We start from the raw sequence: 125,238 nt of genomic DNA, 5'->3' as shown, positions 1-125,238 counted from the left end.
CGTAAGCTTGGCCATCTCGATGACTTAAAACTAAGCATCTACGCGGACGATGTGACCGTCTGGATGTGCGAAGGGAACGACTCGTACATCACATCCAGGCTCCAAGAGGCAGCAGATATAATCAGCTATCACGCAGAGGACGCAGGTCTATGCTGTTCGCCAGAAAAATCGGAGCTCCTGGTAATGACCAGCAGTAGTGGGAAGATAACTCCAGATATCAAAATTAAAGTCAATGAAAACGAAGTCCCGAAAGTAGATGAAATTAGAATATTAGGTATGATTATCAACCGCAGGGGTAGTAACAAAAGCTTGATTAAGAAATTAAAAGATCAGGCGGAGCTCGTAGTCAGAGTATTTAAGAAGACGTCCAACAGAAGGAGTGGTCTCACGGAGGCTAGTAGACTCAGACTCGTACAAGCTTTTGTCAAGAGCAGAATGTGCTACGCGACTCCATTCCTAAATATCAACAAGACCGAAGAACACAAATTAAACACCATAATTAAGAGATGCACGAAGTGCGCCCTAGGACTCCCCATAACTACTTCTAACGACATTCTAGAGAAAATGGGGTTGCATAATGAGTGGAAAGAGCTGGTTGCAGCGGTCAGGCTGTCCCAGAGAGAGCGACTCGCAGGAACGGCGGCGGGTAGGCAAATCCTCGACTGGGTAAACCTACTAGCGCCCGGGGAAGGCGAAAGTGTCAGAGAAAGCATAGATCGAGAAATCAGAAAGCATCTATACCTCTCGCCCATACCGAAGAACATGCACCCCGTACACGACGAGGGGAGGAGGAAAAGCAGAGCTAAGCACCTCGCTAACAAATTGGACAAACTCCCGCCGGGATCGGTCGCCTACACCGACGCAGCGATCGGGAAAGAAGGCGACGTAACCTCGGTCGCCCTATTAGACACTGGGATCGCCATAGGAATAAAAAGAAACCGAGATCTACCGCCGGTAGAGGCGGAGGAGATTGCAATAGCCATTGCCATTGCACGACCAGGCGTAAAACACGTCATCAGCGATAGCAAAGCGGCGGTTAGAAATTTTAGCAAGGATGGAGTCAGCAGTCGTGCTGCAAAACTTCTGAACGAGTCGTCTCTCGCCGAAAGCATGACCATAATCTGGACCCCAGCACACGGCGGTCTCGCCGGCAACGAGGCTGCCCACATGCTCGCCCGCTCCTCGCTACCTCGGGGTGCTGCGGACGCCTCCACAACATCTAAAACCAAAGAATGTATTGGTACCTTTAGGGATGTAACCGACAACTTGAAGAAAGACCGGAGGATATATCCGCCACCGGCTAGATCCCTGAGTAAAAAGGATTCGTACGACTGGAGAAGACTCCAAGCTCGAAATTTCTTTTCGCCCCTGTGGAGGAGTTGGACGGGTGCCAGAGGGCGGAAGAGGGACGGTGCAGAAACCGAAATTTGCAAATTTTGCGGCCACATGGCAACATTAGATCATATAATATGGAGATGCGTTCGTGCCCCAGGGCGCAACGCGATTAAAACTAGCAATGAATGGGAGACCACGCTAAGAAGCTCCGACGAAAAAACGCAGCGATTCGCCGTCCGCCTGGCGGCCGAGGCAGAAGACCTCTTCTCCTAGACGAGGCCGGGTGTCCTCTGGCCGCGGTGCGACAGACTGCCTCCCCGGACGCCTGCGTGTGGACCCGTAGGTGGCTGCTGCACCATATTTGGCGGAAATAAATGTTCTTCCTCCTCCTCCTCCGACAATGAACAAAACACTGCAATTAAAGATGACTATAAAGATAACAGTGTAACTTTTCCAGATATATAAGTATAGGCAAGGTATACATAGAAAACACAGCGCAAAATACTAAGTCAGATCAAAGTTTAAACAAAAGCGAAAACAATATTCGATTGACCAACAGTCTGTGGCAAAGAAGAATTCTCACGGCGTGTTAGATGAGGAGTTGAATGCTGAGTTGGTCGGTATCGGCAGCCGTACAGATGAGAACGATGCGTAGATCTCGGGCCCGGTAAAACACAAGACGCTTTCTCAAACCACCTAAGAACGTTGGCCGCGAGAGAGGCTCGGAAGACAAGCTGCTCAGAGCGCACTGCCGCGGGCGTGCTGCGGTATATGTTTTTTTATACCATCAGCGGTTTTATGCCCGCGCGCCCTTCACGCGCAGTGCTCGCGTGAAGGACGTTGTTGTTGTGGCTGTAGGAAGAAGGAAAAGAAAATGCACGGGCCTGCTACTGGCTCTGTAGCTAAGCCACCTCCGCTGCCTCGTGCAGGCAGAAGAGAAAATAGAGAAGAAAGAAAAGGAAGAGGGAGAGAAAGACGCACGCGGCAACCGCCGTCGTCCACCATCGTAGCGGTGGCGGGTGCAATGACGGCCTACAACAGATAAAATTTCGGTGGCAGGCTAGCCCCCGCCACAAGCGGCAGTGACCTATCTGCCGCAGCCCCCGGTCGCTGCCCCGAATGTTATCTCGAAGCCTGCCCAGAGGAGCGGGGAGATCCCGTGAGTTCCGCTCTATATGTGAGGCAGGAGTTCCCGCAAATTCCGCTGTATAGGCGAGGCAGCTTGTGACACTACCTCCAGCTGAAGAATATTGTCTCGGAATATTCTTGACATTACGACGTGATTGCTCCCCGCAGAGAGTTGTAGATTGGGTCCGTCCGATGCACTGAAGATTGTTCGCAACTCATTTCGTTTCATAACGCGCACCATATGCTTACTGATCAGAACCCGCGCAGCACCACAATACTCTATTTCGTCAGTCATGTCCTGAGCACATGTTACCAGTTAATGATCATTGATACCAACCAAGTAAGCACTATTATACAGTCACATCTTATACGATTTCATTACGCCAATCAGCACAATGCAGCTAGGTAGTGGTGCAAGCTGAACAACTATTCTAGCTGGCTGATGTAATCTGCTCCCACGTTCTCGCTGCCTTTATTATACTCGACACGGAAGTTGGATTCCTAAACCTTTTAACTCCAGGGAAGAACACGGTTGTTCGCAGATATTGTTTCTTTAATGAACTTCAAAGGCTGGTGGTCCGTCTGAACGAGAAAACTTTTCTTTTAAAATATGATTTGAAATTTCTCGATTCTCCAAACGAGCGATAAAGCCTTTTTCTCAATGGTTGAATAGGCTACACATCGAGGGAGCAACTTGCGGCTCGCACATGCAACTGTGAAGAATTTCGTCAAGCGATTGAAGAAGAACGGCCCCACCACGGCTGAAGGTTTAGTCTTCGTTGTTAGGTCTGACAGAGGGCAGGTCAGGTCAGCACAGTTCAGAATGAAATCTAGGCAGTAACCCGCGAGTGCCAAGGAGGTTCTTACCTGCTTCTTTGTTGTCGGACTTGAGGTTTCTTGTATCTTCTGTAAAGTCTTGGTGAAGGGCGACAACTCTACGGACGCAATTTGGTCACCTAGGAACGCGACGGTTTCCTTACGATCTCGCATTTGAGCGGTTTGATGGTGAGACCAGCCGCCTCAATTCGGGCAAAGACCTCGTACAATGTTTGGCGATGCTGTTCCCATGTCGCACTTGCAAAATGATTACATCGTCGAAGTACGTAGTGCGCCACGTCGGGAATATCGGCCAAGATGCTACGCATCAGCTTCGTAAAAATGGCTGGCGCCGTCCTGATACCGAAGGAAATATACCGGAATTGAAAGCGCCCCGTGTCAACCATGAGAGGAGTCATAGCCTTTTAATTCGTAGACAACGGTACCTGCCAATATCCCTCAGACAGGTCCCGCTTGGAAACCAATTTCTTGCGCCCTACCGAGGCGATAAGGTCGTCCGCACGGGGCAAGGGCTCGGCGTCGTGTGCGATGATTTGTTTAGTTTCCGGTAGTCGATGGATAGCCGATGCATCGAGTCAGGCTTGCGTACTGGGATCACAGGGGAGTTGTAGGACAACTCCGAAGGCTCAATGATATCCAGTTGGAGCAAGTCGTCCACTTCTGAAGCAATTGCCTGCCTCAAAGCGTACGATAGCAGATATTGCTTTACATTTATCGGCCTGTCAATCTGTAAGTTCAGTTAGCACTCGATCAGCGTGGTCTTTCCCGGAAGGTCCGAAAATATACATTCGTATTGTTGAAGAAGATTCTTGGCTTCTTTCTGCTCTACGTTGGTCAGTCTCTCGGAAACTCGTACATTCGCAATAGACGGCGTCTAAGAGGGCTTAGCAAGCTCTATCTCTCCAGCGTCTGCGTCTTCGTCTGCCGAAATTACTGCATCGACTGCTGCCACGATGGTATCGTCCTATCGCTTCGAGCAGCTCGAAGCGATAGGACGTGTTTTTCGGAGCTCCGCCAGCTCGAGCGCTTGCACGCGACCCGCATTGCCCGGCGCTGGGCTCCAGCGCCTAAGATTTTTTACCCTACCCTTTACCTGGACATTTTTCAGCTGCTGCTGATTCCCGGTTCCGGTGACGGTTCCCGCTGGCGGCCTCCCGTGCCTGCTAGCGGTTTTCGAGCCGCTTTTTCGGGCGCCGCACTTTGACATCCAGACATCATCCCGCTGGGCCTCGGTAAGCCTACCGGGGCTTGCAAGGCCTGGATTTATCCCGCTGGTGGCAGGGCGCGCGGTCCCCCGCGGCCGCACCCATGCCTCCAAAACAACCGCCGCCGTCCGGCTCTCCCGCGGGATCGAGCTCGGACTTGGCGGCTGCGACGCACCCAGTCTCACCCGCGTCTTCGACCTCTTCGGAGACGCAGTTTCGAATTGCGCCGCAGACCGCGGGCGACTCCCCATTCTCGGACACGGGGAACAACATCATCGCCGCGGTCCAGGATCAACCTTCCACCTCTGCGACGCCGCCGCGGGTCGACACTGCCACCGCCGACCCGCAGTCCGGTGAGCGACCTCATCGCGAGCCGTCTCCGCGGGGCGAATCGCGGAGCGAGCCGCGCGCTGAGGAACCGGCTCAACCGGAACTACCGACCTTCCACTGTGCGAGGGCGGACGGGGCGCCGCTCGCGGAGCGCCTTGATATGGGCTTTTCGGCAATGCCCGACTTCGCGGAGGTGACGAGGGTACAGGATGACCTCGTCAGGCTCATTAATGCTCCTGAGAGCAAAATGAGCCTCCAGCTCCGCACCTCAGTTGCGGGCCTATTCGGCGTACTCGTCGCACGCTGTGCGGAGTACAAGTCCTTGGCGTCCGATGCCCGGGGGCGCGCCGCCGTCCTCCGCGAGATGTGGGCGTCCGAGAGGAAGGAGTCCTCGGAGGCTCGCGCGCGGGCGGCGTCGGCAGAGGAAAAGCTACGGGCACTGTCTGCGAGTTCTGCGCAACCTTCATTTGCCGAGGTCCTGCGCGCCTCACCAACCGGACCGGAAACATCGGCACAACCAACAGCCGTTCAAGTACCACCGGTTGCACGGCAAGTCAATCATCACGTTGCGTTCTTAACCGCGACATCACCAAACACGACAACCGTCGCGCAGGTCATTCAGACGCTAAAGGCAAACATCGTTCCAGAAGACGAGGGCATAGGCCCTGTAACAATCAGGAAAACAGTAAATGGTGTCACCATCCTAGCACGCGACCGCACTACCGTCGAGAACCTTAAAACTGCGGTTCAAAGAAATGCTGTCACAAACAACGTTATGACAGTGAGAGTGGCGGAACGGCGCCGGCCGCACATCCGGATCTGGGGAGCTGATCCCGATGTGGCCGACGATGCCGTAGTTAACAACATAATTTCCAAAAATCCTGACTTAAATTTGAATCCCGAAACCACCGAGCGGCGATATACGTTTAGATCGCGCGACGGCTCAAAAACACACGTTTTGGCCGTCGCACCAGACGCTTTTAAAAGAATCTTAGAGAAAGGACGCGTTAACATCGGTTGGTCTTCGTCGCAGGTCTGCGAAGACCTACATGTGCCCATGTGCACATTCTGCGCGGCGTATGGGCATTCGCGCAGAAATTGCCGAGCTGCTGCGGACGCAAGCAGAGCTACCTGCACTCGCTGTGCGGGAGCTCACATTGTTGCCGAATGCACAGTCTCGGACGGCGACGCCTCCGTCGCGTGCGCGATATGTTGTCGCGCCGGACGGGAGGGTCCTCCGCATAGGGCTGGATCTCGCGAATGCCCCATACTAGCCGCGAGAATGGCCCGAATGCGAGACCGCACCGACTATGGCCCACCTCCTTAGGAGCAGTGCACATGGGACGGGGGAGCGAGGGACCGTGTATTTTCCTTTCATAATTAGAAGCACCTGGCGCGGCGCAAGGCAGTGCGCGCGCCAGCTCCAAATTTCGTCAAAGCATCTTCCTCTTCTTCACAACGATTTTTCTAAAGCGTGCCGTATTTCTATTTCTTTTCTTCTTTCACTTCTACAGTTAAAAACACAAGACGGCGCTCACATTAACTTTTCCTTTTCAATGTTTAACACACACCTGTTTATTTTATTTCATTTCTCTTCAACCTTAATTTTCCGTACTAATCAGGTAGTGAGCGTTCGATTTCAAACTTTCCTGCTTTTATTTATTCTACAGCATTCCGCACGCTACACACCAAGTTTTTGCTTCGCACGGTTCCCTCGCTCCTCAGTCAAGAGATACGCGCCGCTCGGTGCGTTTGCTATCATATTTTTCAACCACGCACAACGATGGCGCCTTGCAAAAATAACAAAAATATTTATATCCCGTTCCAAAATTACATTCCTGGCCCCATTATACATTCTTTTATTAATTTTTCCTCGATACACCTATCTTAAAAACTGTCATTTTTCCCCAAATTTCTCAATTGCAAACACACTAATTGTAAACAAACCTCAAGGTATGTGTGGCCAGGTATCATCTCTGAGACGTGCATCTGTGTTTTCCGATTTATTTCATTCCCCCTTCATTCCTTTTTCTTTTTTCCTCATTATTATTATTTCCCACCCTTATTTTCTCGCTTCCAAAACACAGATGCGCGTCTTAGGTATCACAATGAGTCGTTTCCCCTCGTGTACGTACCCATTAGCACCTGATTGGACTGTTTCCAAATTGCAAAATCGTAACATGTTTTCCAAATCCCTATTCGGCCTCTCACTTTTACCATGACTTCCCAAATTTCTTTTTCAATTATACAGGCAAATTTAGACCACTGCAAAAATGCAACTCCAACATTATTAGATCGAATCCGAGAGGCTAATTTCGATTTCGCACTCCTCTCGGATCCCTACACGAGGGGAAACGACATTCCGGGCATCCCTGAAAATTATTTGATTTTCAAGGCGCCATCAGCACCTAGGACAGCCATCGTCGTTGCCACAAATCGTTTCGACATCTTTCCATCGTTCATCTCTTCTGGCGTAACATCGATCACTTGCTCGTCAACAACGGCATCATTTACACTCATATCAGCATACGCTCCACCGCACACTCCAATGACACCTACCCTGAACGACATACGCCAATCACTCATCCCAACGGAGGGGACACCTGCGGTGGTCGCTGGCGATTTCAACGCTAAGCACACCGCATGGGGTCCGGAACTCTGCGATGCGAGGGGCGGAGAGTTCCTAAGCTTCGCAATGAGTTCCGGACTAATAATATTAAACGATCCATCTTCCCCTCCAACTTATACAACACCATACACAGACAGCTGGATAGATATTTCACTAGCTACACCTACATTGGTTAGGGCAGGTTACACATGGACAGTAACAGATACCAGAACATTTTCGAAACACAAACACATTGAAATCCGATTCGGCCATTCACCGCACGTAAAAGAGCGCCGCTTAACATACAGAGACACAAGATTAATACATTCACTCTCTGCCACACGATACATGGATGCCGTTGTAGGGGCAAATTTGGCTTCATCGGCAGCATTAGATTTAATTCTTCAAAAATTTCAATCTTTATTCGATCACTTTAGGAAACGAAATTTATCAACCACCCGTCAGGATTCTCGACATTCAATGGACGATTCGAAACAGTGGTGGACCAGCGATCTGACCGTCGAGCGCTCCAGGGTGCGCGCCATGAGAAGGCGCTACCAAAGAACACGAGATCTGGAAATGCGAAAATTTTACGGTGACATTTATTACACCGCATTGGCAAACTTTCGTTCAAAAGTATCGGACGCCCGAAATTCGTTCCTCCGCGAATTGGCTAGACGATCCTTACAATCGGGCATATTCGGGCGCCCGTATAAATTAGCTTTCAAAAAATACACAGCACCCATTATTCTTCCTTCGGTGGAGCGGCCTGACGGCACCATGACATCGTCTGTGCTGGAAACAGCACAGACGTTGTTGGACGGTCAGGTCGCATCGGATTCAAGCGAAAATGATAGCGACGCTCACAGACGGATACGTATCGCCGCGGCATCCCCGTCCCTCGGAGGACCGGACGACGCCCTATTCACGCGCGACGAAGTGGGCATGGCGGTGTCCCGCGTCGTGCCGGGAACGGCGTCGGGTCTGGACGGGATAACGCCGCGTGTCGTACGCGAACTCTGGGAGCGTCACCCGAATTTCTATCTATTTATATTTAACGCGTCCCTCAAGCTTGGCCATTTCCCAGTGGCTTGGCGAAAGGGACGCATAATTTTCTTGCCCAAGCCAGGTCGCCCTCCGGAGATGACCACATCTTATCGGCCAATAGTAATGAATTAAACTTTCGGCAAGGTGTTAGAGCGTCTGTTGTACGGGCGCTTGTACCACTTTCTATCGCGATGCAAATTATTACATTCGAACCAATTCGGATTTACCAGACAGCGCGGAGCCGTACAGGCTCTACACGCGCTCGTCTCCAAATTACGAGAAATAAGGAATAGCGGCCAATACGCACTTCTTATATCCATAGATTTCCGTGGCGCATTTGACAGTGTGTGGCACCCCTTGGTCCTGGCTTCGCTCGGTGACTGGGGGTGTCCGAGGAACCTCTGTGCACTGCTGCGGTCCTTTCTGTCGGACCGAGAGGTGGTATTCCGCTCAAAGGCGGGAGACGCGGTCGCGCGTCCCACCTTAGGCAGCCCACAGGGTTCTCCACTGTCGCCACTTCTGTGGAATATAGTCGTGCGCGGTCTGCTCGAGTTGCCCATGCCAGAGGGTGTATCGGTGCAGGCGTATGCGGATGACGTCGTCATCCTTGTGCCTGCATCCGAAAGAAAGCTGTTGACGCAATTGGCGGAGAATGCTCTCGCCAGAGTTGCGACATGGGCGGAGGAGGCGAGAGTCACCATCTCACGAGAGAAGACAGTGTGCGTCCTTATTGCTCCCCCCAGGGGTGGAATGGGGCGCACACTTCCAACCGTAAGGCTGGACGGCGTAAGATTACAATTCAAGCCGTCCGTAAGAATCCTCGGTGTGGTCTTCGATCGAACACTCTCCTTCATACCTCATGGCGACATGCTCAAGGAGAAGGCCGAGATGCTTGCCGCGTGCCTCAACACTTTCATGCGGCTTAGCGGTACACCGGCACCGGAACAACGAAGAGCGCTTTACCGCCAGGTCGTTCTTCCTTCACTCGCATATGCGTCACCCGTTTGGTGGACGGAATCACCCCATTCGGGACTGCGTGCTCGGCTGCTTTCAGTGCAGCGTGCTCCTTTATTGGCACTAACGGGGGCTTATTCTACAACGAGCACCAGGGCGCTTCAAATTCTGCTGCACGCGCCGCCACTCGCTTTGGATCTAGACAGATCCAACGCGCAGTTCGCGTTATTTACGCAGCGATCTGACGTCACTTTTGGACGAAATACATACCGCGCATCGGAAGTGGCGAGACCTTTCGACGACTCTCTCGAACACCCGCCAGAGGTAGTTTCGTTTGCGTACGTCCGGTTGGACGTGGAGGCGGCGCGGGCGTCGGCGTCGTCGCCCGTTTACCCCGTCTATACGGATGGCGCATTTACCTCTGTCTCGGCCGGAGCGGCGTACGTCGTTATGTCACCAGCGGGCCGAATAACATCTGTAGGCCGCTTCAGGGTGGAAGGAGCAACTGGTGCATACGGCGTAGAACAAATAGCGTTTGAGGAATGCCTCCGCTATATACAGGGTCTGCAGGGATCGACACCTGTGTTTATTTACACAGATTCTTTGTCGATTCTTGCAGCTCTAGCCGCACCAAAAACATTAAATACCAAAATTTACGAAATCAAGTGTTTGCTTAAATCTATTATCACACGGAGGCTGATCAGACCCTATCACGTTCCTGCACATGCAGGCGTGCTGGGCAACGAGCTCGCGGACATTGTTGCATCGCGAGCTCACAGGTCGAGCCGGACCAGATTGGCATTAGCTTCGAAAACTGTGGTCCGTGCTGAATTCCGTCGGGTCGTTGCAGCGAGATGGGCAACATGGTGGAAGGAAAACAACGAGGGAACCGGAATATTTAATTTCATTCCGGACACGTATAATTTGCCCACCTCGTTTCCTCCTGTGAAGCCAATTATTCATCTCACAACTGGTCATGGCCGATTCCCTCATTACCTTCATCGGTTCGGCCTTTCACCATCGTCGCGGTGCCCTTGCGGTGCCCCAGAGGGCGACGTCATTCATTATCTCACGTCATGTTCATTAACATCAACACATCGTCAGAATTTAAACCCGCCGGCTCCTCCTTACCATGACGCAAGGGTTTGGCGTAATTGGCTAGATTCTAAAAGAAACTGTGCGTGGTTGATTCGGCTAGTTAAATTTATTAGCTCCAATTTACCTGATTATAAACGCCAAAATTCAGCCAATTATTAGATTCGTATTTTTATTTTATTTTATTTCTCCATTTCTTTTATGTCTTCTTCTTTTCTTCTAACATCGCAAAATTCAGTCTTTCTTTCAGGGCCAATCAGGCCAAATGAGGTGAGCACTTCGGTGCTCGCCCTGACAAGAATCAGTGAACTTGCGATTTAAATTTTGTTAATATTGTATATAGTGTATATATACGTATAAAATGTACATTTGTAAATACTGTATATAGTGTATATATATGTATATATTGTACATACAACCATTCTTTATATATATTTTGTATATAGACCTATACATACTGAATGTACAAATTATATCAATGTACATACTATAACCTTTCTATCCACATTTATACAATTACTCCTTTATGTTATCCTTCTTTTCTCTTCTTTCTGTGTTCCTCTTCTGTTGTCTTCTCTCTTCAGTTTATATTTACAGATCGCTCCGGACCTCCTCTTCTGAAAAGTCGCTGAAATCATCCCTCCTTCAAACAACGCAAGATTTATTTGGATAATAAAATTAACTGTTCTTTCTTGGGGTAGGGGGACGGGGTTGTCTTTGTATACCTTTTTACCTACGTTTCTAATATCTGTAACTAATATTTAAATTTGGCACCTTCAAAGATTATTTATTATCCCCCAGGAAATAAAACAGCTCTGCGAGGCTAGCCCACCCTCTGTGCTCGTTGAACCCTTCGGACACAAATGCGTTACCGTGCCCACTTTTATTTTTACAATTGGCTTTTTCCACCAAATTAACTCATTGGCCGACTGGGCCCTATTCATTTATTTTTGATTGGTTTAAGCCTGATATAGCTTAGCTGGTGCAGGCTTTTTCTCATTCCGCTTTATTTTTGAATTTATTTTCCAACATTGTCAGGAATGAGACTTTGGAACCGTGAGAATTCCTCTACTGGTATTTCTTTAGCATGTCGATATTGAATATTTTGTGTCATGACCAAAATCCACTTCATAGTTGACATCTCCCCTGAAGCTGATTACAGAAAAAGGACCCTTTCATTGCATGAGCAGCTTATTGTGCTCTGTGGGAAGAAGAATAAGAACCTGCTCTCCGGTTTGAGTGTGCTTTGTGGCTCTTGATGTCGTAGTAGCGGCTTTAACGCTCTCCTGTGCTCTCCAGCTCTTCGTGGGAAAGTTTACGAGTATTTTCCAGTCTGTACCGTAGAGTAAGGACCTACTCGTACATAGTTCACAACTCGTCAGGGATGGTTATATTAGTCCAAAGCTCTCTAAGTACAGCCAGAGGTCAACGCACATGTCGTCTATATAAGAGTCCGAACGGGCAAACACCGAGACTTTCTTGGGGAACTTCCATGTATGCGAACGGTAGTGAAGCCAGTTAGCGATACCATTCGGTCGGCCTCACCTAAAAAAGGCGTTTAAGATTTTGTTTGAGTGTGCAGTTAAACCGTTCGGCAAGGCCGTTCTCTATCGTGTGGTAGGGACAGGTATGCAGCTGTTTTACTGACAGCAGACAGCTAACCTATTTCATTACTTCAGACGTAAACTTAGTGGTTCTGTCACTGAGGACCTTTCTGGGAACCCCTGCACGGGAAAACATTTCGACAGGAGCTTCGGCTACCTTTTCTGTCTCAATGCTAGGAAGCGCGACAGCATTAGGGTACCAAGTGGCTTAGTCCAACATGGTCCGGCTTTGCACAATCAGCCGACAGCAAGACGTCTCGGGATGGTACGCATGTTGCATCGAGTTCAAGAGAAGTATAATTGGCCGCGGTTGCCTGCCGATGTTGTCAGCGACGGAAGACGCCACGAGTGTCAACCGCGAGTGACAGCCGCGAGTGAAAGCTGCGAGTGTTAGCGATGCAAGACACTTCCGATCAGACCTGCTGGATTACTGAACCCCATACCAGCCTCAACCAAGCCGTTTCAGCATATAGGAACGGAATGTCTTGGCCCTTCTCGAGCTCATCATCGTGCATCAGTGCATCATCGTGGCCACCGACTACGTTACCCGCTACGCAGAAGCTAAAGCACTGCCTAGTGGTACTGCAGAAGTCGCCAAGTTTATCGTCGATCACAATCTCTTGCGACACGTCACCCCAAAGTGCTCATTACAGACAGGGGGACAGCACTTACGACGGAGCTCACTCAAGCCATCTTGAAGTACAGTTAGACAAGCCAGCGGAGGGCGACCGCCCGGCATCAGCAGAAAACGGGACTTGCAGGGCGTCTGAATAAAACTATTACGGACATGCTCGCCATGTATATAGCGATGTCGAACACCAGCCATGGGGCTCCACCCTGCCTTACATGATTTTAGGCATAACATCAGAGTCCGGGAAACAACCAGAGCGACCCCGTTCAAGTTTGTGTATGGCAGTGAGCCTACGACAACGCTCGACGCAATGCTGCAATACGTGACTGACGAAGAGAACCTTGACGTCGTTGCCTATCTGCAGCGTGCCGAAGAAGCCTGACGACTTGCCCGCCTGCACATTAAAGACCAGCAATGCACCGACGCCCGACGATACAACTTGCAATGGCGAGACACAGAGTACAAAGTAAGTTCAGGTTTCGGCGCCGATACGCCGCCGCGGATTGAATCAAAAGCTCTTGTGGCGGTAGTTCAGACCATGCAGAGTCCTGCGACGCTTCGCACAGCTTGACTATGAGTTGAAGTGGATTATGAAGACGGCGCGAAAGGGACGAGGACAAGGAAGGAACACCAAAATAACAGGACAGGCGCCAACTTTCAACTGATGTTTATTCGCGCCCTTTCGCGCCGTCTTCATAATCCACTTCAACCATGAACCAACTAGCCCAAAGCAAAGTACTTCTTGACTATGAGGTCATGCCCGACGGCACGACATCACCCTAACACCCACGGGCACGCGCAGACGTCGTGCATGATGACCGACTGAAACTTTATTACGCTCGCGAAAGGCCCTAGTCATTTTAATCTCTAGCATTTTCTTTACCTTTGTGGGTTTATTTTGTAAGCGCCGAGGCGATGCATTCTTAAGGGTGGAGTAATGTCGCGAACCATTTTAATCTTTACTTACTCTTTTCTGACAGCCGCCGGCAAACGGTCTTATCACTTTGATTCTTGCGCACGGATAAATCCTGCATTCGTTTTTCATTATTGCTGTCGCGAGACGCAGCTTTATCATTTTCTTTGCAGCGAAAGGTGCTCCGAAATGTCTCTAGAAGATTCCGGTCACTCGCGTGGGTTTCTGAAATGTTCCAGTTTATGCTAGTCACCGCTTGCGGCTTTATCTAGATGTTTCTTCGCCGCCTTTAACGAGTGTTTACTAGTTAGACAACCGACGAGCAAATTCGCTGCTATCGCCACCGCCGAATGGCTTAGTTCTCTAGCGGGCGCAAGTCAGCCCAAAAAAAAGTTTATTTCAGTATTATTAGGCGTGTATTTTCTTTTGTGCCTGCGCTCTTGTCACCTACACGTGACAGTATGTGCAGTGCCCAACCTGTTTTGAGCGTATTACTTATGCACATTTTCACTGCCGGCTTTTGAGAGGAAAGGGAAGTTTTGACAAAGTATCGCTTCATTCTCTTGATCATAATTTTGCCAGTTTAAGCAACTGCGTACGGAGAGAAAACAAGGTAACGATAGGGTGTTGACTCAAATTTAAATGTGACAGTTCAAGAAACAATGCCGAAGAAAAAACATTTTGCTTCGGTTGGACACAGTATTGAAAAACAAAGTGCAGTAGCTGTTTACAATCAGACCACAGTTCAATCAGTGTAGTTTGGTTTGCAATGATCTCCACTTACTTTAGATTCAAAACTTTTGAAGCGTTCAACTCTTTCAAGAAACGAAGTAATGTCTCCGAACCGTGGGCATGCATTCATACCCAATGTTAAGTGTGACGTAATGCAGTCATGCACACGTTGTCTAGCCGGACATGAGCCGCCCACATTTCTGGTATCTAACCGCTTGCCTATATAACCGCTAGCCTTCTTGAATAAAGTGCATTCATGCACAATGCCTCGTATCTACATTAAGGTGGAAGATGTTGGTAGTGGAGGGTTGGAAATGCCTGATTGATTCCGCGAAATGTGCTAGCATAGGTGACTGAGTCGTAACCCGGCGAGCTGACGACCACCTGTGTTGCATCAGACAGAAAATGTAAGGGCTCGGCCATCGAAAGTCTAAAAAGAATTGTAATCGGGAATCGCCAATCAAGAATTCCAAAAAAGATGACTTGTACACAAATTTTATCGGATCTATGTGCCGTAGCAAGTGTTATTTTCCGACGAAGAAATATAAATGCCGTCTTTGTCAAACTCTTCTAAAGCTTTTTCACACAAAATACGAGCGGTGTATTGAAGCGCACCATAAGAAAGCATGGTTTCAGGCAACACTATAAATATGAATGCTATTGCATACGCGCTCACTGAAACATTATTGTGACAATAAACAATCAGTCCGAAAGGCAATGATTTGTTTTCAAAGCTTCTAATCATCATGACTACTTATTGTAAAAACTAATTTTGTTTTTGAAAATTTCGTTAAACCAAAAGGAAGACAGACAAACTGAAACAGGCCCCGTGAATAGGTAAATTATGTTTTCTGTGCGTCTTCTTTGGCGATTGGAATTTGCAAGAGTCCTCTGCTGCAGTCAAGTGTAATGAAAACTTTCGTTGAGCCGATGGCATACCTAACTGCCTCAGTGGACGGGAATGTATAAGCGTCCCTCGCTGTTACGGTATTCAGGCGACGGTTGTTAACACACAGGCGTGTTGAGTCTTCTTTCTTAGGCGCCAAAACGATAGAAAAAGCTCAGGGGCTGGTCGAGGACCTTACTGCTCATGTTGCTATCATTTCCTCGAGGGCACTCTCCAGTGGGCCCGCTTATGAATACTCAGGAGTCGGGGATTGCATCTGGTTGGCAGGGCGTTAGCAGTGTCGTGTGATGCTCCAGTAGAGTGGTATTACGTTTGGGTCGCGCGTGCCAGGGTATCGCACCGCTGCCACCCCTTATTGCATATGGGTCGCGTGCGCCTGAGTATCGTACCGCTGCCACCAGTTATTACGTGCGGCTCGCGGCCCCTCGGTAGCGTTGGCCTGGCAGCTCCGTAGCTCGGCGGACGGCATCAGCGGTCCCAGCAAAGACGAGGCGTCTTCTAACGAAACAACCTTTACTACAACATCATGAAGGAACGGGCAGAGAAGCTGACCCGGAGAGAATACAGACACTCTCACACAGCTGGTATCTAGCGTCGTGTCAACGGCGCGTCAAAGTAGTCTCTGTCTCAGCGGAGTCTGCCGCTGCTTTTTATAGGCATGCCAGTTCCCAGGGAAAGGGGGAAGCCCTCACAGGGAAGGGAGAGCCCGACAAGTCTGGGCAAGACGGGATGACTCAATCGCAGGTGGCCCGACCGCATCTCTTCCACCTCCTGCAGACGGGCGAGGGCGACGCACTCTCCCTCGAGCTCCGGGCTTGGCCGGCATTTTGCACACACACGCACGCACACACATTTGGCGCGTGGCAGGATCACGTCGAGACTTGCCCGCGGGAGGAAGCATTGGGCGGTCAATAAACGGCGCTGAAATGGCCGACCCACTCGCGGTTCTGCCTGTTGCTATGCGGTGGCCGCGTCAGCTGTCCCACTTGTCGGTGGCGAAACGTAACAGTGGCCGTTCCTGGATCCTGTGTGAACATGTTCGAGAAAGATTTCAGTACAGCACCTAACTGGCCGCTGTGCGTCGGTGTGCCTGCAAAGGATTTCAGAATGCGTTCAACGCCTGTTATTTGCGAGAAACCTTTCTCCGTATTAGCGGTTAGTGTGCGCGACAGGAATGGTGCTGAAGCGAAGTTGAAATTCGCAGGTGGCGTGGTGGTGCCATAATTGTATTGTCACTACTCTAAATTCAGACTGACGCCATTTTTGTAATAATATCCCGGCCCAATATAATGGGGCATGCAAATCCCTTCAGATACAAATAGTGTTGCCTGAGAGTATGACCATGTCGGCTCTCTTGAAGTATCTTGACCAGTGTCTCGTGTTCATCAACCTTTGTTTCTAAGGGAGACGTATGGTTTATAACATGGCCGGCAGGCTAGCGAGAGCCGCAGCTAGTTCCAAGTTCTCTGTGTTAGGGAGTGTGCCCGCGTTATTTTCCACTGTCGGTTCTTTGCTTGGGTCTGCCTGAACTTTACCGTGTGAGCGCAAGAGCATACCGTGGGACCGCACGATCTCGTGGGCGAGAAAAGCGACGCAAGTGGAGGTGGACTAGCATCGCGTAACCGAGGTGTGCGCAAGTGGTCTAGCCAGAGGCTGAAAATTCGTCGTTCGGCGCCAAATTATGGCCACGCCTTCCGGCGTAAGGGTTCGGAAACCATGGCTCAACCACTGAGCGACATAAGATAAAACAAAATTTGCAGTTTATTCAAAGAAAACAGGGAAATAAAGCGCCCGCCACCTCCGCATGGCTATCGAAAGAAAAGCACAAAAACGTCTGTAGGCAAACTTGAGAAGCAGAGAATATAATAGTGCTCATGCGCCCGAAGAAGCGCTCACATCGCTGGCAGTCCAAATATGACACGCACCTGGTCCTACGCCGAAACCGAAAGCTCCCACGCGCGCTTGTTCAGCGTGCGTTTATAAAGCCCGGTTTACGCCCCCCTCAGTTGCTTGTGCGAATTAGCGGTGTGTTCAGGTTCCAGGCGCTTACATGATAAGCGCGCGTTGGCCAGGCGGCCTACAATATTACAAATAATGTTATCCTATATTCGGTTCCGTTAATTGTTTTCTAATTATTCTATGCGCGTTTTTTTTTTTTGCTGAGTAAAGTGTTTTGTTCTCAGTTCTTGAGGAGCAGTTATTAATTACACACATATTAAAATACAAACACAGATTGGGTTTAAAGCACGAACGCGGCAGCTTAAGACTTCAACCTTACTCTGTACAGCAGCTTAACATTTGCGCATCACGTTATTAGTTTTCCCCGAGGGCTCTGCCTTATAAACACACCTAGCTCAACTGATGAGTGTTTTTAAAATACAAGGCCATGAAATACCCAGAGTGGCAGAATATAAATATCTCGAGGTATGGGTAAACGAAGGATTGGCATACATTGGAAAGCATGAGCAGTCACTTAAGGCCAAAGGGCGAAGAGATTCTGGGATAATGAAGCATAGGGCATTGTGGAGATACAACAGGTATCAGGTGTGGAGGGGTATTTGGAAAGGAATTATGGTGTCCGAGCTTACTTTCGGAAATGCGGTTTTGTGCCTAAAAGCAGAGGTACAGTCGGCCTTAAAAATAAATCAGAGAGCCGTCGTACGATTAGCACTGGGTGCCCACGCCAAAACCACAAATAAAGCAGTATAGGGAGATATAGGCTGGGTATCTTTCGAAGTACGGGAAGCTCCGAGTAAAATATTATATAAGGAACACCTGAGGAAATTGGACAGTAGCAGGTGGGTGGCTAAAGTATTTAAATACCTATACCCTAAAAGCGTTGACGCACAATGGAGGACAAGAACTAGGAACCTAATGAGTAAATATGCTGGTCACAAGTAGGAAGATATAAAGAGCGTTTATATGGAAAAGAAACAGAGCGTGGAACAATACCGAAAGTGGAAATAGCAGATCAGGAAGGCAGTTTTCTTTGATATCTCAAGAGGCGATGACCTACTTTTTGCAGCTAGATCAGGGTGCCTTAGAACACGCAGCTACAAAAAGAATTTTAACCATGAAGATGACACATGGGCAGTATGTGATAAATGCACAGAAACAAATAACCATATTATACTCGAATGTGAGGCTATCCACCCGGAAGTCGATGCAGGCGCAGTCACTCTTCCTGGAGCTCTGGGGTTTACAGATACCAGTGAGCGGGTGAATAAACAGGCGGTGAAAGCTAGCAAAAACGACTGGAAGATTGGTGGCTTAAAAGCAAAAAAGGCAAATAATGTTAATAATGTTAATAATGTAGAATCAAAATTCACTAAATAGAATGATTGTATAGTTAACCGATCTAAAGCAATAATTAAGGTATAGGGAAAAAACAAGCGCGATAGCAACTGCTACCACCCCGATTCAAAAAGAACGCTCCTATATTCCATCCATCTATCCATCTTAGCTCCAGATTTTTAATGACCAGCCATGATTATTCAATGCTTATCGTTCTCAATCGCTGTTCTGAAGGCTTACAAACCGGATTCCGCAAGAGACAGCCGCACATCAATGACGGCCACAGGTGACATTACTGTTAATTTTATTGGATACAAAAGCACGGTAGAGAACTCTAGGTGGTTTGAAATTATCAGATGCCTACATAAAGATAAATTACAGGTTTTACATATGTTGAGGACAAAGTAGAGGGCTATGGAGCGCGAAATGGCAGGTGTAACGCAAATTGATAGGAAATATGCAGATTGGATTAGAGAAATAATTCTAGTTAATCATATTTTAGTGGAAATCAAGAAGAAATGGACATGGGCAGGGCTTGTAAGGCTGAGAGAGGACACTGATGATCGCTTACCATAACAAATTGGATTCCAAGGGAAGGAAAGCGTAGCAGGGGGCGACAGAAAGCTTGGCGGGCGGATGAGGTTATGAAGTCTGCAGGAGTCAAGTGAATGCAGCTAGCACAGGACAGGGCTAATGGAGACATATGGGAGACACCTTCGCCCTGCAGTGGGTATAGTCCAGATTATGATGATGACGATGATGATGACATACAATTGAGGCCCCCCTCACCGGTTAGGGTTTATTTTAGGTGGCTAAATCCCGCCTGCTATGTATACCAGAAGCTGTATACAACGAGCTTTTATTTTAAACATCACCTGAATGCATAGCAGCATTGCGGCAGCAAACATCGGGAGCGGGTGGCGGCAACAGAAAATTTCATAAGGTAGCGCGTCGCTATATCAGCGTATTCATCGCCAATTTTCACTAGCACCGCCTACCCGCGGGCACTTATGTTTTGTTTTCGTTTATTAGTTATAACGTCCGAAAGCGATCAAGGCTATGAGGGACACGATAGCGGGCGGCTCCAGAAATTTCGACCACCTGGGGTTCTTTACCTTGCACATAAGTGCACAGCACAGGGGCTCCTTGCTTTTCGCTTACATGAAAAAGAGGGCCACCGCTGCCGGGGTTCGGTCCCACAAACGTATGTACCGCAGTTGAATACCATAACGACTGACTGGCTGTGTCATGTGGCCGAAGTTTAGGTGCAGTCGGTAATTAGAAAATGATGGAATTCTCTCCCACAAATGCTCGAAATTTTCTGCTTCTTTATTCACTAACAAGGACCAAGTTTAGATGATTAAATAGGCTCAAAAAGAAAAATGAGTGCTCCTGGAAAATAACACAGTTTCATATACTCCCTCCTTTTACCCCGCTTTGCTCGTAGAAGTTTTTCGTAAATGGCGAGAGTGACGGTTGAAACGAGGTGGCCGTGATTACTTATGACTAATGGAAGAATTGATTCTCTACAAGCGCTCACTTTTATTTGTAGTTATTTTTCACGTCTTTTGGGTTCTCTCACAAAATATTTTCTCCTGCTGACTGGACATCGCGCGCAGCTGGAGAGGTTTCGCACATGCGACGTACGCTCAAACTGTCAATTCGCTATTTTTGAAGGACTGAAATACCATACGTGTCTTTCCACTAATATCTTCTTTCCAATTTGCCGTCAATGCGAGTCGGCAAAGCATTTTTTGAAACTGATAAGTTCAGACAACATCCACTGAAGCTGAACAGCACTGGTATCATTTCTTTTAGAAAAGAGAGACAATCAAGCGCAATGTCCGCAGGCAACGCTGAGCAAGAGATTTCTTCTGCATTCGAAGAGAAGAGACCCTCTAATGCAAGGATCTCCGTGGTCGTTGAGGACGGCGTTGTGAAGTCTGTCGTAACAGGAGCCGTTATCCCGAATACCGATTTTGCAACGTTCTTCACCGACGTCTGGCAAAAGAACGCAGACCGGACTGCGATGGTGAGCTGAAGGTTATCTGCCATTGACAATGTTTGGTAACAGCTTTCCCGAGGAATTCGCAGGAATAGATCAATTATGTGGACACGTGATTCAGTATTTAGTGCTAAAAAAAAAAGTAGAAGAAAGAGACCCCAGTTTTCATTTGTTTAGAAACATCGAATTGATATAGTTCCGTCAGATAAGGTGTAAAATACGTCAATTTATTTCGCTTGAACATTGCGTTTTGATGTTGTTTAAAGTGTATTAGAACATTGAATGTTTCGTTGAATCAAATATATAAGATATCTAAAAATTTGTACTGAAAGTTGCTCAAGTTGTTCTCTTGATCTATGTTTCGCTGGCAATTGATATGAAGTGACAATGAATTGAAAACTGTAGCGATTAAGGTTTCTTAAACTTTTATTCGTCCATATGAGGAAAGAGAAAATTTTCTCCAACCAGTTGCTGTGTGCCTGCTTAGGTATTTAATCTGGCTCATATAAACATTTGCTGAAAATGTTATAAACACAACCCACTGTGTGTGGAAGAAATATATTTTATATATCTTATATAGAAATATATCAAATATATTTTCAAATAAAAAAAATGTATATACTTGAATACAGCGTGCATAACTATTTTTCTCAAGCTATCTTTAAAGTAAACACCTCTCACGTTCATAAGTCATCTTCTTTTCTCGATGCTCGAAGCTAAATGCGCTCCATCCCAATCGTGTTCGCCTTGTGTTTTCCCTTTAATGGTCCGGTTCTGCTATTACTACCTTTTAAACATATTAAACATATTACCTTTTAAACATATTAGTAATTATATTTGCCTACTACTTCTAGTGCTTCTCTACCTAATGCAAACTGCTGTTCCTTCCCGAGGCTGTTGAATATTACCTTAGCCTTCTGCGTATTGATTTTTAAGCCTACCTTTCTGTTTTTTTTTCTTTTAACTAAATATTCATAAACACAGTTTTCTCAGTGATTCAGCTGACAAAGAAACAGAGGTAATGTTCTCGCCCACAAATTAAATTGCTGTTGACCGGTTCTTTTCATTCACTGCGTAATTACGAGCCTGGAGTCATTATTCGTATCGTTTCGTCATCTGGAGAGATGCACTTACCGCATTATTCCACGACTGCACTTTTGTTTTTGAGACACGTATTTGACACATTCGAGAACCATTAAAATTTCAAACCGCATTCAATGTTGTGGCTTTTGATCGTTTCTTCAAGAAGTTTCATACCGAACAGTATTTTAAGTGACAGCGTCAACCTGCGCCTTCTCCAGAGCACTAAGCGTTGTCCACGTCGACGCCTTTCAGAGCAAATTACAGCCGATTTGCATGCTCTATCAAATGCCAAGAAGCGTCCTCTAATACTACTTAGCCTGGTATAGTTTTGTATACAGTTAGACGTGCACCTGTGTTGCTGGTCGTTTCCTGTTTTTGTCCATGCCTTTTCTGTATTGCAAAGATAATGACATGTGAAAAACTAACCAGCTATGCTTGAATAACATTCTTTTTTTACAATATATCAAAGAGCAAGGATATACACCTAAAAGCGAGCGCCTAATAAGGCGCGGACAGAAGCACAACCCGCTCCATGATGCGGCGAACTGGGCAGAAGCGAGGTATAGGGAGCACAGCGTGTACAAGTCCCCTGCCAGTGAAGGCTGAGAGGTGACTGAGGCGAGTAGAGAAAGGTCGGGGTTAAGGGCGCGCTGGCGACACGGTACACGCCGACCAAACTGGTACGCTGTTCTCGAAATGAATTCACATACGGCAGCGCTGAGTCGCGTAAAGCGATTTCGTTGTTTTCAGCCGCACGTAGCATGGCGGGAACAGCGAAGTACGCTTGGAAGGCGTATCTGATCGTTAACTACTTTTTGTAACTACGGCAAACTCTGGAGACATCAAGTTAGCAAAAAAAGCGCCGAAATGAAACAAGCAAACAAGGTCAAAAACGCCATAAAAATAATCTGCAAAGAAGACGCTACAAAGTGCGAAGGGATTCACGTACACAAACCCACGTACACAACTGTCTTTAGCACCATCCGTGCGCCGTGAACCAATTCACTCAAGAACAGGCCATTCTGAAGTTAAAAAGAAAGGGGAGACGCAAAGTAAACGTTGAATATAAATGCCCAGGCTATGAATATGTTATATGTGCGGGCCATGATACGCGTTTTTGTTTCCTCCTTCGGGGATTGAGGAGGCTAGTGCCGACCAGCCGAGAAATATGTCTGCCCAGATAAAGACAGCTGCCAGTTCCACAAAACCGGAACATGCGTCGTCGCTCGGGCACACGCTTGGAGAATACTGGCCAATGACGGCAGCGATGGCCTCAACCGTGATACGTGGAACACTATCGTTGGCTGAAGCTATGCGGCTTCTCCGCATCCTCTTTGGCTAAGCCGGCTGACGTCCGTCGCCATCTTTTCATTCGCACTCTAGTTCGTAGAGAGCGTGAGAGACTTCGGAACGATCTTCAGCGCAATCTGTGATTGTGGCAAGTAGTGTTGCGCACAATAAATAAACGGCATGCTTGTGGTAGGTTTTAGTTGGCAGACCACATGTTTGGGCAGGATACCAACAGATTGGCGGGGGGGGGGGGGGGGGGGGGGCTTCGGACCACCTGGCATTCCTGAGCCGGTAAAATATAACATCTTGGGCGGTTCATCTGAGATTTAGATCTAACCTAGTGATATTGGATACATAGTAAGAAACACTATCATTCGGGCATGCAGACATACTATTACGGCTTGGCTAAAGTGGAAGTTTATGTCTCAGTTTTAATTGCCTTCATCATTAGATGTTTGCTTGCGGCTACATGGTAAATAATATGTGCTAGATTTTAGAAGCAGAATTTTACATATTACGAATTCAGGAGTTAGCAAAGCGCGCTACGCGAAAAGAGAATGCCAAAAATGTGGACTCAAAGCGTTGTAGGGCTTTAGTGTTCGACAATTCTTTTCTCTGCATTAAATTTGGCATCCATCGCCTCTAATGGTGAGTATAGGGACAAGCAATAGAATCGGAACAAAACATTTATGACCACATATGCAGATCCAATACAGGTTGCACTTCTAACTATAATGAGAGGATTAAGAGCAAACATAGTGTTTACAACGCCCACGAAAATAATTTTGTTTATTAAATATTTTTTCGGCCTTCTCAGCATCGATCATTGTTTGGTCGACGTACAATTTGCTGTCCTGCAACTTTTTCAGCTATTTTTGTTATTAGAGCTCAGAAGATGATGCCAAGTTACCGACGTTCTAGTGGAAATTAAGAAGAATAAATGGACATGGGCAGGACATGTAGTGCGAAGAGAGGATAACCGATGGTCGCTGAGGGTAACAAATTGGATTCCAAGGGAAGGAAAGCGTAGCAGGAGGCGGCAGAAAGTTAAGTGGGCGGATGAGATTAAGAAGTTCGCAGGGGTCAAGTGGATGCAGCTAGCACAGAACCGGGTTAAGTGGAGAAATATGGGAGAGGCCTTCGCCCTGCAGTGGGTATATTCAGGCTGATGATGATGATGATGATGATGATGATGATGCCCGGATGAATGCCACCCATTCTTTGCCTATTTAGTTAAAATGCATCCTTGTCACAAGGCGTTAACTGTGGGCTCAGGTATATAGCCGACCGATTGGCGTTACAGACTGGGGTCATAGTAGCTACAACACCTCTGCACTCGCCATCGGCTGTCTCAAGCCGAGGTGTTTATCTTTTTACCTCTCCTACTGTCTAGTGTTTCGCCAATGGTAAATGTAGCTCCGCATGTGCTCTAAGCCGAGAGACACTGTACACATACATAACTCAAGCTGTTTCCAATTATCTAGGGATTCTCTACCAGAGCGGAGTGCCGCCAGCTGTATACAGGGATCAGTTTCCTAATACGATCGCCACACCTGCGCTTACAGATTCCGCTGTGCCTTCTCTATAGTTTGTCTTCATCGCGCCTGTCGTATCATTGTTTGTTGCGAAAGCTACACTGCGCTAGGTTTTCAAGCCATCGCCGTGGCACCGCGGCACCGTGTGCCATATGCCGTATGCTCCGCGGCGCGGTGCGCCGTTGCCTACAAACGGGCCAGGAGTTGGCGAAGGAAAGAAGAAATAAAAAAGAAAAGAGAAGGAAGAAAAAAGTATAAACAGAAGAAAAAGAAGAAGTACAAGAAGAAGAAAAAGAATAGAAGAAGAAGCAGTAGAAGAAGAAGAACATGACAGTTAACTCTACAGTTGGTAGAGGCGAAAGACAACAGCGACTTGCTAGGACAGAACGTCCGTTCGAACGTTGTGACGGCGGCATATTACGTCCAGGTGTCCACAGAAAAATTCTCTGCAACACTCGCCGCTTTCTCTCCATCACTGGGTTCATGCCATTTAAACCCCTACAATTTTTATTTCATTATTAGTACCTCAAAGGTCCCTTGTCTGTTATTACTTGCTCCTCTTATTATTATTATTATTATTATTATTATTATTATTATTATTATTATTATTATTATTATTACTTTTGCTTGATAAAACCATACTGAGCGGTCTGATTTTTAGGGCATATTCCAGTATTTTGTGATTGAGTATCAGGTAAGTAAAACATCATAAACACAACATCGGTAATAAAGTAATCAGTAACACTGTTGTGAAAAATGATATCACTGCCTCACGAGCCGCTTTTCACGCTATTAATTTCTGTCCAGCTATATATCTATAATCCGGGTTAGAAAGAGAGAAAAATGGGGACTGCAGTATCAAAGAGCACTGGACAAGGGTAGAGGGCCCAAGCAGCACACCAGCATTGGTCCAACAATGGTTCATCACTGGAAAAGAATGGCATCAATATTGGACTGATATTGGCATTTGGGCATTTTACTGCATTCTCCATTCTTGGCCCATCTTTCGTTCCAAGATTTGTCCAGTGTTCAACCAAGCTGGAGCCACCAATGTAGGCACAATATTAGACTTTCCATTCATGCACCATGATTCTTGCCAATACTGTCCAGCATTATACCATCATTGTATTAAGAATATTTGTTTAATACCAGCTATTCCATTGATAGCCCATTGTCAATGCCAATATCATACCATTGGTTAGCCATTGCAGGTGCACTGGCTACTCCATTCATGCCGCATATTGTCGATACCAATATTAATCCAATGGTTTATGGGTACACCGGTTACTCCATTCATGTACCATTGATGATGCCAAGATTACACATTTTGTGGCACTGCCTTTGCAGGCCATAAAATGCAGCCCTTTTCATTTTAGCCATATTCGTGACAGCCCATCGAACTTGCTGGGACAATAATGGCCTTTCAAATAAGAGTGGCCATAATAATTCAAATTGTCGCTCATGAGCAACCAGTAGATATTCACAAAACAAGTTCATGGTTCACAAAAAGATAATATTTATTGCAATTGTTACTATAGACGCCAGTTGTTACTAGCCAGCGCTGAGGGCGCACACAGCCGCAGTTAGCGGGGCAGCGGCAGGGTTGGTCAGGGCAGGGCGGGCTCTCGGGAAGTGGAAGGGGCCAGGGAGCTGGAGGGCACACTCATAGGCGTAGTGAGGGGGCTGACCCTGCAATTTCATTCACAGGTGGCATGCCTGGTTCGCCAGGGGAGGTTTCAGCATAACGCCTTTTTCTTCCACCCCCTCTGTCACAGGAACCAGGCAGCCACCTGCGAATAAATGCGCGTGCCTCCAAATCGTCCACCCCAACTTTTTTGCAAATGGCACCTGCACAAAAACAATGAGGAAACAAAATTTACAACACTATTACGAGGCACATAAAATCGCGCGCATTATTTTAGGAAGATGTAGAAAATTCCAGGATTCATGTACCGAAATTCATGGTCAATGAGAAACACTATACTGATGAGTTCCAGATTAGTTTCAGTTGCCTTGGGTTTATTAGGATGAAAGACGTACATGCATTGCATAGCATGTGCCCTGTTGCATTTTGATCGCCTCCACAGCAATACGGCTGAGACAGCCAGTGTTTCATCCCACACTAGGAATTAGTGCTTGATTGTCGGCTGTCTCCGCATATGACTGGCGCGCTAGTTTTTTGCCGCTCCTACGCTTTCTGCGATGTGCAAACAGTTTATACTAAATATCGTTACCAAGAGAATGTTCGGCGACCATTTGCATTTCTTTAAATGGCTAGATACACAAGCGATCTAAGCCCACGACTGCTGCACTGGCCACTGGTTAGCTGATATACGCTTTTGACTGGTTTTGTGGGTAGTTCACTTAAACGGGAGCTCACTTAAACGGGTAGCTCACAGGTGCATCATTTTTACACATATACTGCTTGTCCAAGCAAATTTGATCCAAGGGATAAAAAAAAAACATTTCGGAGGCAGGCAAAGGAAACCAGATACATATTGCTGGAAGCTACCTTGAGCGCCACAAAAAAGGTTTTGTTTGGAATCCTTAATTGACATTATTTACCTAAATTACTGATTATTGACTTACACAATAAATGGTGTTGCTACTTTGAAGAGTACCGGCACAAACCACGTTTGATTATTTGCGATAAAGAACCCTTACGTCTGCATTTTGAACGCCAGATACAGTAGGAAACCACTAAAATACAAAAATCAGATTCCTGGACAATACAATTGAGGACTTGGCTTGGCTCGACAGCCCTGTGTAGCGTTAGACCTACAAGTTGAATATGGTTTCTTCGTCCACGCCAGCACATCGTCCAACAAGACTGTATTTGTATTTTACAGCTGAAAAATACTGTTAAACCCATTTGTATCCTTACCGCTTTGTAGTCATTATCCGCATTGCAAAGTTCGGCGCGCTCATTGTAACTCGAGCCTTCATGTGCGCCAAAGGGCCGACGCGAAGCAACCATCGCCACCATATCACCCTTACTCATGCATGGGGTTAGCCATCATAGCGGCAGGTTGGTTTGTCCGCTCAAAATCATGTTGTGAGCAGCACAATCGAGGCGCGCGAATGGGCTGGTAACGGTTTCGGTATCTACATAACCCGGTATTTATCTGCAGCTGGAAAAAAGGTACACATGAGGTTTCTAACCGCAAATATTGAAACAGGGGTTTCCGAACGTGCTCACCGACTCTAAGTCCTACTTATTGTCTAAAGTGAATAATTAGTACTCGAAGCGAATAACCTCACTTCCCTACGTACAAAATAAAAATTTTCTGCGCTGACCTAAGTGGCTTCCAGCAAACATGCTCCACCGGTTTCCATCGTCTGTTTCTAATGGTTTATTTATAACCCTTGGCTCAAGCTATGGGGCGCAGCAGGTGTAATGTAGCTTGAATAAAACCTGCAAGAGATCATATATATGGGTAGATTTGTAAGGCTTACAGATTTCACTTACAAATTCTACAGGAATCGCGTCACTGCGGCCTTTCTTTGAAATTGACACGTAATAGCGCTATATTCGTGGCTAAAATAAAGTACTGAACGCATTAATTCAGCTTAGCAAATGCAGCTGTAACAAAAAGTGAGGGCTGGCGACACCTAAGGTGTGCCTAGCTTTCAAATTTTCTTAGATGGCACAACCGTTCGAAATATGAAATATTAAAAAAAGCCCTTGATATTGGCTTTCTCACAGCGTATTATGGGTGCCTTAGATAAGAAACATAATCGAGGTCCCATGGCCATCTTTCGTTTCCAATGAAATTCTTACATGTGGTGGACAAATATCTAGACACAAAAGAATTAACCGTAGGTTTTCAAGATACGCGTAGTTTCCTCGAAAAAAATAATTGTATGGTATATCTCTAGAGGTAGAAAACGCTGTTTTTGCCATTTCAAAATGTTGCAAGTTTGGATACCATGATTTTGTCATCTACTCTTTTTTACTCACTAAATATATGCAGGTTTTATATTTACAAACACTATTAGAAACCCATTTTGTTTTTGCAATTGAGTTAATAAACAATCGCAAACTTTTCTTCAGGAGCGATACGCTGCAAAAATATTCATTTTTAACCTTATGTACTGGCATATGATGCATTAGGTTGGTTGCACTAAATATGTTTGTTTTCGCTTCCTGACGCATGTTCTTAATTCCAGGCAGTATCTGGAGCTCCAGACCACTAGGTGTGTTCTCCGCAACGCATCAAAATTGCTCAGAATTCGGAAACAGCAGTAAAGGGCAAATTTGCTGCCATTAAAAAATGATCATCTTCGATTTTTATTCAAATCCCTCTCAGAAATCTTCAGTACCTCAAAAATATCACGGACTAAAAAGTGTTGCGTTATACTGTTTAAACATATAACATTAAATAATAAACCGAGTGCTTGTGCTGATAATGGCCACACTCAGCCTGCATTCTTGCAAGATCCAATAATATCTTGGCATAGAAACTATTTCTCTACATTACCTAGGTTCCATCCTTTATTTCTGAAAAAATTTGAAGCTCTAGATTTGTGTGTGTATCTGCATATTATTTTGAAATTGGACAAAAGTAAGAAAATGGTAAAATAAGGAAAACTGATTAGAATTGAAGAAACGGCCGCAACACCAATTTTTATCAAAATCTGTGGAAACAATGCAAAGTACTTTGTTAATTTGAGTCAGTAAATATATTGAATTCTGCAAAATGTAATATTAGAAATATAAAAATGCTTGTTTTTGTTCTATAGATGTGCTTATATGGCTCCCCCTTATGGAGTAGGCATCAAAACTTCAATTTAGTATTTGCTGAATTTAGTTACATTTTACCTTAAGTAAAATTTAAAACCTTGTCAGCGCTTATACACCCTTTCTCTGCTTCTAAGACAAATACTTAATATAGCTTAAAATGGTATTAATTCACTATTTCTGTCAATTTCATGGTAGAACGCAAGTGAAGGCTGAACTTTTTCTCTGTCCTGCATTCTTTTTTATTGCTAGGTGCAATAGTATTCAATCTAGGTTATTAATATATTATTCCATTTCTCAACTTTGACCACCACTAACAATACTATATTTTTGAAGATGATTTTTCAATGTGTAATTTTTATAATTACAATCATAAGCAAATCGCTTTCCAGCATAATACTTTTGGTGGCGTTACAGAGAACACACATAGCAGTTTAGAGCTCCAAATTCTGCCTTAAATTAACAATATGACCTGCGTAATAAACACTGAATGTTTTAGTGCAAACAACGCAACGCGTCACGCCAGTATGTAAGGTTGAACATTAACATTTTTGTAGCGCGTTGTTCTTGAAGCAAAGTTTTCGATTTTTTACTAAATCAACTGCATCAATGAAACACACTTTTAATACTTCTTATACAAGCAAACGTTACCCAAATGCGGTGAATAAAAAACAGTGGATGACAAAATTTTACGCAACCAGCCGGCCTCCAAACGTGCAACTTTTTGAAACGACAAAAACGGCGTTTTCCAGCTTTAGTGGTAGGCGTTTTTTTTTTTCGAGAATATTACGCCGCATCTGGCAAACCTAAGGGTCATTCCTTTGTGTCGAGACATTAGCCCACGACATATGAAAATTTAATTAAAAAAAATGGTCATGGCACCACGATTACTGTTCCTGTCCGAAGACATCCATATTTGTTTTCATTTCGTCTCTTCAAACAGGCTGGTTTAGCCAATGCGGTGAATAAAAATATCATCGCATATATTAAAGATTTTCGCGCTACATGTTATACCTAAAGCTACCTATATTGTCACAACTGTCATACATTATTTGTAGCTGAAACAACATCACAAAAGGGATTCGATTGCAAATTGTTCGCTAGTTAAATAGACGTACGAGATGACACACGTATACTTTGTAGAATACAATTTAGGAAAGAGCAGATACAAACTACAGGCGAATAATGCTATGATATGGAGCATATGTATTACTCCGATTAGCGGCAAAAAAATAAACTTTTAACTGAGACTCCCCTAAGCTTCTGCAGTGCTTTTAATACTCCATTATGTAAGATTAGGCTCACTTAACCAATGGCATGTACTGGCACTTTGTTTTAGCCTGACAGAAAGCTATCTGTAGCATTCATAATGCTCACTGATGCGTTAAATAGGACCGCACCAGTAAACATTATCATCGAATCGGCATTTCTTACGGGAAATAGCTTGTACAGTGATCACAAGTGGAATGCTGGCGTGAACTCAGTAACCAAATTCACTGTAATGATGCTTGTAGTATTCAACTACCATCAAAACAAAGTTTCAAACAATTCCCATGACAGTCATAGGACATGACCACAGAAAATGATATGCATCCGAAGTAGTCACAATGACAAAGGAGCCATGATAGATGACATAGTTCATTTTATATGTTTTACACGCTTCATTTAAAATGGATTGCAGGTAAGGATTATGAATCTTGGTTATAAGGATATAAAATTGCCGCTGCTTTCTTTGTTTTAAAGTGGTGGTTCAAGCAGAATACGTAAACCTAAATCGTCTCTTTCGTCCTTCTTTAGCGGAAACTCCTCGCGATTGACGTAAAAAATCGGCATCTGAAGCTTATGAATCAGTCGAAAAGCAGGAACGTCTGCAATGACATTGGCATCGTTGCTGAAGCCGTAGCTACATGATGAGCCGTTTTTTAGCATCTACTTCAGGAATGTCTTAAAATTTAAAATATCGTAAAATTTTTTTTTCTCGAACGCAACAAAAGATTTTCTTGGTGCATTTCATGTCTACGAGCTCCAGCCGCTAGTGCTTTGTCGCCGAATGAACATGAAGCATGCGAGCAACATTGCGCTGCTTGAGACTGAGAGTACCAAACTTTTTTTTTTTCGCTATCGAATACTTTATCAAAAGTGACAGGAAACAATTTTTTTCAGGTGGCAGAAACGCAATTGCACGAATCATACGCGTGGCGATTTCTATGTTCAGGAAACAATTTAGCGTTTGCTTTTAAATTTGGAGGTCCGCGGGACGAAGCTAGTGGTAACATTTTAAGAGCAGATTGAAAATTGATAGACAGCATATAAACATATTTACCACAAAATGTAATTACTTCTTCCACAGAACTCCATCCCTCATGTCAGTCTTTTTTTTTTCATCGTGATAAAGAAGCAATCTTGAAAAAATATATAACAGCGCAAAGAACAAGGAGAAGGCGAGACGACTAGAACGTGCCGTTCTACTTCCAACTTTGATTGCGAACAAATTGCGTGAACATATATACTCTGAAACAATCCGGCATCTTCGTCAATGCATGCGCAAATAAGTGCGTTTTTTTTTTCAGAGAGAGTGATAGAGGCAGAACTAACACATGCTTCTCCCTGATTGTATATCAGTTTCTAGTCCACGATTTCTCTTGTTACACGTTGTGCGCTCTTTTTGTCAAATAACAGTGCTAACAAGATCCGGGGAACAGTCCTTATAAGTAGCAGTGGCTTGCCACAAAACCTTCAAAATCTTTTCCGTCACGGCCATTTTTTACATTCTTGGTTTGTTCTCTAAACCTATCGTTCACACTTCTCCCAGCTTGGCCTACGTACGTTTTTCCACAGTTTAATGGAATTTCGTACACTACGCCTTCTGCGCATTCAACGAAGGGCCGCCGATTCTTCTTGCCTTAGTTCATTTGCTTCGCTATCTCTGGATTAGTCATTTTGCACAGTTTTGACAGTTTGTGAGGAGCAGAGAAAACGACTTTCACGTCGTACCGCTGCGCTACCTTTTTCGGGTTGTATGACGTTTGTGAATGTACCACTTCACAGCTACCTTTTGCCTACGCTGTGCATGGGCGTCAAACGTATTTACATCAGGGCGCATCTTTTTGAGGAGGCCTTCAGCAACCGAAATAAGAAGGTGCTGCGGATAGCCGGCACCGCTCAGCCTTTCGGTGTGATGGTTGAGCGCTTCTGTGATTAGATGCGGGTACAATTTGCCGAGGGCGTTTTTTAAGCAAGACGTGGCATTGGCTCTTTTTACGAATTTTGAGTGAGCGGAGTTAAAGGCAAAAGCGGTTTTTTGGCGGGTGGTTCATAGCCACAGCAGAACCCATCCCCTTCAAAACAAAGCCGGATGTCTATAAACCTAATTTCACCATTTACTGGTAGTTCATGGGTTAGGTCAAGAGGGCTCACCACCGTTCCTAATGTAGCCAATATCTTTCTAGTAACACATTCCATTGCCTGCGCGTCACAGTCTACAACAATCACCTACGAACCGATAGACCCTGAGTACGTTTTAGTCTTTCATGGACGCGATTAAAAGACGATCTAGATGAGCAAGTACTAGGTCACTAAGGACTGGGGCAATGCAAGACCCAATGCATATGCCCCACTTATGCAGGTGTGGTGTCCCTTCAAACTTGACGTATGTTCACTGTAAATAAAAGGTTAAAAGCTCTAAAAAACATCGGACCGGAACTCCAGTTGTGTTCTGGAAGGCAATGCAGCGAAATGTTTCAATAGAATGCTCAACGCATTCTTGAATTAGCTTGTGAGGTAGGGAACAAAAAATATATTTAATGTCAATTGAGAAGGCTTGGCAGAACTTGTCATAAATATTAGCAAAAAAAGAAAAATTCTAAAACCTGGTTAGAGTTGGTGACCAAAAACGGATCGTCCAAGGGTAAAATCTTAAGCGGTCGTTATAAAACAACCTGCGACAGCATGCTGCCATGTTCAATATTGAGAGGTATTTCTTAGTGGCGCATCTACCTCATGGGTTTTCGCGCTAAAAAATACATTTCAAAAGTTTTTCTTGCTCATATCGATTGCCTTCACAAGCACTGAAAGGTTTAATGGTTCGCAAAGATTCTTTGCGTGGGTCTTGACATTGTTCAGGGATACAGTTTGATGATTGGTGAAAACCGACAAAGTAGCATCCCTAGATTTTGTTTTAAAAAACTGTGTTAGGCATTACAGTGAATCCACCCTCCTTATCAGCCAGAAGGAGGTGAAGAGAATGACCACGTAAAAAGGAGTCCACTCGTCTGACAGATAGACCGAGTTGCGAGTTCTTGCATCGGCATATGATATCAACACCCTCCGCTACAAACGGAGCAGTTGCATCCGCTTGAGTATACCGTGACACCTGAAGAACCAAAGATAGTTGCTCTAACCGTGATTCCCTAGGCGGCACAGCAAACTTGGCTCTAGAGAGAAGACACCTTCCACTTAAGCTGGCAATGTAAGGTCATCTATGATGTGCAAGTTGCAAGGTGGAGCGGGCGAGAACTGAGCAGACTTGGCTCTCAGTGGTTTCAGCACTTGTTGCCAGAGGAACTCCATTGTTTGGTCAGCTAGGATGTGGTCAGCATTACCCCAGTCCTTAGTGACCGAGTACTTGCTCGTTTAGATAATCTTTTAATGGCATCCATGAAACACCGAAACGTACTCAGGGCCTTTCAGTTCGTAGATGAATTTTTAGTTGTAGATTGTGACGCGCAGGCAATTGAATGTGTTACTAGAAAGATATTGGCTACATTTGGAACGGTGATGAGCCTTCTTGACTTCACAAATGAACTCCCAGTAAATGGCGAAATTATGTTTTCAGATATTCAGCTCCATTTTAAAGGGGATGATGTCTTTTGAGGCAATGAACCGCACGACAAAAACCGTTCTGCCTTTCAACTCCGCCCACTCAAAATTCGTAAAAAGAGCCAATGCCACGTCTTGCTTAAAAAAACCCCCTCGGCAAATTGTATCCGCATCTAAACACAGAAGCGCTCAACCATCACACCGAAAGGCGGAGAAGTGCCGGCTATCCGAAGCACCTTCTCATTTCGGTTGCTGAAAGCCTCCTCAAAAAGATGCGCACTGATGTGAATAAGTGACACCCACGCAGAGCATAGCCAAAAGGTAGCTGTGATACCGTTCATTCACAAACTGTCACTCAACCTGAAAAAGGTAGCAAAGCGGTACGGCGTGAAAGTGGTTTTCTCTGCTCCTCAACTGTCAAAACTGTGCAAAATGACTAATCCAGAGATAACGAAGGAAATAAACTGCGGAAAGAAGCATTGGCGCTCCTTCGTTGAATGCGCAGAAGCGTATTATACGAAATTCTGTTAAACTGTGAAAAAACTTATGTATGCCAAACTGGGAGATGTGTGAACGATAGGCTGACAGAACACAATAATAATGTAAGAAATTCTCGTGATGGAAAAGAGTTTGAACGTTTTCTGGTACCCCGCTGCCTTGCTTGCAAGGACTGTTCCCTAGATCTTGCTATCACTGTTATTAGAAAAAAGAGCGAACGACGTTTAACACGAGAAATTGAAGCGAAACTGATATGCAATCGGGGAGAAGCATGTGTTAGTTCTGCCTCTATCTCTCTATCTGAGAAAGAACGCACCTATTTTCGTGTGCATTGACAATGACGCCAGATTGTTTCAGAGCATGTTCACGCGATTCGTTCGCAAAAAAAGTTGGAAGTTCAGCGCCGTCTTTGTCGTATCGCCTTGTCCTTGTCTCTTTGCGCAGTTATATATTTGTTCAGGACATGTACTAACACGCCCAATTAAACACGTTAATAAAGAAGCAATGATTCATACATTTATCACAACGAGAAGGACTTGCCACGCGAACAATGCGATCCCAAATGACGTGTCAAAGTATAGCACTCGACTTATCCACATACACATGCTCGCACGTACGCACACGTACACAATAAATATGTATATTGTCACGTAGCCGTTTAGGCCCGTATCCAGAAGTTTGGGTTTTAAAGGCGGGGTTGAGCAGCTAGCAGGCGCAGAAGAGCAGATTTGGAGCACCGAGAGACGGCTAACTTCAGCTTCTTCTCGAACGCCACGGGGCCACTTCTTCGAGTCCGCGCACGAGACTCTCGATGAGCAGCCGCCTAGTGGCTGCTGTTGCACACGCTACATTATTACCCCCCTCTCTAAAAAAAATAAATGTCAACTTGATCAATTCGAAAGCAGAGAGAAAAAAAAAATAAAGCAAGAAACATGCGTTAGGCGGTGCGCTAATTTTCTCGCGAAAAGTACGGCTTCATGCGCACGACATGGACAACCTCGGATTTTTGCTGGCGACGAGTAGAAGAAAAGCCGTCCGGAAGCACTTCGTACGTGACGTCGCTCAGCTGACGACGCACTTTGTATGGCCCAAAGTACTGCTCCAAAAGTTTTTCAGATAGTCCCCGACGTCGAATCTGAGTCCAGAGCCACACTCTGTCGCCCGGTGCGAAAGTCACTATACGGTGGCGGTGATCGTAACGCTGGGCGTCTCGACCTTGCTGGTTCCGGATGCGTGCCCTCGCCAGCTGTCGCGCTTCTTCTGCGCGTTGAGTGAACTCCTCGGCGCCAACTTCGAGGTCACGGCCGTCGTGAGGCAACATGGCTTCGAACATTGTCGAAACTTCGCGGCCATACAATAAGGAGAACGGCGTCATTTGCGTTGTTTCCTGCTGCGCCGTGTTGTACGCAAACGTGACGTACGGGAGGACGTCATCCCAAGACCGATGTTTAACATCCACGTACATGGACATCATGTCGGCGAGAGTTTTGTTCAGACGTTCTGTCAAGCCATTAGTTTGTGGATGGTAGGCGGTTGACCTGCGATGGGTAGTGCCGCTTAGCTGCATGGTGGTGGTGGTGGTGAAAACATTTATTATTATAATACATATAGGTATGTACACTAGGTGGGATGCCTAGACAGGCACTCCATTGGCGTTTGCCGCAGCCCGGGCGCGCTGCGTTAAGACCTTTTGGGCCTCTAGGGTGCAGCAGCCGGACAGGGTCGCCTCCCAGTTCTCTCGGGTGGGGTTGGGGATAGGGGGCAAAGATGGGGTTTTCTGGCAGGCCCACACCATGTGGTAGATGTCAGACACCTCCCCACAGTGCGAGCACAGCCCGTCGAATTGCGGATCAAAATGTTTTAGAATAGCCGGGCACAACATTGTATTGGTGAGCAGGCGCAGGAGCACCCGCTCGTTAGCCTTCCCCAGCCCTTTGCACGGGGTGGGAAGAGTTTGGTGCGTAGATCTGTAATATTCACATATTTCTTTAAATTTGTACACTGGGCTGAAATCAAAATCCCGGTCCGCGTCGGGTCCCGTGGGAAATGCCCGGAGAGAAAGCGCGCGGGCGGCGGCGTCGGCTGCCCATTCCCTTGGAGACCTTGGTGACCTGGAGCCCAAACGAGAGATCGGTACGCGGGATCCGAATCTCGACTGCAATATTTGTATATGCGGTAAGCTAGAGGAGCAGTCCACCCTTGCTGGACGTTCCGACAAGCCCCTCGCGAGTCTGTTATGATGTATTTAGAGGAGGAGTCAGAGGCTGCGAGGGCGATGGCAACCTCTTCTGCGTGTGTTGGTGACTGGGCCTTGAACGTAAGGCCATCTACTGTTTTGCCCTTGTGGATGACCGCGGCTGTGCACCAACCCCTAGGGTTGGGGCCGGAGACATCCACATAGAAAACTCCTGGTTTGCTTCCATAATGGCGGTCCAAGGCTTCCGCCCGCGCCAGGCGCCGACCATTATGGTCCTCTTTGGACATGTTGGCGGGGAGAGGCCGCACATGGAGGGCGCGTCTCCATTTTTCGGGAATGCGACATCTCTCCTCTGTGAGTTGGGTGTGTTGGATGTGAAGTCGGGCAAGAAGACGGCGACCCGACTCTGTCTTTGTTAGACGCGTGTACTGATTGGTGAGGTGGGCCTCCCGAAGCTCCTTGAAAGTATTCACCACACCCAGCGCCATGAGACGGCTGGTAGAGGTGGAGACCGGGAGGTCCAGTGCTCGTTTCATGATTTTACGGAGGATAACTTCGAGAGTATCTTCCTCCTGTTTCCGCAGGTGGAGGTAGGGAGTCGAATACAAGATTCGACTGGTCACGAATGCGTTCGCCAGCCGCAAGGCGTCCTTGCATCGTAACCCACCGCGCTTGTTGGAAACCCGGCGGACCATGCGGCCCACCTGGTCCGCCACCTGCCGGAGCTTTGCGAGTATTGTGTCGCATCGTCTCTGGTTGTGTATAAAGAGCCCAAGAACTCTGATTTCTTTAGATTCTTGAATGGGACCGCTTTGCAAGGTGAGATTGATTTGAGTCTAGCATGAGCGCGAGGGGCGCAGATGCACGAATTCAGATTTCTGCGGTGAGCATTGGAGACCACAGCCGCGGGCATAGCGGTCCACTATGCTAGCAGCCGTTTGCAGGCTTGTCTCCATGTCCCCCAGACGCCCTTGCGTGGTCCAGAGGGTGATGTCGTCGGCGTACAGCGCGTGCTGCACACCTTCGACCGCACCCAACAGAGCAGGCAAGCGCATCATTGCAACGTTGAATAGCAGAGGGGACAGCACTGCGCCTTGCGGAGTGCCCCTCGTGCCGAGCAAAAAAGGTCCGTGTTCTTGATCCTGTATTCGGATAAAAGACAGTCTGTCTGTGAGAAATTGTTTTATGTAGTTGAAAGTGTTCGTGCCGCAGTGCGTTTGACTCAAGTGCGTGAGTATTGAAAAAATTGAAAAAAAATTTATTTCCAGTAATATACAGGAAATGGGCCTCGGGCGAAAAGCTACAGCGATAGCTTGAGAAATGCCCGAGGCCCAGTAATGGCAGAGCAACAGGACGTGTGACGTTAAGGCGAAGATATACATAATAACATGAAAATTTTGAAGCACAGAAAGAGCACATATATACAAATGAAACAGCAAGTTAAAAACAGCACAGTAAATTAACGACCCTCAATAGTGTAACAGCATGCACGAAATATGGCAGAACGTAATGAAAATGAAGTGACTATTCTTGTAATAATGTTTAAGGCAAGGAACGGAAAGTACAGAGAGACAGTGCGGAATTGATAAAATATAGCTTAAAGTCCTTAATTGACGCGGTAAAAATGTTTGGGTTGTGTATGCTATAATGATTTAATATGCATGGTAAAGTAAAACGAAGGCTCTGGTTACCGTATAACGTCCTCGTTCGAGGAACGTCCCATATTTGTTTACTTCTGGTGTGAAAGGGTTTCTCGTAAGGCTTAAGTCCAGATATATTCTTCAAGAAGTCAGTTAAGCATTGAGGTGACAATTTAAGGCAGTGAAGTAGACGATACTCAAACATGGCATGCACACGATGAATCCTATATTTCGGAAATAATGTTTCTGTATGGGCAGTGTAGCATGCACCAGCGATCAGTCTAATTGCCTTCTTTTGGAGACCGAGTATGATGTTTAGATTTGTTTTGGATGTTGTACCCCAAACGAGGTGACAGTAGTTTATGTGAGATTGAATTAAAGCGTGATAAATAAGGAGCTTATGCTTTGAGGAAAATTCGTTGCGCAGTCTCGAGAGAAAACCAACAGATCTAGTGAGCTTGCTTTCAATATACATTATATGCTCAGACCACCTCATGCGAGAGTCGAATACAATACCGAGTGATTTGAACTTGTCTACAATTTCAATAATGTTATTTTCTAGATGCAGAGTACTGTTTACTGTAATACCCTGGCTAAGGGGACGAAAAAAGACTGCTTTGGTCTTGTTAGAGTTAACTACCAAACCATTAGCTGTGGACCATTTGTGGAGAGCACAAAGAACCAGATTTGCACTATTGATTAGTTCATCGGCAGAAGATCCTCTAAGAAAAAAACTTGTGTCGTCAGCGTACTGAATACAACTTGTATGATAAGCTATGCTCGGAAGGTCGTTAGCATATACATTAAAGAGGAACGGTCCAAGGAGGCTACCTTGCGGGACACCACATTCAATGAGAAGGGAGCTAGACTTATGATTATCGACCGAAACGACCTGCTGACGCATGTTTAAATAAGAACGAAAGAGTTGGAGGGAAAGACCACGGACACCATAGCTTTCAAGTTTAGAGAGTAGTATTTCATGATTAAGAAGGTCGAAAGCTTTGGTAAAGTCGATGAAAATACCAAGGGTCAAACTTTTAGCTTCGATATTATTTAAAATAATTTCCTTTTGTAAGAGTAAAGCAGATTCCGTGGACTTGCCCTTTCGAAATCCAAACTGACTGGCATTTATTAAGGCATGTTTAGAAAAGAAGCCATCGATTCTCTTGAGCATTACTTTTTCAAGAGCCTTTGAAAAAACAGGGAGAATAGAAATTGGCCTATAGTTTGTCATCTTGTTTCTATCGCCTCCTTTGAAAATAACAGTTACGTTTGCATATTTCATTCGTGCAGGAAAAATTCCTGATGTGAGCGACAAGTTAAAGATGTAGCTTAAGCATGGTGCTAAGAGATCCGAAACAAATTTAACTGGTTTAATTTGAAAGCCATCGAAATCGGTGCAACTTGTAGGTTTTAGGTTCATTATAACGCTAAAAACTTCCTCGCTGGTCGTTAAATGAAAAGCAAATGTCTCTAAACCTGTATTTTGGAGATACCGAAGTGCTTCGACCGCGGAACCACTCGGTCTAAAGCTTGTGAAAAAGTCATTGAATTTTTCTGCCAGCAAAGAGCGGGAATAGGGCAAGCCATCGATCACAAGCTGACCTAAGTGCGTATTTTTATTCTTGTTAAGAAACGATTCATTTAAAAGTTTCCAAAATGCTTTCGGACCTTCCCTGCTAGTGAGGATACGCGATTGATAGGCATATTTAGATCTTCGCAGTTCGTTGGTTAACTTGTTGCGGTGTTTTTTGAAAGCTGTAAGGTGATCGGGGTTCCGAGTGGACATAAAGCGTTTGAAGAGCCTAGACTTATGATTCATCATTTTGACGTGTGTTGGAGTCACCCAAGGTTTACGGAGTTTTGTGTTTGATTTCTTTGTTTTCCAGGGAAAACACTTATTGTAAATGTCTTTCAAAGTACTTAAAAAGAGCTCATAAGATTCATCAACGGAAGAACAGGCAAAAACACAGTTCCAATCTGCAACGCGTACAGATTCGCGAAATCGGGCAAGTGTCACATCAGTTATACATTGATAAGCAAAACTATTTGGTTGTGCGTAACTTGGTGAGCAGCTATGTGGCATGGATACGAAAATGGCACAGTGGTCACTAAGGTCACAAGCAATAGTACCGGTAGAAATGACGGGGGAGACAATGTCTACTATAAAAAGGTCAATTGTACTGATTGACGTCGTTGTTATCCTTGTGGGTGTAGTGATAAGATTTCTAAAACCATTGGAAGCAATTGTGTGATTCAATTGGCGATTTATAGTAGAAGGTGCAAGTGTATTAATGTTGAGGTCACCACCAATAATAGTAGAGTATTGGACTTCAGCGGCAAAATCGAGAAATTTGTCGAGATGTGTTAAGAACTTATCTGGGTCACCTGACGGCGGCCTGTAAACGACAGAAACCATTTTGTCCGCAGTCTTCAGCGCGAGCATTTCACAGTCAGGAGTCATTATAGAGAACTCAGGTAAAACTTCGCTATGAAGGCCACTGTTCTTTACGTAAATGGCAACACCCCCTCCACGAGAAGGGCGATTCAGGAAACAAGGATCATAGCCGGGCAGTTTCACCAAGTCAGCATCGCATACGGCCCATGTTTCAGTTAGCAGAATTGCATCAAAATTGTGCTGCAGACTGTCAACAAAATATGAAAAGTCATCAAACTTGTTACGCAGAGACCGGACATTAATATGTAAGGCAGAGAAATTATTTAGGTCGAGGCAACCGTTTACTTTATGGGGAAGTAGTAATTCGTGATACTCCATATTTAGTTTTCAGTTTACGGTGAGTTATTGGGCTAGCAGAGCAAGGTCACTCTCTGACCGAATGGCAAAGGCGGAGTCCCCTTCCTTCCTCCTGACCAATATTTTGCCGTTGACATGCCAAGCAAATTTGAAGCCAAATCGTTTCGCCTGCTCTTTCACGATTGCAAGGAGGTCTCGCGAGTACTTGGTCATGTTCTCTTTGACAAAGACAGAGCTGTCTACATCACGGAAGGCGCTCCTTTTGGCGAACCATTTGTCCCTTAGCTCCTGACGAGAAAATCGCACAAGAATGATGGGAGTTCTGTCCTTTTTCGCGGGCAGTCTATGCATGGTCATGACATCCTGTTGCAGTAGTGGTTCAAGAGAAACCTCGGCCCCCACTTCATTAATTTTAGCCAGTAGGTCTTCCTGTTCGCTCTGAATAACACCATGAAATTCCAGGTTTAAACGCCGACTACGCCATTCCAGGTCATTGACACTAGACTTGATCTCTGTCAAATCAGACCCAGCACAGTTGCTTTCCAGCACTGCAACTCGAACTTTGAGCTCTTTGGTTTCCTTTTCTTCGGCATCGAGTCGTTCTTTGAACTTGTCGAACTCACCCGAAAGCAAGTCAATTGCCTTTTCGATTCCGTCCACTTTTTCAGGGAGGCAAAGGAGAGAGCTAAGCTTTCTGTTTATGTCTAACAGAATTGTAGGTATATTAACTTCTGCCTGGTCGGCTTTCCCTGTGATAGCGCCATTACTTGCATTCGGTCTGCAAGACCCACACTTCCATGTTTTCCTAAACGATTCTCGTTTCCCCTTGAGGGTTTCATCAGTCACACCCGAGCAAGCGCCCGAGTGGAAGGAAAAGTCGCACGCGCAGCATGTCAGTTGTGAGTGCTCTTCAGACAGCACTCCTCTACACGCGCAACAACGGGACATGTCAAAAACTAGACCGGTAAAAGCAGAAATGTATCAACAAGAATTTTTGTTTCTTTGGCAGCAGCGGCAGGTTTGGACTGAAGGTATAAGAAAAGTGACCAACCTGGAAAATCACAGAGGAGCGTTAGGCGAGGTGCGTCACACGAGCTGCCGCTGCTGCCAAATGCGAGCAAAAAAAACGCCCACAGTAGACGAAGCTGATAAGGCAACGATGTGTCGCCGCTGTCGCCCAGGAATGCCACGAATGGTGGAGAAGCTTCTTGTTGCGTGAAGAAGGGCGCCAACGTCAAAACGGCAGTCCCGAAGTAGCAGCCTCCAGAACAGCGCACGTCCAAGGGCACACAGATGCAGAGGCCAGGAAAGCGGCAGCAACACGAAAGTAGACGAAGCCGATAAGGCAACGATGTGTCGCCGCTGTCGCCCAGGAATGCCACGAATGGTGGAGAAGCTTCTTGTTGCGTGAAGAAGGGCGCCAACTTCAAAACGGCAGTCCCGAAGTAGCAGCCTCCAGAACAGCGCACGTCCAAGGGCACACAGATGCAGAGGCCAGGAAAGCGGCAGCAACACGAACTGGAAAATCACAGAGGAGCGTTAGGCGAGGTGCGTCACACGAGCTGCCGCTGCTGCCAAATGCCTCGTGTGTTACGTTGTCGAATGCCCCTTTGAGATCCAGGGCGAGCACGATTTTGTCGTTTCTTGTGCATGTGATGGGGTTCAGTATTTCGCGGTCGAGTTGAAGCAGGACATCCTGTGCGGATCTGTGTGGGCGAAATCCGAACATGGTGTCCGCGAAAGTGTTGTGTTGTTCAAGGTACTCAGACAGCCGATCCCGCACCATCGTCTCCATCAATTTGCCCACACACGAGGTGAGAGAGATGGGTCGGAGGTTGTCCGTGTCGATTGGTTTCCCAGCTTTGGGAATAAAGTGGACGAGAGCCGTCTTCCATTCAATGGGAAGGGGGGTTTCCCCTGTCCAGATTGCATTGATATAGTCAAGAAGGCACTGGTGCGCCGCGTCAGGGAGGTTCGCCAGAAGTTTAACGGTGACCTTGTCCCTGCCTAGCGCAGTGCCCTTCTTCATTTTGGCCAGACTGGCCCGCAGATCGTGGAGCCGGAATGGGTTATCCAACTCCAAGTTTTCCCTGCCTGCATAGGAATAGGCCGATCCGCGGGGGTCCTGAATTGTGCACAGGTAGCGATCGCGTAGCGCCACTGCCAGCTGCATTGTGTTTCCTTGGAATGAGTGCATGGCTTTGTGTAGGTGTTTTTGCGTTTCCGTGCGTGTCTGTGTTGGATTGATGAGGGCTCGGAAGAGCCGCCACGTGTTGCGGCTCGACATTTGCCTCGCCGCCGTGTTGCAACGGTCCACCCAGTTAGAATCAGCGAGTTGGGCCGCGTACTCTGCTGCCTGCCTGGTGAGATCCGCAATGCGAGCTTTCAGCTTCTTGTTGTGTTTCTGACGCTTCCAGCGGCGCGTGAGGCCACGGCGTGTTTCCCAGAGATGCAGGAGGTGGTTGTCCACGTCCGTAACTACCTCTGTGAGCTGTATTTGTTTCTCATGTGAGTGAAGGTGCGCCATGACTGACTGGGACCAGGTCGTGTAGCCCTGCTCTGTGATGTTCGTGTTAGTTTCTGTTGGGAAATTTTGGCGAAAGGTAGTCCAATCGGGGATGCGGGCTTTCGTTGTGGGGCGCTTCAGGGGGCGTGTGTAAACTGTTGTGTTGAGGATACAGTGGTCGCTACCGAGGGTCTCCTCGGTGTTGATCCAGTCTGCGTGTCTTATGTTGCGAGTGAAGGTGAGGTCCGGGCATGTGTCTCGGGTCACCGAGTTGCCTACGCGGGTGGGAAATGCTGGGTCGGTGTGGAGGGTGACGCCCAATGTGGACGCCAGTTCTGCCAGCATGCGTGCACGCACTTCCTCCTTACGATAACCCCATAGCTGGCTAGGGGCGTTGAAGTCACCCACAATCAGCTGAGAATCACGACCCGCCTCTTTAAGCGCACGGCTAAAGAGGCCCGCTAAGGTCACTCGCTTTATTTTCGGGGAGCAGCATACGTTAAGCACGTGCAGGGCAGGATCCGATCGCCTAAGAGGGAGGATCCTCACCATCATGTATGAATAGGGTATGTTGAGATCGAGGTCAATTTCGATGGCTGTGTATGATTTGTGCACGAGGAGACACGACAAAGGGTCATGCTGGAACGTCGCGTAATTAGTCAACTTGGCTGCCGCTCCTGGCTCTTGGAGGGCGACCACGGCGGGCAAAGCCTCGAATGTTTCGAGGTAGAGACGCAGGTTCGCGCGTTTCTGCCGAGCCTTAAAGCCTCTACAGTTCCACTGCGTTACGGTTATGGAATTGTGAGCTTTGGGAGGAGAGGAACGCGTGTTAAGCCGTCCTGCCATGATCAGGAACGGAAATGATAGATGGGGGGTTATGAGACTCCGACCCAGAGCCAGCACCGGGTGGGGGTGCGGGTTTGGAGTCCTCTGATTTCGCATCTGTGGGACTGACGACAATTTTCTTGTGCCTGTTGAAGGCTTGGATCCCTTCGAGCCGCTGGCTCGTTCGGGTGGTTGACTTCATGCAGCGGGTGATGGCTGCAGGGACCGATGCCTTACATTTGGTCTCCAAGCAGCCCATGGCCGCTTCTACCATTTTCTGGAAATGGGAGGTGAGGCGCGCCTCCATCGCGGCCATTGCCGACGCGAACGCGGGCGGCAATTCGGGCTCACTCTCCATGGCGTCGGGACTCGAGACACCCGTCACAGCGGACAGTTTCTCCTCTAAATTTTGAATTTTGGCGAGCAGTTGCCCGATCTGCGCTTTAAGCTGCTCATTTTGCCTGCGGCTTTCGACATCAACGCCGTGTATCGAGGAAGGGGAAGCGAGTGAGGATGAGGGAACGCAGGAGGCGGCCCGCGCCCAGCTGCTCACCTGAGGGTTTTGTTGCTGCGCCGGGGCCCGGGATCCGGCAGCGCCATCTGGATTGAGGGCGGGGAAGTGCTTAGCATCGTCTCCGTTGGGGGGCGGTGGCGGCGTCTGCTTCTTTTTCTTGTTTTTCTTCTTCCTCTTCCCCTTCTTCCCAGTTGACGACTGTAAGGGAGAGGAGAGTCTGTGTTCACGTCACTTTGGTGTGAGCCGGTGGTAGGATCGCACTGTGGCGCTCCGCCATTGGCTCTGCCGGTGGAGTGACCTTGCTTGCTTTCAGACGCTGGCGTCTCAGGTCCTTCAGGTTGCGAAGGTCTGGCTCCGGCAAGATGGAGTCGGCGAAATTTGGCCGTGCAATCTCTCGATCCCGTGGGGTGGGCTAATCCACAGATTGCACAGGTCGGGTTGCATTCGTGTGGCGCAGGACCGTCCTGCGTCACAGTCACAGTTTGGCCGCAAAGGCCGCACCTTGGCGAGTTTGGCGTGAGGCAAATGTCCGAGCGGTGTCCCACAGCACCACACTTTACACATGCCGGCACAGTTCGCTTATATTCTCGGACGGGTGTAAGTTCCCCGTTGTAGTGGACGTATCGCGGGACCACCTTTCCCACAAATGTGATGAGCGCGATGGTTGATTTTCCGAGCCGGCGGATGCTGGCGATCTGGCCTCCTCGCCAGACAATTTGGGCAGTGAGCGTCGCGCTTGTTTCATCGTCGGCGATGCCCCCGATGATACCGCGGCACACGTCTCCGGTAAGCTTTAAATTCCCGTGCACTGGTAGGGGGCCTTTACAAGTTGGCAAATTAAATTCGCCGATGAGGCGATCGGCGAGGTCTGGATTTCGTGTCCCTACAACAAGCAGATTCTGCTCCCATGCGGGTACAATGTCGAGAACATTGTCGGCAGCAGAAATGCCTAGGTGCGAGTTCAGTGCCTTGCCTAGCTCACCGCGTCGGAAGGTGTTCCTCAGGTCCGCGGTGACCCTGGGCTTGATGATGACAACATAGTCTTGAGGGTGCATCCGTGGCATAGGACGGGGCTTCCACAGACACGGCTTAGCTTGGTTTCGAAGCGATGAGGCAGATTCGTGCGCTGGCGCTTGCTGCTTGGTTTGGGACGCCGCCGGTGTGGCAGCGGCTGTGTTGGAGCCGGCTCTGGAACGCCGGCTGACAAGTTGAAAAAGCTCCTCGTGCTTGAAACGGGCAGGTTCCGTCACAGCTTCAGGTTGGACAGTCGAAACAGTCTTCCAGACCATTTCGGAAGGGTCGTATCCCCTCAGAGAAGCTTGAGAAGCCATCTTGATAGGTGACGAGGGTGAGTCACTGCCTCCGGGAGCGATGCAGCCGTTAGGCCTAGCGCCAACTCCTCGTGGCAGAGTGAAAATCTCCCCTCGCTAAATGAAAATTGGGCCACCTGGCTATATTTGGCGTTCACAGTATCCTGATGATGTTAGGAATACAGTAGCACAAAATTCAAGAGGGCCCGAGTTGATACGCCGCAATAATTAGCGAAACTTGACGGAGCCGATGTGGCATGCGTCCGCTCGCAGTCACAGCAGCAGCAAGAGTCCCCTGCATGACAGATTCCAGTAGCTTGGCATTGAAAGCAGTGCCTCGGTCCGCTATTATAACTGTCGGGGCGCCGTGCCTCAGGACTATACGTTCGATGAAAAAGCTCGTTGCCTCGATTGCCGTACCACGCTGGAGGGCCTTCGTTTCAGCGTAACGCGTGAGGTAATCTGTAGCGACAATTATCCACCTGTTGCCGGAATTAGAAATTGGAAAAGGACCCACCAGATCCATGCCAACTTGTTCGAATGGGCATCTTGGCACTTGAACAGGATGCAGTAAACCGGCCGGTTTCACAGGCGGTGTTTTCCTTCGCTGGCAATCATGGCATGTTCTCACGTAATGTCGTACTGCGGCCGCAAGGTTTGGCTAGTAATAACTCTTCTTAATTCGGGCCAGAGTTCGAGCATACAACATGTGACCCGCGGTGGGCTCGTCATGACATGCCTGTAAGATTTCTTCGCGAAGAGACTGTGGTACGACGAGGAGGTAATCTCTTCCCGTCGGAGCGAAGTTGATCTTGGATAAGAAATTGTTTCGCATGCAAAACGATGAATGCGTTCTGGCGAAGAGACGGGAAACTTCTGTAGTGCGCGCTTCCAGAAAATCGATAAGTGGTGCGAGAGCCGGATCGTTACGTTGCTGCTGCGAAACAGTGAGCGCGTCGACGGCTGCGATAAGGGGAAAGTCTGGTTCTTCGTCTTCCCGCGCAGCCTCGACAGGTGAACGGGACAAGCAGTCAGCGTCGTTGTGCTGACGTCCAGACTTATACACGATGGTCATGTCGAACTCCTGTAGCCGTAAGCTCCATCGTGCAAGGCGTCCGGAGGGGTCTCGCAAGTTTGTTAACCAGCACAAAGAATGGTGGTCACTCACAACCCGAAAGTGCCGGCCATAAAGATAGGGTCGAAATTTCATCACCGCCCGTACAACAGCCAGACATTCTTTTTCGGTGGTGGAATAGTTCGATTCGGCACAGGGCAAAGTCCGGCTGGCGTATGCGATAACTCGCTCGGCACCGTCTTGCCACTGGACGAGTACAGCGCCTAGACCCAAGTTTCTGGCATCTATGTGGACCAGAATCTCGGCATTCGCATCGAAATGGGCAAGCACAGGTGTTGTCTGCAAGCGGTGCCGTAACTCGTCGAATGCCTTTTGCTGTTCGTCCGTCCAGGTGAAGGTGACATCATCCCGGGTGAGACGTGTCAACGGGGCGGCAATGCGCGAAAAGTTTTCAATAAATCTGCGGTAATAGGCGCAGAGGCCCAAGAAACGGCGAACTGTCTTCTTGTTACATGGAATAGGGAATTTGGTGACGGCTGTTGTTTTAGCGGGATCGGGACGAACTCCCCGATGGCTGACGACGTGGCCCAAGAACAGGAGCTCTTCATAGCCAAAGTGACACTTTTGTGGTTTTAACGTGAGGCCCGCAGATCTGATAGCCCGTAGCACAGCGGAGAGACGTTGGAGGTGTTCCTCGAACGTTGGTGAAAACACAACAACGTCGTCCAGGTAGACTAGACACATCTGCCATTTAAGACCAGATACAACTGCGTCCATCATTCGCTGAAATGTCGCTAGAGCGGAGCACAATCCGAAATGTAGGACTTTGAATTCATAAAGTCCATCGGGTGTGACAAACGCTGTCTTCTCGCGATCACGTTCATCGACTTCCATCTGCCAGTAACCGCTCTTAAGATCAAGCGATGAAAAGTAGCGCGCATGGCGCAGCCGGTCTAATGAGTCATCAATGCGTGGCAGCGGGTAGACGTCTTTTTTTGTGACCTGATTGAGCTTACGGTAGTCCACACAGAACCTTAAACTTCCGTCTTTCTTCTTAACGAGGACAACAGGCGAAGCCTAGGGACTCCTCGATGGCTGTATGACACCGTCATTTAGCATCTCGTCTACCTGCTGGGCAATGACTTCGCGTTCCCGCGGTGACACTCAGTAGGGGTTCTGTCGGACTGGTCGGGTGCGGTCGTCGGTTATTATGCGGTGCTTAGTCAAGGGCGTCTGTTCAAACCGCGGAGGCGGATGAGAAGCAGTCTTGGAACTGAAAGAGTAGCCCGACGAGTCTTTCCTCCTCTGCCGGTGATAGAGCGGGATTCACATCAGGGTCGAAGTTGGGCGTTCGCTGGCAGACGTGTTGGTCTGAAGAACAAAGCAGTCGTGGGCAGCTTCTGCGACACCTTCAAAGTAAGCTACCGTGGTGCCTTTAGCGATGCGTTGCCGTTCGTTTACGAAGTTCGTAATCAGCACGTGAGCTAGACCATTAGTCAGATGAACTATACCGCGTGCAACACAGACTCCATGATGTAACAGAAGCTCTGTGTTCTGTTCGGCAACACCGGCAGCACAGGACTGGTCGTCGCACCTGACTGTGACGAGAGCAGACGAACGTGGCGGCATGGATACATCCGTGTCAACGATGCGTAAAGGTGCGTGGCGTCGTTCTGAGTCAGCGGTCATCGTTGCAGGCGTCGAAAACGTTACAGTACGGCGAGGAACATTAATAATGGCCCCATGCTCACGTAAAAAGTCCATGCCAAGTATGAGGTCCTTGCAGCAGTGCGGCAGGATAACAAAAACGGCTGCAAAGGCTGAACCGGCGATGGCTACTCGGGCAGTTCATCGTCCGATCGGCGTCATAAGGTGACCGCCAGCAGTACGAATTTGCGGCCCGAGCCATTCAGTTTTCACCTTGGAGAGCCGATCTGCGAAATTCTTGCTTATTATTGAAAAGTCTGCTCCGGTGTCCACCGAAGCGGTTACTGGGTGTCCGTCGACGAGAACGGAAAAGTCGGCGCTAACAACGTGATCAGCTTGGGGTTGATTGGGAGTTTCGGGTTCTTGGGGCGGCGGAGGCATCGTAGTCACAGCATCGGGCTGAGTCGTCACGGGAGGCTCTTCGGGACATCGATTCCGTTCGTCAGCAACCTGCCCTCCTGAGGTCGCCGCCTTCAGTTTCCCCGGTGTGGGCTTGGCGACCGGCGCATTGGCGACCGGCGCCTCGGCACATGAGCCGGGTTCTAGTGATTAAATTGCGCCACTCGCTCGAACTGGTCGATCCAGTCGTCGACATCTTCCCCAGTACCACCATGAAAACTGGGGGCCATACGAGGCTGCTGAAGCAGCAACTGATGCTGACTTGCCTGGTCCATTGCAGAAGTCTCTAACTGCTGGTCAGCTGGCGTCGGTTCAGGTAGAGGAGCGAATTCCGGCGCCAGACCCCGGAGGCGACGGCTGCAGCGATGAACGGGTGTAGATACGAGCGGAAGCCGGTTGGGACTCGATGAGCGGCTGCGAGACGCCCGAGACATGTAGTTCAAGGCCTCACCTCCACCAGTGTCACGTAGCCGTTTAGGCCCGTAACCACAAGGTTGGGTTTTAACGGGGGGTTGAGCAGCTAGCAGGCGCAGAAGAGCAGATTCGGAGCACCGAGAGACGGCTAACTTCAGCTTCTTGAGTTCAGCTTCTTCTCGAACGCCACGGGGCCACTTCTTCGAGTCCGCGCACGAGACTCTCGATGAGCAGCCGCCTAGCGGCTGCTGTTGCACACGCTACATTATATATATATATATATATGTGTGTGTGTGTGTGTGTGTGTGTGTGTGTGTGTGTGTGTGTGTGTGCGTGTGTGTGTGTGTGTATGTGTGTGTGTGTGTGTGTGTGTGTGTGTGTGTGTGTGTGTGTGTGTGTGTGTGTGTGTGTGTGTGTGTGTGTGTGTGTGTGTGTGTGTGTGTGTGTGTGTGTGTGTGTGTGTGTGTGTGTGTGTGTGTGTGTGTGTGTGTGTGTGTTAAAAAAGAGAGCGAGAGAGCAGTAGTGATTTTTTTTCAAGCCGGTTGTTTTACATTCGTTACAAGCTACTATTACAAATGACTGCCGCACAGACATTCGGTTTTAAAAAATGCGTAATGATTTGAGCTGCGAAATACTGTAGCAGCACTTAAATGAGGTGTCACATATTTCGTTCTTACCTACGGAAGCTGAACCCTTTGACCATCGTCACTACGATGAGAAGGTTGCTAACTCCGGCTATGGCATGGAAACACATGTGTAATATATCCCAAGCGTGTAATATAGGTGTAGATAAAAATGACCCCGGAAAAGATGTCCCCGAAAGAACCAGCCTTGGAAAAAATGTCCCGGGAGAAACGGCCTGTGAAGAAGCGGCTACTAGGAAAACAACTTCCCCAAGGCAAAACCTGGGCCTAAAATAATATCTTTTCCATTCAAATGAAAACAAAAGATGCACAATTATGGCATTCATTCTAGGCTTTGAGTTAAATGTTATTATCATTTGGAACCTTCGTCCTCTGGGCGCCCGAGATGTTTAAACGAACTGCGTAAGAGCATGGTAAATAACCATTAGGCTCTTTATACGTTGCGTGGCTCCGAGCTCCGCAGCTCGTTAAGCAGTCATAAAACAGGTGTAATCAGCTTTTTAATACTGCTAACTGAGAAAGGTACAAGCGGGTCGGCGTGTAGTGGTCTCGGGAAGCCACGCAAAGTAGAAAGCTCCACTAGGACTACCTCCCGAACCTTCTGGTGATGAGGCTCAATCGCTCTTCTGATGATGGTGTAAGCAGGACCAGGTTTAATCTGCCGTGCACCCTGGCCACCTTAAAGCATTACTCCAAGCTTCTGGTCCGGTAAAGCCAGTGTTCAGCTCGCTTTTTTTTTCGCAAACAAAGCGAAGTCGAGGCTCTGTCACTGTATTACCACTACCATTACTTTTTTGTGTTATGTCACCGCTGTGTTATAAATTATTCACCGCTAACACCTCGGAGTACCACAGCTTCATCATCATCATCATCAGCCTGATTATACCCACTGCAGGGCGAAGGCCTCTCCCATAATTCTCCACTTAACCCGGTTCTGTGCTAGCTGCATCCACCTGATTCACCCTAAACATGCCTTTACGTCCATAACGAGTTTTGAATGCTGAACGCATAAAAGAGACTGTTGCCTAGTATCAATTAGTGCCATGGTGGCGATGTCGTCAACGAATACTTCGAGTTTGTTCTTTAACATAATTACAGGTAGAGGTATTGGAAACGTTGATTCCCCGACAACCTCACTCCCATCGGCCGCATCTTCTAGTTTCCAGAAGGGGAAGAACGGCGCCGAGGAGACGGTGAACGTCGCTGCCTTTGGGTTGGCGGTGTCAGGCTGTGATCGGAAGCAGGCGATCACATATGTACCGGGCAGTATGTGTCCAAAGTCGGTTTCGCGTAAAATTCAGTGTCGAGACGATCAGAAATGTTGGGCAGCGGGCGATGGTCTTGTGGCAGCAGGCCCCGCCTACGGCAAAACCGGGAGATGAGTCCGGTCATGCCACAGCTATATCACACAGGTTTCTGACACCACCGGTCCGAGTAAAAGTTTGTGGAAACTTGTTCTGGTTGGCGGTTGTATTCGGGCCGGTGTCGCTGACGAACTACCTCGCGTGTACACGTGGTTCTTCGGCCCCTCCGTGACTGAGAAGAGATTGAATCGTCATGCTGCCTGCTCTCGCTAAAGTGTGGCGCATTTAAAGCCGGAGTCCAGGAAGTTGATCGGGTCGCGGGTGCCAGCAGCGCGCAATCGCCATACTGGTGTTCATCCCGGTGCGCAGAATCTTTGTTGCGCAGCAGTTTTGCTCGCACGATCCGGCGTATGAGATCAGCCTAACAGCACCAACATCAACGCTTGCGACGGATGTGACATTAGCAAATCGCCTAAATTTAGGTGTGATGCGGCGCAACTTCAAGGTTTCGAAAGTGCGGCAGTGCCCGATGACGTCCGCTTTCGAGTTCAAATTGTCTTTACTGATAAGGAACGCATAGACATCTTCAGCGATTCCTTTGAGCAAGTGCCCCACTTTATCTTCCTCGGACATTTAAAGGTTCACAATCTTGCACAATTTGACAACGTCCTCGATATATGCTGTGCATGTCTCGCCAGGTACTTGGGCTTGCTGCAACAACGTTTGTTCTGCGTGTTTCTCCTTCGCGGATCCGTCGCCAAAGCATTTCTTTATCTCTTCTGTGAAACAATTCCAGCTGATAAGTGAGTCTTCATGATTATAAAATCTAACTAGGGCAGTGCTCTCCAAAATAAACCCTACGTTCGCTTGGGACGTCCGCGACTCGCATTTGTGATTGTGCTTTGACGAACACCTGCATTTCGATTTCTTCAACACCTTCCAGGAACAAGGCCTTTTCTTTGGAAAACATGCTTTAGTTAGCAGCTTATAGAATTTCGCAAATTGACCAATAACGAATTAATATGTCGGAGCGGCAATACAATGCCGTACCGGAGGCTCGACACATCTCTCACGCGACTCTCCATTCGTGCTGCTGGTTTCATGAATGCTAACCGAATATTAGCACAAATGAAGCGCAACCATTTCATAAAATAGGACAAACAGTACGTCTGTCTTCACTGTTCCTGGATTTCACCTGCCTCCCTAGCCGGTTATGTCTCCCTCAGCACAGGCATTACGCATGTCACATACATTATCGTGCTTTTTCTCTACTAGCATTCGTGATAGTGAAGAAACGCCTCTTTCGGTCTTTCGACTGCAACATTTTCTTTAGTAATTTCGTTATATAAATTGGGAAGGGCAAGAGTGGGATAGAGGAAATTTAAAAAAAGTTTCTTCAGTATGTACTTCTCAGCCTTGAACCAGTAATCCTGTGGCCCAAAAAAGATATCAAAGCGCAGTACAAGTAAAAACTACAATGCGGGGTGGATGATTAGTCACCACTTAAAACAGATTTCGTGCAGATACACCTTTCTTAAAAAGGGCACAGGCATTACAAAGGGTCCTCATAAGGAATATATCTGCAGGGGAAAAATTCGTAAACCCTTTCAGCTGACGAAAAGATTCTAAGGCGAGGCATAAGTATCTGCCCTACAAACAACAACTTTAATGAATATCAACTTCACCGAGATACAACTGAATTCGCGAGAAGAATGCTTATAAAGGGATTCTATGCCAGAAACCCAAATAATGTGCCGGAAGCCTCAGACTTACTCAGAGCCTCGAGCACATGGCTTCCTGATGGAGAGCGCAGCCTCGAACTTGAACTGTAGTATTAATTCCGTCTGAAAACAAATTATTGAAAAAACAAAGCTAGCTCGACGGTTTAAAAATCTCTATAACTGAAAGAGCAACTGTTCACAGCCTAGTTTCTAGAACTGACAAATTTATCAAGCGTGCCGACAAAGATGGCAGCATAGTGATTCTTCCAGTTGAAAATTACACAAAAGAGGCTATAGACAACTTAAGAACTGTTGCCACTATGCAAAGTTAAATACCGATCCGACAGAATAGTTCAGTGAAGTCATCCTGAATACAATAGGAGATCTATTCGCCAGAGAACTGATTAACGAGATTGACTATAAATTTCTTAAGCCATCAAACAAACAAGCAGTTAGATTCTACCTACTTCCCAAGGTCCACAAGGTTTCCGTAGTTGCATTGTTTTCCACAGACATACGAGGATGACAGACTGTTTCTACCAATAATACGCAAACAGAAATCTTCTCAATGTTCCTAAATCACCACCTAGCAGACCTCACGACACAGCTTCCTTCGTTTGTGCAGGACACACCGCACTTTCTCCAATTTAGGGAGCGTATAATAACATTACCAATCTTGCAGATGGATGTATACTTGTCGCACTTGACGTCACTGCACTCTACATTAATATTCCTATGAATGAAGGTATCGACGCCCTCTCTCGAATATTAATCAACAACCCTCATTCGCATGCCTCTGAAGTTTATCTATTGCTCCTTGAACTAGTCCTAACTTTAAATTATTTCGAGTTCGATTCATCCCATTATTTGCAGATATTTGGAACCAGCATGAGTACTCTACTCGCGCCAACTTACGCGATGTTATTCATGCGAATTATACTACACGATTTGTTTTCAAAAAGGGCTCAAGCCGCCGTCATGCTGCTCTATCACTGAGTTATGGCACGAAGAACAATCGTGGCAGTGCACCGAACTACTGTAGTCTATTTCTAACTGCCACTCGCCACCTGCTCTTATAAATTTATTTGCAGCTCGCGTGACTATCGAGATTTATCTAGCTTGGTTGTTGTCACACACATTTGCCGGTTCAATGTTCTTTAAAATTGTACATGATTTTCGTTTGTAATCTGGAATTCCAGCTGCTCATGTCTACACCGGCTGATTCTGTGTTGGGTAACCGCGCAGCGTTTTAGTCTTTTTTTGTTTCGCCGACTTGTCATTCTTCTATGGCACAGGTCAAGACAATAGAGGGTGCGTTAGAGATTTGCCTATAGTAATCTCATCCCTTGTTTTCAGCCTAATCAGAAAGACGTGACCATATGGTAACATATCTCCCTTTTTTTTACGGATTTAACATCACACATGAACTAAATATGGTAATCTAAAGGGCGAAAATACTTGTTGCAAGGAGGCTGCCTAAGCGAAATTAGCGCACAGGATAAAAGAAGAGATTTGCAATGGCTGTGCATTCAAGCCTAGAATAGAAAACCAATGGTGAATATATATGACCGAAGCTCTTTGATCTTTGTGCCATGCCATACGCCGAAAAAATGGTACGCGACGGTGCCGCAGTTTTTATCTTGAAAACAATTCTTGCCATCCAAAGATTGCATTAAAATGCACCTTATGAGTGGAAAAGCTTCTGTCTTGCCTTGAGGAAAGGAGACGAATATTTTGTCCTCACTCATCGTGGCATGGTTTTCCCAGATTGATACCAAGTCGGGCTCACGGTACACCTTCGGTGACATGTTGGATGCTTGTCGTCGGGTGGCGGTCGGTCTTCGAGGACGTGGCCTGCGGGTGGGAGACGTGGTCGCTTTCCACGGTGTCAACAGCTGCGAGCTACTAGTCGCTATATGCGGCACTTTCTTCGCTGGTGGCACCGCCGCTCTGATCAAGACAAACCTCACGGAAGGTATTGCTGGAGTCGCACTGGTCTCTGTGTACTACATGTAGTTTTGTTGCGTCCTCAGCAGTTTGAGACTGCTAAAGTGAAATTGTGAGAGTAGAACTCAGATACGTAAAACACAATCAGTAAGACATATTGCGAAAATTCGAAATACGAACGACATCTGTGCTTGTGCCTAAAATATTTAAACATAATTTGCAGCGGTCATTGAAATTATGTAGCAGTTGTTATTACGCAACAGGTTTAGAGGGTCTAGATAAAATGTCTGTCTAGCTACAGGCGATGAAAAAGCAAATATTGCTTAATGAACATGCAAGACACCTCTGCCTTCACGAGAATACGTTCTACTTTAGCAAACAAATGTTCCTATAAAATTTCAAACTGTGTCTCATAGGAGCACAAGGAAAAACGTGCTTTTTGATTTTGTCTGCGTTCTCGTATTCGAGAGTAATATCCAAAGCTCCACGGATGGTCGAATCCCGGCAATGTCTCCTAATATCTTGAAAACGGCGACTATTCATGAAATGTGACTGAGCCGGTTTCAAGCTTTGATCTTGAACAAGATTAGGCGCGCAGTCGTCGAAAGCAATTGACTCCACAGATGCTTATCCTGAAAAAAAATTTGGTCACGAGCTGAGGTGAGCAGCAATACCATTCAAAAAGCTTACCAACGCACTCTGCTGGACTATATAATCGGTCCAACGTCAGAACGTATAGTAACCAGGAATTGCACTTTCTACCCTACAGAGATACCTTCATCTTCGCCATTGTCATGTTCACCGCTATTCAATCGCTTTGCAAAATTACCTAGTTTCAAATCGGGCATTGGTTGATTTCATACACCATCCATCGTTGCGAACAAATTTATACGTCCAATATTCAGCTCCTTATATACGTCAATATTATAAAGTGGTGAATGGCACACACTTGCCTAGAGGCTGAGGATAAAAACACAATAAATGTCAGAACAATTTGTAGTTTAAGGAATTCCCGGCTGAAGCGGGGACAAATTCTTCTGTGAATAAAGATGAGTCAAATTCAGGTACCGTCAGGAGAGTGCACTGTGAGTACAAGTCTAGTCACTCTCACGAGAAATCCACATATTACATCTGGTAAGTTGTAACGTTCGAAATATCAACCTTACCCGGAAGTTCAATCTCTGAAACTTAATATCAACCCTTGAGCTAGTTGACCATACGCATGCAATACGTAGTAAAAGTACTCTCGCAAAGAACATTGCGTAGGCCCTTCGTTTTCACCGATATTTTGGCGCATTTATTGCTAATTTTACATCCTATACAACAATATCATTCACTTCAGTTAGTTTGAAATTATATTTTCTTTTCTTTGAGCAGCTTGAGCATTGAATGTCTGGTCAATACCCCCGGCTTGCTCTCACTTTTTCAGAGCAGTATATTCTTACTGCTTTCATAAAGAAAGAAATCTGTTATCATGGGTCACACTGCCTTGATTGCATACCATTTTCGTTTGATAGTTTTGCATCTACAGATAACTTTGATGCCGTTTATAGTTTTCATTGTTTTTCTTGTTTTAGTAATGATAAATCGAACATAACAAAGGATGAGCTTTGATTTATCCAAATCGAGGGATAGAAAAACATATTTTATTTTAGTTAGTTGAGTTCAACCTACTAAAGCGACTCAGGCTTTCTTTCATGATAAAAATATTGCCCCAAATAAAATAAAGCTTAAAGCACAAACATTCTTATTGGTGCCCCCAAGCAGCGTATTGATGTCGGGATATTAAGAAGCTCTTAAAACGAGGATAAAACAAACAAATAAATGAAAGTAGATGGTATAAGTAGAAAGGTTCCGCACCCGACAATGCAATCGCAGATGAATCCTTTATTCTTCGTGGCTAATGTACGACAGAATGCCCGCACTTCCGGTTTTGCCATTTAGTTCCCCTCAGCAATAAGGGCAAGTAACTACTTCAGTACGTCCACGAATGCAACCTAAACGACAGTCTACATACCGGAGAACGTGGTATATCACTTTCATGTTAACAACTGTCGGGATAGGCGAAAACAAATTGTGGGAGGAGTTTGCCCTTCAGTGCACGTTACTGGGTAGATGATCATGATGGTGTGAAATGATGCCACATAGTACAAACTTCTCCGACAAGATAGGTGTTCTCGAAGTTGTAGAGTATCACCTATTATAAAAACGTCCGTTATGTACTTTTCAAAGAAGAAATCTCTGGATGCGAAAGTTCATTTTTGAAAGCCAGATATAACAATTCACATTTTTCGTATGCGTAGTGTACCGCTCTTCAAATGCTGATGATATAAAAATTTCTAAACTACACGAAAATATTAGGCTACGAGGTAAAAATGTTATAATGAATGTTGACCAACTTTCCTTCACTGGACTGGAACCACAGCCATTATAGAATCTTCTTCAAGAGCGATACCGTTTTATGTAGTATGGTCTCTCAATCATGGAGCAAGCGGCGCACAAATCTTGGCAGGGAAACAACATTTGGATCTTTTATTCATTTCTCAACTATTTCAGGCAGCGTCTCTGAGAATTGAAAACAGATTATCGGACCAGAAGATAATTTTCTTTTTTACCACATCACCATTTAAACAAACGAAAATACCTGAAACTGTCGACTGTCACTTTTAAGAACGTGTTTTCTTGACGAGTTGACACCTCAATTGTTAGCCACCAACACCTGGCTTTAACGAAGCTGGAAAACATGCCGAAGCTTTGAAATAGAGTTTGTGGTGCAATTAATATCTTGTATCGGCAAGTTTGTCCCTTCAAATTACGTTTACTTGCTAAGCCGCAACCCATGGATACTCAAAGAAATGAGCCATATTAAACGCGAAACTTGGAGACTACGTAAAATATCTGAAGCAAGAAATAGTTACTACTCCCATGGTCTTAAGGAATTTATTAGCAGCAATGTCTAAAAGTATTGGCGCGATTTGACAGAAAATCATGGTGTCAAGAAAATAAATATAGGCGACACTGCAAGCAGTGACGCTTGAGAGATCGAGGAACTATTAAATACCTTTTTTCAGAGCATTTCACAAAGGCCTGGATGCCACGAACATCTGCGTTCAAACTGCACAGAATCGCAAAGTATTAAATTCCCTCTGGAGGGAATAGTTGTCACGCTTCTTAAACGTGCCAATGCCAAGTTCCAAATGCTTTAATAGAGCTTTACGCCGAACAGATAGCTTCATTTTGACTCACATTTTTATTTTCCAGTTATCACTTGACTCAGGTGTAATACCAGAAGCCTGGCGGAAAGAACGTGTTGTTGCAGTTTATAAAAAGGATGAACCGATGCCTGCAGCGAACTATCGACGAATGTCGATCACAAGCGTGTGCTGTAAAAAGCTGCAACTTACAGCATCATATATTCCACGACATTTAGACGACAACCAGTTATTGTCGGTATTCCAACATGGATTTCCAAAAAGCTTCATCTATTACAAAACTGTTTTCACTGTGCATAAGCTTTGACGCTTAGATGGTTTGTTCCTTGGCTTCCCCAGGGCCTTCGGCTGAGTTTCACGGGCCAAATTGGTTATTAAGCAGCAACGTGTTGATCTTCTTTCAACTATTGTTCAATGGGTCACACACTACCTTAGTGATAGGAAACAGTACCACCTGATTAGTTAGTTTAGTTTATACGGTTTAACGTCCCAAAGTGAGTCAGGTTATTAGAAACACCTTAGTGGAGGGCCCCGAAAAATTCAACCACCTGTAGTTCCTTAACGTGGACCGATATCGCAGAGCGCACATGGGCACTTCTTTATGCCTCCATCGAAAAGCGGCCGCCGCGGTCGGGATTCCAGATTCCATCCCTTCCCCTTTGGCACAGAACTTTAGCTCCCTAACCACTGCGCCACCTTGGCGGGGCGTCATCATTAGCATCGTTTCTTCTTAGTTGTTAGATAATACTTCTGGTTTTTCTCAGAGAAGTGTCTTCGGCAGCTTATTTTATTTATTTCTTAGCAATGACTAGTTAGATGCTTATACCTCACAAGTATCTGCCCGTTTGTTTGCAGATGATTGGGCTGTGTTTAAAAACCTCACGTGCACAAAATATCAAGAAACATTACACAACACTTTAGAAGCTATTTCCTACTGCTGCACAAATTCCGGGCAAGAAGTTAAATACTACAAAACGATGTCGTTAAGAGTAACCAGGAAGCGACGCCCGTGTACATTTACGTATAACCTTCACTACAATATTATTTTGGAGGTGGAGTAATATAAACGCCTTGGAATTACGCTTAAAATAAAACAAACTTTTCGAAGCACATATCAGAAACTTCTCCTACGGCGCTGCGAAGACTGTGCATACTCAAGCAGAAACTCATTGCTGCTCCTAACTAAGCAGCTTGCATATAAGAATTGTGTTAGAGCCTAGCTTTATAAAACGGTGGCTATATGGGGCACACATATTAAAAAAAGATATCATACAACTCAAGTGCGCGCAAGTGGAAATCTATGTGATTCATTTTTCGCAAATATAGACGATATGATTCACCTTGTATGCTAAAGAAACAGCCCTACGGAGACACTTTAGAGTCCCGAATGAGCACAATCGTCTTGCCTTTCCAAGTCACTGCCTACAAGGACAAATAAAATGTAGTTCTCTAGACGTGTCAAAGTTCATTGTACGAGGAAGACTAGATACACGTGTGAACTCGCACTGGCACCAATTTTCGCCAACGCAATCACAATTATATGTATTGTTTTCTTTATAACTGAATCCTGAGGGAATGCTCCACATTTTCATACTTTTCACTATGCATTATTTGAGGAGAACTGCAATCTCACTTCCTTATTAAATGAGTTTCCATTTTTGCATTTTAATTCCAGCTTTTTTCTGTTCGGTTCTGATTTTCATTTCTGTTGTTTTCTTCTAGTAATATTTACAATGCTTGCCATTTCATATATTGAACGATGTTTAATTGTGCTACTCCTGCTAAGACCATGCATGGTATAGAGCATTGGAAATAAATAAAAAACTCTGAGGTAAAGTGAAAAGAAAAACGCAAAAAAAAAAAGCATTTCCATTCCACTGTTTCATCGTCATTCAGGATAGTACCGATTTTAGACTAACTGAAACGAGCGCATAACCCTCATGTTGGGACTATAATTGCTGTCAACACTTTGTTAACAATAGAGGAGAAAAACGTATAGCAGCGAATAAAGCTGAGCATTGTCCGAAATATTGATATTTCCCAGCATGATCTATAGCACCGCCTAGAAATGGGCATGGAGGCTACATTGCTCCTTTTCACTTCCTCTGAAGTATTCGTATTTCTACGTACCTTGACCAAACAAATTTTCGCGCGCCATTTTATGTCTGTTGCGTTCTGTCGTCTCTAAAATTATTGGCTTGGCGATTCTCTTGCAAAGCAAAATGCTAAACTTGCATAAGAGACTGTATACACCTAGATAATGGTATACACTGAATGTCATGTGCACTAGATGGATTGCTTTCGCTAGAAACTATACAAATAGCAGCCATCATATGTGTTTCCACATGTCATTTCTTTCGTCATTTCTTCGCCGCCGTCAACCTTGTCTTTTCCACAGCCTAAGAACTGCAACATAGGACACCCCCGCTCCCTTATGCTAATCTTTCTTTATCCTTTTAACAGGAGAAGTTCATCACCAGTTGGCTGATTCGCAACCAAAGTTTGTTTTCTGTGACGCAGAAGACTTGAAAAAAGTAGAAAAGGCTTCTGAAGGAATCTCGTCAATTGAGGTGAGCATGCTACTGTATCATATGACAAAAAGTATTTGTTCTTTTGCAATGCACGAGGCTAGACATTACGGCTGCCAATCGACTTCCGCAAAAATCAGCCTAACTGTTCGCAAATAGAAGGTTTTCACGCACTAAAAGTTTTCTCTTGATAACTTTGCGGGCTTACTGCACATTTCTTCAGGAACTCTACATTATCTGCCAAATACTGCTGTATGCGTTCAAATTGCATACCCTCCATCTCTTCGACAAACTGTGTTCTGCAGTTTCTCTGTCAAGAGATGATTGGAGTCCTCCTGTCCGCCTCTCGACTTCATCAACATATTGTTACGTGGTTTATTTACACGGAGGGTGTTGGTGGCGCTTGACGTTAGCACACCCAGAGTGAACCGACCCAGCTTCCTCTTCCTCTTCAGCTTCTCCCGCCACACCTCATCTTCCCCCGATACAGGAAAGCGGGACGTGCGTGACACTGCCCCTTCGCAGACGATGCCCCCCGGGCGACTCAAGGTTTGTTACGCTGATAGCAGGGCTTCATGCTGGCCACGTGAACTACTTAAGTCTTCCAAGAACGGCGACCGTGGGTGGTCAGGCGAGAGACTACAAAGTTGACTGCGCTGATGCTTTCCACTACAACGAAAGGGCCAGTATACTGGTGCAACAGTTTCTTGGACAAGCCGCGCTGACGCAATGGCGTCCAAAGCCACACCAAGTCACCAGGCCTGGGCATAATTAACATCCTGACGCTTGTCGTAGCGTTGCTCATAGCGTTCTTGGGAGGTTAGAGTGCGAAGTCCAGCGAGTCGGCGAGCTTCTTCAGCCGAAGAGAGAGTATGCGCTAACGAAGTTTCGGCCGGGAGTGAGAAAGGTAAAAATGTGTCCAGAGTATTTTGTGGAAGTCGGGCGCAAAGAAGAAAGAACAGAATGTAGCCTGTCGTTTCATGCTTAGCAGTGTAAATGCGTATGTTATAAACGAAAGGACTTCACGCCATTTTTTGTGACGGGAGTCGACATACATTGCGAGCATATTGGTAAGCGTGCAATTGGTGCGTTCGGTAATGCCGTTTGTTTGTGGGTGGTAAAGAGCTCAATGACGAAAATGGCATGAGTAGAGACAAAGAAGTTATACAACTTCTGCCGTAAACTGTCGCCCCCGGTCACTTATTAGCACACGCGAAGGCCCATGTTGAAGAACGATGGACCGTAGGAGGAAGGCCGAGACATAAAAGAAGTGGCTGACATTATGGCAGCAGTTACGCAGTACCGCGTAAGATAATCTACGCACACGATTATCCAGTGGTTCCCGTTGTTGGAACGGAGAAACAGTCCTAGAAAGTCAATTCCCGCCTGTTCGAATGGGGTTCGTGGCCGGGTTACAGGCTGAAGATGACCCGCCGAAGAGCAGGTTGGGTGCTTAAAAAGCTGGCATTGAAGGCAGCTGGGCACATAACGTTGAGTAGTTTGACTCATCTTTGGCCAATAAAAACGTTCGATCCTTAATCATGTGCAATGTCCTATCAAAACCCAAGTGTCCAGCCGTGGGATCATCGTGTATTACCCGAAGAACTTGACACCGAAGCCGTGTAGGAACTACCAGAAGAAACCGTGCACCTACTGACGAGTAGTTTTTCTTGTATAGTAGACTTTCACGAATGCAGAATGAGCTCGCAGGGTTCCTGGAAATTGCGGCATCAAAAAGCGGCGCCATCTCCCTCTCGTTCCTTTGTGCAATCTTGAATTCACCAACACCGGGGAAGGTTGGAGATATAGCAGCTATATATTCATCCAGGATCTCACTCTCGCTATCAGTATATTCAAGAGGCAATCGTGACAGGCAGTCAGCTTCACCGTGTTTACGAACAGTCTTAAAAGACACAGTAAAATTGAATCCTTGGAGGAGCTAAGCGCACTGCGCAAGGCGTCCAAAGAGGTCACGAAGGTTTACACGCCACCATAAGTAATGATGGTCCGTCATAACTTTAAATGCGCATCCATAAAGATATGACCGAAACCGTTGCGCAGTGAAAACAACAGCTAAGCATTCCTGTTCAGTTACTGTGTAATTATGCTCAGCCTTGCTGAAAGAACAGCTTGCATATGCAACGACATGTTCATTGCTGTCGAAATTTGGGCTTGTTGGTTCATACTTCCAAGCTGTAGCGCACACAAGACGAGGGACTGAGAACGAGAGGACAGACACCCGTTTTTGTACCCGTTTTTGCCGGTGGGTGTCCAGCGGCGGGTTTTCGAACGAACCACCTCCCGCTGCCGAGACGGACGCTGTGTGTATCCTCTAGTTCTCAGTCCCTCGTCTTGTGTGAGCTACAGCTTGGAATGTTCATTGCCATTGTGGCGCTGTATGAGCACTGCACCAACGCCGACTGCGCTGGTGTCAGTGTGAAGTTCTGTTGAAACTGATGGGCAGAAATGGCGTAGTACAGGTCCTGATGTGAAAATAAACTTTAAGCAACGAAAGGCGAACTCACAATCAGTAGTCCACTTGAAAAACACATCTTTTCGTAGAAGACAAGTAAGTGGATATGCTAGGTAAGCAAACTTCGGAACAAAACGCCAGAAGTAGGAGCAAAGCCTAAAAATCTGCTAAGCTGTTTTAACGATTTCGGTGGTTTAAAAAAAGCGAGCGCCTCAATTTTTTTCGGATCAGGCCTGCCTCCATCCTTGTCTACGAAATGGCCAAGTATTACTGTCTCGCGTTCTTCAAAACAAGATTTCTTGGAATTGAGTACCAGACCAGCTTTCTCAATACACTCCAAGACAATCTCTAATCGACTGTTGTGTTCACGAAAGGTATTTCCGAATATTACTTTATCATCCAAGTAACACATACAAATGTTCCACTTCAGCCCGCGCAAGGCTGTATCCATGAATCTGTCGATGGTAGCTGGAGCGTTGCATAATCCAAACGGCATCCCAATAAATTCATACAGTCCTTCTGGGGTGATGACTGCCGTTATTTCTTTATCTTTCGGGTGCATGGGAATCTTCCAAAAGCCTGATCGCAGGTCAACTGAGGAAAAATAGGAGGCAGAATGCAAACAATCGGTGGCTTCATCAATACGTGGCAGAGGATACACGTCCTTTTTGGGAACAGTATTCACCCGTCGATAATCGACAAAAATCGCCATGTGCCATCTTTCTTTTTGACTAATATCACAGGGGCAGCCCACGGACTCGATGATTCCTGATTCCTTATGGAGCATATCACGAACTTGTTCTTCAAACGTCAGGAGCTCTGATGGGGATACACAATAAGGCGTCTGAAAGATTGGATCAGCAGTCCCAGTATTGATTCTCTGCTCAGTATGTGAAATGGGGATACGTGGTGGCGATTCCCGTGAGAAATCGAAAGCCGCAGCATGTTTCGATAGAACTTCCACTGAACAGTGACGGCCACTTGTTGGCAGGGATTTGTTAACTATGGCAAGAAATTTTGTTTTATCTACTTCTAAGCATTTGACTGTTGAAACATCGGCGGTGATGCACGCATTGCGAAATCAGGGGGTAGACTAGCCGTACGTGAAAGTACTGAAAGATATAAATAGTGGCTGCACAGCAACAATAATTCTGCATATTGAAGGTAACGAAATTTCCATAAAGAAAAGTGCTAGCAAGGAGACACGATCTCCCCAGTACTCTTCACAGCTTGCTTAGATTAAGTATTCAGAGACTTGGAATGGGAGCAGTGAGGGGCAAGGGTAGATGGAGAATACCTCAGTAATTTGCGATTTGCCGATGACATTGCCTTGCTAAGCAACTCGGGGGATGCATTAATGACCTAGACAAGAAAAGTAGAAAAGTAGGCTTGAAACTCAATATGCAGAACACTAAATAAAGTAATGTTCAACAGCCTCGGGAAGGAACAGCAGTTTACATTAGGTAGCGAAGCACTGGAAGTAGTAGGCGAATATGTCTACTTAGGACAGGTAGTAACTGCAGATCCGGACCATGAAAAAGAAATATCAAGAAGAATAAGATTGGGATGGAGCGTATTTGGTAAACACTCGCCGGTTATGACTAGCAGCTTACCGGTATCGCTCAAGAGGAAAGTATACAACAGTTGTATCTTACCTATACTCACCTATGGGGCTGAGACGTGGAGGCTAACCAAGAAGGTTCTACTTAAGCTGAGGACACCTCAGAGGGCTATGGAACGAAAAATGGTAGGGGTAACATTAAGAGATAGGAAGCGTGCAGAGTGGGTCAGAGAAATAACTCAAGTTACCGAAATTCTAGTGGAAATTAAGAAGAAATGAGCATGGGCAGGACATGTAGTGCGAAGAGAGGATAACCGATGGTCGCTTAGGGTAACAAACTGGATTCCAAGGGAAGCGAAGCGTAGCAGGGGGCGGCAGAAAGTTAGGTGGGCGGATGAGGTTAAGAAGTTCGCAGGGGTCAAGTGGATGCAGCTAGCACAGAACCGGGTTAATTGGAGAAATGTGGTAGAGGCCTTCGCCCTGCAGTGGGTACAGTCAGACTGATGATGATGATAATGATGAAGATGACAATGTTGTCCTGTTGAGGCATAAAAAAATTGGAGAACAAAAAGTGTCTGGCGACGATAGGAGTAAAATAGATAAAATAGGGTGCTTTGTTTAAAACCTGATATTCATAGACATGCGCTCTCTTAGGGTTTATGGAGGTTGCCGTCTCAATGTAATGATGGCTATGAGGGACGTTGTAGTGGCTACTTCTGGAAGTCTGAACTACCTGGGGTTGTTTACTACGCACTGCCATCGTACGGTTAACGGGCCCCTTGTTTTTAGCCTTGATTTAAATGTACCCACCACTGTCTGGATTGCTCCAACAAGATTGGCATTGATGCCCGTCACCCTAACGGTCAAGCTGTTGCGCAAAGTAGTGCTATACTAGCTCGTATCCGTGAGATTTAGTTTTGCATACAAATCAACTATTACCTGAATTTTTCATGTAATGAAAGCACACGTATTTGTAAGCGGTATAATGTGTATTGTGTAATTTGTAAAAATGTATAGGCGTATTTTTGTGTCACCTTAGCTTGCGTATTTGATCTCATCTTTACAGGACATCATTCTTACTACCGGTGATACAGAACGGCTAAGCCTATCACAACTAAAGCAAACAACTTTGGATGACCTTGACTGTGCAGAAAGTGTGTGCCCGGACACGGTGCTGGTTATAATATACTCTAGTGGAACCACGGGATTGCCTAAGGGTGTCCAGCTCACGCATCGGAATGTCATCGCTCATGTTGTAATGCACGGGTAAGAGCAAGTACACACATGAATTATAGCGCGGTCACCCCTGATGTGTCTAATCATCCAGGTTTTCGTCAAGGTTGAATAAAAATCTCATAACACGACTGCTAAGAAATTGGAGTGTTCTATACAAGCCAGTGCGAAAGAGGCAGTTTCCAATCTCATATACCAGCCGTTCTGTCAAAATAGCAGCATTACCTCGCCATTTTCGTTTCGCGGTCACACTATTGAGGTGGGCCTCACCCACAATCCAGGCAGCCATAATTTTTATAGGCTTTCATAATGTACAGAATAATAAAATGTTTACGTGCTTTCCTTTAGAGCAGAAATTCACCATGAAGAGAAAGGGAAGAAAACGATACATTTTATTCGAAACGTTCACTAGAAGAGAGGCGCTATGCAGTTCCGTAGGCTTTGCAGGTTAGTTGGACGGCGATTTCGCTCGGTGTTGGCTAGCCTTTTTTCTGGGCTACATGGCTCTGTCGACAAGAATGCTAGTCAATATCTGCTCATTAATGCTGCTACTATAATGAAATATTAAATTTCACCTATGATATTATGCCCCAAAGCGTTTTGTTGACGACTTTACAAGCATTGAGAAGGCTTTGGATATCGCATCTGCTAAAATGTAACTAAATTCGGCAAACACTAAACCGAATGTTTGGCGCCTACTCCTTAAAAGGAAGTCATACGCACTTCTATAAAATGACAACTGGAGTACAGTTTTATTTTTATATCTTTAGTTTTCATAGTGTAATACGTTATAGTGCCTCATGTTTATAATGTACATAGGATTGTTCTTATGCGAATTTGGCACATATCGGGGATGCAGTAGTTGCTTATGTTCGACTCTAAACTGTCCGTTTTCAAAATAATATGTAGAACGAAGACACACGTCTGGATCCTCCAAATTTTGTAGACATAACTGGTCCTGGATAATATTGTTATGGACGACAAGGAAGAAGAAGCGGGCAGTGGCGCGGGCAGGAGCGCTCGCGCTAGGCCCGCGAACATTCATTAAACGTCATCTACCATCGTCATCGGTCATGTTCTGTCTCCTGTCTTCATCGGCTTGCCGCTTCGTAACATTTGGTTGGAGGTGCGGCGTACGACATCCTCATCCTCGCCTTGGAGCATCGATGCCATCTTCAAGCCGGGACCATCACCGAGGGCCCAGGGACATCGCCGAGCAGCTTCGCCCCAGCCCTTCAAGCCCAGACTTGAACAACTACCACCGCCCAGCCCCCAGCCCGGACCTGAAGACAAGGAGAACAGGCATACCGATCAGAACCGAGATGAAGGACCCGAAAGACTCGAATGACCCGAAGGAACCGATGGACACGAACACGCAACCCCCGCCCAAGCTGCCCGACGTGACCTCGAGCCATCGGTCCCATGGACTCTGGTGACGGATGGTTGACAGCTCCAAAGGAGGCGGATCACCCACGCATCAGACATCGTACCGGCAAGCCGTTCTATTCTTCCTTCTTCCTCTTCTTCTTCAAGCATCCAGACACGCCCATCATCATGCCATAAAATCATTAACATCGCTAAACTTCCTCGTCCACGATCGAGACGATCGCTCGGTGGCCCCGGGTCATGTTACGGACAAGGAAGAAGAAGCGGGAAGTGGCGCGGGCAGGAGCGCTCGCGCTAGGCCCGCGAACATTCATTAAACGTCATCTACCATCGTCATCGGTCATGTTCTGTCTCCTGTCTTTATCGGCTTGCCGCTTCGTAACAATATACAGAAAGCCGTTCCACCTGCAACGCTTTGAAAATTGTCAGTATTCAGCCATAATGTAGGGCTGAATACTGACAATTTTCAAACCCAGCCTTCAGGTTTATACTTATATTTATAATTTTGATCTATAATGCAACGTTTTTTCAGGCCGTAATATTTCTGAGGTAATAAAAATTATTGAGTGGAATTTTCATAAAAGTCGATGATGATGTATTTTTTAAATTAGAGTTAAAGTTGCACTTGTTTTTGATGTTTTCGAAATCTAGATCGAATTTGAAGCGTTGTGGAGAACGCACCTAGCAGCCTTGCCTTAAATTAGGGAAATTATGTGAATAATAAAAGGAAACAGACGACGCTGAAATATAACGCATTATGTATGTACATAAGGTTGAAAATTGACTTTTTGGCAATGCGTTGCTTCTGGACCAATGTTTGCGATTTTTACTAAATCAACAGCAACAACAAAACATATCTTTAACAACTCCCATAATAGTAAACGTAGCATAGGTTTTTTGGGTAGAAAAAAATATATTAAAAAAATTTAGTACTCTAGCAGCACGTCTCTAAACTTCCATCTGCATCGATACACGATTTTTTTTTTAGAAACCTACGGGGTATTCTGCAAAACCTATAGCCATTTCTTTCTGTCGAAGAGTTTGCCCACTGCGTATAAATATCTCATTAAAAACGAAAAATCGTCATGGGACCTTAATCACCGTTCTTATCTGAACACGCCCATATATGACAAAAGAAAGTTTATATGTAGCCTGACACTGAAATAAGCTAATATAAGCTTATGAGTATACCACACATACCATAAGAAAAGAATTTGTAAATTTAATTTGCTCTCTTTACTGATAACTAACTGTATTTTATGTATCAATTCATTGCGACGGGTTCTGGATCCGCAAATTATGAGCCATTGTATATAACGCATGGCGTTATATAACGAGTATATAACGCCATGCGTTGAGACATGCAAGTGACGTGCCCAGTAAGAGTATGAAGCACTGCACTTTCTTGGCATTTAGAATCTGCCAGAATTTTTGGAAGATGCTATGAGCGCCCTAGATTCCCACACTGGATATTTGGACAACACTGATAGAAACTTGTTTTTGCGACAGCAATACTTTGAACATCCAAAATGCATGCGTTTGTTCTCGCTGAGATTTTCACTCTAAGCGAGATTAGACACTTATCAGCCTTGATTGTCATTTACCTAATTTTTTTTAAACGTAATACCAGTTGGAAAAATGAAAACATTTTACCCTTCTGATGGGAGATGTAAAGTGCCTGAACCGACTCCGCTAGAAGGCAGCCATAACTGGTACTCGTGTTTCTCTATTTAACTCATGAAAAATCTGCAAGAGCAATAAAAGTATTGAAAGGCTTTGGCAGTACTTATTTTAAACTATAGGTATGTCCAATACTGTGCGTACTTTGCTACATTAAAAAAAGAACTTTTATACAAAGTACTTCTAAATCCAGCAAAACAGCGGAGCATATTCGTACATTGGAGGCCCTGTGAAACACCAGCACATGATCTGCGATCTTTCGTTGAGAGCCTGGAGTTAGTACGCACCTACAGATCATGGATATCTCTAACACAGTCGGGTCCAATTCACACCAAAAAATAAAGAAAATAATTCATATTGCCGCGGATCTTTCTGAACTCACGCCTAAAAACGAATTGAGCCTGGTTTCAAAGGTTACAAAGAATTGAAAAGAGGCGTTATACGACCTTTCCTTGTAATACCACTGCCATAGCAGCGCTATCACTTCGACGACTCTTTGATTGATGGGTATTGAATGGTATGAAAAAAAAATAATATGCAAGGTGGCTTCCACGATTTAGCTTGCAAAAACTGTTAGACAAATGTCTGGCGATATGCTGAGATCATCTGTTACGTAATATCTGCAATTGGTTTTAGGCATAAGCGTCAGTTCCGATGACTGAAATGACTCAAAACCACTCTAAATTATACATGTTTCTTGAACAGTTGCAATACAATGTTGAGTAGTTTCTTCTAAAAAAGATGACAGCTTAGTTGAAACAACTGAGTACAACTTTAGGGTAATTTATCATGTTTTATCTCTGTCCTACAAAATGCATACCCCCTTATTACTTTTTTCTCTTTGATGGTTGATGAAAGCTTGCTGTGCACTTGCACGCCTTGTTATCATTTATTACTTTATGGTTTTGGAATGAGGATCTGTTACTGCTATTCAGTTTCAGTAAATGCCTTCTAAATACATTGTAAAGCATAAATAGCTCTACCTTTCCTGTCATGTATGCCAATAGAATTTGCTTTAGATTTGAAGCGTGAATAATGCGAGTCGCAAAGTTGTGCATTATCTTAGCGAAAAATCAATATACTTCTACTGCGCAAACTTGGAAAGCTAGGAGCCAGGGGCAAAATGCTGATGTTACTTCTTTTTATGAAAAGTAATTCATGCTTATACGTTTCGAAGCAGCTGTAAGGACGAACGTAAAGTTAAATGCCAGCACAAGGTTTTTGTATACATGATTTCATGGAGTTATGAAAATAATTCTTATGGCATTTTTTTTTTCAGATTAAGCGACCCGTCGGCATTCAACAAAGATGACGTATTCATGAACATAGCACCCGTCAAGCACGTCGGTGGGTTCACGCTAATTTTCGGACATCTAGGCCAAGGTGCTTGTGTGATTTTGGTTCACTCACTCGACCTTGCTGTGATCTTGGCTGCCATTGGGGCTCACAAGGTAAATATTGGCTACTTCCTATTTAGCCTGAAAATAGCAGTTTTGTTTAACTAATGTCGACACACTTTGCTCACTTTGCCAGAAGTTTATAAGAGCAAAAATTGCCTTTAAATTAAGGAAGGAAATCGAAAATAAATAAACACAAATTACAGGCATATACAGGAGCCAGGATTGTTTAAGGGGTCACTACTCTGCAGAGAAACACACCTATTACTGAGCTCACAGAAAGTGCTCGATAATTTTAACATTACAGCGGGTGATATTTATACACATCGTTATTTTATAGCCTTCGAAAAGTATGCTAAGCGCGGTTTGCTCGAGTTGATTGTAAAGGAAGGCAGACAGTATGCACGTGGTAGTGTTGAAATTGTTATGTAACTGAAAATTACCTCATGAAATGTTTACTTTTGATTAGGAGCTACCTTTCTAATTAAAATGAAGGCAGTGAGTGAAGCAGAGTCCACTTTTAAAATTTTCTCTATCGGGAATGACTTCGCTTTGTCTATTTTTTGCCGTAGAAGTAGCGAATCCGAGCTTCGCATCAATACCACGCCAAGCGACGCTGTTTTCAAAATGTTCAGGGAGGGAAGCAAGCTTCACTAGTTAAAATGCCAATTGTCGAAGGTAAACATTTTGAAATGCATTACCGTGGTTTCAAACAAATTTAAGAGGATTTAGCCTTCTTGTTGACGCCCTTCGTTTTCCTAATATCATGTTGCCCCTAATTAAAATCTAAAGCAACAATTTTGATTACATATTTCTAGGTAACAGATAGTTTTATCATTACAGTCTAGCACGTAAACCACCTCCGCCAACCGCAATGACATCACTCGCAGGCTTTGAACTAACTACCTGCAAACAGCTAACAAAAACGTCATAGGAATGTGGAGCCTAAACGATATCGTCACGGACAACAGGGCTAGATGTGACTAAGACGACGGGACGAAGCTCAACCAGCAGGAAAAGTTCCGCGCACAGCACGCGAGACAACGTCGGCGTCCTTTTCTTCCAGGTGCCACCTAAAAACATCTGGGACACCAGGTGGCATTACTCCCCCTCCTAAAAAAACGAAAGCACAGACTGGGCGCGAGAGATGGGCGATGCAAGTCAGTACAGAAAACGAATATAAAACAGAGGCGGTGCCCTACACAACTAAACGAGTGCATAGTACACAGCACATTACTGCGTGAAATACGGTTTCATGCGGACAACGTGCCTCACCTCGGAGCGTGGTTGCCGACGCGAGGTCTGCACAGTACCCGCTGGAAGGACTTCGTATGTCACTTCTGTGACACGGCGCAGAACCTTGTAAGGTCTAAAGTATTGTGACATCAGTTTTTCAGACAAGCCGGGCCGGCGCACCGGTGTCCACACCCAAACTTGCTCTCCTGGTTGGTATGTGACGTGTCGATGACGGAGGTTGTTGCGACGCGTATCCTTTCCCTGCTGTTGCTGAATGTGGATGCGGGCAAGTTGACGTGCTTCCTCGGCGCGCTGAGCAAACTGCTCAGCGTCTGGGATGAGAGGATTATCCGTGCAGCACGGAAGCATGGCATCTAACATCGTCTGAACGTCGCGTCCATAGAGCAGGCGAAATGGCGTAAAACGCGTAGTCTCTTGGATGGCAGTGTTGTAGGCATATGTGACGTACGGGAGAATCTCGTCCCAGGTCTTGTGCTGGGAGTCTATGTACATTGCAATCATGTCGGCGATCGTTTTATTGAGTCTCTCCGTGAGGCCATTCGTCTGTGGGTGATAAGCAGTGGTTTTGCGATGGCTCGTGTGACTCAGCTCAAATACGTCGTGCATAAGTTGTGCCGTAAACGCCGTGCCTCGATCGGTGATTACTTGGGACGGTGCGCCATGGCGCAACACTATCTGCTGCATAAAAAACTGGGCGATCTCAGATGACGTGCCACGCTTCACCGCCTTGGTTTCCGCATACCGTGTGAGATAGTCGGTCGCGACTATAATCCATTTGTTACCGACCGATGTCAACGGAAATGGGCCCAGAAGGTCGATGCCGATTTGGTCAAACGGTGTTCAGGGAGGCGCAATAGGTTGGAGCAAACCCGCTGGCTTGAGAGCTGGCGCCTTTCGACGTTGGCACTCACGACAGCCTCTGACGTAGCGATGAACGGCGTCAGCGAGTTTAGGCCAATAATAGGCTTGACGAACTCGGGCGAGTGTGCGTGTAAAGCCAAAGAGGCCGGAGGTGGGCTCATCATGGCAGGCAAAAAGGATATCGGCACGGAGGTCGGCTGGCACTACGAGGAGGAACGCTCGGTCAACAGTGCTGGAGTTCTGTTTGTATAGAACGCCATTCCGGACACAGAAAGCAGACAGGTTTCGAGCAAATTGCCGAGGGATATCAGCAGCGCGACCCTGCAGGTGGTCAATGACAGGTCGAAGGTCCGGGTCAGCTCGCTGTCGGGTCATTATGTCTGAAGCACTCACCAGTCCAAAAAAACCGCTCTCATCGTCCGTGCTCTCATCGACTAAACCGACGGGTGCGCGCGACAGCGCGTCAGCATCTTCGTGCTTCTGGCCAGATTTATACATAATGGTGTACTCAAATTCTTGGAGGCGAAGACTCCATCGTGCTAGGCGCCCCGATGGGTCGCGAAGGTTAGCCAGCCAGCACAAGGAATGATGATCGGTGACAACTTTAAACTGGCGGCCGTAGAGGTAAGGCCTAAATTTCATGATTGCCCACACAACCGCAAGGCATTCCTTTTCCGTAGGGGAGTAGTTTGTCTCGGCGCGGGAGAGCGTGCGGCTGGCATACGCTATTACCTTTTCGACGCCAGCTTGGTGTTGTACGAGTACAGCGCCAAGGCCGATATTGCTGGTGTCGGTGTGGACTTCGGTGTCAGCGTCTTCATGAAAGTGCGCAAGAACAGGGCTTGTTTGCAGTCGGCTGCGCAGCTCCGCAAAAGCCTCTTGTTGCTCGGCGCCCCACACGAACTGTGTATCATCGCGCGTGAGGCGAGTCAGGGGGGCGGCAACTTTGGAAAAATCAGCGATGAAGCGGTGTTAGTACGTGCAGAGACCCAGGACGCGTTTCAAACTTCTCTTGTTTGCAGGAACGGGAAATTTGGCGACAGCAGCAGTCTTGTCGGGGTCTGGCCTAACGCCTGCGGCACTCACAAGGTGACCAAGAAACTTCAACTCTTTGTAGCCAAAGTGGCACTTCTCGGGCTTGAGCGTCAAGTCAGCTGACCGGAGGGCATCTAATACTGCGCGCAGGCATTCGAGGTGTTCTTCAAAGGCTTCAGAGAATACGACAACATCGTCGAGATAGACTAAGCAGATTTGCCATTTGAGGCCGGCGAGGACGGTGTCCATCATGCGCTGAAAAGTTGCCGCCGGCGCTGAACATAGGCCAAAAGGCAGCACTTTGAACTCGTACAGTCCATCTGGAGTGACAAAAGCTGTTTTTTCGCGGTCCCGCTCATCAACCTCAATCTGCCAGTACCCACTCTTCAAGTCAATGGAGGAGAAGTACTGGGCGCGACGAAGCTTGTCGAGCGAATCGTCGATACGGGGCAGCGGGTAGACGTCTTTTTTAGTGATGGCATTCAGCTTTCGATAATCGACACAGAAGCGAAGGGTCCCATCTTTTTTCTTTACCAGCACGACAGGGGATGACCACGGGCTGTTGGATGGTTGTATGACACCATCACAAAGCATCTCCTGAACTTGTGTCTGAATCGCTTCACGTTCCGTCGTTGAGATACGGTACGGCTGCTGGCGGATAGGGCGGGCGTCGTCAGGAGTAATGATGCGGTGCTTCACGAGAGGCGTTTGCCGTACTTTCGATGAGGACGCAAAGCAAGAGCTGAACTCTAGTAGGAGGGCACGTAGCTCACGATTCTGTGTGTCCGAGAGATCCGGACTAATATCAAGACTATCAAGTGGGGGCTGCACAGTGCTGACAGCCCCCTAAAAACATCTGGGACACCAGGTGGCAATATAAACGAATATGCTTTCAATTTGCATTATACTAAAGCAGCCTCTGCCAGCATTTTCTGTCTTTTCTATTTTTACAGGTTATTTCTCACCAGTAAGGAGGTATGCAGGTGATTACTGAAAATACGCATACACTTTAAACTTCTCCGGCGCCATAGAATGCCCACTTCCACCAAATGAAAAAGGGATATTTCTTGAGCGTAAAATAAAATAAAGACGATAGCACACGTTGGGTAAAGCAACAGAACGCTGCAACAGGCGCATTCACGTTTCACACAACTTCGTACAAGCAAATTTCTTGCAGAAAAATATTCGACGCACATTTAGCGTCCTCGCACAGAAGATTAGGCTATCGCTTTCATTGTGAATGAAGTGGTCTTGAACAAAGGCGGTAATTACTACTTGAAATAGTTAAAACTCGATATTCATTTTATGGTGATCACTACAATCGCAAGGCACAGGCAAACCTGTTGCGTCATATCAGTTTGAAATGAACGTCTTGTCTACAATATTGTATATAAATATATATTTGTATATATAATAATAATATTGTATATAAATAAATATATATTTATTTCAGGGGACACTCAATAACGTTAGATAGTAGACTGTAAGGACAACTCAGGCAAACATGTTTGCAAAATAGTGAATGATTGGTTCACACGAAGGGAAAGGCGCAGTATCTGTCACACTTGTTTCTGTGGACACCTGACCGCGCCGTAAAGGAAGGGAGGAAGGTGGGAGTGAAAGTGGATAGAGAGAAAGAGGAGGCATAGTGGAGGGCTACGGAGGAATTTCGAGCACCTAGGGATCTTTAACATGCGCTGACATCGCAGGAATGCGTCACCTTCAGTACAGTTCCTAACACGCGCATTTTAGAGCGCAACTGTTTGGCGCCCTTTCTTGCGTTTCGCGTCGTTGTCGGCATGGGCCTCGTAACCAGCTCCGCCCCCCTCACAGCCCCCTCTTCCTCTGTGGCGGCAATCGCGCGTGTTTTTTCCCTTCCTATAAATAAATCAGCTTCTGATTTCTGAACGCGCTCCCCAACCCCACACCCTCCTTTTCCTGTTTGGCGGTTACGGTATTCTCCGGTCACGGTGTTAAAAGTCGTTCTTCTAACACCGTGTCTCCGGTTGCAGAAGACAATTTATCAGCGAATCACGGTTTGTGCATCCTAAGCCGAAACGCAGAGCCACGTTTCCTTGACCCGCTAGCGGTGTAAGCGGCATAGTCAGTCGCTGCTTTCCCATCTCAGCGCAACGTTGGGCCCACGCGCCGCCTCCCGCAAACTCTCGATAACTTAATTGCTCTCTTCATTTCTCCGACCACACAGCTTCCTTCATTGCATTCCGTTAGTGGAGTGTTTCTTGAAAGAATATGTGTGAAAATTTAAAAAGTCTGTAAATGTAGATACATGTCTTGCTCAAAATATTTGCCTCAGCCTATCGGAGAAGGTGAAACAACTGATGTGCTAACACAGAGATTTCAGCTAGTTGGTTCATCTTCGATATTTTACCGGCGCGGCGACAGGGGACGAGGAACAAGAAGGGACCGAGCGCTTGTCTTGTCGTCTCTTCTTGTTCCTCGTCCCCTTTCGCCGCGCCGGTAAAATATCGATAACTGATGTGCTGTGCTGAAATGTTTCATTAGGGAGTAACGTAATCGTCGGCAAATTTTTTTCTCAGTGATCCCCAGATGGAGAGGAAGGAATTTTCCTCGAAGGAGCAAGAAGCTGCAACTCACTGAAAACTATACGCAGCGGTGCTGGCCGCGTTATGCAGAAGGCTTTTCAGATTTCCACTGGCCACCTTCTAGTGGTAACTGGCTGCTTGAATGAGAAATTATACTCATGTATATGCAGTCTGGTTTGACCTGCTTAAGTAGTTCTCAAAATACGCATCACAGAAGCTTCAGTAAGCAGCTTATCTTGCGGTTCTCGTTAATACAACAGTTAATAGGATCGTAAATTTATTTATGGTGACAGCATATTTTGACGTTGAAGAATTCGTCTCGCATGAAGATGTCGCCTGAGGGAGTAGGTCTACTGCTTAGGTTGTACTCAATCCATGGTAAAGCGGCTATTCTGCCTGTGTGTGGCCTCAGTAGACGACGCATCTCGAGTTTCACGGCACCCTCTTCAGCTGTAAGAGTTCCAGATGGAATAGCCCGCTCTTTTCTCCCAAAACGTGCGTGTTGCGAGTGACATAGTATAGACAATGAAAACTGTTCAGACGAAGCAAGAGACAGGGTTACCCGTGAACAGACACAAATCGCGCTAGAAACTAATCTTTTAAGACGAGATAAAAGCTCGGAAATAATGAGGAGGTCTTTATTTACTTGCTTTTGCCCGTTCATTTACTGAACGTGCCTATTAAATACTCCAATCGAACTCTTTGAAGCAGACAGGGAGTTAAGGTGAACTTCCCATCGCTAGACAGGCTCAGAAGGTAGCAACCATGGGAGTAGACGTAGGGTAGAAGGTTAAAGAACCTTATGTAGCGTGCTTAGTCATGCGGTGCGATAACCATTTTTGTGGGATTAGCTACATTTTAACCGTCTCCTTTGAGTCCGCGCCCCCTGAAGCGATGTCTAGAACACTGCGAGGCCTCGTAACATCAGAATGAAATCGCATCACCTTAGATTTGAGTATTTTATTTAATTACGCCAGTAACTGCGGACGTTTCGTTACAGAGAGAAAGCTTGAAGAGAGGAAGGCAGAAAGTGTACACGACCGCAGGCGCTGGCACGAAGTCTTAGGTCTATAGTGTGTGCATGTGCCGCTAGGTGGCATCAATGCTTCCCTGGTGATATATATTTGCGTTCAATAAAGCCTGGGGGTCATTTGCCCGCTTAGTGGCGTTTCGCGTCGATCGTCGTTCATGGTCGCAGTAGCACATCCCGCTACATGGTGTCAGAAGTGAGATCACGACGCCACTGCTTCGGTGATCTTTGGCTATTTGCCATGAACGACGCCACCGCCTCACTCGGGGCAGTTCAGCGCCCACCGCCACCGTTCGATTTTGACAACCTAGGTACCTGGACGGCATGGCTGCTGCAGTTCGAGGACTTCTATTGTGCAACGAGACAGTCTACTTCAGCACAGAAAATTCAGGTGCAGTCTATACTATACAGCATAGGGCCGCAAAAGAGAACCGGTCTTGCATCGACAACGCTTGCAGAGGCCGACGTCAAGGGCCTATCAACTGTCATGAAGGCGTTCAAAGACCATTTCGTCTACCCGGTGAACCAGTTCTGTGAGTCAGCCGCTTCCACCGCCGGACGCAGAAACCTAGTGAGACCGCTGATTGATTTTTCTCCGCGCTCCCTACTATGATCAAGCGATGCAATTACTCGTGGTCTGCTACTGAAGACGCCTGTGCGCGACCGTTTTATTGTCAGTGTCCTGGACCGCAAGCTTTGATACCTACTATGTGGGAGTATTAAGTTAACTTTGCAAGAGGCATTGACTGACAACGAAAGCAGAATTCGTCCCTCTGTAGAGTCGCCTTCACTTGCTGTCGACGCAACGCGCATGCGTAAAGAAAAGCTGTAGCCGGTTGATAAGCCTACCCATTCTTGCTTATTCTGTGGACGTGCGTCGCATCCGCGTGCGGAATGCCCAGCTCCCCGCGTTTACATTAACGTCCGCGACAAGAGTGGCCACTTTGAAGTCCTTTGCGTCAAGAAGAAAAAAGGCGGGAAGCAGACACGGAAACCTTCGGCCAGTTCGGTGGAGCTTCACGCCGTTGCGGAAGGTCGCCGCCTTAAGGCGTTGTCCAATGAGGCGCTCGTAGATTGACGCGCCCTGTTGTTAGAGGTAGACTTCGGCGCCGAAGTGTCAGATGCTCCAAGGGCATTTCCTGGCATTCCTGCCACGCTTCAGGACCCAGAGGGTAAGCTGAAGGGGCATGGTAACATGTGCTTCCAGTTCTGGGAATTTATAGCGCTACTTTTATGTATCACCGCTGGTCTGTCAAACCGCAGATTTATATTTTGGCAGCGCACACAGTCCCTCTGCTAGGTTTTCCGGCGATACAAGATCTCGGCATCTGCAAGTTTCCCGACCACGTTTCAGAAGTCTCAGAACCCTCCGGGCAGCTTCGTCTCGAACCTGGTCTTTTTGAAAGTCTTGAAATGCTTCGAAATGCCTACACTATCCGACCGAAATCGAATGCTAATCCATTGTCATTAATCGTACCCAGACGCCTGCCGCTATGACTTACGAACGCGGTAGAACAGGAGCTGGGCAAAGGGGAAAGGAATTGCGTGATCCGTCCCGTCGACCCATCTAGGGAGTGGAGCGCCAGACTAGTTGTAGTCCCGAAGGCTACCGGTACCGACCGGCTTTGCGAAAATCTGACGCACCTCAAGAAGGTCATTTTACGTTAACGCTATATGTTGTCCATGGTCAGCCAATGCATTCGTCTGCTGTAGAAAGCCGCTGTTTTCTACAAGTTGGATAACCCCTCAAGCTTCCACCAAGTCAAGATGTCTCCCGAGTCCTGAGTCGCAAGAGTGCATAACGTTCATAACTCCATTCGGGTGTTACTGTTTTCTCCTGCTCTCGTTTAGGATTCCAACTGCTCATGAGTACTTCCAGTGACAGATGTCCCGTATCCTGGAAGGCCAGTCGGGTGTTGTCAACCTGATCAACGATATTAACGTCTTTGGAAAAACGCGTGCAGAGCGTGACTATTGATGGCAAAAAGTTCTCAATCCGCTAAAAAAAGCAGGGGTCACGTTAAACCGCAAGATGTGCACTTTCGAACACAGCATCCTCAAGTGTCAGAGTGTTATTGTCAGTGCTGACGGGCCAAGACGTGGTCGGCGGCAATAAAAGCCATGCCATTTCCCTCAAAACGTCACAGGTGTCTGCAGACTTCTGGGCCTTGCACTTATTGGACTTCTGGGCAGATCGGACGCTTCTTGCCTCACGTATCTGAAACGACAGCACCGATACGAAATTTGCTGCTGAAGGAGTCTGAGTGGACATGGAGCCACACACAACAGTCTGCCGTTACCTAACTCAAGGAACTGCTCTGTTCGGACCTTTGTGTTGCTCGATACAACACTATGTACAAGACAACAGTATCAGCTGATGGCAACTCCTTCGGGCTTCGTACGGCTTTGCTACAAGAGCAGCATTCCGATGAGCGTCGTTCAGTTGCATTTGCAGCGCATTCAATCACAGCAGAGGGAGGTCGGTACAGTTAGATTGAGAAGAACACTTTGGCACCAAACTGGAGGGTGCTTCGTTTCAAAGAATATGTTCGTCGACTAAATGTTTTTCTTGAAACTTATACGTCTCTGCTGATGCTCATAGGGACCATGGATATTGACTTGCTGCTTCGGTGGGCTTAGGCTTTCAACAGACGCTGATGCGCTTCAACACGAAGTACTGTATGCACCCGGCAAGTTGTTGGCCACTGCTGACACGCTCTCAAGTGTACCATTGGGTGGTTCACTGCCAAGGCAAGTGGATCAAGTTGACCTCTTTTTTTGAACGGATTCTTCTCGCACTCCTAGACTTTGTTTCCACACCTCTAGAAGAGCTTCGTCGGGCTCAAGCCAATAATGGTGAGTGCAACCTTCTGCTTAAATACTGCACCAAAGGCTGGCCCAGATAGGCAAGGCTGCCGCTTCACGCTAATTACTGACAGCATCAGGTGAACATGTGTTTTTGAAGGGCTACTTCTGAAGGGAATCTGCATTGTTTTGTCGATGGCTCTTCGGCGGTTCATTCTTGAACTCATTCAGGACGGGAACCAACTTATTAACCGATGCAAAGCCATTCCTCAAAAGCCACAATGGTGGCCTCGAGTTAACAACTACATCAAAACGCTCGTCTCTAGCTGCGCCAAGTGCACTGAAACGCGCGTTCAACGCGCAGAGCCTATGTTGCCTTTGCAGTCTCCAAGTCATCCCTAGGAAGAGGTAGCAGTAGACCGTTTCAATCTGAATGGCCGAAATTATGCGTTGCTGGTCCACTACAGGTCAAGCTTCCCTGAAGTCAGTTTGAGTTCAATAGCTGCACGACAGTCATCGCACGCCACGCCATCCCAATAATCATCCGCAGCGACAACGGTCCACAATGCTCATCCAATGACGTATCTACCTTTGCATAGGCTTATAACTTCAGGAATGTCACCAGCAGCCCACGTCTTCCGCAGTCAATGGTGAGGTGGAGAGGATGGTGCAAACTATCAAGGATCTTTTGCACAAGGCTGGGGGTCCTTTCTTGGCACTGCTGGCATACATAGACACTCCTGGTATCAACGGCTGAGCCCTTCACAACTTCTCATACACAGACGGCTACAAACCAGAGTTCCTAAGACCGCACAGGAGCTAGAGCCAAGCTGTCCTTTGCACGTTTTTAACATGCGTGATCGAGCTAATCGGAGGACGCAGGCACGGAACTTCAACCAGATACATAGAGCTCAAGTACAGCGCCCGCTTCCGATTGGTCAGCAAGTCTGGGTGCGTGATATAAGTACTTAATGGAGACCCCGGCGCGACGGTCGTACGTAGTGGAGACCCCGAAGAGTGTCCGCCATTGTAATCGGCTACACCTTATCCAAGCCACTAACGCCCCAAGATCCGAGGACTCTATCGAACCTATCACCAGAGAGGAGCCCGAAATGAAGCCATCTGGTAGCGAGGCCTGGAGTTTGTTTTTCTACATAGACTTCATCAGCTTCACCAAAGCCACAACCTTCAAGGGCTCCTATTCATGTGTTAAGGTTTGAAAGACCATTCCGGAGGACGAAAATACTAAAATTGTGCAGTGCTGCGCATGCTGTTCATTCCCAACTAAGGGGGATGCAGTGTGTGCCTGTGCCACTAGAAAGCACCTCTCCCACCCTAGCTATATACTTGCATTCAATGAAACCTGGAGGTCATTTACATACTGAGTGGCGCAGAGTGTCGTTCGTCATTCGTGCTCGAAGAATCATATTCCTAAACAATGCCAGTTAAGAAACAATAGTGGTTTCGAGAACATAACCATGTGCATGAGTATTATTATTGCAGACAACATAACAATGAGGGCTGACAAGGTCCAGCTCAAATGTCTAGTTCCCAAATTGATGAGAACGGTTGGGATGGATTCATGTGGTTTAACGTCCCAAAGTGACCCAGGTTGTAAGAGGCACAGTAGTGGAGAGCTCCAGAAATTTCGGTCACCTGGGTTCTTCAACATAGACTAACATAGAACAGTACACGGGCGCATTACTTCGTGCCATCATCGAAATTCAGCCGCCGCGGCTGGGATTCGATCCCGCCTCCTTAGGTACAGCAGTCAAGTGCATAAACCACAACGCCACGGCGGCAGAGCAAATACAAGAAAAGGCCGAAATACAAACGTCCGAATGGCATGTGCAATACAGCTCCCAAACCAGTGGTACATACTAAACATGTCTTGCTTATTCTATACCTATATAGGAACCGCGCTCAAACGCCAACAGGCGCGGCAGGTAAGCTGTCACTTTAGCGCTTTGGGCGCTGGGCCTATTCTATAGGCTAAATATCTATAGACATTTTCACGAGCCTTGGCGAAGACGCTTTGATTGGGCTATGTGGCAGGACTGCGAGAGAGAACCCTCAGCTTTCCTGTACTACGGGTATCATTCAGTATTCAATATGGCAGCCTTTATGGCCTAATTTGGTATTTACTTATCTCCCATTTGGTAATAGGCTTCTGAACCTTCTGGGAGAGGCGAACTGTGCAGCGCCATGCACGTAACACTAAATCCAGCATCAGTCAATGATGCTAGAACTCTGAATAACTTGAATGTGTTCTAACACGTTGAAGTGTGCTTAGCATTATTGTTTTAGCGACACTGATTCATTTACGTATGAGGAAATACTGGATAACTTGAAAAAAACATTGCTCTCGTCTTTACTTTGCAGCCGACATCAACGCTACTCTTTCCAACGTTTGTGGCTAAACTTGCCGAACATCCGCTTCTCGATAAGGTGGACATGAGCAGCATAAAAAAACTGATGATAGGGGGCACCACGGCAAGTTCACTTGTTCTGCGCGGCATCACCAAAAAGCTTGGCTTGAACGGAGTGATACACGGTACGTTACAACTTTGAAAAATGTATAAACCTGTTGTTATTTACAAAATACCTTCAGTCGTACACGGTTCACGCAACCTTGGTAATAACATTGAATGCGTGATCTTGGTAGACCTCAATTCTACAGCCGGACTGTGTGTAAGGATCTTAACCACTTGACCCCTGCGAACTTCTTAATCTCATCCGCCCACCTAACTTTCTGCCGCCCCCTGCTACGCTTTCCTTTCCATGGAATCCAGTTTGTTACCCTCAGCGACCATCGGTTATCCTCTCTTCGCACTACATGTCCTGCCCATGTCCATTACTTCTTCTTAATTTCCACTAGAATGTCGGTAACTTGAGTTATTTCCCTGACCCACTGTGCAAGCTTCCTATCTCTTAATGTTACCCCTACCATTTTTCGTTCCATAGCCCTCTGGGTTGTCCTCAACTTAAGCACAACCCTCTTGGTTAGCCTCCACGTTTCGGCCCCATAGGTGAGTACAGGTAAGACGCAACTGTTGCATACTTTCCTCTTGAGCGATACCGGTAAGCTGCTAGTCATAATCTGCGATTGCTTGCCAAATGCGCTCCATCCCAATCTTATTCTTCTTGTTAGTTCCTTTTCATGGTCCGGATCTGTGGTTACTACCTGTCCTAAGTAGACATATTCGCCTACTACTTCCAGTACTTCGCTACCTAATGTAAACTGCTGTTCCTTCCCGAGGCTGTTGAACATTACCTTGGTCTTCTGCATATTGATTGTCAAGCCTACCTTTCTACTTTTCCTGTCTAGGTCATCAATCATTCACTTCAGTAACTTGAGCCATTTCTAACGCGAAAAGCGGAGAGTTCCATCGGGAGAGACTGTTATGCACGGCAATAACACGGCAAAGAACACTATAGGGGCTGAAAAACCAACACAAGAGTTTTTGTAGTGACCGCTCAACCGGATGGAGGTCCCTACCCAGCAGCAGTAGCCGCCCTAATAATAGGCGGTAATACGTCTTAGGGATAATATTCATTATGCATATTGCAGATAAGGTAATATTAAACGGCCGTCACAGAAATTCGCGATCAAAACTGGCTGCTAAATAAGTGGTTGGTCGTAGTATTTTTCTAGTTTACATTCGAGTGGCCGTGGGCAACATCAACGAAAATCTCTAATTATTGGTGAAGAAAACTGTCATTCCACAACTGTTGCACTAAGCTTATACCCACAATCTTTCTATTAGAGCGAACGGTCTATTTTTCAGGCTGCAACTCCCGCGTTTATCGGCTGTCGGAGAATTACTTTCAGTGCCTCGTAAGATCAAACTCTCTTCGCTCGTAGGAAGAACTGTCACGCGCTCTTTGACCGCCGCCAGCTTGCTTTGCACCGCACGCGTCTGCGCAAGTGCCTCCTTATACTGCGCTTGCGTGGCGGATAGCTTGCAGCGTTTTCCTCTTTTTCCTTCCGTATTGCTCCCTCCTCTTGCGGTGCCACTTACCGCATTTCAATCCCGCTGTTCTCTAGTCGGACACCTGCTCAAGCAGGCGGCACCTAGCTGTCGCAAATTCCCGCGCCTTTAGGCTGTGTGCGTCGGCGATCCGTCATCAGCCTCTGCACACGGCGACCAGGTGGAGCTTAAGCGTCCCCATAATTGAAACCGTTAAACCGCGCATGAGATTGCTAAACCAAAAACAACCATTCAACCGAGCTTTCTCATGTATAACCAGGTTTAAGTCAAGCTTAAATGTCCACGAATTGTAAGCCATAATTTACAAACTATTAATAGTAATGACATAACGTCATTCCAAACCTAAGCTTGTTAGCAGTCGTTCATTCCCCGCACATAAGTAGAACTACCTTTCCGGATCGGCAACCGGCATTCAAGACTAGCTGCGAGGTCGTACCAATTTAGCTTTCAGGCTGTAAACAATTGTATTCATTGCTGTTTCAATTATCAATGCTATTTTACCTTTCCCTTAGAAAATATTTTTACTATTGTAGGTAGAAATGTATAACCAGGAACGCAACGCTCATAGTTTTTCAATTTGGTCCCTTTAACTTTTTTCTATTTCGTACACCACTCCTCTCTCTGCAAACAGCGAGCTGTGTCTATAGCCTGATTTTCGGTTCTCTTTTTGATCACAACAGTGCGCTTTACAGCTAGAGTATTTTAGAGTATTCAGTGTTTCTGTGAGTTGTGTCCTCAACGTGCGACGATCTGGGCATCCCTGGCCACCGGCGGAAGCACGTCAAGCGACCTCCTAGGCGCTCTGCGCCGTATGCACTCCGACACGAAATACCCCCTCCAGCCGCACTCCATGCTGCACTAAGGGCAGCAGAGCCACACGCTAGTCAAGCGGCCCCTGTAGTGGCGGCAACAGATCAGGGCCCTGCGAACAAGAGGCCACGCGAAGAAAAAGCCAGCGATGCGGCTTTGGGTGACCAGGCAGAGGACATGGACCACGCATTCTTCACGGGTGTCTCCTACAAGAAAAAGAAAGCTGCTGGTGTTTCCGTTGTCTTCAGGCTCACCGAGGTAGGAGGCAATCTATGAAAAGCCAACCCTAACATCGTGGCTTCGTCAGGTGTAGCGTCGGCACACAAGAAAAAGCTCTCAGCCATCGTCTTAATAAGGATGGGAGCTTAATGGTTACAGTATCAACATTGCCTGCTGCAAACCGTTTGCTCACAGTAACTAAGCTGGCTGGAGTGGCTGTAGAGGCCCGGGTACCGTATTCTTACACAGCCAGCTAAGGGAAAATTCAAGACGTACCTGTCACCTACTTAAATGAAGATCTGCAGGAGTATCTACATGACCAAGGTGTCCTCTCAGCTAGGAGGCAAATAACGTACATTCCCGAGGACAGTGGCAAGTTCAAAGAGGTACGCCGTCGTTATGTTATATTACAATCCTCAAAAGATGCACCACAGCCTAAAAGAGTCACGCTTGGGTTCTGTAGTTACCCTGTAACTGAGTACGTCGGAGCAGCGACACAATGCTACAAATGCCAAAGGCATGGCCACATATCGAGACATTGTACCGGCCCCGTGCGATGCAAAGTGTGTGCTGGCCCCCATTTGCACAAAGAGTGCACCTCGAGAGCGCAACCTAAATGTGCAAACTGCGATGGCCCACACCCTGCTTCATATGGAGGAATTGTGTTAAAAAGAAAGCTGCTGCATTTGCACGCTCAGTGGAGCAAGCACAAGGGAAACCGCCCAAGCGTCATGATCCCCCACCTAGCCCTGACGTAGTTTTTACAAAGACGTTACATATATCCCAAACTCAGTCACCGCAACATAGAAAATCACATGATGGAAAAACGTGTGACGACACGTGCGCGGCTGCAGCCACAAAAAAGCGTGGAAAGGCCGCTGGCTTTTCTCCTCCAACAAAGCAGCACCGACACTCCGCACAAGACCCGACAAACAACCTTTCTAACCCTCAGCCTAAGGCAACGCAATGTAACAAGAAGATCAGTGAAAGACAGCAAAGCGGAAGTACCGAACAAGAAATCACAAGCCTACTGATTCCGATGCTGTTTGCCGCCCTCAAGGCACTTATCCGCGCTAACCCTTCGTCACAAGGACTCCCAGCAGTAGAAGCTGTTCTAGCAATGAAGCCGTTGCTCTCGGTCTCTTACGCTCCGCAGAGGCGTATTATCACACATCTGTAATCATGGCAGGAAGACCTTCATCCCAGCTGACCATCCACAATATCTATCGCACATGCACCATTTTCCAGTGGAACGCTCGTGGTTTAAGCTCAAAACTCTCTGATTTTCGGCAACTTGTTACAGCGTACCACTTCCCTTTCATAGTCGTCTCTGAATCGCGCGTGGAGGAAACTTTCAGACTACACGGATACTATTTTCATCATTCACAACGACTAGATGATGTTAACAGATTGCTGATAGGCTTTCGCAAGGATATCCCGGCCTCCTTGGTTGAACTTACGCATCACAATGATAACGAATATGTGTGCGCCATAACAGTATTTGGGAGACAAGAGTACACTTTTATTGGAGTATATCTTGAGCCAGGCAGGCCATTCGATGCTTCGAGGCTTGAAAATTGGATAACAAGGACACCTACTCCACATATTATTTGCGAAGATTTCAACGCTCACAACAAAATTTGGTGAAGCTCACATACATGTGCCCGAGGTGCCCAGCTCGCAGAACTTCTAGCAAAACGTTTAATTGAACCGCTAAATGACGGCAGCATAACCTATCTTCGCGGCCTGACGACTTCCAGCAGCATTGACGTGACCTTTGTGACAAGTTCAGCTGCCCACAACTTTGGCTGGCGCACCGATCTGGAAACACGTGGAAGTGACCATTACCCAATTCTCATATCGGCTGTCAGTGCGCAGATGGCGTCAAAAAATTTCTTATAAAATTTACAGACTGGGATATGTACAAAGATGCTGCAAACAGACGAATTACTGCCGCCACCCGGATTGAGGAACTAATATCGACAATTGCTTATTGCCTGTGAGGAAGCACGCGAATCACAGCTAAAAGCGATAGCTTACCCAAAAATGAGACATTTCAAAGGCTGTTAGCTATTCACAGACGAGCTGAAAGGAAAGCTTTGCGCACAAAAAACATTGAAGACCTTCGTGCCTGCCGACGCACACAACGTCACATTCGACGCTACCTGGATAAGCTTAGTCGGCAAAGATGGCGTGACTTTTGTTCTACACTGGACGTGCGCCAATCGGTAGCCAAAATTTGGCGGATAGTTCGGGGTATGCGCACGCCCCTCCAATAGCTTTACCATTTAACAGCACTATATCTGCATGAACGAAAATCCATTAAAGAAGTCTCAGAAGAATACTGCAGACGACTTTCCGCAGGGTCAGTGACTTCCACACACTCCACAGATGGTCTGTCAAACATCCCCCCGGCGGGAGTGTCAGCAATGGACCTACCTTTCACTATTGAGGAGTTAACCACAGCTATCACAGAATTAAGCAGACGGACGTCTCCGGGCCATGATGAGGTGACCTATGACGCAATCGCAAAGCTACTTCACAATTCCCGCCTTCGACTCCTGGTATACTACAATTCTTACTGGATGTCTGGTGAAGTCCCAACGGAGTGGATGTTGGCGAAAATTGTGCACGTTTAGAAACCTTCTAAACAGTCAACAAGTTATGCATCCTTCCGACCCATCGCCCTACTGAGCTGCTTCGGCAAGCTTATGGATCGAATGATCTCTAAACGCGTCACCTGGTTCCTCGATAGCAGAAATGAATATCCTCAAGAAATGAACGAGTTTCGCCAGAATAGGTCTACGACTGATAATGTTATTACCCTTGTATCATCACTTGAAGAGTACCTTCACGCCGGATACATCCCGACAGCTGTTTTCCTTGACATCAAGGCTGCTTTTGACTCTGTATTTCATCATGCAATTCTCGCAGCCTTGGCCAGCCTTGGCCTCGGAAGAAAGCTTTACAACTGGATTGGACACTATTTACAAGAGCGGCAAAATTTTATGAGCACTCCACATGGTAAAACTCCCTTTCATACAGTGAAGAGGGGCGTGCCTCAGAGAGCTGTGCTCAGCCCTATCCTGTTCAATATTGCCCTTATACATATAACAAGAAACCTTCCCCGTAGAGTACACATTACAATTTTTGCAGATGATATTTGCATCTGGAGTGCATCACATTCGCGTTATACAACACAGCTACGAATTCATAGAGTGTTAATGCACACCTCAATATACCTGGCTCCCCGGGGCCTTCGCCTCTCACTAGAAAACAGTTTTGCGATGGCTTTTACAAGGAAAAGGATGACTCGACACCCGCTCCTTCTGGGTGGACGGTCACTGTCCTATGTACGATCACACCGGCTCCAAGGGGTTATAATTGACATTAACCTCTCTTGGGCCCCTCATATTAAAAACCTCCATGAGATAATCGCTGCAGCATCACAGGTTTTCAGATTCATGGCGGAAACACGATGAGGCAGCAACTTCCGATCGATGGTTCTGCTTGAAAAGGCCTACTTTGAAGGAGCGCTACACTACTATTAACCGGTACTTCAAATATTGTCTCCAACAAGCAAGAAGATTCTTGAAGCTGCAAGGAACAACTGCTTACGGATATGCCTTGGACTCCCGAAGGGATCCTCTGCATCAGTAACTCTTGAAGAAGCAGGATGCCTCCCGCTAGATGTGATTGCTGCCCAAGAAACTATGCACACCCATCTCCGACATGTCCTCCAAGGGAAGAAGTATTTCTTGCATCGTATCCACCAAACTCACAGCAACTCTGGCTTTGGTCAAGCAGTACAGTTTCTACCCCACCCTACTATTATTCAGCCACGTAGTTTGCTACCAGTTACCTTTCCTCCATGAGCGCTATCGTCTTTAAAGGGGAATATGTCTGTTCCTGGCGTGGATGTGCAAAGCCGCATGCCATAGACAGCACTTCTGCAAGCCGCTCTCGCCTACATAGCCAAGGAATATACGCAGCACACCCACATATTCACCGACGGTTCAACTGCTCAAGACACTTTTTCCTGTGGCCTTTATGTGCCCTCAACAAACCATGTCCTGTCTTACCGGCTGCAGCGGAAGACATCATCTACGACAGCTGAGCTCCATGGCATTAAAGAAGCTCTCTCCTATATCCTGCGCCAAACTCCCGAAAGATGGGTTATCTTCATTGATTCCAAAGCATCTCTGCAAATCCTGAATAACCTGCTTAAGAAAAACAATCATCATCCTATTTCCCTTGGCATCGAGTATCTTCATCATTTGGCTATTTCCGCAGGCCACTGCATAACATTTCAATGAATACCAGCTCACTGAAGCATTAATGCCAATGAAAAAGCAGATGAAGCGGCTCGCAAAGGCCACCAACACCAAAGATACATTACGACCTTCTTCACGAAATCTGATGCATCCCAACTGGCTAAAAGATTTGCTCCCGAAACAAAGCATCGACTTTGGAGCTTGCCGACGCATCACTACCAATTTCTTTATTCAGTTGACCCACATCTAAAATCAAGACTTCCTCCGAAATATCCTCGACAACTAGAAACTCTTTACCACCGACTTCGTCTAAACTGTGCATACACAAATGGATTGCGCTACTGTTTCGGTGAACTGCACAGCCCGTATTGTGACAACTGTGGCTCGATTGAAACTGTGGAACATATCCTACTTGAGTGCACTGCGTACGCTGACGAGCGTGCAAACTATGAACACAGCATGGAGAAGCTCTCCCCAGTGCCTTTAACAATGAACAGTGTTTTAGGTCCCTTAGCCTGCCCTAGACAACAGAGACTCGCGATGAACTTTTTATTTACTTATTAAACATTGGACTCCTTGACAAACTCTAAATTCACCTCGCATGTTTCCTCAGGAATTTTGCAAGCTGTGAACTCTACAAGCATATTTGTCGGATCATGCATTTCATTATTTGATTTTATATCATTACTCCACGAAGCACCTTAGCACTTATTTAATGGCCGTGTTTTATCTCCCCCTTCAATTCTATTATTTCCCTCACCATTCGTTTTTCAATCTTTCCCTCCTGATTTCCCCTACCCCTACATGCCAGCGAAATCTAAACGTCGGCAAAATTCTCTGTTTTTCCATTAAAAAGTCTCTCTCTCTCTCTTTACAGCTAGACCAAACTGTGGTGTGGTGTACTTGTGAACTCATGAGGCAATATAGTTGCCGCTCTTAACATGGGGAACATGAGTCTGGCCATGTATGTATGGCTTTGACCTTTGGTTCACCTTTGGTTCACCTTCGAGAATACCCTTTTACATCACCTCCTTTAGTGTGGCATGAGGTTGAAAGCACTGGTCGGAAAATAATCACATTGTGGCATACAATACGGATAATCAATATTGAACAGAGATATTATTCAGCAGTTCTTTTTAAACATGTTAAAGCCATACCATTTGTTGTACAGCTTATTTAAAAAGAGGACACAAAATCTCGCGTTGTCACTCTAGTAAGCATGTCTAGTTGCTAACGCCGGTTAGTAGTTGAATTGCCAGCTCATATGTTTAATTTTACCCTGGTTTTCAGGACACACTAATACGCCCGAGGAAAACTTTGCCAGAGGCAAATCCTGTAATCGATCCTGATGTCTCTTCAAAAAATAGAATAGAATGATTGCGGCGGAAATGTTTAATGCTTTTAGAACTTTTTGCTCGGCGCTTTTATATTGTGCTAATAGTGCACATTGCGACTTTCAAACTTGATAATTTATTAGCAGGTGAAGAAATAGCCATGTTATAAAGTGCACCGGGAGCACGTGCTAGGGAAGATAAATGGGGTCATTAAAGGTAGCGAGAATTTACACTCACCTATGGTGGAATAAGAAATGACGCTTTCAAAAACATGGACGACTTGTAAGAGACAATACCAGTTGTTGGGCGAGTTGGTGTGCACGGTGATCCATAACAACAGCCCGACAGACGGGACATAGAAGAAAGGACAACACAGAGCGCTTTTTTCACGAACATGGATCACTGACTTGTAACAGTTTTGTAAAGGGCGAAGTTTCTATTTAGGTGGCATCTGAGTTAGCAAGAATGCAGCTAATTTAGCGTTTAAGGAACATTACGAACGCGACTGTATTTTCTTAAGTTTTGATGATGAGTATTCACATTAACATTGGAAACATCGTACTTGTCATGGCCGGTCGAGTTCACGCCCGCATGCGCAAATTTTACGGCTTCGAACGTTTTGACTAAAATCAACAACACAAGGATGAGAAGTTCTTAGGAGCTCATTCTGGAACTTCATTGCCACTTTTAAACTTTGGATATGCGTAAAGAATATTCCATTAGTTTTTGTTCTCAAGCTTCAACTTCACAGAGTAGGAGAAAAGATTCCTATTTGTACTATTTGCAATGTGCATATCCCTATGCGCGAAAGCGAATGCTGGGTTGACTATATCCTTGCGAATGTCTACGTAAGGCTACGCAAGGTATCCTGTGTATAGGGTCTTCGTTCATGACAATTTGTTGGACCTGGAAGGTATTGTTTCATTTTTCACAAAAGGTAATTTTGGAGCATCTATATCTTGCTTGCTGCGTATTCGAGTAGAACTGCTCCCACTTGACGTATAAGTAAACCGTAGGCTCTCTAGAGCTTAAATATTATTTTTGAGTGCCGTGAAGGATTGTTCTAGAACAAATTTTTTTCGTGGCTTGCAGTATATGGTATGACAGAACTCACCGGCTGCATTGCATATTCTACGCCACGAATGGATGACTTCAAGAGTGTCGGATATCCAGCACCCTTTGTTGAAATTAAAGTAAGTTGCCTTTGTGAAAACTAAAATCATAACGAGCTTTACCGCGTTTCAGTTTTATTACTACGTATGAAAGACCAATAAATAAACACAGTTGAATTATGCAAGAATGAAGATATTTTCAGTTTACTCGAACATTTCGCGATGTATCTACATTTTTATAGTGTGGAACGTAGCGCTATAGACAGGCGAGTGAGAGAAACAATTTCTGAAGGACAATACGAAATAATTCTGTGCCTGCGCAACTGATGGAAGAAAAATTCATAGCACCTTTTTTATGGGCTCCTAACGTAAATTTTGTTAACAGTTCAGGAATCCCTAAAAGCGATGCAGCCTATCAATGCGGTCAAAAATATTTTCCATAGAGCAAGCACATCACAGTCCTAGCTAATTGTGTAATTGAGTGTTGGATCGTAATATTCTCGCATAAAAACTCAATCAAGTTAGTGTCACTATCACAAGTGGGACTGTATTAGCCTGAAATGAGGATATACAAAAATCATTTGCTGGGTTGCCGTTGAAAAAATATGAAAATAAAATTATCTTCTGCATTTTTATAATAATAGGATTTCGTGCTTAAGAGATGTGAATACTGAGTTAAACACGTTTGTATAGAAAAGCTTGAACAAGAATTGTGGGGCTGCCTCAGTTTGCAAGCCGAGCCAACGTTTCGACAAGTGGACTTGTCTTCATCTGGTCAGCGCAACATCACTGGCAGGGGCTTGATAGCAGCCAGGGAGGGGGAGGAAGGAGGGTGGGGAGAAATAATGCGGCCAAAGAATGAAAAAATTGTTCCTTCAGTGTATATTTCTGAGCCTGGGACCTGTGATTCCGTGGCTTGAAAAAGAAAAGAAAAAGCTACCAGAAATTATTCAAAAATAAGACACTACATATATATTCATCATTGATAGATAGAGCCGTTTTTGAAAGCGTCTTTTTGCAACAAGAGAACGGCCAACACGGCGAATACAGAGGTTGTCTATAGTAACAGTAGATTAGTCCGCTTATTACAAAGGGACTGTTTTCAACGGGCATAGAAATATAAGTACCTACGGAAAGTCAACATGCACAATATCAGTGTCTATCAGAGCAGAAATTTTTCAGTACAATCTCTAGCAGCTGCATCTTGAAAAGTTTAAAAGGAGATAACTATGGCGCTTATCCCTGTGTGAGGCAGTAATATCTTCAATACTTGGAGCAGTGAAGAGGTCGGCCGAAATAAGGTCACACCATTACAATGTTCTGCTATTGTAGTTTAAATGAAAGCCTCAATTGTGAACGTTTGTCATTATTACTCTTCACAAAAAACACTCACATACTTTTCAAGATAAGAAATTCATGGTAGAGTTTTGCCGCCTCGGAGCCATCACTTACATCCTATACGTAATATCTCGACCAAGTGGTTTTTAATAGACGATGAGAATTTATTTTTCATTTGGTTATCATAGCCGGCCTCTCAAGGACAACGACTGTGTTGGAATTTAAAGTCTCACGTTTTTCCCCTAGATTGTCGACCAGACCACCCGAACATTTGTGGGGCCGTATGAACTAGGAGAAATATGTGTGAATAGCCCGGGGAGTTTCAAGGGCTACATAAATAACCCTACGGCAACGGCTGAGGCTTATGAGGATGGCTTCGTTCGTACCGGTGGGTCATCCCTCTGTGGATTCTTTGCTTAATTGCGAGCACTACTAGCTAGGCAATATTTGAACAAATTTGCCGAGATCACTAAATCTCAAAACGCGCCCTTGTAAAAGAGAAGCCACGCACCAGTACGGCGTATTACTGTCTGCCATAATACGATTTAGTTGTGCCGCGTATAACTAAAGCTCGGCTTTTATGCTAAGTTTCCGCTTTTGCTGCGTATTCAATAGAATATCCAGAAGCATAGCGAGTTTATGGGGGCTCTCAAAGGGCGTAGCATCAAACGGTATCATTATTTTGCTGTCATCGCTTAATGTTTAAAGCATTGCGTGACATGGTCAGCAAAATAGAGCTGGCCATAGTGACAAAGTGTCGGACAAGGTTGCAAAAGCTGAAACCGACCATCTTCCGAACTATATTTTCCTTCTTGCAGGAGACGTGGGCCAATACACCCCCGACGGGCGCATCTTTGTGTGCGGTCGGCTGAAGGAGCTGATTAAATGCATGGACCAACAGGTTGCCCCCGCTGAGTTGGAAGAGCTGCTGTCCGAGGACCCTGGAGTCCTCCACGTCGTCGTTGCCGGAGTGCCGCACCAACAGTTAGGAGAGGCCGCTAGGGCGTTCGTTTTGTCCCGAAAAAGCATGCTGCCGGGAAGTGTGGAGGAAGACCTGGAAGCCAAGAGGCTGGAGCAACTGGTTGCAGGTATGGGATGCCATAATGTTGGGGTGTGCCCTTTGGCGCCGATTCCGTGTTGCTCAAGTATAGCGTCTATGTGATAAGTATACGCAAAAAAGGTTGACTATGAGGTCCATCCTCAGCATATCGTAGTCGTAAGACGACTAGAATATACATTCTTTAATGCTGGGCGTTCTGCTTCAGTAAACGTTTATTAACGTCCGGAGTACTGAAGAAGAACGCGCAGGTACACTTCCGGCTTTCGTGTCTAAACCTGCAAATCGCATATAGTCGCAAGCTTTATTTGGTTATTTTATCACTAAAAACAAACATAGCAAGTATAAGAAAGAGAAGGGTGTCCTAATTTTTCACAGACGTAACATCGTAACACATTTTCTATAGGAAAGGGGGGGATGCAATCTTGGAACACTATGTTAGGATTGCTAGGAAACAATCAATTCATCTCTGCTTCATAATCAGGCTGCTGTTAATCCGTCTTCATAACTTCACATCTTTACACCATATCATTTTTAGGAATCAGTTATTAGGAATCAGTATACGGAACTATGTAGACAAACCACAAAATTTCGCGCCACATAACGCCTCTTGCCTAATTTAACAGGAAACGAAAATTAATATTCATTGCAGGGAAACCAGAATAAGAAAAAGACGGTCACTCTTAGCCAAAACAGATTGCTGTGCTCATCGTTGGTCTGAATTTGTATATGTGTAAAGCAGACTGCTCAGGGCTCTAACTGTATAAATTTGATAATACCGAGCCTAGCAAATGCGAGTTTTTTTTTTGTTGTTCAAATGGTGCCTTTTGAGAAGAGAGGTGTGCACAAAGATGATTGTGAGGCATCCTGATTGCCATACAAGGATTCTGTTCTGTATGCGCTATAACACTTATAGAGCGCTCGCACGCAAGCTTTAATGCGGGTAGAGGAAATGCAAATACGTTTTCTGTGCACGCTCCCCGGCAGCGCAGATAGAAGCAGTCGAATCGTTCAGAAATATTTGAAGACCTACGTGACTCTGTCGGCACAAAAGTGACAATAATCGTCTTCGGTAAAGATCATACCTTGCACTCTTTAGTTGAATGCGCGCTGCTAGCTCTGTTATTGGCACAAGCAATGTTTCTCTCACCATTAAACAACACCTCAATTTACAGAACTTTTACGGCCCTTAGCTTGTCCTCGAAAAGTTGCTTGCGCAGACGTGACACTAATCGCAGCGGTTGTATATCGTTCAATGAAAAACCAATGATTCAGTTGGGCTGTTTGATATCAGTGTGAGGTAAACATTTCTGATCGAAATACTTGAATTTATAGTTATAGTTAATACGTTTGTTGGGTGATAATAGGCGCACTTATTTCTTTGAAATTGTGTTCGAAAATTACCCTTAATGATTCAGTATGCGAGCTGCTGGTTATAGCGGCGACTTTCTATTGCCAGCATTCTTTCGACAAAACAATTTCAGGACAATCACTTCAAAAACACTACGAGTACAAATACGACTGCCCGAAGATAGCTTAGCTGATCGTCTAATGTTTGAAATTAGGAACGCCCGGTCCCAACTACGAAGCTAGGCACACTGTGACCAAATTTGAATATAAAAACCAACTCCGTCGTTCACCCTACCGAATGGGGCTGCATGGAAAATGAAGCGAAAGGGACACCTCTAAAGAGCCGAGAAATGAGGGAATGCTGTTGCATTTAACAGTTCTTTCCCAAGCAAGAATTATAATTCTGAGGTTGTATGCTTCGTTGAAAACTGCATTGATAAAATGGCTTCGCGGGATAGGCACCCATCTGCTGTGGCAAGGAGGAGATAAGTCACGTATTGGTTAGCCGAAGCATGTATGGTAGCATCAACGAAACTTCTCTTATGTCGCTGCTATTGTGCGTATCAGCAGACTAACTAGAACAACATAGGATGGTTACGCTTCGTAACATATCATTACAATTGGCCGCCGTACATGACATGAGCATCTCTATTTGTTTCAAGCTCGACAAGTCAATGGAAGAAATCATCCGTGCTTGTCATTCGGACTGGACTTTCAGCGTTGTAAAGCGTATAAACTTTGCGCGAGCTAACCATTGCTTACGTGATCAACAGGCGAATGTCGATTCTTTATTTTAACTTTATAGCTCACAACAGCACCATTCTTCTTTGAACTACGGTAACCATTTCTGTGTAGAGCTCATTTGTTTGTCTATACAAGCCATTTTCTGTGTTTCCTGACTATGCTTTTTAAAACACTACGAGGCCGACATTTATTCAGAGCTCCCGAGTCTCGCGCGTTCTTCTTTCTTCGCTTCGTCACATGACTTATTCGCCTAGAATTGCGACAGTGATTCCCCCATTTGTTGTATTGAAAGTATTTCCACATATGGTTTTCATAAAAACGCTCATTCAATGTGCACCACTTCACACACATGTTTTCTTTGCCAAGGGGACAGTCATGATATTCGGGCCAATGAGCAGATTCGTTTTCATTGCCCATTTATGGTTTGGTTTGGTTTATAGGATTTAACATCCCAAAGTGACTCAGGCTAAGAGAGACGTTGGATGGCACCGAAATATTCGACCACTATGGTTCTCAACGCGCACTGACATCGCACACTAAAACCTTCAGGCGCGTTTCTCTTCTCCTCAGTCGATAAGCGGTCCATGAAGCCGAGTACTCGTTACTAATGCACAATGGTTAAACGAGCGTTGCTGAGACTGCCACATTTACTACCGCCCTCACTGACCACTATCGGCAGAGGACGCTGTCACATATCTTAGGTTACATGCAAACGCCTTCACCTATTCTAAAAACCAACACGACCTTATTGACATCAGGCCTTGAACACGCAGGTTTCGCACAGAGCTCTCTACAATATACCAAGCATTGCAGGAAAGTAGGACATCCCGCAAACGACTATCGTAATTCCTTCTCAAATGCATTTTCGAAACACTGGCTGCCCCTTCTTTTACCCGGTCTGATGTCATCGTGATTACCCTGTATGAGACGGAAAATACAAATGAAGTTAAATTTTAACCAAGGCGGCCACGCACGACAGCGCGACGATTTTCATTGTATTCTTATTATGTTCTCACTCTCTCTCACCTGAAAACAATCATCCCAATCAGTCAAGTGGAGATCTGGTTCAGTGTTCCCAATTTGTGTCGTTCTCATTAATATTGTCTCCCGACCTCGAATTATTTGATTGGAGGATATACTGGAACCGGATTCCACTATCACTACACTCCCGCATACGACGGAAACTAGCAATACGTTCACTGAAAAGCACCCGTTTAGGTTTCTTCGATAAGGCACTGCCATCATTCAAAGGAATGAAAATAGTTCGAATTTATTGCATTACTTTATAGCGCTTGACTACAGCTGAGCGGGCTACGGCGCTGTTCCCACTACACGAGCGTCGCCCAGTCGAAAAAAACTACAGAAATGTGTCAAAAATACGACAAATTATCCTGTACTTCTGACGTAACCATAAGATTTTTCTGTAGTTCTGTAGTACTATTGTGCAGTTCTGTAGCTTTTGTGTAGGACATTTCTGCTGTGTGTAGTTCTGTAGCACTTTTCTGTTGTAACTACAGAAAGTTTTGATGTTACTACAGAATATTCTGTTGTCACAACAGGCTTCCCGTCAAAAACCGTACAGAAATTCTGTCGTAACATCAGAAAATTTTCTGTAGTTTTTTCCGACTGGGCGCTTCGGGTGTATTATCTTATGGCATCGTCATATTTAGAGAATGGCTGGATACGATCAGCTACGCAGCACTGATAATTAAAGCTGCCACAGCGGTGTTTGACTAAGGACTTGTTAAATATTTGCCGCTTAAATCGGCGCTCAAGATCTGACTGAAGTATGTATAGTAATGTTTAGTTCCCGGTCTACGTCAGTGCGAAAGATCAAAAATTATATTACTTTGTTTTATAGATCCTGAGGGCAATAATATTCTGCAGAAGTGAATTTGTAAGAAAAATGCAAATCATAAGCAATAAATCTCTCACTTCCCGGTCGACGTCAGTGCAAGAGATCAAAAATTATACTCCTATCACTTACGCCCAAGAAGAATAAGTGTTGCCTAAAAGCTAGAGAAACGGCCGTTTAGAACGTCACAAAATCTAACTTCATATGCTTTTCAAAACAGCCTCAATCCAACTTATTTTTCCGCTATATATACAGGGTGCCCAAGCTATTTTTAGCCAAGGGTTAAAAAAAATGAAACATTTGAGGTGGGCAGAGAAACCACTTGTATGCAGCTGCCAGTAATCTGTCGTACCGTAGAGAATTTTTGTTGCGAAAGCAATACTACTCTAGGTTTCGAGCCTTCAGCGTAACGCGGCGGTAGCCACGTTTTACTCACGTGATGCTGTGACGTCACACCCCACGTGACACAAAAGCGAGAGATGGGCTCCCAACTCAAGCGGTCAGCGTGGCGCGGTCGGAGCTGCGGTTCAGTTGGCAGGAGCTGCCAGCTTGGGTCTCTCGTTTCACATGCGACGGTTATGTCAGAATCAGCGTACTAGGACCCTGGCATTCACGTTACCCCTATAGGCCACTAAGGCACGTTCATACAGCTTGGCTAAAGCGGGGCTTTATATGTGGGCTGAGGAAGAAGAAAAAGAAAAGAAGAAGAATGCTAGGTCACCCGCAGCTACTGCTTTGGCGCAATATTTTGTTCAGCAGCGTTGAACTCTTGTAATTTTTTGTTTTGCAATAACCTAATGAGAAATTAGAATATTTTTTTATTTACGAACTTTTGCCCTTAGTCAACAGGTTCATTTGGGATTTAAATAGCACCTTTGAAAACCCCAATTCTATTTATTTTTGATAAAGAAAGCCTCACTTGTATCGTTTCTCCAAGCTCTCAAAAAAGTCAGTGGAATACGAAAATATCACGTGACGAGCGCATTATGCGCCACGATTGTGTTGCTTTCAACCTATATTTTATTGAATAAAATCAAATGCGGTGTTGGCTCCAAGACCCCGTTGCAGCGGCAGGCGAATATATCTGCGGTGGTTTCTACGTCCACTTCAGACAGCTGGTGCACGTGAGGGTGCAAGTCGCAGCGAGCTCACCGCGCTGGCTGCAACCATCGCCAACATATCAGCCTGCCGCTGGAACTGTGTTGTCGAGTAACGGCGGCAGCTATATTCGTTGTCTTAAAGCACGGTTGAGAGCTCCACAATTGTGGCACGCAAATGCGTTAATCACGTGATATTTTTTTGTATTTCTCGGATTTTAGAGCTGGTGAAAACGAAACACGTGAGGCTTTCTTTAAAGGAAATAAATGAAATGGAGGTTTGAGAAGGTGCTGTTCAACTTTGCATTTCACCTTTATAGTCTAAAGGCAATACTCTGTAAATTAGAAACTGATATATTATTTCTAATTAGGTAATTGGAAAATAATAAAAAATGCCTGTGGTGCTCCAGACGGCTGCCAACAGTATAAAAGTGGTTTCCGTGGCCTATCTCAAATATTTAATTTTTATCTCTTGTCTAAATATAACTTGTAGACCCGATATGTTTTTAATCTCATCATTGCATCCATGTGGCGTGCTTGAGCTACGTACTTCAATAAATCAGATGTGAGGAAGAGTCGCACGACTACTTAGCGGGAATGTCTTCAAATGTGGTCCTCTACATGCCGGCTCCGCCCTGCCTTCTTGGTTTGCTTTTCTGATATTCCATGACCATCCTACAGCATGAAACGTCAACCCCACTGATACCCGAGACCTGGCGCAGAAACGTGGCTTTAAAAAACAAAAATGTCTGGCTACATTACACACTAGACATTTTGGTCCTGCATACCTACTACCTAAAATTACAATGTGCTCTCCAAAGGCAGTTAAACAAAGCATTACCCATTTATTTTCTGGCTGTAGTTACTTTGAACTTTATGCAGAGCAATGATTTTGATCAATACTCGTAGCTAGCCTTACCTAGTCAACTGGCAAATTGGCAAAGCGCTGTCCACTCTATATGCATCAGTGATTTGTTTCTCAGAAAAACTGTGCGTGAAACAATTTGTCTTTTCACGCACTAACTATAGGATTGCTTTATTCCAGGCAAACTAGCGGCCCACAAGCATCTGCATGGTGGTGTGGAGTTTCTGGAGAGCATCCCTCAAAACGCAATAGGAAAAGACCTTCGCAGCACTCTCAGAGAGATGTTTATTGACAAGCACTGCCGTAACACAAAAGCAGATAATATGATTTGAAGGCAAAAATGCGCCACGAGCAGACTCGCGTTTCTATGAAGATTGTTAATTTGGTTTCACTCTCTTCTGAACACAGTCCATTACGCTGTTGCGTTGCTTCATGATTAATTTTTTGCTACACTCAGATGTATCCGGAGTTCCAACAACTCCTCATGTTGTTTCTGTCACGCCCTCGCCTAGATAAATTCTCTCTGCTTCTTCTTGCATTTTTTTAATTGTATTAGGTTTTTGTGCTTTTATCTTTTTCATTTTTCTTTTCTTCCATGATGTTTGTAGAGGTTTCTGCACTGCTTCCAATATCGTGTGCCTTGCTAGGCTATTTTTCACTATTTTGTTTTTAGCTTGTATTAACTACTTTTATCTCCGTCACCGTTCTTTACCACACCGTTGTTGGCTGGTCATCACTTTGTTTTATGCAGGTTTTTCAGATATTGTACTGTTAAACTTTATTAACTATTCTCTTGCCTCGTTTCAACCTGATCTTTATGTAGTTAAGAAGTTCTGTATGTTTTGCTCTTCTCTCCCCACCTTTGGCTTGTCGCATTCACCGGAACTATACAACGTGTTGGGCGGCTTTTTCTAAAGGGCGTTAATGCTCCAAAGTCGCGCCCCCTTTTTGACCCTTTTTAATCAATTGCGCTGCTTGTCCTAAAATGTCCTGGATACTAGGCCATCAACAACACCATTTGCTAAGGTATAAACGGTAGTTTGTCTTCAAAATGCGCTAAATGTAAATTTTTGTCCATGATGACACTCATGAACTAAAACAACATGCATGTATAAATATGAATAAAGGCATTACTGTTAATTGGGTATTGTACTCAAAAGTTTCGGTTTTAGGAATACTGCTAAGGGAAACAAATTCATATGTGTTTTAGAGCTTGTTTTCCTTTTTCTTCTTTTTTGTGTATATCTAAGATACTTCGCTGCATTCTTGTTAAAATGTTGTTAAAAATTCAAAATACGGTGCATAATTGTGCAACTTTTGTACACAGCGCAAGTCATTACCCAGCAGTGTAAAACTGTTTTCTTCAATTTACTTCTCTACTGTGTACAAAATAAGGAAATAAACATAATTCCCTCTCCATCTGGTACTTTGAAGCAATATTTCAAATATATATCGTAAACCTATCATTCATCACGTTTAAGCATATATGACTAACCTCTAACAGCATTTAAAATATCCATGCAAACTGTGTTTTGTACAAACTAATATGACTGCGTATCATCTGCAAAAAAGCCGCATTTTAGTCCAAATAGCTTTAGAACAATAAGATTGTTGCAGCGAAACACCGGGCGATGTTTTTGCGATGAACATATTTTTGCTCTTACATATCGATCTGCGTGTCCAGCGTGAGACGGGTGACGACTGATTTGACACAACAAGGATTTGAAAATGATTATCTGCTTCTCATAACCCCCACGAGCGCTTTATAGCGTTTATGAAAGAAATAACGAAGGCTTTCTGGCTTCCTTTAATTATGCAAAAAGGAAATATGAAGAATTCCCGAGAGCAAAAATATCAAAATCCAATTTTTTAAACACTATTGCTTTCTGCTACCTGCGTTTGCTCTTAATGACAATGTTGATAAATCAGGTACTCGTGGGACTGAGATTGCGAAGACAGGCATTGTTTCCCTGAAAAATCAGGCATGAAACGCAACAGTTCGTACTATACAGGCGGACGTCTTTATCAACATGGGCTTGTACTACCGAAAAACTCTAACTGAAGAAACCCGACTAAGTAAAGGTTCTCGAAAAAAGCCATAAATATTACCAAACATTTACAGATCATTAACCGTTTTTCACTGAGAAGTTACGAAGAAGGCTGAAGATCCAGGTAGAACGAAAGGAAGAAGATGGTTTGCACTGTATGAAAAAGAACTGAGAAAGGGTAAATGGGGTACGCCTCAGTTCGCGGATGAGCCAATGTTTCGACAAGTGGACGTGTCTTCGTCTGGGCATAGCAATCATCACTGGCAGGGGTTTAAATACGCTTTTGCTTCCGAAGAAGAAAAGCTGGGGAGGAAAAAAGTGGGTGCAAAGACAGTGGGTGTGAAGGAGTGGGGAGGAGAGGATGGGTGAGAAGAAAGTGGGTCATGAAGTGAGAAAAAAAAAGAAAGACACCTTCATTATACATTTATCAGCCTGCCACCAGGGATTCTGTGGCCTGCAAAAGAAGTAAAAGCGGCAGTACCAGGAAAAACTATAATACAGGGTAGGTGATTAGTCAGACACACCTTACAAAGGGACAGGCTATGCAAAGGGCCCTGATAAGGCATATATTTAGGGGGACAATTCTTAAAAGGAGGGGGGAGGGGGGGGGGGGGAGTACAAAGTCACAGGATAATAACAGCACAGTGAACCACAACTGACAAAAAAATAATCTTAAGTATGTATCTCAACCTGGAAGCAAAGATCCTGTGGCCTGCAAAAAAAATAAAAGCGGCAGTACCAGGAAAAAACCCACAGTACTGGGTATATGGGTAGTCACCAATTAGGCGGGTTTGGGGCAGATACACCCAACAAAGGGACAGGCTTTGCGAAGGGCCCTGATAAGGCATATATCTACTGGGGACAATTCTTAATACTTTCTGCAAAGGTGTGGGGGGGGGGGGGGGGGGTGAAATACAAAGTCACAGTATAATAACCGCAAAGGGAACCGCAACTAACATGAAAAAATAATAAAATATAATAATAAAAAAAATGTTTGAGGAGAAATTCAAGTAACAAGTGATAAGGAGGAAATGTGTTTAGAGGAACATGTAAGGTTATGCTATTGCGGAAGGGAATAGAGTGTCCATGCGTTGTGAATAAACTGTGCAATTAACGCTATGTGGGATTGTTTTCCTGAATAGTTATGTTGCAGAGGGAATATACCTGAGGGAGTCTAACGTTCCCTTATATATATTTATTCCTGCTCGTTTCAATGTTCTAAATTTATGAATTAGATATGCCTCTGTATTTTCTGTCCCATGCAGATTTAAAGCCTGACTGGAGAATATATAATTATCTTCGAACTTATGGTCTTTCTGAATGAAATGCTGGGAAACTGCTTTCGGGAGGTTTTTGCTTGCGTCAGCCCGATGTTCATAAAGCCGTATGTTAATTGGTTGCCGTGTCTCTCCCATGTACTGTTTATGACAGAAGGAGCCACACCGGACTGCGTAACTGAAGTTTCGACCAGAAAACTGCATGTTTTACATCGGTCCAAACTGATGGCTTATGTTGACACTGTGCTGGTGACACGTCGTCGAGATTTTAGAAATTACAGGCTGTCATATCTGAGTGCGTTTTATCATTTTCTGTGCCAGTTTGTTAGGCAACGCCGGCGTGAAATATTACGGCGTCAGGTGAATACGAAGGGCACCAGCAGCAACTTACCCCAAAGAAAGACAAAGAAGCCACCAATACGTGGCGAGTATTTTGTCGAGCCCCACCACGACCTCATTAGAAACGGTGGAAAGCGACCCATGGGCAGATTTTGCTGGCACATTTGTACATCCCAGAGGTAAGACGGGGAAGTTGTGCTTCATTTTGGCAAAACGTTGGTAACCTCAATGACTACAATTATCCAAAAACAACTTGAATGCAACAATACAATGTTATTTGATAACCTGGCCCACCAAACACAATTAAATGTGCCGCAAGTTTGACTAGATATTATTATAATCCACGATACGAGACCAAAACCCTTACAAGGCGGGGACAATCATATATGGGTACAGGAGTGTAGGTAAAAACGTCCCCGGAAGATACGTCCCCGGAAGAAACGCCCCCTTAAGAAGCGGCAACTAGGAAAAAACGTCCCCAAGGCCAAAGCCGGCCTTAAAAAAGATTTTTTCCGAAACTCACATAAAAAAAAAACACACACACACTTTTTGCCATTCTATCTTGGCTTTGAGTTAAATGTAATAATCATTTGGAACCTGCGTCCTCTGGGGGCCCGAAATGTTTGGAAGAACTGTGTAATCTGGCTCATTATACGTTGCGAGGTTCCGAGCTCCACAGCCCGCTAAGCAATCATATATGTCAGGTCTAATAAGTTTGGTAACACTGCCTACTTAGAAAGGTACAAGCGGATCGGCGTCTGGTAGGCTCGAGGAACCGCCCAAAGCAGAAGACGTCACTAGAATTACTTTTCAGACCTTCTGGTGACGAGGTTCTTCTGATGCTTGTGTAGAATTGTGATAAGGGCGACGATGGTATAAGCAGAAAGAGGCTTAACCGGTCGTGCATCATGGACATATTAAAGCATCGCCCCAAGCCTCTCCGGTAAAGCCGGTGGTCAGCTCCTCTTTTCCCCGCAAACAAAGTGAAGATGAGGCGCTGTCACTGGTATTACCACTGCTATAATTTTTTTTGTCATGAATGCCCGCATCAGTTCGATGTTCGCGGTCAATTCTAAGCCGACAGGTAAAACCGCTGTAATAAAGATAACATGCATCATTCTTCATTGCAGCTCGCCACGGGGAAACATAGTCTACGCCCTTTAGCGCAAGACTTCGGCCCCGTTCGGGGACAATTTTTCCTACTTCGCCAACAGGGACATTTTTTCCGGGGACATTTGCTCCGGGGACGTTTTTTTCTGGGGTCGTTTTTACCGGCTATCTGTACCCCTGGGTACAGATAGCCATACGTGGCCGTAATGTAGGAGCATCAGGGATACAAAATTTTTTTAAATGAAACGATAGCTGGGCCTCCTAAGAAATTCAGCCCGCAAATATTGGAGTGCACTCTGTCTCTTATGCAAACGCACGCATACACACACTCACATAGACACGAACAAGTCTCTCCTAGCAGCGGTTTCTTGTTCGTTTCTGTAGTGCGGACCTTCGGCAAGGACTTGGTTTCGAAACTCCTCTACGTCTTATTTCGGCACCTATGATGACTAGTAGGACTGAATAAACTTGCAGCAAGCAAAAATATATTTCAAAATAAACACGTTTACTGCTATATTAGAACATAGACTGCTATTATTAGAATATAAAACATTACTGGCTGTCAAAATATGCCTCACCTATTATACAGCGGAAGTTGCGGGAGCTTCTGCCTCAGATATAGAGCTAAACTCACGGGACCCCGCCGCTCCTCTGAGCAGGATTCAACACGCCGATGGGGCAGCTACCGCACGTCCTTGACTCGGGATGGCGCAGCAAGCCTAGTGTAAAAATGACAGACCGCAGAACGGCCGCGCTAGTGCGCTTGGGAAGGTTCAGTCTTCTGGGCCTCTCTCGCGGGCGCTCTTGGCAATCGTCTTATGTTTCACCAGGCCTACTATCGACGCATCGTTCTCATCTGTATGACCTCCGCTACCGAAGAATCCAGCCTTCGACGCCTCAACTAACAAGAAAGCCGTGAGAATTCCATTTCACCACAGACTGTCGTTGAATGGAGCATTATTTTCGCTTTATTAACTTTTACCTGACCTAGTAATATGTTTCGCTGTGTTTTCTATGTAACCCTTTCCCGCACTTATTATATTTAAAATACTTGCTTTCTTATCTTTATAGTCCATATTTTATCGCAGCGTTTTGTTCATTGTCGGGTTTTTCTGGTTGTCGTCCAACTAGTATTTTATCAATATCTTCTCGTGGCGTTTTATCTTTTTATTGTGATCTATTAATATGCATTGTAATTCGGACTACTATCTATAAATACTTCAATGCTTTGTAAAAGAAAGTGACCTAATTAAACTTATTCCTCAATCGCACGCCGACACACGTACTTCACAGATTGACCGGCCTAACTTTTAAATGTGTACTCAAACCTCCCAGAGGGACGACGGGTAACCGTAAAGGGGATCCCGCGCCTCTGTTGACCGTGAAGGCGAGTGTTTGTGCCATTGGCACTCAGGCAAAAAATTATTGGACCATGATAAAATAGTCATAACTATTTATTTGTGCATTTTCACGTAAAGCCGTTTTAAATTATGCAATTTAAGATATTTATTCGCACATATTACATATAGCCTTGTTGAATTGAGCCAACAGCGGGACGACATACAGTGTGGGCATGAAAAGCATAACATTTATGGACACAAACTGAAAACTTGTCTTGTAATACCAAAAAACTTATCATTCTTATTCACATTCTCATTGGCGCTAGGGAAAAATCACATTGGCTGTAGGGAAAAACAGTCAGACGTTCCGCCAGTGACGAAGTACGATTTTAAGACAGCAATATAAACTATGAAAAGGGGCAACGCCACTGGAGAGGGTCAGATCACTAAATATTTGCTGAAGGACGGGGGGATATTGTGCTAGAAAAACTGGCCACCTTGTATACGCAGTGGTTGGTGTCATAGACGGTACCGGAACCATCGAAGTGCGGAAACATCTTATTTCATAAAAAAGGGGACGTTAAAGACCTGAAAAATTACAGACCAAGAAGCTTACTGCCTGTTACGTAAAAGGTATTTACTAAGGTAATCGCCAATAGAATTAGGACAACCTCAGACTGCAATAAAGCAAAAATATCACGCAGGTTTTCGGAACCGGTACTCTAATATCGATCATATCCGTACCATTAACCAGGTGATAGAAAAATGTTCGCAATATAACCAGCCCTTATACATAGCATTCATTGATTACGAAAAACCGTTTGACTAAGTATAAACCTCGGCGGTGATGCAGGCATTGCGAAATCAGGGTGCAGACGAGCCGTACGTGAAAGTGCTGGAAGATATATATATATATATATATATATATACATAGAAGAAATGTACATGGGCAGGACATGTAGTACGAAGAGAGGATAGCCGATGGTCGCTTAGGGTAACAAACTGGATTCCAAGGGAAGAAAAGCGTAGCAGGGGGCGGCAGAACGTTATGTAGGCGGATGAGGTTAAGTTCGCAGGGGTCAAGTGGATGCAGCTAGCACAGAACCGGGTTAATTGGAGAAATATGGGAGAGACCTTCGCCCTGCAGTGGGTATAGTTAGGTGGATAATATATATATATATATATATATATATATATATATATATATATGTATATTGTGATATGTAAAGTCTAATACAAAATTCCTACAAAGAATGGTGTTAGGCAAGAACGCAGAATCTCCCTAGCATCATTCACAGCTTGCTTAGAGGAAGTATTCAAAGACTTGGAATGGGAGCAGTTAGGCATAAGGGTAGATGGAGAATACCTCAGTATTCTGCGATTTGCTGTTGTCATTGCTTTGCTACGTAACTGAGGAGATGAACTGCAAAGAATCACTTCCTAACAACTTGTCCTGGTCTTCGCGTGGCCCGCAATGCACACCTTAGAGGCCACTCTTACAAGACTACCAGACCGCCCGACATAGGGGTATGGAGACATGGCCCACACCACCGAGAGCTGTTGGCATTCATTGCTGCCACAAGCCTGTATCAATATATTTAATATCGATGACCTAGACAGGAAAAGTAGAAAGACAGGCTTGAAAATCAATATGCAGAAGACAAAGGTAATGTTGAACAGACTCGGGAAGGAACAGCGTGCAGTGCTACCTTATAAGTGGCGGAGGTGAGATTCGTATTCCCCACCTCTCGCTTTAGACCCACCTACCGTTCTCCCTGGAGCTCCGTTGAGGCCTTCGTTTGCGTCAACGGCCTTCGCTTGGGCCAACGGCCTTGTGCTATTGATGAGGGCAACGTTGCTCGCTCACTCCCGGCGTCTCCTGCTTCTACTGTGGCTGCCTCTGCTTGGACAGTCACCAGCCGCTGGAGCGATCTCCAGATCTTTGTCGGCCTTCGCGGTGAAGGTGTCGACGACTGGCTCGACAACTAAAACAGGGTCAGTGCATTTACCCGCTGGGACGACGCTCAGAATTGGCTCAACGTCCTTTTTTACTTCGCCGACACCGCCAAAACCTGGTTCCTCAATCATGAGGATGAGATCACTGACTGGCCTACGTTCACGGACCAGCTAAAAACAAATTTCGGCACTCCAGCTGGTCACTCAGAACAGGCCAAGAAAAAACTCGAAGCTCGACTCCAGAAGCCATGCGAGTCCTATACGTCGTATATTGAGGACGTCCTTGCCCTTTTCCGCCTCGTCGACGCTGCCATGCCTGAACCCTAGCGTGTTCGCCACGTAATTAAGGGCATCAACACTGTCGCCTTTAACGCCTTCGTGGTTCAGAATGCATCCTGCGTGTCTGACATCTCATCTACATGTCAACATCTGGACCAGCTACAGTCGTGCCGCCTCATTCAAGACTCCAGTGATGGCGGCTTCCTCTAAGATGGAAATTTGCGTTCCGCAATACGCACCATAATTCTAGAGGAGCTCTACGGTCTCAGCAACCCAATAGCTGTATCTCCAAATCTTTCGCCAGCAACCGTGAATTTGCCCGGCATCATCATAGATGAACTGATCAATTTCAACGCACTGTGGCACCTTCTCCGCCTTCCATCGCCTCCCAACCTCCCTCGCCAACCTATGCCGAGATTACTTCACGCGCACCCGCCCTGCCTTCCCCGACTTGCTCGGCACCCGTGTGCGGTCACGTCGCTGCCATGGCACCATATCCTACAGTGCCCCGTCCTAATCCAGCCTGGCGCCCCTCCCGCCCTGTGTGCTAGTATTGCAGAATAATCATCATCACCATCATCAGCCTGACTATACCCACTGCAGGGCGAAGGCCTCTCCCATATTTATCCATTTAACCCGGTTCTCTGCTAGCTGCATCCACTTGACCCCTGCCAACTTCTTAACCTCATCCGCCCACATAACTTTCGGCCGCCCCCTGCTACGCTTTCCTTCCCTTGGAATCCAGTTTGTTACCCTAAGCGACCATTGGTTATCCTCTCTTCGCACTACATGTCCTGCCCATGCCCATTTCTTTATCTTAATTTCCACTAGAATGTCGGTAACTTGAGTTATTTCCCTGACCCACATATTTCTCTTCGGAATACGTGGCCACATTGCCCGTGTCTGTCGCCGCCGGCAAGACGAGCAACGAAGGTATGCTTCCTTTGAACGTGCCCGCGTGCGCAAGCCTGATGATTCTACTTTGCCCTACTCACACTTTTCCCGGCGTTCTTCCTTTCCTCGGGATTCTACCGATGTGTCGTGGCCCTCGTGTCTTTCCCGACGCCGATCCCCTTCGCCTTTTCGCCATATGTCAATGCTTCGCCCTGCGTCGCAACCCTTCGAGCCTAGAGCGAAAAACTAACCGAAGCAGTTTTTGGAGGAAAAGCTGTTTCGAGTTCGAACTCTACAATTCCTCCCGGGCGACCGTCGAATATGTTAACAGTAATTGTTGAAGGACTGTACGTTGAGGCCCTCATCGACACAGGCGCCGTTTATTCCGTCATGCATTTCTCACCTGAACAAAGTTCTAACGCCATACATCGGTCCGCCACTTCGTGGATCTAATGGCGCTCTTATCAAACTCACCGGACAATGCACAGCACGGGTCCTTATTGATAACCAGCGGCATCATATCGAATTTCTTGTGATCCCCACGTGCGTTCATCTCATGATCTTGGAGTGGGATTTCTTATCGTCGGCGCCCGCCTTCATCTCTTGCCGTGAGCGCCTTATTCATCTTGCGGACACCGATATATTACCGACTTCAGATTATTCACCACCACACGGGTTCGCTGCAGTTAGTTTCGGTCTGCCCCCAGGACGCGAGCAGCTGATGATCTTGGTATTGGACTACCCTCTAGATGGTGAGGCCTTCGTTATGCCAGTTCATCAGGGGACCTCCGACGGCCTAGCTCTTGCCTCGTGCCTCACCTCCTTCACCCGTGGTTGCGCGGTGGTTGCTGCCTTGAATACAACTTCCCAGCCATTCTTACTGCCCAGAGGCGCCGCCGCTGGGTTTAGTTTTGACAGCGATCCTGTTCCCCTCAACACACTTTCCTGTACACCATCGCCTGCTGCCAAGCCTCCATTTCCGACATCCTCAGCGCTCACAGCCGCCATCAACCCTGACTTCGCATCCGAGCAGTCCACAGCTCTGCTAGACGTCCTCTTGCGGCACCAAGAATCACTTCATGTGTGAGCCTCAGCGTTAGGGAAGATCTCCGTCACCTCTCATCGCATAGAGACGGATGGTTCTGCGATTGTTCGACGACGACCGTATCGCATTTCGTCAGCAGAGCGCGAAGTCATTGAGGAGCAAGTTGCTGGCATGCTCGCTCAAAATGTCATCCGGCCATCCACGAGCTCTTGGTCCTCGCCTGTGGTTCTCGTTCGAAAAACAGATGGCTCAGTCCGTTTCTGTGTGGATTACCGGGCACTTAGCAAGATCACGCGCAAGGATGTTTACCCTTTGCCGGCCTGTTTAACCAACACATGCCAGTATGGGGAAATTCGTTCATTTCAAAGTTAATGAGAAAGTTCCTTCAAATGCTAACCGACTAAAACATATAGATTACATCACACCTCAGGCCTGTTCAACCAGAAATCGCAAACAAAGAAAACATCTAGTGAAATATGGAAATTAACAGAAGGAAGCGTTGAAGCTGCATCATGATAAGCTCATTATCTATAACACAGTTTACAAATAAAACCGCGCCAATCAAAAAGTTTATATGATAGCGCCAAAGAAAATAACACTAGCGATTCCAAGCAATGCAATAATTTCATTTTTCTACACTAACATCAGAAGTACACTACTATAGCATGACAAACTTCTCAACCTCATCCACACAGCATAAAGCAAAGTTCTCGTACTGACAAAAACATTGAGGATTTATCCCATCCAAAATTCAGAGGTTCTTTCATTTCTTCTGTTTAAAACTTCTTCGGGGCTATCGCGAAAATAGAAGAAGTGGTGGTGTACTAAGAGCTACTGATTACTGCCTTCTTTGCACTGTTTTTATTCTCAAGTGCCCTTTACAAGCTGTGTTTGTAATTTTTAACATGTCAAGTTCATCCAATATTACTGAACGTCCTATCGATTCCGAAACGCGGACGCTTCCTTTTCCAATCATTCTAAGATAAGCGCCACATTTTTACTTCATGCTACCACCAACTTTTTTTCTTTTTCGGGGATATAATGTTGCCTTTTTCTCATGATCTTTTTCACAACGTTATTTTTTGGACATTAACAAGTGGAAAAAATAACATTGAAAGTTAAAGCCTGAACGGATAACTTAAGGTTTTTAAACACCTCGTTTCTCTCCCTGCTAGAGGAGATACAAATCCATCGAATTTACTAAACCTGACACTAACTTCACGCACAGATATGTTTTCTCTAATTTATTTACCAGATATCAGCGATCACAGAATGCTGCTTGCGTCATTCTGTAGCAAGTTTCATCAGAAAAAGAAAATAAATTGCTCCCACTACAACACAGGCGATCGCCGAAGCATAAACGAGAAGCTAACGCAGTTCAGTGGTGTGTATATCAAACAGATATTAACGCGAAAGCCTTTTCTGGGCTCATGGAACGAGATCAGGTGCGCGAGAGCTGTGCGTCGCATCTGTGCACAAGATATGTGCGCTGATGTTTCGCTTGCTAACAACGACTGTGTGAGAAGAGAAATTAGGAATCAAAAGGATTGATGTTCGATAATGAATCAAAGCTATACAGTAGACATTTTGTAACGAAATTTATTGCTTCACGGCATCAGTGGGATATGACATGAATTAAGCAATTAAGGAATGAATGGAAACGTGTGGGTTGATTTCATGAAGTCCAGGAGTGAGCGAGGATGTTGTCCCTGCGTCCAGGCGATATACGAGGCAGGGTTGATGGCTGGAAGGCCAGATATCGTCAGGTCCCGGATTCTTAATGGTTTCAGCGCTGGGCAGTCCCACAGCAAATTGCTAATGTCGGCTTGAATATTTCGTTTTTACAAATCGAACAAACTGGGCGGGGATATAACTGTCAGAAGGTAAACCCTGTCCGAGTGACAGCTGGCGCGAGAGCACCAGCTGTCACTCGTTCGCCGTCAGTATCGCTATCGAAACAGGAGATAGAGTATCTAGAAAGGCATGTTCGGGTTCCACAGTTTGACTTTGCCATAATGTGCTGTTGTAACTGTCGACCGTTTTTCGCGATAGTGTTGAGAGGCTATATAAGCCAGCTATTTCGTGAATAAAACTAGTTGGAAGTCTGCGCCTTGTTTCTGCCTGTGTGTTTCTTTCGTCCCGTCTTTTTCGCGCAGTTTTACCCGTTCAATCAGCAACCCTGACTCGGATCCGCCTAAGCGCTACCTCCTCTGCACGGATGAGACCGCGGAGGAAGGTTACCGCACACTTAGGGATAAGAGCACGTGTGCGGCGCCGGAGGAGTTCCTTTCTTGATAAAGGGAGGGTGGCGTCGTTCCCATCCAGGAGTCGTGGCCAGGTGAGTTTTGAGTCAAGATGCGGGTCGCTAAACGCAGACGGTTCCGTGGGACCCTCTGAATACGTACTGACTGCGGGATGCGTGGCGCAAGGTGCTGGATGTCGACATAATTTTTGGCAACGGCGAACACGTTGAATAACCGTACCACTTGAAATGCGTCAGTGCAAATGACAACGTGGTCCGCAGGGAGCATAGTTGTGTTGACAACGAAGCAGAGTTCTTCCTCCACCGTTACGAGCTAAGCGTAACCACAGGATGGTGAGGTCCCGAATTAGCCTAAATCTGAAGAAGGAACGCAATAGATTAGTAAGAAAGAAACCCATCAACGAATTAGCGGTGAGGGGGAGGGCAGAAGAGTTCAGGATCTCGCTACAGAATAGGTATTCAGCTCTAACTGAGGATGGCGACATTACCCTAGAGGCAAGGAACAATAATTTCAGAGATATCATTACTGAGTGCGCGGTAGAAGTAGGCGGTAGGATAGTTAGAGAGGATACCGGTAAGCTGTCTAAGGAGACGAAAGATTTGATTAAGAAACGGCAGAGTATGAAAGCTTCCAATCCAACAGACCAGATCGAATTGGCCGAGATATCAAAGCTAATCAATAAGCGCAAGGTGGCCGATATAAGGAAGTATAACATGGAGAAAATTGAGCATGCTGTAAAGAACGGGGGAAGCCTTAAAGCGGTAAAGAAGAAATTGGGCATAGGCAAAAACCAGATGTATGCGATAAGGGACAAGGCGGCCAACGTCATCACTAATATGGACAAGATAGTCAAAGTAGCCGAGGAGTTCTATACAGATCTCTACAGTAGCCAAAGTAGTCAGGACCGTAGTGAGATTGGCGGTAGGGAAAAACAGTCAGACGTTCCACCAGTGACGAAGGACGAGGTCAAGAAAGCACTAGAAACTATGAAAAGGGGGAAATCAGCTGGAGAGGATCAGATAACTACAGATTTGCTGAAGGACGGGGGGGATATCGTGCTAGAAAAACTGGCCACCCTGTATACGCAGTGCCTGGTGTCATCGACGGTACCGGAAGCATGGAAGAATGCAAACATTATCCTCATTCACAAGAAAGGGGACTCTAAGGACCTTAAAAATTACAGACCAATCAGCTTACTGTCTGTTACGTATAAGGTATTTACTAAGGTAATCGCCAATAGGATCAGGACAACCTTAGACTGCAATCAAGCAAAGGATCAAGCAGGGTTTCGGAAACGGTACTCTACTATCGATCATATCCATACCATCAATCAGGTGATAGAAAAATGCTCGGAATATAACCAGCCCTTATACATAGCATTCATTGATTACGAAAAAGCATTTGACTCAGTTGAAACCTCGGCGGTGATGCAGGCATTGCGAAATCAGGGGGTAGACGAGCCGTACGTGAAAGTGCTGGAAGATATATATAGTGGCTGCACAGCAACCATAGTTCTACATAAAGAAAGCAATAAAATTCCCATAAAGAAAGGTGTTAGGCAAGGAGACACAATCTCCCCAGTACTATTCACAGCTTGTTTAGAGGAAGTATTCAGAGACTTGGAATGGGAGCAGAAAAAGTGTAGATGGTTCCAAAAGTTGAAACATTGTGGTCTGATTCAGGCTAGATCTGCACGGACAGTAGAATGTTGTTTTTGCTTCACAGTCTTGTTTGCTTGCATCCACGTACACAACAATGGACCCTTGGGCAAGTGAGCCTCTTTCTCTTCAAATATTTGATGGAGCGACAATGCCAAGTTGGCAGACGTGAGTCTGCGGTAATTAGTTGGCTTGTGTTCGTCTTACTGCACAAACGTCCAGGGAGGGAGAACCGGCTTATATGGTGAAGAATAATTTGTGAAGTTGCATACTGCCTTAGTGCTTGCGTGGGATATGTAGAGTGGCCTTAAATCTTCGAGGATCACTGCGCTGCAGTACCAGCTCATTGATGGTGTTGAGCTGCGTATTCTCTTGAAACGCTACGACTGGTGTGATCCATTGAAAGTATACAATGGCCTCATAGCTTCTCGGGCCACGGATTCAAGGATAGATATCGATACAGTTAATGATAAAGGATAATAAATAATAAAATTATTCTATATTACTAAAATGTGTACCAAATGATCAATATGCCAAACGACGACTCGTAAAAACCGAAATTGACGGGGAATTTGTAACCATGCTTAGTCATGAGTAGTAAGGACTCTGGGATGAATGGACGTGGTAGAGCCGATGACATGTCGCACCAGAGCAAACGAGCGCACAAGCGGATGAGGCACGAGCTGTAAGCGGAGAGCATGGGGGGTCACCCAGGGCTTGAAGCTCAGGGTTTTCCAGCTGCGCCCGAGTTACACATTCCAGGGCCAGACATTCCCAGTCCAGAGCGGATGTAGATAAGTTGATGAAGCTAATGCGTGAAAGTATTTCGGCTGCATCATTGTCGATGCCTTTGATGTGCGGGTTATCTTATGAACTCCGATACTTAGTCCAGCTGACGAAGTTCACGGGTTTCGTAATTGAAAGAGTTCCTACGGAAGACATACACCAGTGGCTTATGGTCGGTTACAACGTGAAGTGGCTGGCCCTCCAAGCGGTGGCACTAATGCTGGATAGTGGAATAGATGACGAGCGAGTTCAGGGAGGTTGGACACACCGAGAGAATAAACCCAGTTGCTGCCACTTGCAGGTCGAATTTCTGCTGGAGAACAGCACCGAAAGCCACGCTTGAAGCATCCACCACGATACGAGTGGGTGCGGAAGTCTTATGGTGAATGAGAAGGATCGAATCGGCTAGGGCGTGTTTTGAAGCCGTGAAAGCAGCGTGAGCTTCGAGAGACCAGGTCAGAAATCGCCTTTCTGCCAATGCAGTTCACCACACTAATGCAGCCCACTTCAAGGCAATCAATGAAAAAATCATGACATAATGTTGTGCCCCCCCCCCCCTCCCTAATTTTATACCTCGAAAGGAGCATTTGAGGTATTAATAAAAAACAAGCAAGCAATCGCAGCCTTTTAATCTACCAGTCGAATCGTAATACTTGGTAAACATAAGTATGCATTCCCTTTTCAACACACGCGACAGAAGTAACATCTAATTAGTGAACGGTTGAATCTTAGAGCGCATATCTGGCATCAACTCCGCACAAGTTTACATATAGCTGACACAACCTTGCGTCCTATTTGTTCATCGAAGAACAAGTGTATTTCCAAATCAAAGCCTTTTTAGCCGTATTGTGTAGAGAAGGCAACCTCAAGTTTGCCAGAGCGACTGCAGTGCGCGCTGCTCCCGAAGTGTCCAAATTCAGTGGCGCTTTTCGGGCGCGACGCCGCCACGGCACCTTGAATGAACATGCAACAGAGGCTGTGCGTGCTTTCTCGCACTGGGTGCTTCTTACGCCCGTTGCGCTCGTCTCCTCTCGACCGCGAAGGGTTCAACAGACTGGCAGCACCGCGCGCCGAGTACGTTCTTCGATGTGTAGTTTTATGATGCTGAAAATGGCTTCGCGGCTGACTAAAAGCATGTATGCGTCTTGCTTTACTAAGATGACGCATTCGCCTTCTGGCTTGTGTTATGCTCTAATACTCTAGTTTGGTGGCTCGTATTGTATAAGTAAGTAAAATATCAACGCAGTATGTCACGACTCCATTGAAGTGACTGGGAAATATTTGTATCGCATGTGGCGACATGAAATAGCACGCCGGTAGTCCTTCATCATGCAATTATTTTCTAAACCGGCAGCGAGTACGATCTCATGCAAAGTTATGTCGTACACACGGGGCAGCAAGAAGCGCAGCTCAGCAGTTTACAACCTTTGCTCTGATAGACTTCGACATGACCGCGTAAAAGCTATGCCGCTGTAAGCGTACGAAAGAAATGTCATGGTAGTAATTTTTGAGATTAACGACCCCAAAACGACTGTAGCGGGCGGACGAAGCCACTTTTGAGGACTCTGGATCAGTAGACATTCGCTAGAGCGTCACTTATGATAAATACGTTAACCAGCACTATAAATTAAGGCAACGTGCATCAGATATTTTCATTTAAGGTCGCCAGGTGCTAAGTAAGACGTCGGCTTCATGCACTCTGACATACGCAGTGTGGCGGGTGCCGAAAGAGAGACGCACCCTAATTAAAAGAACAAGTTTATGATGAGTAAAGAAACGGAGGAACTTTCGCTCTTGTTCTAAATTAGGTTTCCGGTGCACCGGTACCTGAATCGAGAATTTACTTTCTATATAGGGGCAATCAGTAATCACTTCGGTTTAGTCATTAGCGTGGCCTTATCATAACGCTTAACAAAGACGTCCTAGACGCAGTGTTTCCTCTTCCGTCATCTGACAACCCGGCAACAGTGATGACGAGATCGTAAATAAGCATGATATTGTTCAGCACCGGTAAAGTCGCATCGCACACGAGACTTAATCGCTGGACAGGGATGCCAAGGAGGAGACTAGGTAAACTTTTAAAGGCGCGAACATACTGGCGCCGTTGCGTGTGGTACTAGACACAAAGCTGTGCCCATTTTCGGTCAGTTAGCTAAGGCAACCGACTTCACAAAAAAAAAAATGGACACACGGTTATACTGACACTCATCGAAACGCGCATGATGCCGCCGAGTCATTGGTGGTTCAAGCAGCGCGAACTCAGAGGCAGTCGAAGTATTCTGTCAATCTGGTCCAAGCCTTACCCAGAGAACAACTGTGAATTTTTTTGCTGACGCCATTAAAACGTGTTGCCGCGTCCTGAGTTGTTCATGCGGTGCGAACTCAGGTGGTCACGTGCGTCAATTGTTCTGACCAGCGAACGTCCAAAAAGGTAGAAAAGTCACTCCCAAATATCACCCACCTGTGTTCATTCATGTGCAGCGACGTCACAAAATGTGTCTGCGTATTTCATCCGCATCAAAAAACACTAAGAGTAAATGAGGGATGTTTGGATCAGCAGCCACGGAGCAAATGAAAATTAAGCACCGCGGAAACAAAAAGAAAAAATGTAACAGACAAATGCAACCAGGACAATAGCACGGTGAAAGCAAGCACAGCGAGCTGAGAAGGTAGAGTCTGAAGACACAATAAGGGCCACACATTCTTTCCGCAGATTTGTTTCGGGTAGCCTTTAATTTTCACTTCATATACTGCGCGATTATTCTCTAGCGAAAAAAAGAAATGGGTAAGGAGAAAGGAGCAAAATACAAAATTTCTAAAGCACGGGAGCGCACGCAAAATAAATCTTTCACAGCGCCTCATGAAACGAGCGAGAAAGCGCAAGCACGTGTAAGGAACGTTTCCTTCAGGTGCAGACGGAGCAAGCGTACACATATGGGTAGAAGAGCTGCACCCAGAAGAGCTGTCACCCTTCCTTGTCCCGCAGAGCGGGGGCGCGCTTGTCGTTGTTTGACCGTTGACAGTTGACAGCCTTGTGGTGCGAACGCCTGTTCCATCGCTCCTCCGATTGCCCGTGGCTACCAGAAAGGGAGTGACTGGCGACTACGGGAGCTTCCGAAAGCGGCAAATAGATGAGTTCTTTCTTTTATAAACTTTATTTCGTTTTCAGCTAGTTAGGTTAGGTGCAGCCTAATGAATAGATTTTAGCTCTTTGTCCTAGCGGCCTGGTTTTTTTGTGCCGGCAGCTAGGTTTTCTCGGTGTTCACTCTTTAACTATTTCGTTCAGATAAATAATATTTTACATACATTGGCTGCCACCTGTTACTTTCCGATTTCCTCAAGCGTTCCTCATATAATATTTTACTCAGAGCTTCCCGTACTTCGTAAGATGTCCAGCCCATATCTCCCTGTACCGCCTCATTTGTGGTTTTGGCGTGGGCATCCAGGGCAAATCGTCCCACAGCTCTCTGATTTATTTCTAATGTCGACTGTATCTCTGCTTTTAGGCACAAAACTGTATTTTCGAAAGTACGCCCGGACACCATAATTCCATTCCAAATAGCCGTGAACACCTGATACCTGTTGTATTCCCACAATGCCCTATGCTTCATTATCCCCGCATTTATTCCCTCTTTTGCTGTATGTGATTGCTCATGGTTTCCAATGTATGCCAATCCTTCGTTTCCCCACACCCCGAGATATTTATATTAATTCTGCTATTCTGGGTATTTCATGGCCTTGAATTTTAACACCATGATCAGTTGAGCCGCTGAAAATCATCAGACCCTACTTAACTGCGCTAAATCTGAAGCCTACAGCGTCCCCTCCGTGTCCGCAATACTTAACTAGAGTTTGCAATTCTTTCTGGCTATCTGCAAAGAGCACAACATCGTATGCATGCATTAAACCGGGGAGGCGCTGCTCTACCACCTTTCCGCCTAATCTATATAACAGGTTAAAATCTAGGTTACTTTCTTGTATCCTCCATTCTATATTTATCATAATGCATGAAGAGCAGCGGTGATAGAGGGCAACCTTGTCCTTTGCGTACATTGACAGATTTCGTACTTCTTATCTCTTCCCATGAAATTTCTGCTTCGTTATCCCGGTTTATTTCCTGTAGGAAATCTCTTATCTCATGACCGATACATTCTTCTTTTAATATGTTTCACAGGAGTCCCTATTTTACGTTGTCGTACGCCCCGTTTATGTCCAGGAATACCAAATACAAATGCCTATTTCCTACTCTATAGATATTTTGATGCATTGGGTAAGAACCAAAAGGATATCCTCTAAGCGCCTACCATTTCTAAAGCCGTTCTGAAGTTCTCCTAGTATCTGCTTACTCTCCGTAATCATGCTTGCATCTTTAATTTCACCGCCTGCATGGCCAGCCTGATTGTAAAATATGTTATGGCAATCGGCCTGTAGGATTTTATGTGCATCCTATCTCCGTTCCCTGTATAAATCAAATTCAGTTTACTCTGCCGCCAGCTGTCCGAAATTTGATTATTTGTTATGACTGTTTCCAAAGATTTAAAAAAAAAAACGTTTCCTTACTTCTTAAAGCAAGTTCATTAATCAGCTTGATCGAAATTCCATGTATTCCGGTAGATGTGTTTTAGGAATTCTTTTTTTGCCTTTGTCCAGTTTAGATTGGTCATTTCTAAGCTACTTTGTATTCGGCTATCTTCTGTTGCTTCCTGATTAGCAGAGATTACCCTAGCGTTGCTCTTAAATGACTCGGCTATAACTCATGTAATGTAGTTGCCTGTGTTGTTGTCCTTTAAATAATTTCCCTCGTTGTCTTAAATCCGATCCTGCTTTCTTTGATTCTTTTTACCTAGCCAGCTTATATGGCTCTACAACTTTCCTTCCTCTAGTGACATCGCGTATTTCAGCCATCCAGCGATCTATAGACTGCATTGTTTTACTAAGGATGAGGGCCTTTACATCAAGTTTCTTTTGTCGATACGATTCTCATTTTTTGTTTATTTTCTCGTGAGATACCTGTGCTGCTTTGCCTCTCAGTGTTCCCTTGAAGCTGACCGTCGTTTTTCAATGGCTTCCTTAATTTTCTCATTTCACCAGCTCCTTGGTTTCCTCGTTCTATTCCAGCGGTTTGCTACTTTACCCTCCTTAATTTTTCTCCTTATGAGTAGTTCTACCTGCTCATAATCCCAGTCTTCCATGGGGTTTTTCTCAGTTGCTTCCTCTATGTCTGCAGCAATCTGCGCTATCTGATTGTCGTTAATTTTGCGTTTACTTTTTGTCTAAATTCTATTTCTCTTTTCATCAAAGGCTCAATTTTCAGACAATTACGTTTGTGGTCACTTCCCAGACTAAGCTCCCCTACTCCATCTATTTCCATGTATTCGAGCTTGCTATAAAAGCCCTGCGACATTAGACAGTAGTCAATGGTCGTCTGCCTGTTCCGGAATTCCCTTGTGTTTTGTCCATCACATTGTCTTTCCTCTATCTATATTAACTAGCTCATGTCGCTCATAGAAATCTAGCATTGGCTTCCCGTTAAAATCCGCGTATCCATCCAGATCGTCGATGTGGCCGTTCATGTCCCCCAGTAGAATAATATCGACCCCGTCTCCAAACTGGCTTATATGGTGAATGAGACATTTACCGAGATCCTTGTTTTCCTGCCTGCATTGGTGTAATGTTGCTAAATAAACTACCCCTAGCCATGTCCTTATGCCGGCAATTGTTCCTGATACCCAGATTCTTTTTTTTTTTTTTGCTCGATGGATTGATGGAATATAGGAGCATCCCCTTTGAAACGGGGTGGTAGCAGTAGCTATCATGCTCATTTTTCTCCCTATATCTTAATTATTGATTTAGATTGGTTAACTAAACCATCATTCTATTCATGATGTTTCTACATTACTAACATTATGTCACTTCTCTGCTTTTAAGCCACCAATCTTCCAGTCGTTTTTTGCTAGTTTCCACCGCCGGTTTATTCACCCGGTCACTGGTATCTCTAAACCCCACGGATTCAGGAATAGTGATTGCGCCTGCATCAACTTCCGAATGGATACCATTACATTCGAGTACAATATGGTGAATTGTTTCACGGGAGTTACCACATACAGCACATGCGTCATCTCCATTGTTAAATTTCTTTTTGTAGCTGCGTGTTCTAAGGCACCCTGATCTAGCTTCAAAAAGTAGGGCACTGCCTCTTGACCCTAGTAGCACACTTTGTTGCCTTAGTGTGGCCGCAATGTTTGCTTTCAACATTGCCTTAACGTGGCTAGTCTCCTCCTTTTGGCACGTTAATGCAACATACATAAGACAACATTGCACCAATGTTACAACAACCTTTAGTCAATGTTAAAACATCTTCTGAAGATGATATTAATGCAACATGGCTGCAACATTTTCTTAATATTGGTACAACTTTTTATTTGCACACATGCAACATTCTCATGTGGTTAGTGCAAATATTGCTGCAAAGCTATTGTAGTGTTTCAGAAACCATCAGGCAGCATTCCAGGTTACTGAAATATTCCACCGCATTGATGGCCACTAGCTATCGATGCTTGCTGTTCAATAAAATTATCTTGTGAAAGGCTAAACAATGTGCAATGGTATCGTCGTACCACAATGGTTATGTTAGCTTAAGGTCGCAAGATTGAGCAACTGAACATTACGCGTACCCACACGGCAGCGCGGTGCAGCGGAGTATGAATACCTAGAAGGCTGCATTGGACAACACAGTTTTTCCCTACTTTTCAAGCCGCTTGCTCTGAATAAGACCTTCAAAGTAATATTCATCAGCTCTGTACTAGCGTTCATTTAGACGCTATAAGTTGCTATGACCTGAAAATGACACTGAAAGTGGTTATTCTGGCAATCAGAATGATTTATATATATATATATATGCATGTGCATTACAAATAACCATCATTTGATTTTTAGCGCTAATTTGTTTGTCAAGAATTTATTCAATTAGACTAACAGCAAGCTTCAGATTCCAGTATACTCATTAGCTTGACATACAAGAGCTAGTTTCACAAATGTAAGACATTTACTTCAAGACAATCGTTTTATGCAGAAACTTGCAACAATCATACAGAATAGCACACAGTCGATTTGGCTACTCAAGAACAGGAAGCACAAATAATGTCAACAGTTACTAAGCACATCAGCATGGCTTTAAAATGTGCATGTCCCTCAACTTGAGTTTTACAAACAAGACACTTTAGTAAATTATTAATTGCAGAAACTTCCAACAAAATATAAAACAGCAGTACTGCCTATGCAGAAAAAGGAAGCAGATATATAACATACTCAACATTTGCACAGGCACATTGGCATAGGTTGAAAAATGTGCCACATGGGCCTACATTTCACAGGCAATATTTATTTTATTTAATTACTTTACAAAGTAACGCAACAAAGCTACAAAACAACACACAGGCTACTCAGGAACAAGAACCAGAGATAATGTTTTGAACAGTTACTGGGCACATTAGCACGGCATGAAAATGCACCCCTCACTCCTCAACTTGCATTTACAAATATAAACCACTTCAGTAAAACTATTTACACAAACACTATAGCACAGTGTAGCATTATTTTGTGCAGAAACTTGACACAAATATGCAAAGTAGGAGTACAACCTCGTTTGGTATTCAGAAACAAGCAGACGTATTATGAACAGTAGAGTCGTTACGACTAGTTTAATCCTTCCCTACTTTGGACATGCGCCATTGCACTGGAAAACTACAAACAAGTATAGTCAGAATTTGACCGAATCATTTAGCATGTCTAGAAATGCTTGTGCCCTGGTATCCTCCAGCTAGTCACGATGAGGGTCTCTTCCAAATCATGATATCAAAAATGAAGCTGCATCCCTGAAAAAAAAAAACAAAAAACAAATCGCTAAGCTAAGCATCTTGGTGGGCACATCTCTAATTACAAAATTTTACGCTGGTCTATGAGCACAGACAAGGACAGCTCTGTACAGAAAATTATGTCCCATTGGTTTGCTCAAAACAAAATAGTGAAAAAACTGCCCTTCCCTGGCACCATGTGCATATCCTAAAGGCCTGTGCAACAAACCGTTCTGAAAGTGACTAAATATGTATTATTACATAACAACATTGACCTTTCATGCCATCTAAAGCCCACAAATGTATGCGAATAATTTGCAAACAGTAATTCCCATTCCCCCACCTCACAGCGATGGCCAGTGCAGCTGTCTCACTTAAATCCTGCCTTATGACAAGTGGACCTACTGGTGTCAGCTGTGGGGATGGCCACTGACTTGCCTAAAGCCACACGGATGTTTTTAGATGAAGGCGCAGCCGACTGGAAGTGATAGCCCATCACTCTCTGTCTTCCCTCCATTGTGCTATGGCAGATGGCCAAAAAAAATTGAACCTAACGAAGAGGGCAGAACCAGCCTGTGGTCTATGCCTCACTGCTGTGCACAATTTGAAAGGCAAAGTTACTAACGGGCTATTCTGCCTGTGCTACATAAGCTAAATCACAAACTTTTGTGGAATGATAATTGGCGGAGAGGTAAAATGGATGCAGCTAGCACAGGACATAGTTAATTGGAGGAATACAGAAGAGGCCTTCCCCCTGCAGTGAGTATAGTCAGGCTGGTGATGAAGGGCAGTTAGATACCAATCAATATTTCACGTTTCTTACCCTTGGTGCAAACCGTTGCACAGTCACATTATGTTGATTATAGGAATATGCATAATTAGAAATGAGAGGGCATAGACTAAACTACTAGGCATGATGCAGGAGCGTCAATTTCAAGTGAGAAAATAAACTGTTGCTTTTTTGCTTGCGATACAGCTGGATTTATGCGATCTTCCAGCAGAATGCATAAGAAATAGTATGCCCTCACATGAAGTGCAACCTTTAAGTGCAGGCTGTTGGCACTGCACCTAAAGCGGTAAAAAAGAAATTGGGCATAGGCAAAAACCAGATGTATGCGATAAGGGACAAGGCGGGCAACGTCATCACTAATATGGACAAGATAGTCAAAGTAGCCGAGGAGTTCTATACAGATCTCTACAGTAGCCAAAGTAGTCAGGACCGTTATGAGATTGGCGGTAGGGAAAAACAGTCAGACGTTCCACCATTGACGAAGGACGGGGTCAAGAAAGCATTAGAAACTAGGAAAAGGGGGAAATCAGCTGGAGAGGATCAGATAACTACAGATTTGCTGAAGGACGGGGGGGATATCGTGCAAGAAAAACTGGCCACCCTGTATACGCAGTGCCTGGTGTCATCGACGGTACCGGGACCATGGAAGAATGCAAACATTATCCTCATTCATAAGAAAGGGGACCCCAAAGACCTTAAAATTACAGACCAATCAGCTTACTGTCTGTTACGTATAAGGTATTTACTAAGGTAATCGCTAATAGAATAAAGACAACCTTAGACTGCAACCAAGCAAAGGATCAAGCAGGTTTTCGGAAGCGGTACTCTACTATCGATCACATCCATATCATCAATCAGGTGATAGAAAAATGCTCGGAATATAACCAGCCCTTATACATAGCATTCATTGATTACGAAAAAGCATTTGACTCAGTTGAAACCTCGGCGGTGATGAAGGCATTGAAAAATCAGTGGGTAGACG

At 45.6% G+C, this 125,238-nt stretch overlaps 1 protein-coding gene across 1 annotated transcript; it reads left to right on the top strand.

Annotated features, from left to right (window-relative positions):
- Positions 1-20,460: 20,460 nt before the first annotated feature.
- Positions 20,461-100,949, top strand: LOC146180153 (luciferin 4-monooxygenase-like). The gene is made up of 10 exons (XM_084580334.1): positions 20,461-20,652; positions 55,369-55,576; positions 61,224-61,330; positions 66,389-66,588; positions 70,901-71,072; positions 82,953-83,124; positions 92,292-92,392; positions 93,896-94,037; positions 94,468-94,737; positions 100,798-100,949. The coding sequence occupies exons 1-10, from the start codon at positions 20,461-20,463 to the stop codon at positions 100,947-100,949; spliced, it is 1,716 nt and encodes a 571-aa protein (XP_084436460.1).
- Positions 100,950-125,238: the final 24,289 nt, after the last annotated feature.

The sequence above is a fragment of the Amblyomma maculatum genome, chromosome 9 (assembly GCF_055883805.1).
Source record: "Amblyomma maculatum isolate TAMU_Amacu chromosome 9, ASM5588380v1, whole genome shotgun sequence".
NCBI lineage: Eukaryota > Metazoa > Arthropoda > Arachnida > Ixodida > Ixodidae > Amblyomma > Amblyomma maculatum.
Note: the sequence above shows the minus strand (reverse complement) of the source record. Positions and strands in the feature narration are given on the sequence as shown.

Bases quoted from the DNA above. Each gene is read 5' to 3' on its own strand.
- LOC146180153 (XM_084580334.1), top strand. From the start codon at position 20,461: ATGTCCGCAGGCAACGCTGAGCAAGAGATTTCTTCTGCATTCGAAGAG. The intron at 61,331-66,388 runs GTGAGCATGCTA...TCATCTTTACAG, and splicing joins AAGGAATCTCGTCAATTGAG to GACATCATTCTTACTACCGG. The intron at 83,125-92,291 runs GTACGTTACAAC...CGTGGCTTGCAG, and splicing joins CTTGAACGGAGTGATACACG to TATATGGTATGACAGAACTC.